Here is a 144,179-nt window from a genome sequence, read left to right as displayed (position 1 = left end):
TGTAACGGTATGAGTGGTGGCCTGGCCAGTGGGCACAGTACAGTCTGTGGGCCAGACACTCACTGGCTTGCAACTGCGATTATATCACAATTAAGTAATAAATAGATTTTTCTTATCTGAAAGGTATTGGAATTTGTGAGAGACACCATGTAACGGTATGAGTGGTGGCCTAGCCAGTGGCCACAGTACAGTCTCTGGGCCAGACACTCACTGGCTTGCAACTGTGATTATATCACAGATAAATAGTAAATAGATTTTTTATTATCTGCAAGGTACTGTCTGTGACACCCTGTATGAATGGTGTACACACAGTACTGTCTGTGAGCCTGCAGCCTCTCACACACGGACAGGCAACTGCAATATATATATATATATATATTATATATATATATATATATAAAGCTGACTGATGTACCAGCCCCAAAAAGGGCTTTTTGGGGTGCTGTCAGGATGCTGTCCTTACAGCAGATGAGTCTGTGGACACAACACTGCCCTAGCTAACGCTTTCCTTATTAGATCAGCAGCAGCAGCACTGTCCCTCCTCTCACTAAGAATGCAGCTTCCGAATGAATCTAAAATGGATGCTTTCCAGGAGGTGGGAGGGTCTGGGAGGGAGGATCTGCTGCTAATTGGCTGGAATGTGTCTGCTGACTGATGTACAGGGTCACAGTTTGCTCAATGATGATGTATAGGGGGCGGACCGAACATCGCATATGGTCGCCCGCCGCGGCAAATGCGAACAAGCTATGTTCGCCGTGAACTGTTCGCCGGCGAATAGTTCGGGACATCACTAGACCCGACTGGTTTGCATGCTGTGCCATCAGAGCCTGAAGTGAGGCATTAACGTTCTGAACCTTAGCACAACCTACATGACCAGGCATCTACATGCGAGACACGGGCTGCAGTGGAGTAAGCACCTTCAAAACCAAGAAAGGACTCAGGCCCCTCCTGCTCCCTCTTCTGCTGCTGCCTCAGCCTTTTCCTCCGCCTTTGGAGGAATGTTGGCACCTGCCGCCCAGGAAACAGAGGATGTGCCACCAACAACACCACCTCCGTCACCAAGCATCTCCACCATGTCACACGGAAGCGTTCAGCTCTCCATCTCACAAACCTTTGAGAGAAAGCGCAAATCCCGACCTAGCCACCTTCGATCCCTGGCCCTGAATGCCAGCATTTCTAAACTACTGGCCTTCGAAATGCTGTCATTCAGGCTGGTGGAGACGGACAGCTTCAAACAGCTCATGTCGCTTGCTGTCCCACAGTACGTCATTCCCATTGCCACTACTTCTCCAGGAGAGCAGTGCCCTCCCTGCAGAACCAAGTATCGGATAAAATCAAGTGTGCACTGCGCAACACCATCTGTGGCAAGGTCCACCTAACCACAGATATGTGGACCAGTAAGCAAGGCCAGGGACGCTATATCTCCCTAACTGCACACTGGGTAAATGTAGTGGCGGCTGGGCCCCAGGCGGAGAGCTGTTTGGCGCTAGTCCTTCCACCGCAAAGTATCGCAGGGCATCATTCTTTGCCTCCTGTTTCCTCCTCTTCCTACTTGGCTTCCTCCTCCTCTTTTAACACCTCCTCGCTCGGGCAGCGACAGACCTTCACCACCAACTACAGCACAGCCCGGGGTAAACATCAGCAGGCCGTTCTGAAACTGATGTGTTTGGGGGACAGGCCCCACACCGCGCAGGAGTTGTGGTGGGGTATAGAACAACAGACCGATGAGTGGTTGCTGTCAGTGAGCCTCAAGCCCAGCCTAGTGGTGTGCGATAATGGGCGAAATCTCGTTGCAGCTCTGGGACTAGCCGGTTTGACACACATCCCTTGCCTGGCGCATGTGCTGAATTTAGTGGTGCAGAAATTCATTCACAACTACCCCGACATCTCAGAGCTGCTGCATAAAGTGCGGGCCGTCTGTGCGCGCTTCCGGCGTTCTCATCCTGCCGCCGCTCGGCTGTCTGTTCTACAGAGTAACTTCGGCCTTCCCGCTCACTGCCTCATATGCGACGTGCCCACCAGGTGGAACTCCACCTTGCACATGCTGGAGAGACTGTGCGAGCAGCAGCAGGCCATAGTGGAGTTTCAGCTGCAGCATGCACGTGTGAGTTGCACTGCGGAACAGCAACACTTCACCACCAATGACTGGGCCTCCTTGCGAGACCTGTGTGCCCTGTTGTGCTGTTTTGAGTACTCCACCAACATGGCCAGTGTTGAAGATGCCGTTATCAGCATTACAATACTACTTCTATGTCTCCTTGAGAAAACACTTAGGGTGATGATGGAAGAGGATGTGGCCCAGGGGTCATCTCTAACATTTTCAGGTCAGTCTTTTAAAAGTGGCTCAGAAAAGAGAATTTTGGAAACAGCAGAGGCCAGGTACAAATTTGGCCAGCCAGGGCCCACTATTGGAGGACGAGGAGGATGGGGATGAAGCATGTTTACATCGGGGTGGCATCCAACGCAGCTCGGGACCATCACTGATGCGTGGCTGGGGGGGATATGGAGGACGCAGATGATACGCCTCCCACATAGGACAGCTTGTCAGCCTGGCACACATGAGTGACTACATGCTGCAGTTCCTGCGCAACGACTGCAGAGTTGCCCACATTTTAACGTGTGCTGACTACTGGGTGGCCACCCTGCTGGATCCCCGTTACAAAGACAATGCACCGTCCTGAATTCCCTCACTGGAGCGTGATCGGAAGATGCACGACTACAGGCACACGCTGGTAGACGCGCTCCTGAGAGCATTCCCGACTGACACAGGGGGATAAGTGGAAGCACAAGATGAAGGCAGAGGAGGAGGAAGAGGTCGCCAATGCAGCTGTGTCAGTACCAGCACCTCAGAAGGCAGGGTTAGCATGGCCGACATGTGGAAAAGCTTTGTCAGCTTTTTTAATTTTTTTCAGAAGTCAGGGTTAGCATGGCCGACATGTGGAAAAGCCTTGTCAGCCTTGTTATTTTATTTCATTTTAAGTTATTTCCCTATTCACATTTGTTTGCAGAGCAGTTGCCATGCTCTTAAGCACATTTTACTGCCTTTTACATCCCTCTAGCCTTTTCACAGACTATTTTAGGGCCATTTTAATTTTAAAAAGTGCAAATTTTAGTGCCCTAAATTGAAAAAATACTCAGTTCTATTGCTGGGTGACATGAACCCCTTTTGCCGTGAATGAACCCCTGCTCTGCATTGCAAACATGGGCCTAAATCTCTCAAAATCCTCTTTTCTATTGCTGGGTGACATGATCCCCTTTTGCTGTGAATGAACCACTGCTTTGCCTGGGTGACACGGGCCTAAATCTCTCAAAATCCTCTGTTGTATTGCTGGGTGACATGAACCCCCTTTTGCCGTGAATGAACCCCTGCTCTGCATTGCTGACAGGGGCCTAAATCTCTCAAAATCCTATGTTCTATAGCTGGGTGACAAGATCCCCCTTTTGCCGTGAATGAATCCCTGCTCTGCATTGCTGACAGGGAACTAAATTTTGTGAAAACATCTGTTACTGATCGGAAGATGCGCAACTACAAGCGCACGCTGATGATAGCATTCCCACCTGACAGCAGGGGCACAGTGGAAGCACAAGGCGAAGGCAGAGGAGGAGGAAGAGGTCGCCAACGCAGCTTGGGCACCACCAGCACCTGAGAAGGCAGGGTTAGCATGGCAAAAATGTGGAAAAGCTTTGTCAGCCTTGGAGGTGCTGACCTGCTCTGCAGCCAGTGTATAGTGTGAATGTGTGTTTAGTACAGCAGAGAGAATCATCACAGGCCGCAGCCAATGTGGACACTCTTATGTTTATTAAAATGAACCATGCATGGATCCCACAGGACTTGTCCGTACCTTGTGCAGAATAGACATTTATACCAGCCTCAACCATCCATTCTTGTACTCGACTGCACTTATTCTTTGTTTTATTTTGTTGTATGTCCCAATATTTTGGGGGATACCCCAATTTAAAAATAAAAAAAATAACGCAAATCAGTGTTGGCTACCCATTTCCTCCTTCACCGCCGCTTCCACCTACACCGCCACATCCACTCATTCACCGCCTCCTCAACCTCCTACTCCTAGATCCAGATTGTTATTTTTAATTTTTCTGTATTCTATGTTATTTTAAGTCATTTCCCTATCCACATTTGTTTGTAGAACAGTTGTCATGCTCTTAAGCACATTTTGAAGCCTTTTGCCCTTTAGCCATTTCCAGGACAATTTTAGAGCCATTTTAGTGCCCAAAAGTTCGGGTCCCCATTGACTTCAATCGGGTTCGGAGTCAAGTTCGGGCCCCGAACCCAAACTTTTTTTTCAAGTTCAGCCGAACCTAAACATCCAGGTGTCCGCTCAACTCTAATCCTGATGAGTCTCCATATTAGACAAATAAATTAGTATGTCATATGGTATACAATGACAAACCTCCCCACTAGATGATGAAAGATGTCATTGACAAAGTGTTGGAAAACCGTAGGAGCATTGTTTAACCCAAAGGGCATGACCAGGTTTTCAAAATGACCCTCAGAGGTATTAAATGCGGTCTTTCAATCATCCCCCTCCTTGGTACTTACCAGTTTATATGCCCCCCTCAGATCCAACTTAGAGAACACCTTGGCACCGACAAGCTGACTAAACAAATCCTGAATCAAAGGAAGGGGGTAAGGATCACGGACGGCAATATGATTGAGTCCAGGCATGGTCTCAGGGTACCATCTTTTTTCTTTACATTTTTTTCTTTTATGTCCCTTTGCCAAACTCTCGGTAATATACTCTTGCATGGCTTTTCTTTCGGGTTCCAAAAGATTATACAACCGAGATTTGGGCAATTTAGCGCCGGGAATAAGATTGACGGGACAGTCATACTTCCGGTGCGGAGGCAACTCCTGATTACCACTCTCAGAGAAAACATCAGAAAATTCTGAAATGAGCGAGGGTACAGTTTTAGTGATCACCATAGAGAATGATGCATTAAGACAGTTGTCCATGCAAAAATCACTCCAATCGAGAATCTGTCTCGCTTGCCAGTCGATGTTAGGGTTATGTTTGCTTAACCATGGTAAACCCATCACCAACGGAGCAGGCAGACCCTCCAATACATAACAGGAGATAAATTCCTGATGCAAATCACCCACTCTTAAATGAATGTCTTTCACTACCTGCGACAGGCATTTCTGGGTGAGAGGTGCTGAGTCAATTGCAAAGACAGAAATACTTTTCTCTAATGCATTAGTAGTCAACCCATGAATGCGTACAAACTCTCCATCATTCAAGTTAACTCCTGCCCCACTGTCGATAAATGCTTTGATTTTCACAGTTTTGGACTCTAGCGCCACCTCGGCAGACAGGAGAAAACGGGTACTACCAGTAAAAGACAAAAGTAGGTTTTCTTGCTCCCCATCCACACCACCAATAGTATTTTGAGGATTAAAAGTTTTTTTTTCTTTTTGTTTACACCTTGATGCTGCAAGTAAGGACAAATATTCACAAAATATCCCTTCTTGCCACAATAAAATCAGACTCCTTTTACATGACCCAAGATTTAGCCAGGATAGCTCCTCCTAACTGCAAAAGCTCATCACAAGGCGCAACTACCTGTGTCTCTCCACCATAAGTGTCAAAGGAAGCAGTACCCTTATTGGACAGTACATCCTGAAGGTGAGGACCCCTAGATCTCTCCCTCAGGCATCTATCTAGACGTACAGCAAGGGGCATAGCTGCCTCCAATGACACAGGATTTTCATAAAAGGCCAATGAGACCCTGACAGAATTGGCTGCGGAATGCAGGATCGTTCCACTCAGTATCGGTAGCGCATCTCCTAAATTCAGAGCAATAGGTCTCCGCAGAATGATCTCCCTGCTGCAAACTCTGTTATCTTGGTCTCGGCCTGAGAAATCAGATCCGGGTCATCGTAGATGAGACCCAAGGCTCTGAAGAATTCATCTACCAACCGAAGGGATGGTGATTCGGTCGGCAGAGAAATAGCCCAAGATTGGGCATCCTCTTTAAGCAATGAAATAATAATGCGTAGATGTGACAGCCTTCAGTAGAGTGTCCACCAGTGTACACTTGTGTTCCCGCATCTTCCAATCACACTTCCAGTGATGGAGGTAAGGATGGCACATGCTACTTGTAGCAGGGATCCAGCAGGGTGGCCAAACAGTAATCAGCACTGGCAACAATGAGGGAAACTCGCCAGTTGTTGCGCAGGCATTGCAGCATTTACTCGCTCATGTGTGCAAGGCTGCCCAGTGGCAACGACCAGCTGTCCTTGGTGGGAGGCAGAATGCATGTACAAGTGTAATTGACGCCTGTTCAGGACATTTTACTCCCTGGAAAAAGCCCAAAGCGTCTTAGACTTTTCCCTGCTTTTCATCAGCGCAGGCCGCACTCTTAACAGTGCAGGCAGCGCAGCGATACTGCCTGTGCCTGCAATAACCAATAACAAAGCTCTGCACAGCAAGAGCTTTCTTATTAGTTAGTTTGGGTGGGCTGCTGGAGCAATAGTGTCCTGCAGCAGGCAGGAGCTGGAAGGAGCTTGGGTGGGCTCCCAAGTCCCAGGAGTTGCTGTATCAAGTGAGTAGTGACTTTTCCTATAGCTATAACTTTAGTCATTAAAGATTATGTGTCGCAGCCAAGCATAAACAATCTGGACAGAAATGCTGCGAGTAGTTTATGTTAGATTTTGCATTAATGAAGCCACGGCAAGACTCCATGGGATTGAGACCTGTAGTTATTCCTTAGGCTACTTTCACATTAGCGTTTTCAAATCCGCTATTGAGATCCATCATAGGATCTCAATAGCAGAAGAAAACGATTCAGTTTTGTCCCCATTCATTGCCAATGGGGACAAAACAAAACTGAAAGAAACGGAATGCACCAAAATGACTTTCAATGGTGTTCATGACGGATCCATCCTGCATAAGAAGACGAAATACAACCGGATCTATTCATTACTGATGCATGACGGATCCGCAAAAAACGCTAATGTGAAAGTAGCCCACCACGTTCATGAGATTTAGAGTTTACCAGTATGGCTGAAATCACAGCCTTTAACCAGAGAGAAGAGTCATGTTTAAGTAGAATGTTGTTTGAGTCAGCGGTTTGTAATATCTTTGGCACACATGTTGTATGTGTCTGTAGGGTCCTCTAATACACATGGCCCACAAACCCAGGCGGACATTCTTTTTTTCACAAAAAGACAACATAGTTTTGAGCACTGGATAATGAAGCAATCAAAATGATATAAATAATTGCTTATACTATTAACCCTTTCAGGACCATGCCATATTTCACCTTAAGGACCAGGCAGTTTTTGGGAAATTTGACATGTGCCACTTTATGTGGTAATATCTTTGGAACGCTTTTACTTATCCAAGCCATTTTGAGATTGTTTTCTCGTTTATTTCATTTATACTTATAAAAAAAAAATCCCAAATTTACAAAAAAATATTAAAAAATTTTTATGCTTTTAAAACAGATAGTGATACTTTTGTAAAATAGTTATTTATTTACATTTCCAATATATATACTTTATATTTGGATCATTTTGTGAATGCCATTTTATTTTTGTGGACATTAGAAGGCTTAGAATTTTAGAAAATCTTAAAATATTTGTGAAAATTTCCAAAACCCACTTTAAGTGCCAGTTCAGTTATGAAGTCACTGTTGGGCTTACATAATAGAAAGAACCCATAAATGGCCCCATTTTAGAAACTACACCCCTCAAGGTATTCAAAACTGATTTTACAAACTTTGTTAAGGGCTGTTTCACACAAGCGAGTCCATTGCGGAAATCACGCTCCATGTGTGAGTGTGATCCTCTGCTCTGGACTTGCAGGAGCGCATGGCATTATCATGATTTATAATGCTATGTGCCTCTGCTTGACCTTATTTCTACAGAATCATACTGACAGCTTTAAGTCACTATGATTCTGTGGAAAAAAGGCCATGCAGAGACACATAGCATTATAAAATATGATAATGCCGTGCACTCCTGCAAGTCCAGAGCGGAGGTTCACACTCACACATGGAGTGTGATTCTCGCAATGGACTCACTCATGTGAAACAGCCCTAACGCTTTAGGTGTTTCACAAGAATTAAAGGAAAATGTAGATGAAATTTCAGAATTCCACTTTTTGGGCAGATTTTCAATTTTAGTCTATTTTTGTCAGGTAATAAAGCAAGGGTTAACAGCCAAACAAAACTCTATATTTGTGTTCGGATCGGCTATCAGAAAGGTGTCCCTAACCTATCTAACCCTATCTTCAACAAGCAGTAGAATTGTGCCGTAACTGCTGCTGTAGGGCAGCCTAAAGGGGGCCACCCCTATATGAAGTGACTGTAAGATGGCATGGGTGGGTGGGTGAAATCAGCTGACCCGTCGTCAGCCTAGGCCTACAGGAGCCTATAAATAGCCTAGCACCTACCCAGCCTGGCCTCACAGGTGCAAGTAAGTAGCCGTGTAATCAGCCTCTCCTCTCACAAATACAGCAAAATACTAGTATTTTGCTTAACACTTGTGTTCGGATCGGCTATCAGAAAGGTGTCCCTAACCTATCTAACCCCATCTTCAACAAGCAGTAGAATTGTGCCGTAACTACTGCTGTAGGGCAGCCTAAAGGGGCCAAAAAGCATGGACCTTATTTAGAGTAAATATATACATACCATTACGATGCCCGCTTAAAACGCCGAAAACTCTGCCCGATGAAGGTGCGGAATATACCGTACATATCAGCGACTTCTATATACCTTACCTCTTTGTCACGTGCCGTTGTTTTAGGAGGTAGCTAAAGTTGATGTTTTGAAAGAGCGGACAGTAGTCAGAAACGATTTACCCCTATGTTGACGATCATATGAACATATTACCAGAAGGTCTGAACCCGGGAGCTGCGGACTGAAATAACAATGGTGAATGTAATAGAAGACTTAATGAAGTCCAACCATTCGCTAAGGGCCCTGCTCGGACACCAACTATTGCTGGTAGCAAATACTACACCTATACTTATCCCCCAGGCCACTGCTTAAATTCTTTCTTATTATTAATAAAGGACCCAAAAACTTAGAGGATGGCATATGCCGCTTAACTCTGATAATGGATCGGGACGTAATCGCCTGTAGTGGTGACAGGACTTATTAACCTGTAGACGTGACAGGATTTCGTAATTGCCTGAAGACGTGACAGGACTTATTAACCTGTAGACGTGACAGGATTTCGTAATTGCCTGTAGTCGTGACAGGACTTATTAACTGCCAGGCGCGAGAGACCCTAATGGCGGGGCCAGGCGTCTGCGAGGGAAGAAATGTAACCTGAAGGAAAGCAGCTATGTTCATTAGGAGAACGGTATCAGAGCGGTGTACTGACTGCCCCCGAGAAAATACTGAGTAACCATGATGTAGCAATGAAGAAAAATGCGGCCTTAAGTGGAAGCCGAAGTGATGTATGAACAGGTGGGAGAACGCAGCTCTGGATGTGAGTAGTGCCTGAAACATGGTATGGGCCCAGCTGTGAGCATGAAGAGCACTGTATAACGCAGCTGTGAATGCAATCTGAGATAACAGGGTATCAATGTTATGCAACAGCAACTCATGAACGCAGCTCTAGTGGTGAGCAGAGTATAAATTGTAAATGCAGACACATGGACATAGCCATGAAGGTAACACCCCCACATAATGCTGCAGGCTTTTTTTTTTTTTCCCCCCGGGATGGTCACCACAGCACCACCAAAAAAGAAAAACAAAAAACAAAACATAAACGTGTATGAACATGAACCAACGACAATAAGGCAACATATAATGCACCTATACCCCATCACAGAACCGCTGACACATGCGTGCCCATAACATACAGTTTATAGATAAACCACTCTTACCTATAGGAGCATCAGAACTCAAATGCGGGCGCCTCGACTGATCTGCGTGGATCCCCACATGCAGACCCCTGGTATACATACCCCAACTCCTTGCATGTTTGGCATTAGCTACGGATGTGCCCCTGCATCTTAAAAACACACACTTTTTTTTTATTTTTTATTTTATTTATTTTTTAATAGAGGAAACCTGCGACCATACCTACACCAGGCGCCTGCTAGGCCAACAACTATAAGCAATGACCCCAGTGGCGTACACACAATCCATGGGGCCCCGGTGCAAAGCTGAATCATGGGGCCCCCCTCCCCGTCGCCGCCCCCCCAACCTCCCTCCACCAGCAGCAGAGTTAGGCTACTTTCACACCTGCGTTAGGTGCGGATCCATCTGGCATCTGCACAGACGGATCCGCACCTATAATACAAACGCTTGTATCCGTTCTGAACGGATCCGTTTGCATTACCACGGAAAAAAAAAAAAAAAAGATAATGCAAACGGATCCGTTTTGACTTACACTAAGTCAATGGGAGGCAGATCCGTTTTCAATTGCACCATATTGTGTCAGTGAAAACGGATCCGTCCCCATTGACTTACATTGTAAGTCAGGACGGATCCGTTTGGCTCTGCATCGCCAGGCGGACACCAAAATAAATCTGCACAGACGGATCCGCACCTATAATGCAAATGCTTGTATCTGTTCAGAACGGATCCGTTTGTCTGCAAGCAGCGTTTTGATGTCCGCCTCCAGAGCGGAATGGAGGCTGAACGGAGGCAAACTGATGCATTCTGAACGGATCCTTATCCATTCAGAATGCATTGGGGCCGAACTGATCCGTTTTGCACTGTTTGTGAGAGCCCTGAAACAGATCTCACAAGCAGACCCAGAAACGCCAGTTTCTCCGTGAACGGATACAAGCGTTTGCATTATAGTTGCGGATCCGTCTGTGCAGACACCAGACAGATCCGCACCTAACGCAGGTGTGAAAGTAGCCTAACTCTGCTATATTTCTGTAGCCTGCAACCTCCAACTGCCCAGTTGGGCTGAAACTACTACACCCAACATGTTTTGGCAGTAATAGTAAATGGATATTGGTGCAATTCTGAGCTATTAGTCTATATAATACATATGTAGCCTACATATGTATTATATAGACTAATAGCGCAGAATTGCACCAATATCCATTTACTATTACTGCCAAAACATGTTGGGTGTAGTAGTTTCAGCCCAACTGGGCAGTTGGAGGTTGCAGGCTACAGAAATGTAGGAGAGCTAGTTATAAAGCCAGCCCCTGCCAGCCCCCAGCAGAGCCTACTCTGAACTCACTCACTTTTTTCTAATCTTATCTTATCTTAACTTCAGGACCGGCATCGGCTTCTTCGCGCTCTCCAGAAAGCGCCTTCTCCCTGCTGTGTCTCGGCGTCATGTCTGATGCGGCCGCACAGGGAGGAGAATCAGGGGGTGGAGACTCAAGGAGGGTAGGGCTGGCCTGGCACTGACTATGCAGCGCAGAAACGTAACACTGGGCGGCGGGCCCCGGGTCGGCTGCCTGGGTTAAACAGGCAGGCACAGCACTACTGCAGGGCGGGGCCAGGGGTCCACAGGCGGCCGGGCCCCCTGGAGTGCCGGGCCCGGTCGCAACTGCGACCCCTGCGACCCCTGAATGACCCCCAACAAGCCCCTAGACAGCCGAGCATTCCCTAGACCGTTAGCACCCCGCTCTGCATTGAACCAGAGTACTGTGCATCGCATGCCGCCCTGTAGGCACCATGCCATCAAATGCAATACCACAGCATTTTTTTTTTCCTTACCATTGATATAAAACACAGCGTGCATGACTTGAACCAACTAACAACCCTCATTCAACCGTTTAGCACCCGACTCTGCTACATCTCAGAGCGCTACATGACGCGGACCGCAGCGTTGGTCCCGTGCAAACCACTCCGATCCTACCGTGAATACCAGCGCCCTGCTAAGACATTCTGCCATCGCCCAGCCGTAAGGAGCATCCACACCATGCTGCTGTATCCTAGAGCTGACTCACAGGTAGTGAAATCAGCTGACCCGTCGTCAGCCTAGGCCTACAGGAGCCTATAAATAGCCTAGTACCCACCCAGCCTGGCCTCACAGGTGCAAGTAAGTAGCCGTGTAATCAGCCTCTCCTCTCACAAATACAGCAAAATACTAGTATTTTGCTTAACACTTATTACCCCGATTCTGTAGTTAACAGAAACATCCCATTTATGACCGTAAACTGCTGTATGGGCACACGCAGGGCACAGAAGAAAAGGAGCACCATATGGTTTTGCAAGAGCAGATTTCACTGGGATAGTTTTAAGTTGCCATGTCACATTTGAAGACCCCCTGATGCACCCCTAGTAAAAACTCCAAAAAAGCGACACCATTTTGGAAACTACGGGAAAAGGTGGCAGTTTTGTTGGTACTATTTTAGGGTACATATGATTTTTTTATTGCTCTTTATTACACTTTTTGTAAGGCAAGTTAACAAAAAATAACTATTTTGGCACTATTTTTTTTTTTTTTACAATGTTCATCTGACAAGTTAGATCATGTGGTATTTTTATAGAGCAGGTTGTTACGGACGCGACAATTTTTATAGAGCAGGTTGTTACGGACGCGACAATTGAAACTTTTTTTGTTTCAGTTTTAAATAATAAAGCATTTTTTTTTTTTTAAATCATGTTTTAGTGTCTCCATATTCTGAGAGCCATAGCTTTTTATTTTTTTGGCCGATTGTTTTATGTAGGGGCTAATTTTTTGTGGGATGAGGTGACGGTTTGATTGGTACTATTTTGTGGGGCATACACCTTTTTGATCGCTTGGTGTTGCACTTTTTGTGATGTAAGGTTACAAAAAATAGTTGTTTTAGCACAGTTTTTTTATGGCGTTCAGTTGAGGGGGTTGATCATTTGATATTTTTATAGAGCTGGTTGTTACGGACAAGACAATACTCAATATGTCTGTTTTTCTATTTTATTTTGTTTTATTTTGGGAAAGGGACTTATTTTTACTTGATACTTCATTTTTTTATTATGAAAACCCCCTTTTTTTAACTTTTTTTTTGTCCCACTCTGGGACTTCAACTTCTGCTTTCTGATCCCCTGCATAACGTAAACGGGACGGATCCGTTTTGCAGCCATAGACTTCTATTATGATGGAATTAATAATGGAATGCCTCTAAAGGCATTCCATTATGCATTCTGTCATAGAATTGTGTTATGGTCCGTGGTAACGGGATCCATAACACAATTCATCTTTAACCAACAAACAAAGTGTGAACGAATTTCCAAATATGAAATTTGCTCATCTCTAATGGATGCCTCAGTATGGCATCTGTCTGAGGCCTCCTTTTTAGTATGAGTTTTTTTCGTGCACATTAAATGTATGACAAAAATGTGATGTGAACTGACCCTAACTGACAGGAACAGAGCTGAACAGACTCCACTGACTATAGTGGAGTCTTCAGTTTCTGCTCGGGATCTTTTTATCAGACATACTGTAAGTCCTGCATGCAAGGATTTTTTGTCCGGTCTTTTTGACAGAATCTGTGACAGAGGCCCCAGACAGATCCTCCAACGCAGATGTGAACAAGTGCAGGTTACGTATTATGTATTTGTATTACTGCAACTTTCGTACTCCTCGGCTAAAAATACTCCTCAAAAATGGTAAGAGGAGTATTTTTACTTTTCTGGAAAAAATTTAGTGCAACTTCTGGTGGGAGGTGTATTGTCTGTGTCCTCTGTATCCCCCCCCAGCCACGCTCCATTGATGCCTGTAAGCTGACTTGGGTGCCACCCTGCTGTGAACACGGTTCCTCCTCCTCATCATAATCAATATCCTCCAAAACTGTGCCCTGCCTGGACAGTTGTGTACCTGGCCGTTCTTGGTGCAGGAACCCACCCTCAGTAGTCCACCCTCAGGGTGTGGACTACTGGCCCAAAACCAAGAAAATGACCCCTGTTCCTCCTCCTCTTCCTCCTGTGCCACATCCATCATCGCCTGAAGCATTTTTTCAAGGAGGCATAGAAGTCTGATTGTAATGCTGATGACAGTGTCATCAGCGCTGGCTATATTGGTGGAGTACTCAAAACAGAGCAACACGGCACACATGTCCCACATGGAGGCCCACTCACTTTTTTTTTTTTTTTTTTTAAAGTTTCAAAAGGCTTTTATTGAAGAATATGCCGACAATACATTCTGATTGTGAATAACACAATACAAAAAAGAAAAGAAAAGAACAAAAAATCACTTTCTTCTATCATACATTGCGGATATGACAATACAATGCAGGTATACAATAATATCAATGATCTAAAACAACCATTTTATGATGTATCTTGTTAAGTAATTCTATAAGCTGTATAGAGACCAAATTAGGAAGAGAGGTAAGATAGGCTGCTTCTAGTTTCCTTCCCTGTTACTTCTTTCTACTGGAGACATATGTCCAGAACCTGTCTAGAAATTCCTAAAAGCCGACCATAGTGCCCAAGTGTGTTTAAAATCTCTGTTTTTTATCATTCTCCCATGACGCTAGTTCCTCAAATCTGTATATCTGGTCAATCTTGGCAATCCATTAAGTTAGGGGTGGAGTTTCCTCCTTTAGCCAAAATTTAGGAATCAATAAACGCGCTGCACCTAATAGATGGTTGAATAAAGGATGAGGTTTACTTTTAGCAGTGGGAGTGTGTATTCCTAACAGGGCTAGTAGTGGTGAAGAGGGAACTGTAGAATGGCAAATTTTGTTACTTTCTTCAAATATTTTTGACCAGTCTCTGATTAGAGGGCAAGTCCACCAAATGTGGATAAAAGAACCTTTATCATTACAACATCTCCAGCATGTATCACTGTTTTCTGCTCTATATCTTCTGGTTACGTCTGGGGTTTTGTACCACCGTGTGAGGATCTTATAGGCGTTCTCCTGTATCCTTATACACCTCGATACTCTATGGGGTCTTATTAAAATTTTGGCTATCATTTCTGTAGAAAGGGTTAGATCTAAATCTTTTTCCCAGTATCCTATGAATGCGGGTTTAGGCACCGTGATAGGGGTAGATAGTTTTTTATATATCAATGAGATCAGTTTTGGCTTCGTTTTTGAGTTTGTTAATAACTCTTCTAACCAGGTTAATGGTCTATTTAATGCATTCCGAGATATATGTTTGGATGTAAATGAACGTATAAAGGATAGTAAAGGAGGCAGAAATTTACAGTCCGGAAATGTTTTAGAGAAAAGTTTAGGTTCCAATAGGGTCCCATCATCGTTGAATAGAGATATGATTGGGTGTGTTGAGTTCCTCACTGATGGAGGGAGGCTATTGAGAAGCTCCAAGGGAGCGAACGTGAGTATATCTCTGGTTTGAAGTACTGGGGATGGTAGGGGTAATGCATGTTCTGTGGTTTGTAACCAGTCCCACGCTTTAAGAGTAGCTTTAATTATTGGGTTAGGGTTTTCGTTCATGTATTTGGGTACCACGTCTCCCACCAAGAGACCTCTAAACATGGGTCCTATTTGCGATTGTTCTAAATTAGCCCAAAGTTCCATTGTTGGGTCTTTAAGCCATCCCACTACTCTGGCAAGTAAGACTGCCTTATTGTACAACTCAGGATTAGGCATACCTATTCCACCGTAAGCCTTTGGCTTGCATAGTGTCTGTAAAGCTATCCTAGCCTTTTTACCTGCCCAAATAAATGATCTGGTCATTTGATTCAGCTTATTATAGAAAGTGATAGGTACCGGGATCGGTAGAACCTGTTGAAGGTATGTTACTTTCGGGACTATCAGGGACGTAACTAGGTTTTTTCTGCCAAACCAGGATAAGATATGTTTGTCAAGAGAGGTTAGCTGTTCTTTCAGCGAGTTTAGTAATGGGGTGTAGTTGAGATTAAACAACTCACTTGGGTCTGAGCTGATTTTAACTCCTAAGTAAGTGATATGTGGAGTATCCCAGTTATAGGGGGATTCAGCTTTAAGTTTCTGGACGAGTGGACTAGGGAAACCAACGTTTAGTATATGGGATTTACTCTTATTAATTTTAAAATTAGAGAAAAGGCCAAATCGTTCTAAAATCCGGTATATACGTGGTAAGGCTATTGTAGGGTTAGTGATCATAATAAGTAGATTGTCGGCAAAAGCCGCGGTTTTGTGTTCGAATTCACCTAATTGTACACCTTGGATCTCCCTCTCTCCCCTAATATTCTGCAACAGAGTTTCCATAACCAAGACAAACAGTAGGGGAGAGAGGGGGCATCCTTGCCTAGTCCCGTTGCTGATTTCAAAGGGACTGGAGATAGAGTTATTCACAATGATCGATGCCGACGCGTTGGAGTAAAGTGAAAAAACTGCTTTAATGAATGGGTCTGGAATGCCAAAGGTGACAAGTACCTCTTTCATATAGTCCCAATTAACTCTGTCAAATGCCTTCTCAGCATCTGTGCTGAGAAGGATCATTGGACGTTTATTTCTTTTTGAGATATATAAGCAATTGAGGACTCTAGAAGTGTTTTGCTTGCCCTCTCTGCCCTTTACGAAGCCTACCTGGTCTTTTTGGATCAATGTGGGGAGCAACCTCGAAAGACGTGTCGCCATCATTTTTGCCAGAATTTTAAGGTCTAAATTTAGTAAAGATATTGGGCGATAGTTTGCACAATTCGAGCTATCCTTCCCTTCTTTAGGGATCAAGGATATGTGAGCCCTGGTCATGTCCACAGACATTGGAGTACCTAGTAACGAGCCGTTACAGACGTTCAGCAGGTGGGGGCCCAGTATGTTTGATAGTGATTTGTAATATGGGGCTGAGAAACCATCTGGTCACGGACATTTGCCCCTAGGGAGTTGTTTAATGGTATCTTCCAGCTCCTTCAGGGAGAAGGGAGTTTTTAATGACAACGCTTGCTCCTCAGAAAGAGCAGGGAGAGACAGTGAATCTAGAAAAGCCGTCATATTATCAGGTGAGGAGATCTCCATTTGGTTAACAGGCTCGTACGTTCCCAGATTGTACAATGCGTGATAGAATTCTCTAAATCGTGTAGCTATAGATGAAGTGGAATAAGCCATATTGCCATCCGCCAATTTTATTCTGTTAATAAAGTTATGTGATTGCCTTTTTTTGATACGTTGCATCATGAACTTCGAAGCTCTATCACCATGAGCATAATATCTAAATTGGGCTTGTATGTAGTATTTGGCTGATGACAAGTTTAGCAGATTTTTTAATACTTCCCGTGCGTCAGTTAGCTCTTTGTAATGGGTTTTTAACAGAGATTGTTTGTGCAGGGATTCTAAGCGTTGAATCTTCGATATCAAATCATCTATCTGAATTTTCCTAGCTTTTTTAACCCTAGCACCCATGGCAATAAAGTGGCCTCTCATGTATGCTTTGTGAGCTTCCCAGAGCACTTGCTGGGAGGATACAGAGCCTTTGTTTAGCGAGAAAAATTCTTCCAGTGTTTTTTGTGTGAGTGAAAGATGATCCCCAGGTGAGACCAATTGTTCATTTAGTCTCCATCTGAAATGACGCGGTTCAGAAGTGGGCAAGTCCAGAGTAAAGAACACAGGCGCATGGTCTGACAGATGCATCAAGCCAATACTGGCCAGTTTGCTGAACTGAAGGTATTCTATGGATACGAATAAGTAGTCTATTCTATGGTATGATCCATGTACTGGTGAATAGAAAGAGAAATCCTTAGTTTTTGGATTTAAGAGTCTCCATACATCGCAAACGAACCAGCTATGCAGGTATTTTTTGAGATGCCTGCGAGCTTTGCTCGAAATGGCTGATCTTTCAGAGGTGGAATCAATATCTGGTTCAAGCGTCATATTGAAATCACCTCCCAGGATCACTATCCCCTCCCTGTGTGGCTCCAACCTAGCAAGGGATTCTGTAATCCAAGCAACCTGACCAGTATTGGGGGCATAGATGTTGACAAAAGTGTAGACCTGATTAGCAATAGTGTTGATCACGATTATTCGAATTGCGAATTTTAATCGCGAATATCGGCACTTCGAGAATTCGCGAATATTTCGAATATCGCAAAATATATTCGTAATTGCGAATATTCGATTTTTGTGAAAATACCAGTTCATGCGAATTTTTATGCGAAAATTTGTATGCGAATTTTATGCGAATTTTAGCAATCAAGAAAATAATGCCTGGAGATCATTAATTCGCAAATTCTCGAATATATGGCGAATATTCGCCCAAATATTCGCGAAATATTGCGAATTCGAATATTGCCCCTGCCGCTTATCACTAATTAGCAATGGAACCCTTAAGCATAATGTATCTTCCCTCAGTATCTTGAATATGGTTTATATAGGAAAAAGGGAGGTCTTTTCTTATACCTATGCTAACGCCCTTGGAGGCCGAGGGTCCCGCCCCGCAATGATACCAATTTGGGAACAGGGAGTGAGTAAGATTAGGGTACTTGTTGAATTTAAAATGGGTCTCTTGGAGAAAAATGATCGAGCAATTCTCCTTTTTCAAATAAGAGAAGATCTGGCTACGCTTAGATGGGGAGTTGAAACCCTTCACATTGAAGGATGCCACGCGGATGCTAGCCATACCTCAATGTAAGGGGTAGGGTAAGATACCATAGCAATGAAATAGAGCAGATTAGAGTAAAGCGACAAGATACCGTAAAGCCCTCGGTCTCCCCGGGCGAAGCATCAGGGTCTCCCTTAGTTCTATATTTGAGCTGTAGATCATGGTTATATGTCAAAATACCTGTGAATATGACATCAATAAGCGAAGAAAGTGAGAACATTAAATAATACATAACAATAAAAAGAACGTTGTGAACTGTAGCACAGTAGAGCATAAAAGCTCTAAAAGTTAGGTAAGGGGGAAAGACTCAAAATTTCCAGACCTATCCCTTTGTGGCTCAGTTTAAACCAGAGCTTAGTTCGGTGTCAAAAACATTGTAAAATGCTACCAGTATTAAATGCTACTATAGCCCCATGTCCTAGTCTCAACAGCATAAGTGTACTTATACAAGTAGGAATATGCCTATGAGTGGCACTAATAATAGTGAGGATATAATAGCAAGCAGCATAAAGCTATTAACAGGAGTTCAGCTAAGTAACATGGTATTATATCTGGCGATCCACGCGTGAGGTCGCACATATCCGACATCACTATCTAGGATAAAATTCAGAAGTGCTATGTATTTTAAGTCATAATATATTGGCATTATAAATTCGCATAATATAATCGCTTAATATATTTGCTTAATATATTCGCTTAATATATTAGCTTAATATATTCGCTTAATATATTCGCTTAATATATTCGCTTAATATATTCGCGAAATATATTCGCTTAATATATTCGCATAATATATATTCGCCCAACCATGTAGATATAGCCTGAAGATCTCCTATGTAAACACTTTAAAACCAATAGAACCTACAAATAACATCTCTTACTGTATAAATGACAGGCGGGTGAGTAATATAGTAGTGCCAAGAGTCTAAAATGGATCACTACATTTGCGAAAAAGGAAGCGGCCGCGAGTTTCATATAACCTCCCTTCCAAAGAACTTATGCGCTAATAGGAAAGAAAGCGACGACGAAAAGCGCAACATTTCTACCCTTGCGCCACCAGCCAGCTTCCTTCTCCGCAAATACACGTGCATCACTATGTTATGCGAATAAGTAATATCTCTAGATATGCGAATAAATAGCATTTCTAAATATGCGAACAGGGTGAAGAGCTTAAGCGTAGGTATCGCATATATATAACGGAAAGAAGCGAAATATTATAATAGACAGGATCATTAAGAATGCATATTTATCTGCCAGGTCGATATTCCAGCTGTTCAGTCCTCCGGTAGTGGAAGTCTTCTCGGGGTAGAATTATTCCCTCTCCGTGTTCTTTGCTGCTTTGGGGTGCGAGGAATCTCCCAAGGCAATATATTCGGAAGTTCAGGTAGAGCTGCTATCTCCTGGATCGGGTCCCAATTATCGATCGGTAGTGGTTGGATATCCAAATGTTGGTAAATCTTCTCTAGGTCTTTGAATGTGGAAACGAAGAGGCGACGTCCCTCGTGGGAAAAAGAAATGCCGAACGGGAACGACCATCTATACAGGATCTTATGAGCTCGCAGCCAGTCGGTAAGCGGTTTTAAGGCTCTGCGTTTTTTCAGTGTCGATTGCGCTAAGTCCTGAAAGACGGCGATGTCGTATCCTTCCCAGTTGAGGGACAGAGTATTCCTGGCCCCTAATAGAATTGCTTCCTTGACGGGGAAGTGAAGGAACTTACAGATAATGTCACGAGGAGGCTCGTTAGGTTGTGGTTTAGGCCTCAGGGCCCTATGCGCCCTCTCAATGGTGACCTCATGCGCTGTGTCCGGGCCTAGGAGTTGTAGACAAATCTGCATCACCGTTTCTGGTATGTCACTTGGGGCCACCGATTCAGGAATACCTCTAAATCTGAGGTTATTTCTTCTCCCCCTGTTCTCCTGATCCTCTATGGCTGTGTACAGCATGTTTATGTGCGCATTTAGATCCACCATATTCGAGGATATTGCCTTCTGATGCGTAGTAAGCTTGGCTTGGTGTTCCTCAAGCGATTCTACTCTAGTGCCTATGTGCCGTATATCACTCCTAATGGCTGCCATTTCAGAGCTCAGGGGTTCAAGAGCTTCAGCCAGTGTCTCTCTTAGAAAGTTCCGGGATATAGGCCTGGCGTCAGGGTCAGGGGAGTCATCCCTACCTCCCATGGCGCCCAGAGGAGCTTGTTGTTTGAGGCTGGAGGATCTCGGCGTACCCGGCGCCATCTTAGGTTCTTTAGCCACGTATGCAGCTGCCGCCTTTTTGAGGAATTTCTCCATATCTCCTGCTTGCACTGTCGACTTGTTAGGTCCGGTAGGGTCAGTGGTCTTCTGCCCACCTATTTTGACCATTTTGCCAATCTGGATAGCTGAAAATAAGGTGCTTTTAGGGATATCTGGTCACAGAGCCACGCTTCACACAGCCATCTGCTTGCAGCGCTAGCTCCGCCCCCAGGCCCACTCACTTATGAATTAGTCTGTAAACCCAAAGGGTTAGTTTGTTCATTTGTGTACCTATTTGCATTATTTTATGTACCAATGACTTTGTTTCTGCTTTGAGGTAACGCCCACCTCCCCTCTGACCTTGTTTGCATGTGACCATTTTTGTGTATATATATCCAGCATGTTTGTCCACTTTCTATGCAATATTCTTCACCTGATGAAGGGGACCCTTTCCCCGAAATGCGTTGTGTGATTGCAATAAAACTCTTGAAGATTCACCGTCTACCTCTGGTTGGTTCCTTGCACCGAGGGATGTTCCTTTTCTTCCTGTCACTTGTTTGTGGAGGGCAGGGATGGCCCGCCTGGAAAATTAGTGGTGGCTGGGCACCACGTACTGTGGGACAGTAACCGTCATTAAGTCTTTAAAACTGTCCGTCTCCACCAGACAGAATGGCAGCATTTCAAAGGCCAGGGAATTTGGAAATGCTGGCATTCAGGGCCAAGGCTCATGGGTGGGTAGGGGGGTACTTTCTCTTTATTTTCAGTGTTTGGGGGATGGACAGCTGAATGTTTTCATGGGACAGTGTGGAGATGCTCGGTTACACTGCTGGTGGTGGTGTTGTTGCTGTCATATGCTCTCTTGGCCCTGTATCTCCAGAGCGGGAGGAAGAGGCCGAGACTGCAGCAGAAGAGGGTGCAGGAGGAGCCTCTGAGCTTTTGTGGTTAGATGCCAGATCATGCAGGTGGTGCGCAGGTTGAGAACATTTATGCCTCGCTTCAGGCTCTAATTGTACAGCATGCAAACCATCCATGTCCTGTTGTTAGCACACTGCCTAAAGAACTGCCACGCCAAGGAACTCGGTGCAGGGGGCAGTACCAGGCATACTGGCTAGGAGCCAGTCGCTGTGGTTTTGTAGCCTGCTCCCTCTTGTGCTGTGTGGCTGGCTCTGCCTGACCACCACCTTGTCCTCTAAATTGCACACTTAACACAGATGACCTTGATTCCATATGGGGTCTAGGATTTCATCATCCTCTACATCATCGTCCAACCACTCATCACCCCTGCCTTCTTTACTAGTCTGCACACTCAAGAAAGTAGCAGCAGTTGACAACTATGTTTTGTCATCATCATCAGAGACGAGCTGTGGTGGTCCTCCCATGTCCTCATCCTCAAACATAAGTGGTTGGGCATCAGTGCACTCAATCTATTCCACTTCTGGGGCAGGGCTAGGTGGATAGCCCATGCAACCCCTGCCAGCAGAGTCATTAAAAAGCATACAGTAAGTGATTGCTGCTTGACTTGGGGCTCAGACTGTTTAGCTGATGTGCAAGGGTTTGAGGTGGAACACAGATGCCCATGGGCCGCTGGTGCCAACTCTTCGCTTTCAGCAGGGGACCAGGTGGAAGACAATGTGAAAGAACTGGAGGCACTGTCAGCCATCCAATCTAATACTGCCTGGTCTCGCCATTCATACAGCAGTATTCGGGCCTATAAAATGACGCAGAACGTCCTGTTGCTTGCATGCACCAGCGGAAGGTGTTTCATTTGGGTGCGTAACTGGAACTGATCGATAACGTCCTCTCCCTGCAGCAGGAGCTCCACCACCACCAACACTGTCCCTCACTGTAGCAGGTTCCTGTTCCTACACTAGTTAGAGCAGAATGGCGGCACAACATGTGATCTGGCATTTATGCATGCAGGGTTACATGCTGTGCTGGCCAATCACAGCCATGCCAATGCTAGGCATGACTTTGATGACTAGCATGACAAAGTTTGCTGAGGAGAGTGGCAACAACATGAGGATTAAACATAGTAGCCCAGTCACAGAATAGGGAGGTGGGGGGCAACAGCAGTGGCAATAAGAGCACAATATAGTGGCAGTAGGAAAAGAAGGCAGCAGGTGTGTGTCAGCAGATGCCACACTACTGGCTGGGCAGGAAAGCTTGTCCAGGGCAAAATCAGCCGGTTGCAGCCACTAATGAAGTTTTTCTGCCAAGTAGTCCATGGGATCTTGGATCTGGGGTGGCACGGTGCAGTCCAAGTATGCCACCATCTGCTGGTTCAGGTTCTGCTCCATGTCCTGCTGTTGCTGGGTGGTTTCTTCACTAGGCGGCGAAGAAAAGTTCTCATTAGAGACTCCAGACTTAAGTTGCTGTTGATGTAGCTGGTGCTGCTAATATTCCACCTCTAGTAGTCATGGCAGTGGAGTGTGAGTAGAGAGGGCCACCCTCAGACCTTTGTGAGGATGGGGGAGATGGCGCACATAGGCAGCGGCCAACTGACTACATAAGATGTCTCAACAGTAGTTAAGTTCATCCTACCTCCAAGCAGGTGGGGAAAAAAAACTATTTTTGACTGGTAGCGAGGGTCTAACATGGTGGAGAGACACTATAAGAAAATTTAAACTAGCAAATTCATAGTTGCAGGTGCACATCCATAAAGCTAGCATGCAGGCAGCAAACAAAATTGGCTTCTCCTAGGTCTCTGTACTTATCTCACAGATGGATTCTCAGGGAATGCTTTCTTCCTAGAACTCTGGAGGTTGTCTGTAGTTTTGGCTTTCCTCATCCAGCTGAGCTGAAGGTGCTCAAGCTGGGTATATGGCCAAGTCTCAGCCGAGACTACGTCCTTGCTGTCTTCCCTATGTACGGGTTCTCCTGGACACTAACACACAGCCTTCCCCTAGCAGGGGGGAGGCTACACTCACTAAACTTCCTTCTCTACCAAGACTGCATAGTGTGGAACCAGCCCACTTCTCCACACAGGGAGGAGCCAAGCTAGAATTAACCATTCCAGCTTAGATTCAATTAACACTTAACTATACTTGCCAATGGGTTGCTGCCATCTACTGGTAACCAGGCAAATTACATGAACAACTGCATTTAACATGGTTTTGTATGCACATTTGTAGAAGACATGAGCAAAATCACATCTGATGACAGTATAAAGTCTCTTAGAAAATAGTGGCGGGGTAGAGGTGTGTAGTAACACAACTCTGGGGTGTTACAGTAGATAGGTTCAACACTAACAGAACTGCCTCTCCTGGGCTTGACCTAAGGCTACAATGTTGAGGGCGGTGTAGGAACCAGCTACATTTATACTCTGCTCAGAAGCCCCAGGCAGAAGGCAGGGGATGCTGAATCTAAAAGAGGCAGCTACCCTCAATATATACTACAAGGAAATTTAAACTAGTACATTCATAGTCGCAGGCGCACATCCATAAAGCTAGCATGCAGGAAGCAAACAAAAACAGGTATGGCAGCACAACATTTTACATACAAATAATAAAACTGGGAAATAGGGAATATGGAATTATACCTACTATAAATGAAAAAAATAGAAGCTCTTTGTGCACTTTTTTTTAACAAACGTGTATCGGGCCCATCTACCAGGCATCAAGTTGGCTTGAGCAGTCCCTATTAGGCAGTGGCGTTGCTAGGGCTGGTGTCACCCGGTGCGGTAGAAAATGGTGTCACCCCCCCTGGGACGAGTCACGTAGGGGACGTCCATCAAGCTCCGCCCTGCCTCCCCCGCGCCGCTGACATCCCTTCACTGAGCCTGCCGACCGACCCAAGCGGTAACTCGTGGGGGGAGGGGGCTAGGCAGACAGATTGGCAACAGGGGGGGGATTTTTTTTGGGGGGGAATCGAAATATGCCCCCCCCCACATTGCCCCACATTAAGTAATATGCCCCCCTACACTGCCCCACATTAAGTAATATGCCCCCCTACACTGCCCCACATTAAGTAATATGCCCCCCACACTGCCCCACATTATTTAGTATGCCCCCCACACTGCCCCACATTAAGTAATTTGCCCCCCCACACTGCCCCACATTAAGTAATATGCCCCCTACACTGCCCCACATTAAATAATATGCCCCCCTACACTGCCCCACATTAAGTAATATGCCCCCCACACTGCCCCACATTACTTAGTATGCCCCCCACACTGCCCCACATTAAGTAATATGCCCCCTACACTGCCCCACATTAAGTAATATGCCCCCCACACTGCCCCACATTAAGTAATATGCCCCCCCCCACACTGCCCCACATGAAAGGGCTTTTGCACTTTGTTTTAACTGATGATCTATCCTCTGGATAGATCATCAGCATCTGATCAGCAGGGGTCTGACACGCGGGATCCCCGCCAATCAGCTGTAGGAACCAGCTACATTTATACTCTGCTCAGAAGCCCCAGGCAGAAGGCAGGGGATGCTGAATCTAAAAGAGGCAGCTACCCTCAATATATACTACAAGGAAATTTAAACTAGTACATTCATAGTCGCAGGCGCACATCCATAAAGCTAGCATGCAGGAAGCAAACAAAAACAGGTATGGCAGCACAACATTTTACATACAAATAATAAAACTGGGAAATAGGGAATATGGAATTATACCTACTATAAATGAAAAAAATAGAAGCTCTTTGCACACTTTTTTTTAACAAACGTGTATCGGGCCCATCTACCAGGCATCAAGTTGGCTTGAGCAGTCCCTATTAGGCAGTGGCGTTGCTAGGGCTGGTGTCACCCGGTGCGGTAGAAAATGGTGTCACCCCCCCTGGGACCTGGGACGAGTCACGTAGGGGACGTCCATCAAGCTCCGCCCTGCCTCCGCCGCGCCGCTGACATCCCTTCACTGAGCCTGCCGACCGACCCAAGCGGTAACTCGTGGGGGGAGGGGGCTAGGCAGACAGATTGGCAACAGGGGGGGGGAATTTTTTTTGGGGGGGATCGAAATATGCCCCCCCCCCACATTGCCCCACATTAAGTAATATGCCCCCCTACACTGCCCCACATTAAGTAATATGCCCCCCTACACTGCCCCACATTAAGTAATATGCCCCCCACACTGCCCCACATTACTTAGTATGCCCCCCACACTGCCCCACATTAAGTAATTTGCCCCCCCCACACTGCCCCACATTAAGTAATATGCCCCCTACACTGCCCCACATTAAGTAATATGCCCCCCACACTGCGCCACATTAAGTAATATGCCCCCCCACACTGCCCCACATTAAGTAATATGCCCCCCCACACTGCCCCACATGAAAGGGCTTTTGCACTTTGTTTTAACTGATGATCTATCCTCTGGATAGATCATCAGCATCTGATCAGCAGGGGTCTGACACGCGGGATCCCCGCCAATCAGCTGTTTGAGAAGGCAGCGGCGCTCCAGCACCCCCCCACATTGCCCCACATTAAGTAATATGCCCCCCTACACTGCCCCACATTAAGTAATATGCCCCCCTACACTGCCCCACATTAAGTAATATGCCCCCCACACTGCCCCACATTAAGTAGTATGCCCCCCACACTGCCCCACATTAAGTAATTTGCCCCCCCACACTGCCCCACATTAAGTAATATGCCCCCTACACTGCCCCACATTAAGTAATATGCCCCCCACACTGCGCCACATTAAGTAATATGCCCCCCCACACTGCCCCACATTAAGTAATATGCCCCCCCCCCCCACACTGCCCCACATGAAAGGGCTTTTGCACTTTGTTTTAACTGATGATCTATCCTCTGGATAGATCATCAGCATCTGATCAGCAGGGGTCTGACACGCGGGATCCCCGCCAATCAGCTGTTTGAGAAGGCAGCGGCGCTCCAGCAGCGCCACGGCCTTCTCACTGTTTACCGCTGGCCCAGTGATGTCACGACTAGTATCAACTAGCGTGGGAGGGGCTAAGCTCTGTTTACTTGAATGGAGCTTAGACGCGCCCAGGCCAGTTGATACTAGTCGTGACGTCACTGAGCCAGCGGCGCTGCTGCCTTCTCAAACTGCTGATCGGCGGGGGTCCCGGGTGTCGGACCCCCGCTGATCAGATGCTGATGATCTATCCAGAGGATAGATCATCAGTTAAAACAAAGTGGAGAACCCCTTTAAGTAATATGCCCCCCCCCCACACTGCCCTCAATTATGTAATTTGCCCCCCACTAAGTAATTTTTCCCCACACTGCCCTCCATTATGTAGTTTGCGGCATTTCCAGGAAATGTGCTTCAATGCTCCATGAGTCATGGAGCATTAAAGTGCATTTCCATCTTCTGTTCAAGCTTTACCCTGGCTGGACCTGGAGGCCCCAACCCCCTGCCCCCCCTAAATATAATAAATACTATAATGGGGTATTTAATGAAATCTAAATCTAAAGTCAATATGCGCTCTCTGTGCTACCTACCACACCTCCTCCTCCCTCAGGCGCGGCAGTGGCAGGTCTGGCTAGCTGTGTGAGTGAGTCACCACCCAATCAATTAGCTCCAGACTCGAGTCCTGGGCCTGCAGGCTGCTCCTGCAGTGCAGCCGCGGCGGCGCTACTCACCAGGTAGTCACATCCCCTTCTCCACGTGATGTCCGGACCGACATCCTTGCTAGTGAGTAAGGAGTAGTGATGGGAAGTTCGGATCTTTTAGGTTAATCGGTTCATTTGAATCAGCTCATTCAAATGAACCGATTCATGAATCGGATCTTCGGTTCACTTGCTGAGTCACTGACTGCTGAGCTGACTCGCAAGTGAACCGAAGACTCTAGGTGCCGGTGCGCAGATGCTATACATTCGATTCACTTGCTGCTGACTCAGTGCAGTCGGCTCTTCAGCTCTCTAATTAGTAATGAGTCAGGATCAGGAAGAGTGATTTATTATAGTGATAGTGAAGGGAAGCTGAGGCTGACGCCGGACAGGAGGACTCAGGACAGGAGTCAGAAGCTGTCACTGTGGTGTACAATGTGCATTGTTACCCACAGTGACAACAGTCTGACACTGACAGTAGTACAATGAACCAAGTGAAGTGAAATGTGAATGCACGCACAGGGAAAACTATGTGCTGAATTGATAACAGTATTACAGTAACACAGTCACTGGCTGATAATAAAATAGTCCCCACAGTCATCACTCAGGAAAATAACTAGTGTGCAATTTGTGCACGATTTTCTAATAAACCTGAAGAGAGATTGTCACCCTGTCGGATCCGTCCTGCCACCGCTCCGTCCCCGGATACCATTGACAAGATGAGTACATGGGAGGACCATTGCAGCACGTCTCGGATGATGACGAAACACAGGTGCCAACTGCTGGGGCTTTCGAAAGTGTGCAGACCGTCAAGGAAGTCAGGGGTGAAGACTGGGTGGAAGATGATGTGGAGGAGGAGGAGGTCCTCGACCCCACATGGAATCAAGGTCATGGGAGTGACCGATGTAGTTCGTAGGAAGAGGCGGAGGTCGCACAGAGCCACCAGCACAGCAGAAGAGGGAGCAGGGTGCAAAAGTGGAGCGGCCGTCCTCTAGACAGTACGCCTCCTACTGCCCACCGCAGCAAGGAACCGAGCACACCTAAGCCAGCTCCAAGGAGTTCCCTGGCGTGGCAGTTCTTCAGACAATGTGCTGACGACAAGACACGAGTGGTTTGCACGCTATGCAATCAGAGCCTGTAGCGAGGCATACACGTTCTCAACCTAACAGCGGGGGCTCAGTGGAAGCACAAGGCGAGGGCAGAGGATGAGGAAGAGGTCGCCAATGCAGCTGGGGCACCGCCAGCACCTCAGAAGGCAGGGTTAGCATTGCTGAAATGTGGAAAAGCTTTGTCGGCACGCCACAACAACCAGCACCACCAGTTGATATGGAACGTCTTAGCAGGAAGCAGCATTTCACCAACATGGTGGAGCAGTATGTGTGCACACACCTATACGTACTGAATGATGGGTCTGCCCCATTCAACTTCTGGGACTCCAAATTGGGTACAAGGCCTGAGCGTGCCCTTTATGCCTTAGAGGTGATGGCCTGCCCTGCAGCCTGTATATTATGTGAACGTCTGTTTAGCCTGGCAGGGGGCTATGCAATCAGAGCCTGTAGCGAGGCATACACGTTCTCAACCTAACAGCGGGGGCTCAGTGGAAGCACAAGGCGAAGGCAGAGGACGAGGAAGAGGTTGTCAATGCAGCTGGGGCACCGCCAGCACCTCAGAAGGCAGGGTTAGCATTGCTGAAATGTGGAAAAGCTTTGTCAGCACGCCACAACAACCAGCACCACCAGTTGATATGGAACGTCTTAGCAGGAAGCAGCATTTCACCAACATGGTGGAGCAGTATGTGTGCACACACCTATACGTACTGAATGACGGGTCTGCCCCATTCAACTTCTGGGACTCCAAATTGGGTACAAGGTCTGAGCGTGCCCTTTATGCCTTAGAGGTGATGGCCTGCCCTGCAGCCTGTATATTATGTGAACGTGTGTTTAGCCTGGTAGGGGGCATCATCACGACAAGCACAGCCGCCTGTCCACAGCCAACGTGGACAAGCTCACGTTCATTAACATTAACCAGGCTGCACCTTGTGCAGAATAGACATTTATACCCCATCAAACATACATTCTTGTACTCAAGTCAAGTGCAATGATTCTCTGTTTTCTTTTTTTTTTCCAAAATATTTGGGGGGCTACATACCCCAATAAAAAATAAAATAAAAAACATTGTTGGCTACCTCCTCCTCCTCCATTGCTACCTCCACATACAACACCACATTAATCGCCTCCTCAACCTCCGACTCCATATCCACCTCCTTCTCTGTGTTGCAGGTTAATAATTTCACATTTTTACTTATTTTATTTTAAGTTATTTTGCTATCCACAATTGTTTGCAGAGCAGTTGCCATGCTCTTAATCACATTTTACTGCCTTTTATATCCCTCTAGCCTTTTCAAAGACTATTTTGGAGCCATTTTAATGCAAATAAGTGCCAAATTTAGTGCCCTAAATTGAAAAAAATCTTACTTTTTTAATCGTCGGGTGACATTTTACCATTTTTGGTGTATACAAACCACTGCTGTGCCTGGGTGACAGGGGCCTAAATCTCTCAAAATCCTCTGTACAATTGCTAGGTGACATAAACCCACTTTTGCCGTGAATGAACCCCTTCTGTGCCTGGGTGACAGGGGCCTAAATCTCTCAAAATCCTCTGTTCTATTGCTGGGTGACATGAAACCCCTTTTGCCGTGAATGAACCCCTGCTGTGTCTGGGTGAAAAGGGCCTAAATCTCTCAAAATCGTCTGTTCTATTACTGGGTGACATGAACCCACTTTTGCCGTGAATGAACCCCTGCTGTGCCTAGGTGACAGGGGCCTAAATATCTCAAAATTCTTTGTTCTATTGCTGGGTGACATGAACCCCCTTTTGCCATGAATGAACCCCTGCTGTGCCTGGGTGAGAGGAGCCTAAATCTCTTAAAATCCTCTGTTCTATTGCTGGGTGACATGAACCCCCTTTTGCCATGAATGAACCCCTGCTGTGCCTGGGTGACATGGGCCTAAATCTCCCAAAATCCTCTGTTCTATTGCTGGACATGAACCCCCTTTTGCCATGAATGAACCCCTGCTGTGCCTGGGTGACATGGGCCTAAATCTCTTAATATCCTCTGTTCTATTGCTGGGTGACAAGAACCCACTTTTGCCGTGAATGAACTCCTGCTGTGCCTGGGTGACATGGGCCTCGATCTCTCAAAATCCTCTGTTCTATTGCTGGGTGAGAAGAACCCACTTTTGCTGTGAATGAACCCCTGCTGTGCCTGACCCACTTTTACAGTGAATGAACCCCCGCTGTGCCTGGGTGACATGGGCCTAAATCTCTCAGAATCCTCTCTTCTATTGCTGGGTGACACAATCCCCCTTTTGCTTTGAATGAACCCCTGCTGTGCCTGGGTGACATGGGCCTCGTTCTCTCAAAATCTTCTGTTCTATTGATGGGTGAAATGAACCCCCTTTTGCTGTGAATGAACCCCTGCTCTGCATTTCTGACAGGGAACTAAATTTAGTGAAAACATCTGCTACTGATTTGAAGATGTGCAAGTACAAGCGCACGCTGATGATGGCATTACCACCTTACACCGGGGGCACAGTGGAAGCACAAGGCGAAGGCAGAGGAGGAGGAAGAGGTCGCCAACGCAGCTGGGGCACCGCCAGCACCTGAGAAGGCAGGGTTAGCATGGCCAAAGTGTGGAAAAGCTTTGTCAGCCTTGGAGGTGCTGACCTGCCCTGCAGCCAGTGTATAGTGTAAACGTGTGTTTAGCACGGCAGAGAGCATCATCACAGGCCGCAGCCAATGTGGACACTCTTACGTTTATTAAAATGAACCAGGCATGGATCCCACAGGACTTGTCCGTACCTTGTGCAGAATAGACATTTATACCAGCCTCAACCATCCATTCTTGTACTCAAGTGCACTTATTCTTTGTTTTATTTTGTTATAGGTCCCAATATTTTGGGGGATACCCCAATTTAAAAATAAAAAAATAACACAAATCAGTGTTGGCTACCTATTCCTCCTTCACCGCCGCTTCCACCTACACCGCCACGTCAACCTACACCGCCCCATCCACCGTCTCTTTAACCTTCTACTCCAGATCCAGATTGTTATTTTGAATTTTTCTGTATTTTATGTTATTTTAAGTCATTTCCCTATCCACATTTGTTTGCAGAACAGTTGTCATGCTCTTAAGCACATTTTGATGCCCTTTGCAGCCCTCTAGCTCTTCCCAGGACTATTTTAGAGCCATTTTAGTGCCCACAAGTTCGGGTCCCCATTGACTTCAATGGGGTTCGGGTTCGGGGTTAAGTTCGGGTCCCGAACCCAAACTTTTTTTTCAAGTTTGGCCAAACTCGTCGAACCCAAACATTCAGGTGTCCGCTCAACTCTAGTCCTTAACACTAACAGAACTGCCTCTCCTGACCTTGACCTAAGCCTACAATGTTCAGGGTGGTGTATGAACCAGCTACATCTATACTCTGCTCAGAAGACCCAACCAGAAGGGCGGGGAGTGCTCAATCTAAAAGAGGCAGCTACCCTCAATATATACTACAAGAAAATTTAGACTAGCACATTCATAGTCGCAGGTGCACATCCATAAAGCTAGCATGCAGGAAGCAAACAAAAACAGTTATGGCAGCAGAATATTTCACATGCAAACAATAAAAGAGAGAGAGTCTGGTTATAATACAGCTGTCACTACGCAAGCAACTCAGCATGCATCTGTCCATTTGTGCTTGGAACTTGGAGGGACTCCATGCCATCATCTCCACAGCATACTGCCACAGTGTGTCGGGATCTGTCTGGCCTTCTTCATCTCCCTCTAGCTCCTCCTTCTCCTCTCCTGTCACATGTGCAGATGCAGCACACGTTTCAGCATTTCACCAAGAGTGGTTCATTTAACCTCCTAGGCCCAAAAAAAAAAAAAAAAAGAAGAAGATGGAGAAATTCCCTTATGTGGGTTAAAAGCCTCTAAAAGCTACCCAAGGGCCCCATATTTTTTGGAACACAGGGGTGGATCTATTCTCCCAACCTGCTATTTGTTCCATCCTATATATATCATCACACCTGAGTTCCCATTTTTTCATTGAAGGAGGGGAATTTTCCCGCCTCTTAACTGCAACTAACACACGAGCAGCGGCAAGTAGGTGCGTAATGAGACGTTTGGTGGAAGCTGAGCAACTTATCTGGTCTAATAAATTTAATAGGCAAACCTGTGGAGAGGGTTGTACCTGAATCTCACAGACCTTCGTGACAGCTGAGCAGATCTGTTCCCAGAATTTTTTTTATTATATCACACTCCCACCAAATGTGAAAAAAGTGCCTGTTTCCCTTTTGCATCTCCAGCATCTTTCACTGACCTCGGGGTAGATCTTATGCAAAACATCTGGCGTGTAATACCATCTGGTTAGTATTTTAAAGTAGCTTTCTTGCAGTCTCACGCAAGTCGAGATCTTCAGGGTCAATGAAAGACATCTATGCAGAGAGTTTTGATCTTTATCTAAACGTAGATCTGATTCCAATTCACTAAATATGGATTAATTTCCGGGCTCGTAAGTGTAAGTATCATAGAGTACAGTGTAGAGATCTTTTTAACAGGTTCCTGTTTCTGGCGTGCAATTTTTTCAAACCTTGTTGGGTCTGTTTAATTTATTGGTGTAATTGGTCTTAGATAGTCCCTTTATATATGATCTCTGTAAAAATGACAAAGAGGAAATATTGTCTTCCTTATCCCACTCATTGCTCAGTGTGCCCCATGAGTCTAATAAGTCCACCACTGGTATAGTAAATGTTTTAACCTCCTCGGGTAGAGTTTGTATAAATTGTAGGGGTGCATCCTGTAGAATATCCCTCAGTTGAGTCAAGGGGGAAATTGTGGTAGTGAGAAAGTGAGTATTCCATTTTTGTTTCCATAGTTGTATCGTGTTCTTAGTAATGGGGTTTCCAATATATGTTCCGACATATTTTCCATGCAAAAGTAATGGTTGCAATGTGAAGTGATTAATGGCAAACTCAGATTGAATATCAAGTCTATCTCCCTGATAGCGTAGCCATTCTAAACATCTCATCCCATGAACCGCTAAATAATATCTATAAAAGTCCAGTACCCCCATACCTCCTTGCTTGACAGGTAAAGTAGTGCATTGTTTAGTAAGTCTAGGTCTCTACTTATTCCGTAGAAACTTAGAGAGGATTGACTCTAATTTGGCAAAAAAAATGGTAAATGAATAGGGAGAGTTTGGAGAAAATACAAAACTTTGGGTAATATAATGGTTTTAATTAATGAACGTCTGCCGAACCAGAATGGGAATGATATTTCCCAAGAGTCCAATGTACGTCTAATGTCATCAGATAGGCCTTGATAATTCTCTTCATATATCCGGGTAGGATCAGATGTAAGCTTGATGCCCAAAAACTTCAGGCTTGAAGCCGACCACTGACCACTGATTGAGCTCCAGTCTTTTCTGCCACTGGGTTTCCAATGTCACATTTAAGACTTGAGACTTTGTGGGGTTAATCAAGAAGTTAGCTAGATCCCCAAAAAGATCAAATAAGGATTGTATAGCCATGAAGGCTACATCTGGGTTTGTAATTAATACCAATAGGTCATCAGCAAACGCTGCTAATTGGTGGTGAACCCCCTGCAACTCAATACCCCGTATTCTGTCATCCTGTCTTATAGCCTGAAATAGACACTCAACTGTCAGAACAAATAGTAAGAGTGACAAAGGACATCCCTGTCGTGTCCCATTGGAAATCTGCAGAGGGGGAGAGAGTGTGCCATTGACCACCACTTTAGCAGAGGGCTTGGAATACATAGCCATGATAGCAGTGACGAAATCTGCAGGAATTCTAAATCTCGTCAAGGCCTTTTGCATAAACAGCCAATCAATGCGATCAACCACTTTTTCTGCGTCTGTCCCCAGCAGTACTAAAGGTACAGAACAGCTACGTACTTAATGAATGATGTTTATAAGACGAGTGGTGTTCATTCTACCCTCTCTCCCCGCTACAAATCCAACTTGTTCACTGCTTATAAGGTTTGGCAATAGTGGTTTTAGCCGAAGTGCCAAGAGTTTGGCAAACATTTTCAAATCATTGTTTAAGAGAGAGATGGGCCTATAACTGGCACAGACTGTTTCTTCTTTCCCTTCTTTAGGGATTATAGTAATGTGTGCCATCAACACCTGTTCCAGAAGAGACTTCCCTTGGAACGTATCATTACATAATGCTAGGAATTGGGGAAGTAGGACTGTTTGAAACTTACGGTAATAAACCATTGGGAGCCCATCAGGGCCCGGACTTTTATGCATCGGGATTGATTTAACCACTTCTATTAATTCCTGTAATGTAAATGGTTTCAGTAGAGAGTAGATCTCTAAGTGTGGGAAGATTCAGAGATGCTAACCAATCATCAATCCTTTTTGATCTTTTTTCTCTATCTTGTGGTGTATCGTTTGAACGGATATTATATAGTGATTCGTAGAATTCTATGAACCGTAACGCTATCTCCTCCGTATTGCTAACTAGTGAGGATGTTGTTGTACGTTTCTTCTGTATGTATGATTTAGCTTTCCTCTTTTTAATCTGTGCGAGTAAGAATTTTGAAACTTAGCTGTTTTTTGGTTCAGGATATTTTTGAGGTAGGAGCGTGTTTTATTCTATTGTATCAGAACTTTCTCAGATTGGATTTTTTTGTGGGAGGTTTCTAAAGCTTGCATTTTATTCGTTAGGGATGTCACTTGCTCTTCCCTTCTATTTTTAAGGTAAGAACCTAAACTGATAAAATGACCTCTTATCACAGTTTTATGTGCTTCCCAAACTATGCCTTGTGATACGTCTGGGGTTGCATTAAAGTGAAAATATTCTTCTAGCTTTTCTGCAGCTTTCTGAACATGTTCCATTGAGTCTAGCAATGTTTCATTGAGCCTCCAATTCGACATAGGCTTAGGCACTGACCCAAAATCCATCTCTACAAATACCAGAGCATGGTCTGACAGCAACAACAAACCAATAGAGGCATCCGTACATGAGGTCAGCTTATGAGTAGGTACAAACAAATAGTCAAGTCTTTGATATGACCTGTGAGCTACCGAGTAGTGAAAGTAGTCCTTAACAGTGGGATTTAGAGTCCTCCAGACATCTACCAGTCCCAAGGAACTAATAGCTGAATGGACCCGTTTTAAGACTATTAGCGAAGTAGATCAGATGCCCGACGAGGAATCTAGTAATGGGTGTAATGTGATATTTAGGTCCCCGCCCAGAACCAAAGTACCTTCAGTAAAGTCTCTCAGATGGTCCAGAGCAGTACATATCCACTTGGTTTGCGCCATATTTGGCGCATACAGATTGCCAAATGTATAGGTACAGTTCAGATCGTACCTTTAACAAAAAGTTATCTGCCCTCTGGATCCGCTAACGTGGAGCTCACATTTAAAGGGAAGTTTTTGTGTAGGGCGATTGAAGCCCCTTTAGAGGCTGAGGAGGGCCATGTACTGTGGTACCACCTATTATAAGTAAGATGGCTCAACCGCCGCACATGGTCCTTCTTAAAATGTGTTTCTTGCAGCATCATGACGCTCACCTTTTGTTTACGCATAAGCTGAATTATCTGACTTCTTTTGGCAGGTGAGTTTAACCCTCTGACATTGAAGGAACATATCTTTATGGTAGCCATTTCACATCCTCCTGTAGGTCCAGCAAACAGCTATCTCGGCCTAGGAGGGAAGAATGTCAAAACATCTGCTGCAGGGAATAGAATGGAATGGGGGGGAGTTGGAAAATGCAATCAAAAAGAACAAAGAAAATAACATTAGTAAATAGATCCAATGACATCTCTAGACATGTAACACTTATGATCGGTAATAGTAAGTGAACCATATTGAAAACAAAGTCTCCTCGTAAAAGGAGGTTTTCTGGGGGGGGGGGGGGGTAGAATTGGTCCGAGAACGCGGCTAATCCACGCACACGAGCAGGTAGATTTCCCTAATGTCACAAAAAGAGAAGGCAAATTAGACACTGGCAAATAGGCCTACATACAGTAGTCATGTCTGGTATGCCTGACGTATCTATAAAGGAATAAAGGAACCTGAGCTTAACAACTCACTAAAGAGGATAATTAAGTATAAGGAACTGTTATTTAGGTAATTCTTGACCTTCAGAACTATCTAAACTGTCATATATCCCAATAAAATGGAGGAACGGGGAAGAGGGGAAATAGGATAATGGGAGAGGAGAGGAAAAAAAGGGGGGGGGGTATGAGGTAGAGAAGTGGGAAGATGTGATGGGGGGGGGATAGGAGGGGGGAGGAAAGGAGAAAGGTATATGATTCCTTCGTTTTAGTGAGACAGCTAGAAAAACATCTTTAGCGTTACCTAGCATATAGAACAGATGCAATGACATACAAACAACATCAGAACTATTTTTTAGCTAAGCTCAAGATCTGCTTAAAACTCCTCAGCACCCAGTTGCATAGATGGTGAATGCGGTACATGAAATGAACATAAAGTCTCAATCTGGGTGCAATGATAACCTCTTTGGCGTCATCCTGGGTAAATTCCTCCTGTGGCGCTGAGGTCTGGAGGACGAGGCAGGGGTCCAAGCAGCTAATGCTGCAATAGTAGGAAGATCGGTAAGATTCCTTACAGTGGTCCAGTCCTGAATATCTAGCGGCTCTAGAGTGTTGTAGATCTGGATAAGGTCCGCAGGAGACCTGATCACCGCTTTTCGTCCTGGGGCATTCACTAGCAGCCCGAACTGATGGAGCCAGCGGTATGTAATGTTCCTACTTTTTAGGATTTCCAGGAGAGGCTTCAAAGCTCGCCGCTTTTGCAATGTCATAGGTGACAAATCTTGAAATAGGGTAATTGTGGAACCAAAACAGGCTACCCTTGCCGCTTTAAGAAACTTTTCCTTAGTACAAAAACTGGTAAGTCGAAAAATGATATCCCTTGGTGCTTCTTGAGGCTTTGGAGGAGGGCGTAGTGCTCTGTGAGCCCTGTCCATTGTAAAATCATCTGTGGTGTCCGGGCCTAGTATTTTATGGAACAATTCCACCATGGAGGCCATGATGGCGTCTGAAGGCAGAGTCTTCGGGACACATTTAAGGCGTAAATTGTTTCTGCGCCTACGGTTATCTTCTATAAGAGTATACAGCTGATTGATATGGGCTTGATCATGGTCAAAGCTGTTAGTGACCGCTGAGTTAAAAGCTATAGTCCCTTCCCAGCCAGCTTCAAGGGATTCAACCCTGTCTCCAACCTGCTTCAGGTCGGACTTAATATCTTGCAGGTCTTGCCTCAACTGAGCTGGCGCAGCCCCTAAGGCATGTGTAATAAAGTCCCTGGCTACTGGGATGTTGTCTCTGGGATGTCTGGCACAGGTTTCACTGTCCCTACCTCCATCAGAGTGGACCGAGGCGTCTGTGTGCGCTCCTTGTTCAGAGGCATCTCGTTCCGGCGCCATCTTCAGCTCTAGTCGGCCCGACTCCTTTCCTCAGGAATTTCTCCATTTGTCTGTGGGTAGAGTGAGTCCCACGCGTGCCTGGAGTTTCTCTGGCTTTGTCTCTGCCGATTTTCCCCATCTCTGGGCTCCAATTGTGGCTTAATAAGCTCGTATGCACGTAGCCAGTAGCAGAGCTCACACAGACATGTGCGTCTCGCTCTGCAGCCAAGCTCCGCCCCCCTGATGTGAACTTTAGCAGACACCAACAGGCTCAAGGACTGGCCCACCTTCTGTTCAACATACGTGTGCAGGTCTGGTACAGCCTTTTTGGAGAAGTAATGACTGCTTGGTAATCCAACATGGCTTGGCACAATTAGCCATTAGTTCTCTGAAAGGCAGGGCATTGTTAGGGTCTCAAAAGATCCGGGGTCCAAGCCTCAATGAATATAGCCCAATTCTCCAAGTTGACCCTCCCCCGTATAGCGCATTTTACTGTACTTGCTATACAGCAGCACATACCGCACTTCTCACATCCATGGCCTCCCAGGTGAAGTCTCCTCTGATGTAGATCTTCTCTGTTGTTATCATCCCCCAACCTTGAGTCCCAACAGTGTTATCCTGCTGCTTGCTATGCTCCCCAATACCCCCAAATACTATCCTGAAGAAAAATGAGTGCCATACAGATAGTCCCCCCCCCACACACAGTAATAGTACTCCTCAAAGTACCACCAATATTAATTCCTTTGTAGAATGCCCTCATTAGTAATACTGCCCCCTACAGTGCCCCCAACCATTATAATGCTCCCCAAGAGTGGCTCCATTAGTAGAAGAGCCCTCCAGTATTAATAATGCCCTCACAGAGCCCCCAGTAGAAATAAGGCCCCCCTATTGTTCCCTCAGTGGTAATAAATCTCTCTACAGATCCCTCAGTAGTAATAAGGCCCCCATAGTGCTTTTAGTAGAAATAAGGCAGATCTATAAGTCACCGCTATAGGGCCCCCAGTAGAAATAAGAACGCCTAATGTCCACTGTATTTAAAATGTCTCTACCATGCCCCCAGTATTTACATTGCTTCCTACTGTTATAATGCTCGCCCTGAAGTAGTATTTATATTGCCTGTCTGTAGTTATATTCCTCCCTTTAGTGTCATCAGAAATTATAATTCCTTAGCCCCTCCAACATACAGTCCCATGTAAATAACACTATTTCCCTCCCTCCGCTGTAGAGTCCCATATAAATAACATCACACCATCTCTCCTGCCCCCTTCAGTATACAGTCCCATGTAAATAACATCACCCCCTCAACATTCAGTCCCATGTAAATAACATCACTCCCTCTCACAGCCACCATCAACTTACAGTCCCATGTAAATAACAACACTCCCTCGCACTGCTGCCTTCAACATACAGTCCCATGTAAATAACATCACTCCCTCCCCAGCCACCTCCAACACACAGTTCCATGTAAATAACATGCATTTTTGTGTTGGACCGCGCTGCTGTTTATTAACTGAAAAATCCTTCCTTCCAGCATAAAACCATTCACATCTCTGGACATAGACGAAAACACCAAACTTCCACGTGTGAGCTCCTCTTATTCAACTATTCAACACACTCCTGTGGAATATCAAGAGGAAGCACCGATGGAGAAGTACTGATAACTCAGGTCTATCTAAAAGTGGTGTATTGTACTAACAAACAGATTCTTTGTAAAAACAGATCAAAATTGTCAAGACACTGATCGGCCTCATACCCGACACGGGTTTCGCTTTCGTGCATTATCAGGGGCGGATATCCAACCCCTTACGGGGATGTCTTAAATCAGGTAAAAGCGCCCCACCCGTTTTTTCCACCAATAAAAGCTTATACATTCTTTAAAACAAAAACTGATAAAATTATATATATATATATATATATATATATATATATACAAAATACCAGTATACCATCATTACAATGACACCAGAAATCCCTATATTAATAATTCTGTCTAATACCCAGCACAAACCCAAAATGCCTTGCACGGTACTATCTTCCCCTACTTTACTAGTTTCACTCATCAAACATTATCCAGCATCATCTACCAAGTGATCTGATCATGCTAGGGGTTCTGCCCTATCAGTAACTACAAATCGCTCATTTATTAAAAGATCCATGCTTCTGTGAGATTGTGAAACAGCTACAGTCATGTGAAAAAATTAGGACACCCTTTGAAAGCATGTGGTTTTTTGTAACATTTTTAGTAAAAGGTTATTTCATCTCCGTTTCAACAATACAGAGAGATTAAAGTAATCCAACTAAACAAAGAAAACTGAAGAAAAGTCTTTTCAAGATCTTCTGTAAATGTCATTCTACAAAAATGCCTATTCTAACTGAGGAAAAAGATAGGACACCCTCACATGTATTCCCTCTTAAATTGGCTCAGATCTCACACAGGTATATCACACCAGGTGCACATAATTAGTAGATCGTTACTCTGCATGTTGAATGAGGCTTGCCCTATTTAAACCTCAGACATTTAGTTTGGTGTGCTCCTGACTGTTGAAGTGAGAGTGAGCACCATGGTGAGAGCAAAAGAGCTGTCAGAGGACTTCAGAAAAAAGATTGTAGCAGCCTATGAGTCTGGGAAGGGATTTAAAAAGATCTCAAAAGATTTTGAAATCAGCCATTCCACTGTCCGGAAGATAGTCTACAAGTGGAGGGCTTTCAAAACAACTGCCAACATGCCCAGGACTGGTCGCCCCAGCAAGTTCACCCCAAGAGCAGACCGCAAGATGCTAAAAGAGGTCTCCAAAAACCCTAAAGTGTCATCTCGCGAACTACAGCAGGCTCTGGCTACTGTTGATGTAGAAGTACATGCCTCTACAATCAGAAAGAGACTGTACAAGTTTAACTTGCATGGGAGGTGTGCAAGGAGGAAACCTTTGCTTTCCAAGAGAAACATCGAGGCCAGACTGACATTTGCCAGAGATAAAGTTGACAAAGACCAGGACTTCTGGAATAATGTTCTTTGGACAGATGAGTCCAAAATTGAATTATTTGGACACAACAGCAGAGGACATGTTTGGCGTAAACCAAACACAGCATTCCAAGAAAAGAACCTCATACCAACTGTGAAGCATGGAGGTGGAAGTGTCATGGTTTGGGGCTGCTTTGCTGCAGCAGGACCTGGTCAGCTCACCATCATAGAATCCACGATGAATTCTACTGTGTATCAGAAGGTGCTTGAAGAACATGTGAGACCATCAGTTAGAAAATTAAAGCTGAAGCGGAACTGTACCATGCAACATGACAATGACCCAAAACATACTAGTAAATCAACCAAAGATTGGCTGAAAAAGAAGAAATGGAGAGTCCTGGAATGGCCAAGTCAAAGTCCAGATTTGAATCCCATTGAGATGCTGTGGGGTGACTTGAAAAGGGCTGTACGTGCAAGAAACCCCTCAAACATCTCACAGCTGAAAAAGTTCTGCATTGAGGAGTGGGGTAAAATTTCCTCAGACCGATGTCGAAGACTGGTAGATGGCTACAAGAACCGTCTCACTGCAGTTATTTCAGCCAAAGGAGGTAACACTCGCTATTAGGGGCAAGGGTGTCCTATCTTTTTCCTCAGTTAGAATAGGCATTTTTGTAGAATGACATTTACAGAAGATCTTGAAAAGACTTTTCTTCAGTTTTCTTTGTTTAGTCGGATTACTTAAATCTCCCTGTATTGTTGAAACGGAGATGAAATAACCTTTTATTAAAAATGTTACAAAAAACCACATGCTTTCAAAGGGTGTCCTAATTTTTTCACATGACTGCATAATGTCTTTACTTAAACTGTCCTTTGGCATTCCGGGCACTAGAGGCCACTGTTTTGCAGCTACAGCAGCACACTCTGAGATTTAAATATGCAAAACAAATGATGACTCATGCTGATGACTGATTCTGCTGCCTGTGAGAGAACTAGGAAGTGTGTTGATTTGGCATGGTGGAAGGATTGTGCTGTGAGGGACTGAATCCAATTCCATCCTGGCTTGCAGATGTCTGGCAGTTAATGGACACTCAGAAGAAGGAAAGTAGCTGTTATACCCTGACTGAATCCAGCTCTTCTGAAAGAGAGTTTGTCCCAGGAAGACCAGTTCAGTGTGTGGACAGAAGGCCTCATCATCAAGCAAGGCCGCACGGTTGCTAAGAGATTGGTGGCCATTCCTGGTAGGCTGCATCCTCTGGCCCAGAACGGACGCAGGTCAGTGTACCTGGTTACTGATTGTTATATTGTGTGGCGCCTGAAGATACAGAGACTAGCCTAGGCCTAGCATTAGTTAGGATTAGATCATTTTGCTAGGCTGTACTGTACTGTACTGGACTGCAGCGCAGTTATTGACTTGCAGGCTCTGCTGCGTTTGCCATCGGCTAGGGGTGTCCTCTGTAGCAGCAAAGCAGAACCCACACCATGTAAATTTACTCCCTTTTATTTAACACAGTAGTTCGAGGTGCCGCACTGTTTACCAGATGATTCCTGAGCTTTTTTAAAAATAACCTCTGGACATTTTGGGATTAGAGATGGCCTTGCGGTTCGCCCAGCGGTCGTTTTGCGGTGAACTTTATGCGTTCTTTATTCGCCGAACATGCAAACATATGGCGATGGCCGCTGGTGCAATATTCTTTTGCATGAACTTTGACCCATGACACATCTATCAGGTGGGACAGGACAGCCAATTGAGACGTTTCAGCACATAGACACACTCCCACCCTATCACAGAACCTGATCTGGCAGCCATTTTACATACTCTGTTTTTCCAGTGTAAGGAGAGGTTGCTTTGTGGAGCAGGGACAGACTGTTGGGGACACCAAATGCTAGCTAATAGGGCCACAAAAGTCCTTTTAAGGACTGGTATAAGTGTGCAATCGATAGGTGTGATAAACTGAGGGGTGTGATATACTTATAATATACTTTCTAACAAAGAAAGTATATTATAGTGCATTTGTATTGTGCAGCAGTTGTGTGCGGTTCTGCTGAGATACCGCAGCTATATAGAGGGACAAATGCCATTTGAATAGCTAATTGCAACTGGTGTGATATACCTGTTGCCCCCCAAGAAAAACTGATTGAGGGGTGTGATATACCTATAATATTGTCACGGAAGGTGTACAGGAAACAAGACAATGCAAAATGAATATATGACTCACTGGATCCAAAACTAAGGAGCAAAAGGGAGACCCCTGCATAAGACCTGGCACTCTCCCTGACTCTGCTCAGCCTATGCGAACACCCCAAAGCTGGATGATCACATATCCTCGTACCTCGACTAAATAACACCTGAACACCCTACAATAGTAAGGGGACACGACCACCGGCTCCCTACACTAGACACGGACGGAGTCAGGGTCACCTGGGATCCAGCAAACATAAAATCACAAATTAATGTACAACACTTATCTTGTAGAAGACTGGGAAATAGGATCAGCATGCACACACACTCCAGGAAGTTGTATAAACCGCACACTAATGCATTATGGGGAGGAATTTAAAGGGATGCAATCAGTCCAACCACAAGACAGCTGAGAGAGGCTAACGAGATGAGGAACTGAAAATCAAAACAAAGAAAGCTCAAGGAGGAGGCTCTGAAAGGCATCTGTCAGAGCATTTCAGATGTCTGGTTGTGACAGTACCCCTCCCTCTACGAGTGGACTCCGGACACTCAGAGCCCACCTTCTCAAAATGGGACCTATGGAAAGCCCTGATGAGACGAGTGGCCTTAATGTCCATCACAGGGACCCACATCCTCTCCTCAGGACCATAACCCTCCCAATGAACGAAGTACTGGAGAGAACCGCGGACAACACGAGAATCTACAATCCTAGATACCTAAAATTCAAGATTCCCATCAACCATAATCGGAGGAGGCGGCAAAGGCGAGGGTACAATGGGTTGAACATAAGGTTTTAATAAAGACTTATGAAAAACATTATAAATCTTCCAAGTCTGAGGAAGATCAAGACGGTAGGCAACAGGATTGATGACAGACAGGATTTTGTAAGGCCCAATAAACTTAGGACCCAACTTCCAGGAGGGAACCTTCAATTTGATATTCTTGGTAGACAACCATACCAGATCACCAACATTCAGGTCCAGACCAGGCACACGTCTCTTATCTGCCACACGCTTATATCTCTCACTCATGCTCTTTAGATTATCCTGAATCTTTTGCCAAATCAATGACAAAGATGAGGAGAATCTGTCCTCATCAGGTAAACCAGAAGACCCCTCTCCTGAGAATGTCCCAAACTGCGGATGAAACCCATATGCACCAAAAAATGGTGACTTATCAGAGGACTCCTGACGACGGTTATGTACAGCAAACTCGGCAAGGGACAAAAAAGAACACCAATCCTCCTGATTCTCCGCCACAAAACAGCGCAGATATGTCTCCAGATTCTAATTGACGCGTTCTGTCTGGCCATTCGACTGCGGGTGGAAAGCAGAAGAGAATGACAACCGAACCCCCAAGCGAGAACAGAAAGCCTTCCACAATCTGGAAACAAACTGCGTGCCCCTATCAGAGACTATGTCTGAAGGAATACCATGCAATTTGACAATATGATCAATAAATGCCTGTGCCAGCGTATTAGCATTGGGCAAACCAGGAAAAGGGATAAAATGCACCATTCTGCTAAAACAGTCCACCACCACCAGAATCACAGTCTTCCCCGAGGAATGAGGCAGGTCCGTAATGAAGTCCATGGACAGATGTGTCCAAGGACGGGAAGGAATGGGTAAGGGAAGGAGAGGACCTGATGGCCGTGAATGAGGGACTTTGGCACGAGCGCAAGTCTCGCAGGCTGCCACAAAACCCTCAACCGACTTACGAAGCGCAGGCCACCAGAATCTCTGAGCGATGAGATCCACTGTGGCTCTTGCCCCCGGGTGCCTAGAAAGGACCGTATTGTGGTGTTCCTTAAAAATCTTGTGTCTTAAAGTGAGAGGCACAAACAACCTCCCAGGAGGACAAAGATCAGGAGCCTCTGACTGGGCTGCCTGCACCTCTGCCTCCAATTCAGGAAAAAGAGCAGAGACTACCACACCTTCAGCCAAAATGGGACCCGGGTCTTCAAAATTCCCACCTCCAGGAAAGCAACGTGACAGGGCATCTGCCTTCACATTCTTAACCCCAGGGCGGAACGTGACAACAAAATTAAACCTTGAAAAGAACAAAGACCATCTGGCCTGTCTCGGGTTCAGGCGCTTGGCTGACTCCAAGTAGGCCAGATTTTTATGGTCAGTAAACACGGTAATAGGGTGCCTGGCTCCCTCTAGCCAAAGGCGCCATTCCTCAAAAGCCAACTTGATGGCCAACAATTCCCTATCTCCCACATCGTAATTTCTCTCTGCAGAGGAGAGTTTCTTCGAGAAAAAGGCACACGGTCGCCATTTGGCAGGAGAGGAACCCTGAGATAAGACCGCACCCACACCCACCTCAGAAGCATCAACCTCAACTATGAAGGGTAGAGAAATATCAGGTTGTACCAAGATGGGAGCAGAAGCAAAACTCTCCTTGATATTAGAAAAAGCCTTACGCGCCTCTACCGACCAGGAAGAAAAATCTACCCCCTTTCTGGTCATATCAGTGAGTGGTTTAACAATAGAGGAATAATTCAAAATAAACTTCCTGTAATAATTGGCAAAGCCCAAAAAACGCATCAGCACCTTCTGATTCTCAGGAAGCTCCCACTCAAGCACAGCGCGGACCTTCTTGGGGTCCATGCGAAAACCAGAAGCGGAGAGAAGAAACCCCAGAAATTGAATTTCTGGAACCGCAGGATGAGCAAGACCTAACGTAAGTGTTCCTTATGAGTTTTGAAATCAGGAGAAAAAATCAAAATGTCATCCAAATACACTAATACAAATTTTCCCATTAAATGATAAAAAATACTGTTCACGAAATGCTGAAAAACGGCTGGGGCATTCATCAAACCAAAAGGCAAAACCAAATTCTCAAAATGGCCCTCAGGGGTATTGAAGGCCGTCTTCCATTCGTCTCCTTCTCTGACCCTGACCAGGTTGTATGCCCCTCTTAGATCTAATTTGGAAAAGACTTTAGCCCCAACAATCTGGTTAAACAGGTCCGGGATCAGAGGAAGCGGATTAGGGTCACGAATAGTGATACTGTTCAGCTCCCTGAAATCCAGACAAGGTCTTAAAGAACCATCTTTTTTCTTAACAAAGAAAAAACCAGCGGCAACAGGTGACTTCGAGGGTCGTATGTGTCCTATTCTCAGACTCTCCGAGATATAAGCACGCATAGTGACCCTTTCAGGTTGGGAAAGATTGCATAAATGATATTTAGGCAGCTTGGCGCCTGGGATGAGATTAATAGGACAATCGTACTCCCTGTGCGGGGGCAAATCCTGAACTCCACTCTCAGAGAAGACATCCGAAAATTCAGAGAGAAAAGGTGGTACAGTCTTAGTAGAAACCTCAGAAACAGATGTCGTGAGGCAATTCTCTCTGCAAAAGTCACTCCAACCATTTATTTGCCTCGCTTGCCAATCAATGGTGGGGTTATGTTTAGTGAGCCAGGGTAGCCCCAACACAAGAGGAGTAGGTAATCCGCTAAGGACGAAACATGACACATCCTCAACATGAGCATCACTCACAATTAAACAAATATTGTGAACTATGCCCTTTAATGATTTCTGAGAAAGTGGAGCGGAATCAATAGCAAAAACAGGACTATCCTTTCCCAAAGTGCATACCTGGAAACCATGAGTTATCGCAAAATGATTATCAATGAGATTGACAGCTCCACTATCTACAAAAATCTCACAAAAAATGTTCTTGCTCTCTAGCAGGCAGGACAAAACGGGAACTACAAGCAAACGGAAAACCTTCAATTTCCGCCTCAACCCTGCCAATAGTAACAGATGGAACATTTTTAAAAGATTTTTTCCTTTTTGTTTCTTTATTACTCCCAGAAAACTGCCTGAATCTCCTAGAGGGACAAACATCTGCCAAATGATTTATACCTCCACAACAAAAACAAACCTTCCCATGCGGGCTGAATCTTTTATTTTCAGAGGCAATCAACCCCAGCTGCATGGGCTTCTGCTCAGAAGGGGCTGACAGCAACTGAGACCCCTGCGCACAGAATGAGACCGCTGCACTGTCCTGGGACTGAGTATGACAGGAAGGAGAGATCTCTCCTCTCTCTCTAAGACGCCTGTCAATACGAACGGTCTGAGACATAGCAGCGTCCAAGGAGATAGGCCTCTCATGAAAGGCAAATGCATCTTTCAATCCCTCTGAAAGACCATGGCAAAATTGACTTCGGAGTGCAGCATCATTCCAACCAGTATCAGCTGCCCATCTCTGAAATTCTGAGCAGTATATCTCTGCGGATTGTTTACCCTGGCATAACAGACGTAGTCTAGACTCAGCCAAAGCAACACGATCCGGATCATCATATATCTGACCCAGGGCTAAAAAGAATTCATCCACTGAACGGAGGGGCCGTGCCCCCTCCGGCAGCGAAAAGGCCCACGACTGAGCGTTATAATGATCCCCAGCGATATAATGATCCCCACCCTCCGTTCCTCATCACCAGAGGAATAGGGAAGAAGGTGAAAATGGAGTTTGCAAGCCTCTCTGAAACGCACAAAATTCTCACTACCCCCGGAGAACGTATCCGGGAGCGAGATCTTAGGCTCAGAGCAAACTCCATGAACGTAAGCTGAACCGGTCACTAGAAACTGAGAAAGAGTCTTACGGAGATCAGCTACCTCCAATGAAAGACCCTCTAAGCGTTCAGTCAAAAGTGAAACCGGATCCATGCTTGAGACGGTTTTGGCGGTTTATAAAGTCACGGAAGGTGTACAGGAAACAAGACAATGCAAAATGAATATATGACTCACTGGATCCAAAACTAAGGAACAAAAGGGAGACCCCTGCATAAGACCTGGCACTCTCCCTGACTCTGCTCAGCCTATGTGAACACCCCAAAGGTGGATAATCGCATATCCTCGTACCTGGACTAAATAACACCTGAACACCCTACAATAGTGAGGAGACACAACCACCGGCTCCCTACAGTAGCCACGGAGGGAGTCAGGGTCACCTGGGATCCAGAAAACATAAAATCACAAATGAATGTACAACACTTATCTTGTAGAAGACTGGGAAATAGGATCAGCATGCACACACACTCCAGGAAGTTGTATAAACCGCACACTAATGCATTATGGGGAGGAATTTAAAGGGATGCAATCAGTCCAACTACAAGACAGCTGAGAGAGGCTAACAAGATGAGGAACTGAAAATCAAAACAAAGAAAGCTCAAGGAGGAGGTTCTGAAAGGCATCTGTCAGAGCTTCTCAGATGTCTGGTTTTGACAAATATACTGTCTAACATAGAAAGTATATTATAGTGCATTTGTATTGCACAGCAGTTGTGTGCGGTTCTGCTGCGATACCGCAGGTATATAGAGGGACAAGCGTTATTGGAACAACTATTTGCAATGGGTGTGATATACCTGTTGCCCAAAATAATAATAAAAAAAATAACTTATTGAGGTGTACAATATACCTGCTTCCACAAAATACTGATTAAGAAGTTTGATATCCCTGCTTCCACAAAATACTGATTAAGGGGTGCGATATACTTGCTTCTACAAAATACTGATTAAGCGGTTCTACATACATGCTTCCAAAAAATACTGATAGAGGGGTGCAATATACCTGCTTTTACCAAATATTGATTGAGACCTGCGATACACCAGTTTCCACAAAATACTGATTGAGGGGTTTGATATACCTGTTTTTACCAAATATTGATTACGGGGTTCTTTATACCATTTTCCACAAAATACTGTTTAAGGGGTTTGATATCTCTGCTTCCACAAAATACTGATTGAGGGGTACGATATACCTGCTTCCACCAAATATTGATTTAGGGGTTCTATATACCTGTTTCCACAAAATACAGATTTGAGGGGTGCAATATACCTGCTTCTACAAATTAATGATTATGGGGTTCTATATATCTGCTTCCACAAAATACTGATTGAGGGTTGCTATATACCTACTTCCACCAAATATTGATTGATTCCTGCGATACACTGGCTTCCACAAAATACTGATTGATTGGTTTGATATACCTGCTTCCACAAAATACAGATTAAGGGGTGCGATATGCGTGCTTTTACGAAATATTAATTAAGGGGTTCTACATACATGCTTCCAAAAAATACTGATAGAGGGGTGCAATATACCTGCTTTTACCAAATATTGATTGAAACCTGCGATACACCAGCTTCCACAAAATACTGATTGAGGAGTTTGATATACCTGTTTTCTCCAAATATTGATTAAGGGGTTCTATATACCATTTTCCACAAAATACTGTTTAAGGGGTTTGATATCCCTGGTTCCACAAAAAAACAGATTGAGGGGTGCGATATACTAGCTCCACCAAATATTGATTCAGGGGTTCTATATACCTGCTTCCACAAAATACTGATTGAGAGGTGCGATATACCTGCTTCCACCAAATATTGATTGAGGCGTGTGATACACCGGCTTTCACAAAATACTGATTGAGGGGTGCAATATACCTACTTCCACCAAATATTGATTAAGGGGTTCTATATACCTGCTTCCACAAAATACTGTTTAAGGGGTTTGATATACCTGCTTATAAAAAATACAGATTGAGGGGTGCAATATAACTGCTTCCACAATATACTGATTAAGGGGTTTGATATCTTTGCTTCCACAAAATACTGATTGAGGGGTGTGATTTACCTGCTTTCACCAAATATTGATTCAGGGGTTCTATATACCTGTTTCCACAAAATATTGATTGATTGGTTTGATTTACCTGCTTCCACAAAATACAGATTAAGGGTTGCGATATGCGTGCTTCTACGAAATATTAATTAAGGGGTTCTATATACCTGCTTCCACAAAATACTAATTAAAGGGTGTGATATACCAGCTTCCGACAAATATTGATTGAGGCCAATGTTACACCAGCTTCCACAAAATACTGATTAAGGAGTTTGATATACCTGCTTCCACAAAATACAGATTGAGGGGTGCGATATACCGGCTTACACAAAATACTGATTAAGGGGTTTGATATCCCTGCTTCCACAAAATACTGATTGAAATGTATGATAAACCTGTATCCACTAAATATTGATTCAGGTGTTTTATATACCTGTTTCCACAAAATACTGATTGAGGGGTTTAATATACCTGCTTCCACCAAATATTGATTGAGGCCTATGATACAACGGCTTCCATAAAATATTGATTGAGGGGTGCGATATACCTGCTTCCACCACATATTGATTAAGGGGTTCTATATACCTGTTTCCACAAAATACTGATCATGGGGTACGATATACCTGCTTCTACAAAATACTAATTAAGGGGTTCTATATATATATATTTATTGCTTCCATAAAATACTAATTGAGGGGTACTATATACTGGCTTCCACCAAATACTGATTGAGGCCTGCTTCCACAAATACTGCTCTTCTCTAGGTACTTTAGCACAGGGTCATTTTGAAAATTATAGTCAGAGGAAGAGGCAGGCCATTCCACAGGCATGGTAGGGGTTGGGCAGGTGCACCAGGCCGAATCTTAAGTGGGAAGTTGGAGAAGGTGTGTACGTTTACGTCAAAGGGCGCACCAGACTTGGTTGAGTGGCTCACTCAGCATTCCGCTTCTGCACCCTCCTCATCCTCTGTATCTGCAGACTTCTCACTCTCTGCTGTGTGCACCCCCAAGGACGCCACCACCATCATAGCCCCTCCATTCGAGTCAGAGGAATTATTTTCCCATCCATTCCCAGACCTTAACAATGCACAGCCATTCTTGGCAATGGATGAAGACGAGGAGGTAGCAACGGCTGCCACCTAGACCACAGTAGCCAGATCAGCCCAAGGAGGGTGGTCCCCACTGTTGGTGCCTTCTCAGAGATCTCTAATGTCAGTGGTGGTGAAGGTGATCATGATGACGAGTCAATGGACATCATGTGGGTGCCCACAAGAGAGGAAGAGGAGGGGAGTTCAGAGGGAGAGACAGAGCAGCAGATAGGGAGGAGAAGCAGGAGAACTCGCAGTGCACAGGAGGCAAAAAGCAGTCTGCAAATGTATCTGGAGCGAGCCATCCACCATGCAAGGTCAAATCTTGCTCTCCCAGGACGCTGGCACATGGCTCAGCAGTGTGGGCTTTTTTAAATGTGACCGCTACTGACAATAGTGTTGCCATCTGCAGCCTGTGCTGTCAATGCATAAGTCGCAGTAAGCCCAACACTCACCTAGGGTTGACTGGCTTAAGAAGGCACCTGGCCTCTCATCATTGAGCCCAGTGGCAGCAACACCGTCAGAACCCACAAAGTCACACTCCTGGTGCTCCATGTCCTGCATCTTCTCCTTCTCCTCTCATCTCCCATTTGTCCTCTATTCCACCTACCACCGTGCCATCGTTGCGTTCATCTGGCAGAAGGCAGGCTTCCATGGACCAAATTTGAGCATAAAAAGTTGATGACACAGGATAACCCTCTTGCCCAACAGCTGACCGCTGGCTTGTCAGAACTGCTAGCCCGCCAACTACTGCCATATAAACCGGTGGACTCGGAGGACTTTAGAAAATTTGTGGCCATTGGCACACCGCAATGGAAAGTTCCCGGAAGGAAATATTTCTTCCAGAAGGGCATCACAGAGCTATATGGCCACATTCAGCAGCAAGTGAATATATCTCTGGCACACAGTGTTGGTGCCAAGATACATCTGACCACAGACACGTGGTCTAGCAAACACGGGCAGGGAAGCTACATAACTTTTTACTGCCTACCGTGTGAACACTCTGATGGTCGTCAAGCATGTAACCCATGGCACTCATGTGGATTTGGTGTTATCGCCACAAATTGCATGCAGGCCTGCCTCTTCTTCTCCTCCTCCTACTCCATCCTCCGTCTTCGGCTCACTCCTCCTTTTCCACTGCTACTGTCTCTTCCACTGCACCCGCCAAGCTCCTCAGAACCTATTCGACGTGCCAGGTGAGACGTTGCCATGCTGTGCTGTGGCTGTTGTGCCTGGAAGCCAAGAGACACATCGGTCCTACACTGCTTTCAGCCCTACGGTCACAGGCTGATCAGTGGCTAACCCCACTCAATTTGACAGTTAGTAAAGTGGTGTGCGACAGCGGTGCCAATCTGCTGAGCACGCTTAAACAGGGTGAAAGGACACACCTGCATGCATGGCACACGTCCTGAACTTAGTCGTGCAGCAATTCATTGCTAAATACCACGGGGTCCAGGACGTTTTGCGGCAGGGTAGGAAAATCTCTGGCCATTTTAGAAGATCTTACACAGCCATGGCTCGCCTTGCTGACGTTCAGCCGCGACACCACCTGCCCGTTAGACGTGTGATTTGTGACAGCCCAACGTGTTGGAACTCCACCTTGTATATGCTTGATAGGTTGCTCAAGCAACAACGTGCCATTAACAACTACCTGTACGAACTCTGCAGCAGGATAGGTTCTGGGAAACTTGGTTTCTTTTCACCGCACCAGTGACTGCTCAAGCGTGACGCATGCAGACTTCTGCGGCCATTTGATGAGATCACCAAACTGGTCAATCTCAGCCAGGGCACCATCAATGACACCTTACCTTACGCCTTCTTTCTGGAGCGTGCATTGCATGATGTCATTGATCAAGCTGTCAAGCAGCAGGAGCTGAAAGATGAGGAAGTCGCAATGCTGAAGGAATTCCTAGGGGGGCTACTCCATCTGAGACAAGTCAGCAGGAGTCCGAAGAGGAGTGAGTGGAGGATGGTGGCTGGGGGGAGATGGAGGAGGAGAAGCAAGAAATGCAGGCTTTGAGCTAGACTTTAAACTTTTCAGGGATCTCTGGTGTTGTCTGTGGCTGGGGGGAGGAGACTGAGGAGGACATTCTCCTGGGCAATGAGCAGGAGCCAGGGAGCTCTGCTGCTTCCAATTAAGTGCAAATGGGGGCCTTTATGCTCCAGTGTTTGAAGAGGGACCCCCGTATAAAAAGAATACAGGGCAAGGAACACTACTGGGTGGCAACGTACTTAGACCCCCGGTATAAACACAGGGGTGTCAGAATGCAGCATTTCCAGGCCTTTCTGCGTGAGATGCTGTATTCTGCTGGTGCAGGTGATGGCAGAGGAATTTTCACCTACAGTGAAACAGTTGTGGGTACCAATCCTACCGTGCCTACAAGAAAAAGGAGGTTTGAAGATGTGTTGGTAACTTTTGAGATCATTCTTGCAACCAACTAGAGTTGAGCGAACACCTGGATGTTCGGGTTCGAGAAGTTTGGCCCATTGAAGTCAATGGGGACCTGAACTTTTCGGCACTAAAAAGGCTGTAAAATAGCCCAGGAAAGGGCTAGAGGGCTGCAAAAGGCAGCAACATGTATTTAAATCTCCTGCAAACAAATGTGGATAGGGAAATGAATAAAAATAAAATAAATAAAAATTAACCAATATCAATTGGAGAGAGTTTCCATACCAGAGAATAAGGCTTTATGTCACCCACCACTGGAACAGGCCACTGTCAAATATTTAGACCCCGGCACCCAGACAGAGGAGAGAGGTGCCATAACAGAGATTCAGGCTCCCTGTCAGCAGAGAATCAGTCTTCATGTCATAGCAGAGAATCCGGCTTCACGTCAGCCAAAACTGGAACAGTCCATTGTCATATATTTAGGCCCCGGCACCCAGACAGAGGAGAGAGGTCCCATAACAGAGATTCAGGCTTCATGTCAGCAGAGAATCAGTCTTCATGTCATAGCAGAGAATCAGGCTTCACATCAGCCAAAACTGGAACAGTCCATTGTCATATATTTAGGCCCCGGCACCCAGACAGAGGAGAGAGGTCCCATAGCAGAGATTCAGGCTTCATGTCATAGCAGAGAATCATGCTTCACGTCACCCAACACTGGAACAGGCCACTGTCAGATATTTCTAGGCCCCGGCACCCAGACAGAGGAGAGGTTCATTCAACTTTGGGTTGGCCCGCAATATAATGGTAAAATGAAAATAAAAATAGGATTGAATGAGGAAGTGCCCTGGAGTACAATAATATATGGTTAAGGAGAGGTAGTTAATGTCTAATCTGCACAAGAGATGGACAGGTCCTGTGGGATCCATGCCTGGTTCATTTTTATGAACGTTATACACGTTATACACGTTCAGACAAAACGCTGGCCGCCGGGCAGGCCAGCACCTCCAAGACATAAAAGGCTAGCTCTGGCCACGTGGACAATTTGGAGATCCAGAAGTTGAATGGGGCCGAACCATCAGTCAGTACGTGGAGGGGTGTGCACACATACTGTTCCACCATGTTAGTGAAATGTTGCCTTCTGCTAATACATTCCATATCAGGTGGTGGTGCAGTTAGCTGTGGCGTGTTGACAAAACTTTTCCACATCTCTGCCATGCTAACCCTGCCCTCAGAGGAGCTGGCCGTGACACAGCTGTGTTGGCAACCTCTTGCTCCTCCTCTGCCTTCGCCTTGGGCTTCCACTGGTTCCCCTGTGACATTTGGGAATGCTATCAGTAGTGCGTCTACCAATGTGTGCTTGTACTCGCACATCTTCCTATCACGCTCCAGTGCAGGAAGTAAGGTGGGCACATTGTCTTTGTACCGGGGATCCAGCAGGGTGGCAACCCGGTAGTCCGCACACGTTAAAATGTGGGCAACTCTGCTGTCGTTGCGCAGGCACTGCAGCATATAGTCGCTCTTGTGTGCCAGGCTGCCCAGAGATAAGGACAAGCTGTCCTCTGTGGGAGGCGTATCGTCATCGTCCTGCGTTTCCCCCAGCCACGCACCAGTGATGGGCCCGAGCTGCGTTAGGTGCCATCCCGCTGTGAACATGCTTCATCCTCATCCTCCTCCACCTCCTCCTCATCCTCAACCTCCTCGTCCTCCAGTAGTGGGCCCTGGCTGGCCACATTTGTACCTGGCCTCTGCTGTTTCAAAAAAAACTCCCTCTGACTCACTTCGAAGAGACTGGCCTGAAAGTTCTAAAAATTACCCCTCTTCCTCCTCCTCCTCCTCCTCCTCCTCCTCCTCCTGGGCCACCTCCTCTTCCATCATCGCCCTAAATGTTTTCTCAAGGAGACATAGAAGTGGTATTGTAACGCTGATAACGGTGTCATCGCCATGTGCAAGGTGGAATTCCACCCGGTGGGTACGTTGCATATGAGGCGTCGAGCGGGAAGGCCGAAGTTACGCTGTAGCGCAGACAGGCGAGCAGTGGCAGGATGTGAATGCCGAAAGCGTGAACAGACGGCCTGAACTTTATGCAGCAGCTCTGACATGTCGGGGTACTTGTGAATGAACTTCTGCACCACCAAATTCAGCACATGCGCCAGGCAAGGGATGTGCGTCAAACCGGCTAGTCCCAGAGCTGCAACGAGATTTCGCCCATTATCGCACACCACCAGGCCGGGTTTGAGGCTCACCGGCAGCAACCACTCGTCGGTCTGTTGTTCTATACCCCGCCACAACTCCTGTGTGGTGTGGGGCCTGTCCCCCAAACATATGAAATTCAGAATGGCCTGCTGACGTTTACCACGGGCTGTGCTGAAGTTGGTGGTGAAGGTGTGTGGCTGACTGGATGAGCAGGTGGAAGAAGAGGAGGAGGAAGCCGAGTAGGAGGCAACAGGAGGCAAAGAATGTTGCCCTGCGATCCTTGGCGGCGGAAGGACGTGCACCAAACAGCTCTCCGCCTGGGGCCCAGCTGCCACTACATTTACCCAGTGTGCAGTTAGGGAGATATAGCGTCCCTGGCCGTGCTTACTGGTCCACGTATCTGTGGTTAGGTGGACCTTGCCACAGATGGCGTTGCGCAGTGCACACTTGATTTTATTGGATACTTGGTTGTGCAGGGAAGGCACGGCTCTCTTGGAGAAGTAGTGGCGGCTGGGAGCAACATACTGTGGAACAGCAAGTGACATGAGCTGTTTCTAAGCTGTCTGTGTCCACCAGCCTGAATGACAGCATTTCATAGGCCAGTAGTTTAGAAATGCTGGCATTCAGGGCCAGGGATCGAGGGTGGCTAGGTGGGAATTCACGCTTTCTCTCAAATGTTTGTGAGATGGAGAGCTGAACGCTGCCGAGTGACATGGTTGAGATGCATGGTGACGGAGGTGGTGGTGTTGGTGGTACATCCCCTGTTTGCTGGGCGGCAGGTGCCAACGTTCCTCCAGAGGTGGAGGAAGAGGTTGAGGCGACAGCAGCAGAAGAGGCCGAGGCTGCAGCAGCAGAAGAGGCTGAGGCGGCAGCAGCAGAAGAGGTAGCAGGGGGAGCCTGAGTGAGTTCCTTGTTTACTCCACTGCAGTTCATGCTTTGCATGCAGGTGCCTGGTCATGCAGGTTGTGCTAAGGTTCAGAACGTTAATGCCTCGCTTCAGGGTCTGATGGCACAGCGCGCAAATTACTCGGGTCTTTTCGTCAGCACATTGTTTGAAGAAGTGCCATGCCAGGGAACTCCCTTAAGCTGCCTTTGGGGTGCTCGGTCCCAGATGGCGGCGGTCAGTAGCAGGCGGAGTCTCTTGGCGGCGGGTGTTCAGCTTTTGCCCACTGCTCCCTCTTTTGCTACGCTGTTGGCTCGGTATCACCACTGCCTCTTCCTCCGAACTGTGAAAGTCAGTGGCACGACCTTCATTCCATGTGGGGTCTAGGACCTCATCGTCCCCTGCATCGTCTTCCACCCAGTCTTCCTTCCTGACCTCCTGTTCAGTCTGCACACTGCAGAAAGACGCAGCAGTTGGCACCTGTTTTTCGTCATCATCAGAGACGTGCTGAGGTGGTATTCCTATGTCCTCATCATCAGAAAACATAAGTGGTTGTGCGTCAGTGCATTCTATATCTTCCACCGCTGGCGAAGGGCTAAATGGATGCCCTTGGGAAACCCTGCCAGCAGAGTCTTCAAACAGCATAAGAGACTGCTGCATAACTTGAGGCTGAGACAGTTTCCCTGATATGCATGGGGGTGATGTGACAGACTGATGGGGTTGGTTTTCAGGCGCCATCTGTGCGCTTTCTGCAGAAGACTGGGTGGGAGATAATGTGAACGTGCTGGATCCACTGTCGGCCACCCAATTGACTAATGCCTGTACCTGCATAGGCCTTACCATCCTTAGAACGGCATTGGGCCCCACCAAATATCGCTGTAAATTCTGGCGGCTATTGGGACCTGAGGTAGTTGGTTCACTAGGACGTGTGGCTGTGGCAGAACGGCCACGTCCTCTCCCAGCACCAGAGGGTCCACTAACACCTCCACTACAATGTCCGTGTCCGCGTCCCTTACTAGATGTTTTCCTCATTGTTACTGGTCACCACAATAAGAAAATAATTATTTGGCCCAATGTATTGAATTCAAATTCAGGCCTTTTTTAGACACCTAACACTATCTGGCTATCTATTTAGGTACCGTATTACACAAATACAGCCACAGCAGTAACAACAGATTTAGGGATAAATTTAAAGTAGGCCTGATACAGCAGAAACCACTAATTTAGGGAATTGATATGTATTTCAACCCAGAACAAAAACTGTGCTTTAACGGACACCAAATAACTTGACCAGCCACAGCAATAATAACAGATTTAGCTGAATATAAATTGTAGGCCTAGTATTTATGCCCTGGATGACAGGTATAAGTTTACGGACAGAATTAGACTTGGAAATGCACGGTAGCGTGTGAAGTTATTGAGAATGACCCTATCCGCACCTTCAATCTAATATACCCTTTTATGGATAGATTTAAAGTAGGCCTGATACAGTAGAAACCACTGATTTAGGGAATTGCTAAGTTGGGAATTGTATTTCAACCCAGAACAAAAACTGTGCTTTGGCGGACACTAAATGAATTGACCAGCCTCAGCAATAAACACAGATTTAGCTGAATATAAATTTTAGGCCTATTATTTAGGCGCTGGATGACAGGTATACGTTTACGGACAGAATTAGACTTGGAAATGCACGGTAGCGTGTGAAGTTATTGAGGATGACCCTATCAGCACCATACAATCTAATATACCCTTTTATGGATCGATTTAAACTTGGCCTGATACAGCAGAAACCACTGATTTAGGGAATTGCTAAGTTGGGAATTGTATTTCAACCCAGAACAAAAATATATCCTTTGCCAGACAGCAGACACCAGATTTAGGGTACTGCTATTTTGGCAATTGTATTTCACCCTCAATAAAATAGCAAGCACAGCCATGCCCCTGATGTAGGATATAGCAAAAATATAACCACACTATTGATTGTTAAATTGGCGCACCACAAGACACTAAATGGCCGCCGATCACCCCAGAAAAAAGTGACATAAACACGCTCTGGGCAGCCTAAAAACAGTGAGCAATTAAATAGCAGCAGTTCAATGATCCACAGCTGTAGATCGATCTCTGAATTAAGTGTTTTTGCTGAGTAAATCCCTGCCTAGTGCCTAATCTCGCCCTAACAGCAGCAGCTGCATCCTCTCCCTACACTGATCAGAGCAGAGTGACGAGCGGTGCTACGTGACTCCAGCTTAAATCGAGGCTGGGTCACATGCTGCACTGGCCAATAGTGTTGAGCGCGAATATTCGAATATCGAATTTTTTTCGCGAATATCGGCACTTCGCTAATTCGCGAATATTTCGAATATAGTGCTTTAAATTCGATATTTCGAATATTCTTTTTTTTTTTTTTATAATTTTTTTTATTTCCCACTTCCCTAAAGTTGTTCTTACCTGTCCTTTGGATTCCTGTCTGCTCCAGTTAGTACCTGTTGCCGCTTCTGCCGACTTCCGTGCTCTTCATGGAGCGTCCCCATCACCATGGTAACGTCTCCATATACTATAATGTACTGTCGGATTTGAGAATTACGTAGGAATCGGGATTCGATTAATTTTAGTTATAATAATCGAATTCCGATTTCAACTTTCACCTGGTTTACTATGGTTGGCTTGGTAGAATTAGCGAATATGACAAATGTATTCGTTATATTCCACTAAACGAAGATAACGAAGTATTCTCCATCTTCGTTTTAGCTACCTATTCGTCAACTTCGCTAATTCTAGCAATCATATAGCAAAGTTTACTACAGAGACAGCTAAGTTTAATTCGCTATTCGATTATATTATATATATTTTTTTTTAATAAATAGAATAATTATGATAATTAGCAGGTATTATAATTATTCTATTTATTTTTCTAAAAAATCAAAGTAATATAATCGCATAGCGAATTAAACTTAGCTGTCTTTATAGTCAACTTTCCTATATGATTGCTAGAATTAGCGAAGTTGATGAATAGGTAGCTAAAACAAAGATGGAGAATACTTTTTTATCTTCGCTTTGTGGAATATAACGAATACATTTGTTATATTCGTTTTGTGGTATATGACGAATATATTCGTCATATTCGCTAATTCTACCAAAACAACCATACTAAACCAGGTGAAAGTTGAAATCGCAATTCGATTAATACAGGGAGTGCAGAATTATTAGGCAAGTTGTATTTTTGAGGATTAATTTTATTATTGAACAACAACCATGTTATCAATGAACCCAAAAAACTCAATAATATCAAAGCTGAATATTTTTGGAAGTAGTTTTTAGTTTGTTTTTAGTTTTAGCTATTTTAGGGGGATATCTGTGTGTGCAGGTGACTATTACTGTACATAATTATTAGGCAACTTAACAAAAAACAAATATATACCCATTTCAATTATTTATTTTTACCAGTGAAACCAATATAACATCTCAACATTCACAAATATACATTTCTGACATTCAAAAACAAAACAAAAACAAATCAGTGACCAATATAGCCACCTTTCTTTGCAAGGACACTCAAAAGCCTGCCATCCATGGATTCTGTCAGTGTTTTGATCTGTTCACCATCAACATTGCGTGCAGCAGCAACCACAGCCTCCTAGACACTGTTCAGAGAGGTGTACTGTTTTCCCTCCTTGTAAATCTCACATTTGATGATGGACCACAGGTTCTCAATGGGGTTCAGATCAGGTGAACAAGGAGGCCATGTCATTAGATTTTCTTCTTTTATACACTTTCTTGCCAGCCACGTTGTGGAGTACTTGGACGCGTGTGATGGAGCATTGTCCTGCATGAAAATCATGTTTTTCTTACCTTGCAGACTTCTTCCTGTACCACTGCTTGAAGAAGGTGTCTTCCAGAAACTGGCAGTAGGACTGGGAGTTGATCTTGACTCCATCCTCAACCCAAAAAGGCCCCACAAGCTCATCTTTGATGATACCAGCCCAAACCAGTACTCCACCTCCACCTTGCTGGCGTCTGAGTCGGACTGGAGCTCTCTGCCCTTTACCAATCCAGCCATCTGGCCCATCAAGACTCACTCTCATTTCATCAGTCCATAAAACCTTAGAAAAATCAGTCTTGAGATATTTCTTGGCCCAGTCTTGACGTTTCAGCTTGTGTGTCTTGTTCAGTGGTGGTCGTCTTTCAGCCTTTCTTACCTTGGCCATGTTTCTGAGTATTGCACACCTTGTGCTTTTGGGCACTCCAGTGATGTTGCAGCTCTGAAATATGGCCAAACTGGTGGCAAGTGGCATCTTGGCAGCTGCACGCTTGACTTTTCTCAGTTCATGGGCAGTTATTTTGCGCCTTGGTTTTTCCACACGCTTCTTGTGACCCTGTTAAATATTTTGAATTAAACGCTTGATTGTTCAATGATCACGCTTTAGAACCTTTGCAATTTTAAGAGTGCTGCATCCCTCTGCAAGATATTTCACTATTTTTGACTTTTCTGAGCCTGTCAAGTCCTTCTTTTGACCCATTTTGCCAAAGGAAAGGAAGTTGCCTAATAATTATGCACACCTGATATAGGGTGTTGATGTCATAAGACCACACCCCTTCTCATTACAGAGATGCACATCACCTAATATGCTTAATTGGTAGTAGGCTTTCAAGCCTATACAGCTTGGAGTAAGACAACATGCATAAAGAGGATGATGTGGTCAAAATACTCATTTGCCTAATAATTCTGCACGTAGTGTATAACTCAAAGGAATCGCATGGCGATTTCAACTTAGAAGTAATGCTATATTCCATATTCGTTAATTCTAGCCTAATATGTATTTTGCTAAATCGTAATGCGATTAGTTCAAGTTATATTAATCACATTGCGATTTCAACTTGAGGCTTCTGCTGGGTCTCTAATGGAATGGGTCTAGAATTAATGAACGTAACTGATATTGAATCTTGCAGTGGTAATTTTTAATCGCAATGTGATAATATTTTCTATCATTAGTAACCACATTGTGAATCCAACTTTTATAATGCACTATTCTGACATACAGTAATATATTTGTTTTATTAGTTAATTCTACCAATACCACCTATAGCAAAATCTCCAAAGCAGGAATTGCAATGCAATAAAAATAAGTTGCATTTTGAATTCAACACTATTGCTAAAATATTTGTATTGCTGGTATTGTTATAGTTAACAAGTCACCACTACATCTTATGGGTTAAGATGCCCACCATCGGTATTACTGGTGGTCACGCACATTAGCCGTGGGTGTATGCAGCCACACAAAGCAGGTGGCCACTGCGCCCGCATAAGTATTAATCCATGTTTAATTATTCTGCTGGATGAAGTATAGCTACGTCATTGGGTGTGAAGCGGTAAATGATTATGGCACAAATTATGGTGGTTACATCACACTACTGTCATGGTCTTACCTTCTTGCTGTTCTCCTTCGTTTGACATGTGCTTGCGGCCATCTTGGTTTCTGGGTTTCTTGTAGCCTCCCACCCTGCGGCTTCTCCTTCCCACTGGGAGGAGCTGGATGCCTAGCTCATATATATAGGAGGTCTGTGGCTTCAGTTCCTTGCTTGGTCCTCCTGTGTTCACATGCTTCTAAGACTGCTGCTGCTTCTGGTTCCTGATCCTGGCTTCGTCTGACTACCCTGCTGGTTCCTGATCCAGGCTTCGTCTGACTACCCTGCTGGTTCCTGATCCAGGCCTCGTCTGACTACCCTTCCGGTTCCTGACCTCTGGCTTCGCAAGACCCTGCTTCGGTTTAGCCATCTGTTTGGACTTTTGCCTTACAGCTTTATTTTCAATAAAGCCTTCTTATTTCCACTTACTACTTGTTGTACGTCTGGTTCATGGTTCCTTGACATTAGGACCAAGCCATGAATTCTGACGGTACAGGGCCATCCTCGCTACCTACGCTGGTTGCCAGACTTGATCAGCAGGATCACCTGTTGGGTCGGTTCGCTGTGGCGTTGCAAACCCTGCTTGAACGCACGGCTCATTTAGCTTCCGTTGCCGATGGGTCGGTTGTCGCTCCTGGGGCTCCTACTGCCGCTCCGGTTGTTGCGCCAGAGTCTACCCCGACACCTGTTGCTGCGCCTGCGGTGTTTCGGGGTATGACTGGTTCTGCCCCCCTTCCACAGCGCTTTGGGGGAGAGCCAACTCAGTGCCGAGGTTTCCTTAACCAGGTGGGCATTTATTTCGAGTTGCTGCCACATGCCTTTCCTACTGAGAGATCAAAGGTGGGCTTCTTGATCTCGCTGCTCTCGGACAAGGCCTTGGCCTGGGCCAGCCCTTTATGGGAGAACAACAATCCGGTGGTTGCCGAGTTTTCCAGTTTTGTTGCTTCTCTTCGGAAGGTATTCGATGTGCCGGCTCGTGCTGCCTCTGCTGCGAAGCTCCTTATGTCCATCAGACAAGGTTCACGATCCGTAGCTGAATACGCCATTGAGTTTCGTACCCTGGCAGCAGAGGTGGGCTGGAATAATGAGGCTCTGGTCGCTGCTTTCTCTCATGGTCTCTCGGATGCCTTGAAGGATGAGGTTGCAGCTAAGGACCTACCAGTGGAGCTCGAGTCTCTTATTTCTTTCCTGATTTTGATTGACACCAGACTCAAGGAGAGACCTTCCTTTAAGGAGAGCCTGCGGAGGTCTTCTAACAGATTGGCGCCTACGTTTGCTGTCCCACCCGTGCCTCCCTCTCATCCCACGCCTCCTGGGGATGACTTGTCTGGGGGTGAACCCATGCAGCTGGGGTTTGCTCGCCTGTCCGAGGGGGAGAGGTTACTCCGGAGACGCGAGGGCCGATGCATGTACTGTGGTCTCGGTGGGCGTTTTCGGTTGGCATGCCCGAACCGTCCGGGAAACGCTCGCACCTGAGATCCTGTCGGGGGCAGATCTTGGGTGGAGTCTCCTCGTCCCCGGTTTCCCGTGTTGACAAACCACTGATTACTGTTGTCCTCTCCTGGGTCGGGGGCTCGGTGACGACCCAGGCGTTGGTGGACTCTGGTGCTGGTGGTTTGTTCATTGATAGTGTGTTCGCTGCCGCCAATTCCATTCCTCTGCAGCCTCAAGGTTCCCCACTGGCTCTTGAGGCGATAGACGGCAGACCCCTTCTGCCGCCACACGTGACTCATGAGACCCTTCCAGTGGGGATGGCCATTGGTGCCGTTCACAGAGAGTCGGTCTGTCTCCAGGTTATTTCGTCTCCACACTACTCGGTGGTCTTGGGGTACCCCTGGCTCCAGAAGCATAATCCGACTTTCGATTGGAGATCGGCCGAGATCCTCTCGTGGTCACCGCAGTGTGGGGCTTGTTGCATCCATGGGCCTGTCAAGTTGCTGTGTACTTCCTCGGACTCTCTGTTGCCTCCTGAATATGAGGAGTACTGGGATGTATTCGATAAGGTGCGTGCGGTTGCCCTACCTCCGCACCGCCCATACGATTGTGCCATAGAGTTACAATCTGGTGCCGTTCCTCCTCGTGGCAAAGTCTATCCACTGTCGGTAGCGGAGAATGAGGCCATGGAGGAGTACGTGAGGGAGGCGCTTTCACGCGGACACATTCGCAAATCCTCGTCCCCGGCAGGGGCTGGATTTTTCTTTGTGAAAAAGAAGGGCGGTGAATTGAGGCCTTGCATCGATTACAGGGGTCTCAATCGCATCACGATCAAGAACGCTTACCCGATACCCTTGATTTCCGAGCTGTTCGATCGCCTCAAAGGGGCCACGGTCTTTACCAAACTCGACCTGAGGGCGGCATATAACCTGCTAAGGATCAAGGCGGGCGATGAGTGGAAGACCGCGTTTAACACCAGGACCGGTCATTATGAATCCTTGGTTATGCCCTTTGGGTTGTGCAATGCGCCCGCAGTCTTCCAGGAATTCATCAACTATGTTTTCCGTGACCTGTTGCAGCAGTGTGTGGTGGTCTATTTGGATGACATCTTGGTATATTCGGAATCCATGGAGGCCCACATTTTGGATGTCAGACGAGTGTTGCAACGGTTACGAGAGAACAAGATGTTCGGTAAGCTTGAGAAATGCGAATTTCATCGATCCCAGGTAACCTTCTTAGGTTACATCATTTCCGCTGAGGGGTTCTCCATGGATCCTGAGAAGGTTTCGGCTGTCTTACAGTGGCCCCAGCCCAGTGGTCTTCATGCCCTGCAGCGCTTTTTGGGCTTCGCCAATTATTATCGGAAGTTCATCAGGGACTTTTCCATGCTAGCCAAGCCTCTCACGGATCTGACCAGGAAGGGCAGTAATCCCCAGGTCTGGCCGCTCAAGGCCATCCGAGCTTTTGAGGCTCTAAAGTCCGCCTTTGTGTCAGCTCCGATTCTGTCGCATCCCAACCCTGGGTTGCCTTTTGTCCTCGAGGTGGACGCGTCTGAGACGGGAGTAGGCGCCCTTCTGTCTCAGCGTAGAACACCAGAGGGTCCTCTGCTTCCTTGTGGGTTTTACTCCCGGAAACTGTCTTCCACGGAGTGCAACTATCAGATTGGTGACAGGGAGTTATTGGCCATCGTGCAGGCCCTTAAAGAATGGAGGCACTTGCTCGAGGGCTCGGTGGTTCCGGTTCTCATCCTGACGGACCACAAGAATCTGACCTACCTCTCTGAGGCCAAGAGATTGACACCAAGTCAGGCCAGATGGGCTCTGTTCTTGTCACGTTTTAATTACGTGGTCTCCTACCTACCCGGTTCCAAGAACATCAGAGCGGATGCCTTATCACGGCAGTACTCCGAGCTGTCCGGGGAGGAGTCGATTCCGACTTCGGTCATACCTCCGAATCAGATCCTGGCCGCCATTCGCACCAGCCTGACCTCTCCCCTGGGTGAGCAGATTTTGGTGGCTCAATCTGGTGCTCCCTCTGGGAGACCCAACGGCAGATGTTTTGTGCCTGAGGAGTTGCGCACTCGGTTGTTGCGAACCTACCATAACTCCAAGGCCGCGGGGCATCCTGGAAAGAATCAGCTGTCCTGGGCTGTTTCACGTCTGTTCTGGTGGCCTTCTCTACGTTCCGACATTGCCGCATATGTAGCGGCATGCTCCGTTTGTGCCCAGAGTAAGTCCCCTCGGCACCTTCCGTTGGGCCTTTTGCAACCCATAGCCACCGGGGAGCGTTCATGGTCACACCTGGGGATGGATTTCATTGTGGACCTCCCTGCATCCCGAGGCCATACGGTCATTCTCATGATTGTGGATCGGTTTTCCAAAATGTGCCACTGTGTTCCTCTCAAGAAGTTACCCTCTGCACAAGAGTTGGCCACGATTTTTGCCAGGGAGGTCTTCCGGTTGCACGGTTTGCCCAAGGAGATTGTGTCGGATCGGGGGAGTCAGTTTGTGTCCAGGTTCTGGCGCGCCTTTTGCTCCCAGTTGGGGATTCATCTCTCTTTCTCCTCGGCCTACCACCCTCAGTCCAATGGGGCCGCAGAACGATCCAATCAGGCCTTGGAGCAATTCCTTTGTTGCTATGTCTCCGATCACCAAGACAATTGGGTTGACCTCCTGCCTTGGGCTGAGTTTGCCAGGAACACGGCGGTGAACTCTTCCTCTGGGACGTCTCCCTTCATGGCCAATTATGGGTTCCAACCTGCCGTGTTACCGGAGGTATTCTCTCCCCAGGATATTCCGGCTGTGGAGGATCACCTTTCCGTCCTACGTGCTTCTTGGGTACAGATCCAGAGGTCCCTTGAGGTCTCTGCGCAGCGCCAGAGACTTCAGGCTGATCGCAGACGAGCGCCCGCTCCTTCCTACCAGGTCGGAGACCGCGTATGGTTGTCCACCCGCAACCTCAACCTTCGGGTGCCCACTCCCAAGCTGGCGCCTCGCTTTGTTGGTTCCTTCCGAGTGCTTCGCAGGGTAAACCCGGTAGCCTATGCCCTTGCGCTTCCTCCTGGCATGCGGATCTCCAACGTGTTTCATGTCTCCCTGTTGAAGCCACTGGTGTGTAATCATTTCACTTCCTCGGTTCCTCGGCCTCGTCCGGTCCAAGTGGGCAATCGTGAGGAGTATGAGGTGAGCAATATCATGGACTCACGCCTGGTCCGCGGTCGGGTGCAGTTTTTGGTCCATTGGCGTGGTTATGGTCCAGAGGAGCGTTCCTGGGTTCCCTCCGCAGATGTCCATGCTCCTGCCTTGCTCCGAGCTTCCCTCAGAAACCGTTCTTTACTCCTCAGAGGAGGGGCCCTTGAGGGGGAGGTACTGTCATGGTCTTACCTTCTTGCTGTTCTCCTTCGTTTGACATGTGCTGGCGGCCATCTTGGTTTCTGGGTTTCTTGTAGCCTCCCACCCTGCGGCTTCTCCTTCCCACTGGGAGGAGCTGGATGCCTAGCTCATATATATAGGAGGTCTGTGGCTTCAGTTCCTTGCTTGGTCCTCCTGTGTTCACATGCTTCTAAGACTGCTGCTGCTTCTGGTTCCTGATCCAGGCTTCGTCTGACTACCCTGCTGGTTCCTGATCCAGGCCTCGTCTGACTACCCTTCCGGTTCCTGACCTCTGGCTTCGCAAGACCCTGCTTCGGTTTAGCCATCCGTTTGGACTTTTGCCTTACAGCTTTATTTTCAATAAAGCCTTCTTATTTCCACTTACCTCTTGTTGTACGTCTGGTTCATGGTTCCTTGACAACTACAATGTCTGTAACATGTATGTATGGAGAGCAGACAAATGTCTCTCATATGCAAATAGCACCTCTATTTACGTGCTACACACTGTATATCCCACGCTATAAAATCCACACTAACCCCACCTCCCCCCTTAAACCCTCCACCACCTTAAACCCCCCTCCATCATGTCCCCCCCCCCCACCTCCTCACTCACACACAGTTTATGAGAAGTAATGATTGACCTCCAGTATTTCAGTATTCGCTGGTTCATTTACCATAACCCAGGGTGCACAGCGTAGAGGCGAACCAGATGTACACCCCATACCGTACCGTCACCTCACTACACAGGTACACCTCTCCTTAGATGACCATTGGCCAATACCCCATTGCTCATACCCCACACACAATGGAATGTTATAACGGTAACCTAAAATCAATTTTTTTACATTCATACCCATATTTTTTTTTAAATTTTGATGACATGATCACATTAAGTACAAATACTTGTATTTCCAAAGTTTTTGATTACATGTATGCATGTTGTAAAAGGTCTATGATTGGACCTGGTCCCGTCACGCGTGTTGCTAAGAGTGTCACAGACCGCAGTATTCGGTTTGAATTGTGGCACACAAATGACCACCGGCACAAGAAAATAGTCATAGTGAATAAGTGGTGCGACCATAAGCGGCGCCATGTCTATTACCCTGTTTCCATGTAACGGCGGCTGCTGTATGTAATGATAATGAATTATTACTTTGGCCCAGACTAAATTGTCTGTACTCTAACCCCATTGGTTAAAATAAAACAAAACACAATAAATTAGATAGTCAATAAATTTTTCGAAAACAATCTTTAAATAAAGAAAAATATTATTAACAAATAACAGAAGTAACATACAAAAATAAAATGAAAAAAATTATGGAAGCCTTTTCATGTCTATCAGCTCTTGGATCCCTTCCTCAAAGGCCTTTTGGTTGGCCATCTCCATCACCGTTTTCTCATGTGAGAATTGGAGCTTCAGCTCCCTCAACCTCCTCATTTGATGCGCCCTCAACTGCTTCATTCTCTCGAGCTGCTCCTGCTTCATCTTTATAAATTTGCGAATCAACCTGTTAATCTCTGTAAAAGTAAAGGAAATGTACATTTTAAATCTACTTTAAAAGACAATCATTGATTGGTGTATAAAGCAGATGAATTCCTGTCTGACCCAGGAAGAAGTACATCAGCGACTTAAAAAGATTAACCCCTTAGGGACCCATGACGTATCGGTACGGCATGTTTCCCGAATCCTTAAGGACCCATGACGTACCGGTACGTCATGGCTTTAATTCGCGATTCCGGCGCCGCGGGGGTTAATCGGAACGGGATGCCGGCTGAAATCATTCAGCCGGCATCCCATAACAATGCAGGGGGGGGTCATTTGACCCCCCCCCCCCGTATAGACGATCGCAGAAAACCGCAGGTCCATTCAGACCTGCGGTTTTCTACGTTTCCGGTCCATTCGGGTGTCCTGTGACCCGATGAACCGGAAAAAGACTGCGATCGGTGGCGTAATTTTACACCACCAATCGCAGTCCGAGGATTTGAGGAGGCGGTGCTGGCCCTGGTGCTGAACACTGCTGTCCAGGGTGCTGATTGGTGCAGGGGAGAGAGGCGCGAGATTCAAACTTCCTGCGCTCCTCTCTCCCCTCCTCTTCCTGTCCAGCACCCTGACCATGCAGCATCGTCCAGCACCAGCTCCTGTGTCCCCCTAATCCGCATCCATCGCCCTCCTGCACCCATCGCCACCCAGGTAGGTTAGGGTCAGTGAGGGAGAGGCACCATTAGGAAGGGAAAGAAGGGAAAAGCTAGTTAGGAAAAAAAAAAAAAAAGAACTTTTACACAAAACTTTTTTGATCCATCTATCAGACCCCAGAGACCCTCCTGCCACTTGCCCCCCCCCTACCAGCCCCCCACCACCACCAGGTTCGTACTGGTTTTCCGACCCACCGAATAAGTTGACCGGAGCCCCCTGCCGATGAACTTAACTGGTGTCCCCCAGTGGACTTTGAGCCTGAGATTCCGGATTTCGCTGGCAATCCTGGAATCCAGATTCCCACAGTGGGGTTTACTGAAATAGACTTTTTTAGTTTTTTTTTCAGTAACCCACTGGTGAATTTGATGGTGGAGCAGACGAATCTGTACGCCCAACAGTTCGTCGCTCAAAACCCAGGCTCATTTTTGGCTAGACCCGGTGGCTGGACGCCGGTCAGTGCAGCCGAAATGAGGACATTTTGGGGCCTCGCGCTGCATATGGGTCTAGTCCAAAAACCCAGTGTCAGGCAATACTGGAGTGGGGACGTCCTATACCAGGCCCCACTGTACAGTATGGCCATGACACGTCCCCGGTTTGAGGCCATCCGGAAATGTCTGCATTATTCCGATAATGCAGCATGTCCACCCCGAGGTGATCCTGCCTATGACCGGCTGTATAAGATACGGCCGGTCATCGATCACTTTGGGGCCACATTTCAGCAGGCCTACGTACCTGGAAGGGAGGTCGCGGTTGATGAGTCTCTCGTTGCGTTCAAGGGGAGACTCAGTTTCCGCCAATTCATTCCCACAAAGAGGGCGAGGTATGGCGTGAAGCTATACAAAATTTGTGAGAGTACCTCAGGGTACACTTACAAATTTCGTGTGTACGAGGGGCGAGATTCCCGTATTCAACCCCCAGAATGTCCCCCCACTCTGGGTGTTAGCGGGAAACTCGTGTGGGACCTTATGCACCCACTGCTGGATAAGGGTTACCACTTGTACGTGGATAACTTTTATACCAGCATTCCCTTGTTCAGGTCCCTTGCCGCCAGATCCACGTTCGCTTGTGGGACCGTGCGGAAAAATCAGCGCGGCCTCCCTGCCCACCCCCTCCAGGTACCTATCCCCAGGGGTGAGACCCGTGCACTTACCAGTGGAAACCTGTTGCTGGTCAGGTATAAGGACAAGAGGGATGTCCTTATGCTGTCCACAATCCACGGTAACAGCACCACCCCAGTCCCTGTGCGAGGTACCACGGCAACGGTCCTCAAGCCCGATTGTATCGTCGACTACAATCGGTATATGGGAGGAGTTGATCTCTCTGATCAAGTCCTCACGCCATATAATGCCATGCGCAAAACCCGGGCATGGTACAAAAAAGTTGCGGTCTACATGGTGCAGGTTGCCATGTACAACTCTTTTGTACTATCCCGAAGCGCTGGCAGCACAGGGACATTCCTCCAATTCTATGAGGCAGTCCTCAAAGACCTGATCTTTTCGGACCGGGAAAGAGCAGGCCGGAGTACCTCGGGAACTGGAGGCGCCCGGATCGTCCCTGGCCAACACTTTCCAGGTGTGGTCCCCCATACTGGAAAGAAGGGACGAACCCAAAAAAGATGCAGAGTGTGTCACAAGAGGGGGATACGGAAGGACACCACCACTAAATGTGACACGTGCCCCGATCATCCGGGCCTCTGCGTTATCGATTGCTTCAGGGAGTATCACACTTCCATGGAGTACTAAATTTTTATAATCCCCAACAGTCCACTAGAGAACATAAAACACTATGGCTCTTAGACTTTGGAGACACAGAAACAATTTTTTTTTCCCCAAAAAAATATTCGTTTTAGAGCAGGCATCCTCAAACTGCGGCCCTCCAGATGTTGTAAAACTATAACTCCCAGCATGCCCAGACAACCTACAGCCATCAGCAGGGCATGGTGGGAATTGTAGTTTTACAACATCTGGAGGGCCGCAGTTTTTTAGGATGCCTTCTTAGTGTCTCCAAAGTCTGAGAGCCATACATATTGGACATCGTCGCGTGCGTAAAAGTCGTCGCTATAAAAATAACATTTGACCAAACGCCTTGAATGAACGGTGTGAAAAATATAAAACAAAAACGGTGCCAAAACACCAATTTTTGGGCAAAATTTCAATTTGAATCCCTTTTGCCAGTAATAAAGCAAGGGTTAACAGCCAAAAAAAACTCAATATTTATGGCCCTGATTCTGTAGTTTGCAGAAACACCCCATGTGTGGTCGTAAATGGCTATATAGCCGCACGGCAGGGCATAGAACGAAGGGAACTCCATACGGTTTCTGGAAGGCAGATTTTGATGGACAGTTTTTTTTTTTGACACCATGTCCCATTAGAAGCCCCCCTGATGTAGCCTAGACTAGAAACTCCAAAAAAGTGACCCCATCTAAGAAACTACACCCCTCAAGGTATTCAAAAGTTACTTTACAAACTATGTTAACCCTTTAGGTGTTCCACAAAACTAAATAGCGAATGTAGAAACATTTTTAGAATTTAATTTTTTTGTTACATTGCCTCAAAAAAGAGTAATATAGAGCAACCAAAAATCATATTTACCCCTAAAATAGTCCCAAAACAACAACCACCTTATCCTGTAGTTTCCTAGATGGGGTCACTTTTATGGAGTTTCTACTCTAGGGGTGCATCAGGGGGCTTGAAAGGGTACATGGTGTAAATAAACCAGTCCAGCAAAATCTGCCTTCCAAAAACCATATGACGTTCCCCTCCTTCTATGTCCTGCCGTTTGGCCAAACAGTAGTTTACGACCACATATGGGGTGTTTCTGCAAACTACAGAATCAGGGCAACCCATTTTGAGTTTTGTTTGGCAGTTAACCCTTGTTAGCCTGATGTAGCCTAGACTAGAAACTCCAAAAAAGTGACCACATCTAAGAAACTACACCCCTCAAGGTATTCAAAAGTTACTTTACAAACTATGTTAACCCTTTAGGTGTTCCACAAAACTAAATAGCGAATGTAGAAACATTTTTAGAATTTAATTTTTTTGTTACATTGCCTCAAAAAAGAGTAATATAGAGCAGCCAAAAATCATATTTACCCCTAAAATAGTCCCAAAACAACAACCACCTTATCCTGTAGTTTCCTAGATGGGGTCACTTTTATGGAGTTTCTACTCTAGGGGTGCATCAGGGGGCTTGAAAGGGTACATGGTGTAAATAAACCAGTCCAGCAAAATCTGCCTTCCAAAAACCATATGACGTCCCCCTCCTTCTATGTCCTGCCGTTTGGCCAAACAGTAGTTTACGACCACATATGGGGTGTTTCTGCAAACTACAGAATCAGGGCAACCCATTTTGAGTTTTGTTTGGCAGTTAACCCCTGTTTTACTCCTGGAAAAAATTGATTATATTGGAAAATTTTCCAAAAAATAGAAATTTCTAAATTGTTTCTCCATCTGCCATTAACTCTTGTGGAACACCTAAAGAGTTAACAAAGTTTGTAAACCCAGTTTTGAATACCTTGAGGGGTGTACTTTCTTAGATGGAGTCACTTTTTTGAAATTTCTATTTTAGGGGTGCAACAGGGGGCTTCAAATGGGACATGGTATAAACAAAACCAGTCCTGCAAAATCTGCCTTCCAAAACCCATATGGTGTTCCCCTCCTTCTATGTCCTGCCGTTTAGCCAAACAGTAGTTTACGACCACATATGGGGTGTTTCTGCAAACTACAGAATCAGGGCAACCCATTTTGAGTTTTGATAAAAGAATTGCAGGGGTGGCGCTCAGTGGGAGCTGTATGCCAGAAGCAGCAGTATCGCGGCAGGGACCACACAAACCTGCCGCACTGGAAAGGTAGTTAAGTGTATTGGAGATACTGCGCTGAAGGACGAGTTTATTATAAAGGGTCAGTGTTGTTGTACAGGTATTTGCAGCTGGGTGCAGGCTGGCATGCGAAAGCGTGTCACTATACAGGTATTTTAGCTGGTTAGAAAACCGCTTACCTGTAGTGAAGACTTGAATTGGCGTGCTTTTGTCTGCGTCCCTGTAGTTTAGGTAAGGAGGCTTTTTTTCTCTCTCCTTCCCCCCTATGTTCTTTGTAACTCTAATGTTGCTTTGTCGCTTCTGTTATTGGTTTGTATTTTCTTTCTTTCTCTTTTTCTTTCTGTTTTTCTTTGTCTATCGATGCCTCAGATCAGGATATGATGAGATAATCCAGCTGTAGGATGGCCCGGCGTGCTGTCTCGTGTCCCGGCCGGTGGCACGCTGCAGCCGCAGGTGGAGGTGTGTGTAGGGGAGTGGTTGGCGCTCACTTGGAGTTAGTTAGTGACGTCACTGAAGCGGTCAAGCGTTGACCGCTAGGTGCCAGGTATCCTTCTCCAACGCGTTTCGAACAGGCGCTGTTCTTCCTCAGGGAGTGTTGCCTGGCTATTCGTGCACCCTTTTTATAGGTATTTCTCCAGAGCTTTAACCTCTTCCTTGCCAATCCTGCATGTGTTCAATGTCATTTTTTCAAAGGCGAAAAGTTCTAGCTCCGCATTTAATCCATTTGGTATTAGGCTGTCCATATTAAATATCCATTTGGATTCCTTTTTTGACATCTCCTTGATGTAGTCCCCCCCCCCCTCTTGTTAGGTGGTATTATTTCGACCCCACAAAAATGGGATCCAGCAAAGTTTCCCCCATGCTTTATACTGTAGTGGCGTGATAAAGGGTGTCCGTCGTATTTTCTGGTTATGTTGTATACGTGTTCTCCTATTCTTTTCTTCAGGGTTCTCTTGGTGCGGCCCACGTAGATTTTATTACAGGGGCATGTTAGGATATATATGTCTCCTTTACTGTTGCAGGTAATGAAGTGTTTTATGATGTGTTTATAGGATCCCTCTGAGTTGTTGATTTCTGTTATTATTTTTTTATGTTTTGATAATTTGCATCCTCTACAGGTTTTACATGGATAGAATCCTCCTAGTCCTGCTTGTTTTAATTTTTGATTTTTTGCAATCTCTATATGGGTTCCTGTACATTTACCTGTTGAGGCAATTATATTACCTATGTTTTGTGCCCTTCTGAATACAAATTTTGGGTCTTTTGGGATGAGTTCTCCTATTATTTTGTCCTCTTTGAGGATGTCCCAATGTTTTTTTACTATTCTTTTGAATATTGGGACCTGATCACTGTACGGTGTTATAATGGCTTGGATTTTTGTGTTAGTTTCAGTGTCCAGAATACTTGCATTTTTGTTTTTATTTTTAGTTGTTAGTAGAGTTTGCCTATTTAGTTGATTTATTTCAATTTTTTGCTCTGATAGTTTTGTTGTGTCATATCCCTTATATTCCAATTTTTTCTGTAAGATGTTTGCCTCCTTTTCATATTCCTCTATTTCCGTGCAGTTTCGTCTTAGCCTCATGAATTGACTCCGCGGGATGTTTTCCAGCCATTTGGGGAGGTGGCAGCTATTCATCGATATAAAGCTGTTTCCATCTGTCGGTTTGCTGTAAGTTTTGGTAAGTAGTTTTTTGTCCTCTATGTAAATGGTCAGGTCCAAAAAGTTGATTTCTTTGCTGCTGTATGTAGAACTAAATTCCAAGTAAAAATCATTTTTATTGATATCTTCTAAAAATTCCAGCAGTTTTGTTTCCCCCCCATCCCATATAAAAATAATGTTGTCGATAAATCGTCGCCAGAGGACGAGACCCGCACGGGGGACGCCACCTGGGTGGATGGTTAACTCCTCCCACCACCCAACATATAGGTTAGCGAACCCCGGTGCGAATCTCGTCCCCATCGCGGTACCCCACGTCTGTAGGTAAAATTGTTCATTGTATAAAAAATAATTTTTGGTTAAAATGAACATAATGCATTCTCCCAGGAAATTAATTTGTGTTTCGGGCATTTCTCCTTTTTTTGTTAAAAAGTATTGGACAGCGTCCACTCCTTTGTTATTTTCTATCACGGTGTATAATGATTTTACATCCAATGTGCCAATTATATAATTGTCTTTCCATTCTATATTATTGAGGATTTGTAGAGTGTGTTGGGTGTCTTTTAGATAAGTTGGAAGTATTTGCACGTAGGGTTGAAGTTGTTGGTCAATGTATCTGGATAGGGAGCTAGTGAGGCAGTCTATGCCTGACACAATAGGTCTCCCTGGTGGGTTTCCCATATTTTTGTGTATTTTGGGATTATGGTATAGTACAGCAATTTTTGGATGGGTATTGTTTATAAACGTAGCTTCCTTTTTATTGAAAAAGCCTTTTTCTCTCCCTTTTTGGACTAGCCCTTTTAGTTGTTTTTTGAACAGATCAGTGGGGTCACTTTTTAGTTTTTTGTATGTCCTTATATCACTTAGGATGTTTTCGGTTTCCTTTTTGTAGTTGTCAGTGTTAAGTAGGACAATGCCCCCCCTTTGTCAGCTGGGCGTATGATGATGTTGTGGTTTTTTTGCATGTTGGAGATCGCTTTGTTTTCTTCCTCCGTGATGTTGCGCATATATTGGGGGTTTTTTGGGTATTTAATTTTCCTAATGTCCCTGGTTACTTGGTTCATAAAGCTGTTTAAGGCTGAAGAGTATTCTTGTATGGGGTTATATTTTGACTTGGGCTTTAGGTTGGTGTGTTTGAAGGTGTCAGTCGGCCCTTCCTCCGTGTCTTTACAGGTTTCCTTCTGTTGATTTTTTGGGGGCATGTGATTGTTTGCTGATTTTTTTATAAAATATTTTTTCAGGGCTAGGTTCCTCATAAATTTTCTCACTCCGATGAATGCCTCAAATTTGTTGAGGTGTACCGTGGGGGCGAAGTTCAGTCCCTTTTTGAGGATTTTTTCCTCCCCTGGTTTTAAAGTGTGGTCGCTGAGATTGTATATTTTTTGTTCCCATTTTTCCTCCGTTTTCCCTAGTGGTTTTTTCTTTTTTTTTGGAGAATTTCCCTCCTCTGCATCCCCTTTTTTGTTTATATTTTTTCTGACCTGAAAAAAATCCTTTTTTGCTGTTTTTTTTTATGCTATCTTTCTTTCTTCTTGTTGTTTCCAATTGTTCTTGATTTTCCTGATTGGTTTCCTCATTTATTGCTGACTGTGTATCCAATGTATCTTCTCCTGTTTCTCCGTGATGTTTTCCATTTCTCAACGTTGTGCTGTATGATGTGTTTGTGTTATGTCTTCTTAGTGAGAGTCTCTCACTTTTCCCCTCGCTCTTTTTGCTGGTGTTATCTGTTACCTTTTTTGGCTTCATTGTCGGTTGTGTATCATCATTTTGGTTTGTGTCATCGTCTCTTAGTTGACTCAATGGACTATATCTGTTATGTTGCACAATGCTGGTATTGTGTATCTGGGCTTCTATTGTCACGCGGTTAGTGATGGCTGGTGGGGAGTCTCTTTCCTTATCCTCTCTGTGGGTCTCCTCTGTGTGATCGTATACTGAGAAGGATGTATCTTCAATATTTGATGTTTCTATAGTTAGTTCATCTATAGTTTCTAGAGCATTAAAATCTTCAGTTTGGTCATGATTGAATATGTGCGTTGGTAATGAGTCTCTATTGAACTTCCACATTTTCTTCTCTTTTATTTCTATTTCTTTATTGTGTAGTCTTGTTTTTATGCTGTCAACCAGAGGTTGTATACTTGGATTGTCTTTCCAAGGACGTATTTTTTCAAAGGCTGTGCATATTTCTTTGCTCATGGTTGTTAGTCTCTGTTTTCTTTTATGGATGATGAAGCTGATAGCCTTTCTTGAGAAATCGTGGAACATCTGGTTCCATTCAGTGATAATTTCTTTGTCTCCCATGTCTCCTGATAGGGTTTTTTCCACTTTTAGTCCTTTTGGTACAATGTTCCACTCCAAGTATTTTTCAAGTGTCATTATCTCCCATAGGTCTTTTAGTTCCATGGTTAGCATGTCTTCTAGGTTTCGCAAGGTATTTCTGATAAATTGAAAATGTGTATCCACATGGTTCTTATTTTTAGAGTTTTTTGTGGAGTTGGATCCAAAGATGGACTGGACTCTCTGGATCCGCTCCTTCCTGTCCCACCACAGTTCCGCCATGTAGATGTTGATACGTGTGGTTATTGGCAGTAGCAGAGAACACTAGCAGTCCCCCAAGGCTTGTGGTTAGTTTGTGTAAGTAGGATAAAAGAATTGCAGGGGTGGCGCTCAGTGGGAGCTGTATGCCAGAAGCAGCAGTATCGCGGCAGGGACCACACAAACCTGCCGCACTGGAAAGGTAGTTAAGTGTATTGGAGATACTGCGCTGAAGGACGAGTTTATTATAAAGGGTCAGTGTTGTTGTACAGGTATTTGCAGCTGGGTGCAGGCTGGCATGCGAAAGCGTGTCACTATACAGGTATTTTAGCTGGTTAGAAAACCGCTTACCTGTAGTGAAGACTTGAATTGGCGTGCTTTTGTCTGCGTCCCTGTAGTTTAGGTAGATCCTGATCTGAGGCATCGATAGACAAAGAAAAACAGAAAGAAAAAGAGAAAGAAAGAAAATACAAACCAATAACAGAAGCGACAAAGCAACAAAGAATTACAAAGAACATAGGGGGGAAGGAGAGAGAAAAAAAGCCTCCTTACCTAAACTACAGGGACGCAGACAAAAGCACGCCAATTCAAGTCTTCACTACAGGTAAGCGGTTTTCTAACCAGCTAAAATACCTGTATAGTGACACGCTTTCGCATGCCAGCCTGCACCCAGCTGCAAATACCTGTACAACAACACTGACCCTTTATAATAAACTCGTCCTTCAGCGCAGTATCTCCATTTTGAGTTTTGTTTGGCAGTTAACCCTTGTTTTACTCCTGGAAAAAAATGATTATATTGGAAAATTTTCCAAAAAATAGAAATTTCTAAATTGTTTCTCCATCTGCCATTAACTCTTGTGGAACACCTAAAGGGTTAACAAAGTTTGTAAACCCAGTTTTGAATACCTTGAGGGGTGTACTTTCTTAGATGGAGTCACTTTTTTGAAATTTCTTTTCTAGGGGTGCAACAGGGGGCTTCAAATGGGACATGGTATAAACAAAACCAGTCCTGCAAAATCTGCCTTCCAAAACCCATATGGTGTTCCCCTCCTTCTATGTCCTGCCGTTTGGCCAAACAGTAGTTTACGACCACATATGGGGTGTTTCTGCAAACTACAGAATCAGGGCAACCTATTTTGAGTTTTGTTTGGCAGTTAACCCTTGTTTTACTCCTGGAAAAAATTGATTATATTGGAAAATTTTCCAAAAAATAGAAATTTCTAAATTGTTTCTCCATCTGCCATTAACTCTTGTGGAAGACCTAAAGGGTTAATAAAGTTTGAAAAAACAGTTTTGAATACCTTGAGGGGTGTAGTTTCTAGAATGGGGTGGGAGGTTTCTATTATCTAAGCCTCACAATATGACTGCAAACCTGAACTGGTCCATAAAAAGTGGGATTTAGAAGATTTCTGAAAAATTTCAAAATTTGCTTCTAAACTTCTAAGCCTTGTAACATCCCCAAAAAATAAAATATCATTCCCAAAATGCTACACACATGAAGTAGACATATGGGGAATGTAAAGCCATCACAATTTTTGGGGGTATTACTATGTATTACAGAAGTAGAGAAACTGAAACTTTGAAATTTACTAATTTTTCAAAAAAAAATGTAAAAATTGTATTTTTTTGTGCAAAAAAATTAACTTTTTTGACCCAATTTTAGCAGTGTCATGAAGTACAATATGTGATGAAAAAACAATCTCAGAACGGCCTGGGTAAGTCAAAGCATTTTAAAGTTATGAGCACTTAAAGGGACACTGGTCAGATTTGCAAAAAATGGCCAAGTCCTTAAGGTGAAATAGGGCTGAGTCCTTAAGGGGTTAAAATAGACAAATCGCCAGGACCGGATGGCATACACCCCCGTATCATAAGGGAATGAAGTAATGTCATAGCCAGACCCTTATTTCTGATATTTGCAGACTCTATACTGACAGGGAATGTCCCACAGGATTGGCGCATAGCAAACGTGGTGCCAATATTCAAAAATGGTCCAAAAACAGAGCCCGGAAACTATAGGCCGGTAAGTTTAACATCTGTTGTGGGTAAACTGTTTAAAGCTTTTCTGAGAGATGCTATCTTAGAGCATCTTAACAGAAATAAGCAGATAACGCCATATCAGCATGGCTTCGTGAGGGATCAGTCATGTCAGACTAATGTAATCAGTTTCTATGAGCAGGTAAGTTCTAGACTTGACACCGGCGAATCAATGGATGTCGTATATCTGGACTTCTCCAAAGTATTTGACACTGTACCACAGAAAAGGTTAGTATATAAAATGAGAATGCTCGGACTGGGAGAAAACGTCTGTAAGTGGGTAAGTAACTGGCTCAGTGATAGAAAACAGAGGGTGGTTATTAACGGTACACACTCAGATTGGGTCACTGTCACTAGTGGGGTACCTCAGGGGTCAGTATTGGGCCCTATTCTCTAATATATTTATTAATGATCTTGTAGAAGGCTTGCATAGTAAAATATCAATTTTCATAGAAGACACTAAACTGTGTAAAGTAATTCACACTGAAGAGGACAGTATACTACTACAGAGGAATCTGGATAGATTGGAGCCTTGGGCAGAGAAGTTCCAGATGAGGTTTAACACTGACAAATGTAAGGTTATGCACATGGGAAGGAATAATGCAAGTCACCCGTACATACTAAATGGTAAAACACTCCGTAACACTGACATGGAAAAGGATGAATGAATTTTAATAAACAGCAAACTAAGCTGCAAAAACCAATATCAGGCAGCTGCTGCCGAGGCCAATAAGATAATGGGTTGCATCAGAAGGGGCATAGATACCCGTGATGAGAACATAGTCCTACCACTTTACAAATCACTAGTCAGACCACACATGGAGTACTAGGTACAGTTCTGGGCTCCTGTGAACAAGGCAGACATAGCAGAGCTGGAGATGGTCCAGAGGAGGGCAACTAAGGTAAAAACTGGAATAGGGGGTGGTGGACACACACACGACTACAGTACCCTGAAAGATTATGAAAATTAGGATTATTCACTTTATAAAAAAGACGACTGAGGCGAGATCTAATTACTATGTATAAATATATCAGGGGAAAGTACAGAGATCTCTCCCATCAGCTATTTATCCCCAGGACTGTGACTGTGACGAGGGGACATCCTCTGCGTCTGGAGGAAAGAAGGTTTGTACACAAACATAGAAGAGGATTCTTTACGGTAAGAGCAGTGAGACTATGGAACTCTCTGCCTGAGGAGGTGGTGATGGTGAGTACAATAAAGGAATTCAAGAGGGGCCTGGATGTATTTCTGGAGTGTAATAATATTACAGGCTATAGCTACTAGAGAGGGGTCGTTCATCCAGGGAGTTATTTTGATTGCCTGTTTTGAGTCGGGGTCGGAATTTTTTATTCCCCTAAAGTGAGGGAAATTGGCTTCTACCTCTCAGTTTTTTTTTTTTTTTGCCTTCCTCTGGATCAACCTGCAGGATAACAGGCCAAACTGGATGGACAAATGACTTTATTCGGCCTTATGTACTATGTTACTATGTTAATCCCTTATATATTGGTTTAGTTAGGATTAATAATAGTTCTTTAGACTTTATGGTTATGGACTTATTAGTTAAGTTAATTCTTTTTATGTATATTAATTACTTTATAGTGTTCATGTTTTATATTACTGTTGTGTGTTGTACGTTCTTTGTTGACAGTTTTTTATATAAATATAAATATTGTTTTGTGCACTTTCATTTTTTAGTCTAAGAAATTTTTTATATTTTGGATGTTCGTTACAGCCATTATTAAACAGTATGCCTCATTTAGATACTTTACGGAAATCAGTACACCAGTAACATCAGCTAGCTGTAAAAAAAAAAATTACTAGTATTTAATTAGGCTCCGGGTTTTTGAACTGGCTGCCCAGACAGATATAGTGGGACCTATAACCTGCGGAGAAATAAGCATGGTCTCTGACAGACCCTAAAGAGTGCTGATATACTAATATTTTTGTTACACTGCTCGGAGCGAACGTAAAGTGTGGAACTTTAGGTTATGCAATATCTGAAGTCTGAATAACAATTAGAGGTTGAACTTGAACTTGTTTAAAATTGTTTTCTTGACTAAAATCTCCCTGTGGTGAAGACTAAACTGACACCTGTATGTGTGTGGGGACATTTTTTGAATTAAAACAAAAGAATGTATTTACCCTCCTGGCGGGGGGTGGTCACCAACTCGTCTTCTTCCTCCTCCTCCTCCTGTACATTATCTGCCTCCGGTGGGCTATGGGCCTGATGCCCTGATGGTCCTGCCTGCTCCTGTTCCTGCTCCTCATCCTCCTCATCCTCCATCAGCTCCTCTTCCACCACCGCCACCGTTTTCTTATTGGAGTGCTTAGGGCGCACTTTAGGAAGAGTAGCCCCTGTAATGAACAAATGTTACAAAAATTCCAAGATAAACAAGCAAAGCAAAAAAAAAAAAAAAGCTAACGGTACACAAATGAATCTATGGTGTGATCTCGATGGGATGATGGGATGTTTGATTTCACATGATTTGGTGTTTGATGAAACTATGAATGAAGTCTTTCAGATGGTTTACAGTTGAGTACGTTAATACCGGGGGGTATTGGTTCGCAAGGTACTGTTGCAGGGTTATTGAAATGAGGTGGACCAAGTCAACTGTTTTGACATTGGATAAGGGTTTACATCATATATCTGTATCTCGCTGTCAGTGTATGTATATATTGTAAATATCAGCTACGTGTCCCACCATGTACTAAATCCGTGCTGGAGAACTTTTAGGCAGAAGAGAAACCCAACTAAATTATTTATTGCAAATTTCTAACGTTCCCATTGTACCTGAATACCAGTATAGTCTGTCCTCTACACAATTATCATTTTGCTGTAACAGCTGCCTACATTCAATATGGTGACTGTGCTGTTAATAGTGTGCCTGCGAAGCTGTATGGTAGGAAATGTCTAAAGGCGATTAGTGCACCTTAGACCTTTTCAAGGGTATGCGGCCCACAGAGAGGGCTATGAGTGCTGCCTCTAGCACCCGTCCCATCGGTTCGACACCACTCAACTAAGTTATCAGTTGTAAAGGGATAGAAATACTTATTTGCCTAACTGAACACATAAATAACAATAGGTGGGTGATAGAAAATTAATGTAAGCATCATACCTGGACAGTTCCTGTCTCTGACCTCTTTGATGAGGTCCATCCGATGCCTCTTCAGGTCGGACCATTTCTTCAAATATGCATTTTTCGAATGCCTCCTTGAATTTTTATTATAAAGGTACTGGGCAATTCACCTAAGAATTACCTGCTTCTCCAACCGAGAAGTACGTTTGTCGTACTTTTTTTCTAACATTTTCTGCAATATAACAATTAAAGGATGTAATCCCAAAGTTCTAAAATCCAATTATTAGTAATTATAGTCATCTCAACCATAAAAAAATATAATTTAATATGAAAATGGTAAACAAGTACATATTTATATAGTTCACTATGGAACTATATGAAAGTAAAGTAATAATATTTTTTTATTAAAAGCAAATATACAAATTAAACTTCACATTGGACGCCACTTCAACAGTGACTTTCAACAATGGCCTCCCATGTAACAGTGACCTTGACAGAGTCCGCCCTTTTAATACTGACTTTGACAAAGACCTCACCTTTAACAGTGACTTCCCCTTTAAGAGTGACTTGAACAGCTGCTTCCCCTTTAAGAGTGACCTGGAACAGTGGCTGCACCTATAACAGTGACATTGAACAGTGGCCGCACCTATAACAGTCACTAGACTAGTGACCGCCCCTTTAAAATTGACTTGGAACAGTGGCCGCACCTATAACAGCGACTAGACCAGTGACCGCCCCTTTAAAAGTGACTTGGAACAGTGGCCGCACCTATAACAGTGACTAGACCAGTGACTGCCCCTTTAAAAGTGACTTGGAACAGTGGCCGCACCTATAACAGTGACTAGACCAGTGACCGCCCCTTTAAAAGTGACTTGGAACAGTGGCCGCACCTATAACAGTGACTAGACCAGTGACCGCCCCTTTAAAATTGACTTGGAACAGTGGCCGCACCTATAACAGTGACATTGAACAGTGGCCGCACCTATAACAGTGTCATTGAACAGTGGCCGCACCTATAACAGTCACTAGACTAGTGACCGCCCCTTTAAAAGTGACTTGGAACAGTGGCCGCACCTATAACAGTCAATAGACCAGTGACCGCCCCTTTAAAAGTGACTTGGAACAGTGGCCGCCCGTATAACAGTCAATAGACTAGTGACCGCTCCTTTAACAGTGACTTGGAACAGTGGCCGCCCCTTTAACAGTGACTTGGAACAGTGGCCGCCCCTTTAAGAGTGACTTGGAACAGTGGCCGCACCTATAACAGTGACTAGACCAGTGACCGCCCCTTTAAAAGTGACTTGGAACAGTGGCCGCACCTATAACAGTGACTAGAACAGTGACCGCCCCTTTAAAAGTGACTTGGAACAGTGGCCGCACCTAAAAACAGTCAATGGACTAGTGACCGCCCCTTTAAAAGTGACTTGGAACAGTGGCCGCACCTATAACAGTGACTAGACCAGTGACCGCCCCTTTAAAAGTGACTTGGAACAGTGGTCGCACCTATAACAGTCAATAGACTAGTGACCGCCCCTTTAAAAGTGCCTTGGAACAGTGGCCGCACCTATAACAGTGACTAGACCAGTGACTGCCCCTTTAAAAGTGACTTGGAACAGTGGCCGCACCTATAACAGTGACTAGACCAGTGACCGCCCCTTTAAAAGTGACTTGGAACAGTGGCCGCACCTATAACAGTCAATAGACTAGTGACCGCCCCTTTAAAAGTGACTTGGAACAGTGGCCGCACCTATAACAGTGACTAGACCAGTGACTGCCCCTTTAAAAGTGACTTGGAACAGTGGCCGCACCTATAACAGTGACATTGAACAGTGGCCGCACCTATAACAGTGAATAGACCAGTGACCGCCCCTTTAAAAGTGACTTGGAACAGTGGCCGCACCTATAACAGTGACTAGACCAGTGACCGCCCCTTTAAAAGTGACTTGGAACAGTGGCCGCACCTATAACAGTGACTAGAACAGTGACCGCCCCTTTAAAAGTGACTTGGAACAGTGGCCGCACCTATAACAGTCAATGGACTAGTGACCAACCCTTTAAAAGTGACTTGGAACAGTGGCCGCACCTATAACAGTGACTAGACCAGTGACCGCCCCTTTAAAAGTGACTTGGAACAGTGGCCGCACCTATAACAGTGACTAGACCAGTGACCGCCCCTTTAAAAGTGACTTGGAACAGTGGCCGCACCTATAACAGTGACTAGACCAGTGACCGCCCCTTTAAAAGTGACTTGGAACAGTGGCCGCACCTATAACAGTGACTAGACCAGTGACCGCCCCTTTAAAAGTGATTGGAACAGTGGCCGCACCTATAACAGTGACTAGACCAGTGACCGCCCCTTTAAAAGTGACTTGGAACAGTGGCCGCACCTATAACAGTGACTAGAACAGTGACCGCCCCTTTAAAAGTGACTTGGAACAGTGGCCGCACCTATAACAGTGACTAGACCAGTGACCGCCCCTTTAAAAGTGACTTGGAACAGTGGCCGCACCTATAACAGTGACTAGAACAGTGACCGCCCCTTTAAAAGTGACTTGGAACAGTGGCCGCACCTATAACAGTCAATAGACTAGTGACCACCCCTTTAAAAGTGACTTGGAACAGTGGCCGCACCTATAACAGTGACTAGACCAGTGACCGCCCCTTTAACAGTGACTTGGAACAGTGGCCGCACCTATAACAGTCAATAGACTAGTGACCGCCCCTTTAACAGTGACTTGGAACAGTGGCCGCACCTATAACAGTCACTAGACCATTGACCACCCCTTTAACAGTGACTTGGAACAGTGGCCGCCCCTTTAAAACTGACTTTGAACAGTGGCCGCACCTATAACAGTCAATAGACTAGTGACCGCCCCTTTAAAAGTGACTTGGAACAGTGGCCGCACCTATAACAGTCAATAGACTAGTGACCGCCCCTTTAAAAGTGACTTGGAACAGTGGCCGCACCTATAACAGTGACTAGACTAGTGACCGCCCCTTTAAAACTGACTTGGAACAGTGGCCGCACCTATAACAGTCAATAGACTAGTGACCGTCCCTTTAACAGTGACTTGGAACAGTGGCCACACCTATAACAGTCAATAGACTAGTGACCGCCCCTTTAAAACTGACTTGGAACAGTGGCCGCACCTATAACAGTCAATAGACTAGTGACCGCCCCTTTAAAAGTGACTTGGAACAGTGGCCGCACCTATAACAGTGACTAGACTAGTGACCGCCCCTTTAAAACTGACTTGGAACAGTGGCCGCACCTATAACAGTCAATAGACTAGTGACCGTCCCTTTAACAGTGACTTGGAACAGTGGCCACACCTATAACAGTCAATAGACTAGTGACCGCCCCTTTAACAGTGACTTGGAACAGTGGCCGCCCCTTTAAAAGTGACTTGGAACAGTGGCCGTACCTATAACAGTGACTAGACTAGTGACCGCCCCTTTAAAACTGACTTGGAACAGTGGCCGCACCTATAACAGTGACTAGACTAGTGACCGCCCCTTTAAAACTGACTTGGAACAGTGGCCGCACCTATAACAGTGACTAGACTAGTGACCGCCCCTTTAAAAGTGACTTGGAACAGTGGCCGCACCTATAACAGTCAATAGACTAGTGACCGCCCCTTTAAAAGTGACTTGGAACAGTGGCCGCACCTATAACAGTCAATAGACTAGTGACCGCCCCTTTAAAAGTGACTTGGAACAGTGGCCGCACCTATAACAGTCACTAGACCATTGACCGCCTCTTTAACAGTGACTTGGAACAGTGGCCGCACCTATAACAGTCAATAGACTAGTGACCGCGCCTTTAACAGTGACTTGGAACAGTGGCCGCACCTATAACAGTCACTAGACCATTGACCACCCCTTTAACAGTGACTTGGAACAGTGGCCGCACCTATATCTGTCAATAGACTAGTGACCGCCCCTTTAAAAGTGACTTGGAACAGTGGCCGCACCTATAACAGTAACTAGACCATTGACCGCCCCTTTAACAGTGACTTGGAACAGTGGCCGCACCTATAACAGTCAATAGACTAGTGACCGCCCCTTTAACAGTGACTTGGAACAGTGGCCGCACCTATAACAGTCACTAGACCATTGACCACTCCTTTAACAGTGACTTGGAACAGTGGCCGCACCTATAACAGTCAATAGACTAGTGACCACCCCTTTAACACCGACTTGGAACAGTGGCCGCCCCTTTAAAACTGACTTGGAACAGTGGCCGCACCTATAACAGTCAATAGACTAGTGACCGCCCCTTTAAAAGTGACTTGGAACAGTGGCCGCACCTATAACAGTGACTAGACTAGTGACCGCCCCTTTAAAACTGACTTGGAACAGTGGCCACACCTATAACAGTGACTAGACTAGTGACCGCCCCTTTAAAATTGACTTGGAACAGTGGCCGCACCTATAACAGTCAATAGACTAGTGACCGCCCCTTTAAAAGTGACTTGGAACAGTGGCCGCACCTATAACAGTCAATAGACTAGTGACCGCCCCTTTAACCTCTTAAGGACACATGACGTACCGGTACGTCATGATGTCCTGGTACTTAAGGACACATGACGTACCGGTACGTCATGAATGGTTCCGATCACCGCCGCTCGGCGGGCGGTGATCGGAACCCGGTGCCTGCTCAAATCATTGAGCAGGCACCTGGGGCAAATGCGCCGGGGGGTCCTGTGATCCCCCCATGTCGGCGATCGCAGAAAACCGCAGGTCAATTCAGACCTGCGGTTTTCTGCGTTTCCGGGTTATTCGGGTCTCTGAAGACCCGATAACCCGGAACAGGATGGTGATGGTGGTGTGATTTCACTCCACCAATCACCATCCAGCGATCCGGAGTGGTGATGGTGACATCACCACTCAGGATCGCTTTCTGATTGGTCAGGGGGCGGTCCGGCGGCAGATTCAAAAGAGGCAGGCGCCCCTCTCCTCCTCCTTTTGTGTTCCAGCGCCGGAGGAGAGAGGAGCTGCCTGCACGTCGTCAGTCTGTGCCAGCATCGCCCCATCTGTGCCGCCCAGGACCCGATCTGTGCCCCAGCACCCCCCATCAGGTACATAGGGACAGCTAGGGAAAGTTTGGGTTAGGCAGGGAAAAAAAGGGAAAGTTAGTTTTTTTTCACTTTTCATTGCATCACCCTAGTTAGGGTTTCTGGGGTCCACAGCACAGCACTGTGTGACCCTAGACCCCCCAGGGGTGCTGCCACTTGCCCCCCCCTGCCCCCCCTCCCCCCCCCCCCACTTTTTTGGGGTGCAGGATTTTTTTTTTTTTTTTGTGTTCGCTGACTGTGACCGGCACTCTTAGTGTCCGGCCACTGTTAGCGCATCGCACACCCCACCGCTGATCAACTTCGGACGGTTGATCAGCGGTTTTGAATTTTTTTTTCCACATTTTTTGGCCTTTTTTTTAGTCAGTTTATTTTTTTATTTTTTTCAGTTTTAGGGTGAGTTCGTGAACACCCGTGCCCCCACACACACGCACACAAAATAAAGAGTTACACACACGCACATATACACGCAGACACACACTCCCCTATGGCCCGCCGGACGTTCTCGGCCGAGGAGGCATACGCCCAGCTTGCCTCCGAATCCGAGAGTCCCAGTGAGGATGAGGATGACCCCACATTCCTGTTGTCATCCGCATCCTCCTCATCATCTAGCGATGATGATGAGCCCCCAAGGCGGCGGAGACGCCGCCAGGCGGAGCAAGGGGACCGCCATGTTAGGGACCCTGTGGCCCAGCCTAGTACGAGCAGCTCTGGGGCTCGTACTGGTTTTCCGGCCCACCAGTTAAATCCACCGGAGCACCCTGCCGGTGAATTTGTCTGGTGTAGCCCAGAGCGATACGAGCCCGTGATTCCTGATTTTGTAGGCCAATCAGGAATCCAGATTTCCACAGTGGGCTACACTGAATATGACTTTTTTCGTCATTTTTTCAGTGACTCACTGGTAAATCTGATGGTGGAGCAGACGAATCTGTACGCCCAACAGTTCGTCGCTCAACACCCGGGCTCCTTTTTGGCCAGGCCCGGTGGCTGGACGCCGGTCAGTGCAGCCGAAATGAGGACATTTTGGGGCCTCGTGCTGCATATGGGCCTGGTCAAGAAACCCAGTGTCAGGCTGTACTGGAGTGGGGACGTCCTATACCAGACCCCACTTTACAGTACAGCCATGACACGCTCCCGGTTTGAGGCCATTCGGAAATGTCTGCATTATTCCGATAATGCAGCATGTCCCCCCCGAGGTGATCCTGCCCATGACCGTCTGTACAAGATACGGCCGGTCATCGATCACTTTGGGGCCAAATTCATGGAGGCCTATGTACCTGGAAGAGAGGTCGCGGTTGATGAGTCTCTCATTGCGTTCAAGGGGAGACTCATTTTCCGCCAGTATGTGCCCACCAAAATTTGTGAGAGTACCTCAGGGTACACTTACAAATTTCGTATATACGAGGGGCGAGATTCCCGGATTCAACCCCCAGAATGTCCCCCCACTCTGGGTGTTACCGGGAAACTTGTGTGGGACCTTATGTTCCCACTGCTGGATAAGGGTTACCACCTTTACGTGGATAACTTTTATACCAGTATCCCCTTGTTCCAGTCCCTTGCCGCCAGATCCACGTTCGCTTGTGGGACCGTGCGGAAAAATCAACGCGGCCTCCCTGCCCTCCCCCTCCAGGTACCTATCCCCAGGGGTGAGACCCGTGCCCTTACCACTGGAAACCTGTTGCTGGTCAGGTATAAGGACAAGAGGGATGTCCTTATGCTGTCCACAATTCATGGTAACGGCATCACCCCTGTCCCTGTGCGAGGTACCGCGGCAACGGTCCTCAAGCCCGATTGTATCGTCGCCTACAATCGGTATATGGGAGGAGTTGATCTCTCTGATCAAGTCCTCAAGCCATATAACGCCATGCGCAAAACCCGGGCATGGTACAAAAAAGTTGCGGTCTACTTGGTGCAGGTTGCCATGTACAACTCTTTTGTACTATCCCGAAGCGCTGGCAGCACAGGGACATTCCTCCAGTTCTATGAGGCAGTCCTCAAGGCCCTGATCTTTTCGGACCGGGAAAGAGCAGGCCGGAGTACCTCGGGAACTGTAGGCGCCCGGATCGTCCCTGGCCAACACTTTCCAGGTGTGGTCCCCCATACTGGAAAGAAGGGACGAATCCAAAAAAGGTGCAGAGTGTGTCACAAGAGGGGGATACGGAAGGACACCACAACTCAATGTGACACGTGCCCCGATCATCCGGGCCTCTGCATTATTGGTTGCTTCAGGGAGTATCACACTTCCATGGAGTACTAAATTTATATCCCAATTTAGGACTGACATGGGATAAAAAAAAAAAATGGTTCTCAGACTTGAGACACCCAAAAAAACTATAATTTATTAAAAGTAGACATATTAGGTATCGCCGCGTCGGTAATAATCTCATCTATAAAAATACCCCATGATCCAACCCCCCCAGATTAACACGGTCCAAAAAAAAAAAAAAAAAAAGTGCAAAAAAAGATTTTTTTTTGTCACCAAACATAACAAAAAATTTAATAGCAAGCGATCAAAAAGTCATATAGCCCCCAAAATAGTGCCAGAAAAACCGTCCGCTCGTCCCGCAAAAAATGAGCCCCCACATAAGATAATCAGATAAAAAATTAATAAAATAAATGACACCTAGACTTTAGAGATACCAAAAAAATGTTTGGGTATCAAAAAGGATAATATAGTCAAAAACCTAAATAATTATAAAAAAAAGTAGACTTATTAGGTATCGCCGCGTCCGTAAGAATCTCCTCTATAAAAATATCCCATGACCCAACCCCCCAGATTAACACGGTTAAAAAAAAAAATGAAAACGGTGCCAAAAACTCTATTTTTGGCACTTTTTCATTTCAATCCGTTTTTTTCGGTAACAAAACAAGGGTTAACAACCAAACAAAAGTTAATATTTATTACCCTGATACTGCAGTTTACAGAAATGCCATATTTGTGGTCGTAAACTGCTGTATCAGTAAAAGGGAGACCGCAAAAGGAAAGGACCGACATGGTTTCTGGAAGGCCGATTTTGATGGCCTTTTTTATTGACACCATGTCCCTTTTGAAGCCCCCCTGATGCCCCCCTAGAGTAAAAACTCCCTAAAAGTGACCCCATCTAAGAAACTACACCCCTCAAGGTATTCAAAACTGATTATACAAACTTTATTAACCCTTTAGGTGTTCCTCAACAGTTAATGGCAAATGGAGATGAAATTTCAGAATCTCAATTTTTGGTAACCTTGCCTCACAAAAATGTAATATAGAGCAACCAAAAATCATATGTACCCTAAAAATAGTCCCCCAAATAATGCCACCTTATCCCATAGTTTCCAAAATGGGGTCACTTTTAGGGAGTTTCTACTCCAGGGGTGCATCAGGGGGGTTGAAACAGGACACGGTGTAAATAAACCGGTCCATAAAAATCAGCCCTCCAAAAACCAAACGGCGCACCTTTCACTCTACGCCCCGCTGTGTGGCCGTACAGTAGTTTACGGCCACATATTGGGTGTTTCTGTAAACGGCAGAGTCAGGGCAATAAAGATACAGTCTTGTTTGGCTGTTAACCCTTGCTTTGTTAGTGGAAAAAATGGGTTAAAACGGAAAATTAGACCAAAAAATCTAATTCTCAAATTTCATCCCCATTTGTCAATAACTCTTGCGCAACACCTAAAGGGTTAACGACGTATATAAAATCAGTTTTGAATACCTTGAGGGGTGTACTTTCTTAGATGGGGTCACTTTTAGGGAGTTTCTACTCCAGGGGTGCATCAGGGGGGTTGAAACAGGACACGGTGTAAATAAACCGGTCCATAAAAATCAGCCCTCCAAAAACCATACGGCGCACCTTTCACTCTACGCCCCACTGTGTGGCCGTACAGTAGTTTACGGCCACATATTGGGTGTTTCTGTAAACGGCAGAGTCAGGGCAATAAAGATACAGTCTTGTTTGGCTGTTAACCCTTGCTTTGTTAGTGGAAAAAATGGGTTAAAACAGAAAATTAGACCAAAAAATCTAATTCTCAAATTTCATCCCCATTTGTCAATAACTCTTGCGCAACGCCTAAAGGGTTAACGACGTATATAAAATCAGTTTTGAATACCTTGAGGGGTGTACTTTCTAAGGCCTCTTTCACACTTGCGTTGTCCGGATCCGGCGTGTACTCCACTTGCCGGAATTACACGCCGGATCCGGAAAAACGCAAGTGTACTGAAAGCATTTGAAGACGGATCCGTCTTCAAAATGCTTTCAGTGTTACTATGGCACCCAGGACGCTATTAAAGTCCTGGGTGCCATAGTAGTAGTGGGGAGCGGGGGAGCAGCATACTTACCATCCGTGCGGCTCCCGGGGCGCTCCAGAATGACGTCAGAGCGCCCCATGCGCATGGATCATGTGATCCATGCGATCACGTCATCCATGCGCCTGGGGCGCCCTGACGTCACTCTGGAGCGCCCCGGGAGCCGCACGGATGGTAAGTATGCTGCTCCCCGCTCCCCACTACAGTTTACCATGGCTGCCAGGACTTTTAGCGTCCCGGCAGCCATGGTAACCATTGAGAAAAAGCTAAACGTCGCATCCGGCAATGCGCCGAAACGACGTTTAGCTTAAGGCCGGATCCGGATCAATGCCTTTCAATGGGCATTCATTCCGGATCCGGCCTTGCGGCAAGTGTTCCGGATTTTTGGCCGGAGCAAAAAGCGCAGCATGCTGCTGCTATTTGCTGCGGCCAAAAAACGTTCCGTTCCGGAACTGAAGACATCCTGATGCATCCTGAAGGACGGACTGTCCATTCAGAATGCATTAGGAAAATCCTGATCAGTATTCTTCCGGCATAGAGCCCCGACGACGGAACTCTATGCCGGAAGACTATAACGCAGGTGTGAAAGGGCCCTTAGATGGGGTCACTTTTAGGGAGTTTCTACTCCAGGGGTGCATCAGGGGGGTTGAAACAGGACACGGTGTAAATAAACCGGTCCATAAAAATCAGCCCTCCAAAAACCAAACGGCGCACCTTTCACTCTACGCCCCGCTGTGTGGCCGTACAGTAGTTTACGGCCACATATTGGGTGTTTCTGTAAACGGCAGAGTCAGGGCAATAAAGATACAGTCTTGTTTGGCTGTTAACCCTTGCTTTGTTAGTGGAAAAAATGGGTTAAAATGGAAAATTAGACAAAAAAATCTAATTGTCAAATTTCATCCCCATTTGTCAATAACTCTTGCGCAACGCCTAAAGGGTTAACGACGTATGTAAAATCAGTTTTGAATACCTTGAGGGGTGTACTTTCTTAGATGGGGTCACTTTTAGGGAGTTTCTACTCTAGGGGTGCATCAGGGGGCTTCAAATGGGACATGGTGTAAATAAACCAGTCCATAAAAATCAGCCTTCCAAAAACCATACGGCGCACCTTTCACTCTACGCCCCGCTGTGCGGCCGTACAGTAGTTTACGGCCACATATTGGGTGTTTCTGTAAACGGCAGAGTCAGGGCAATAAAGATACAGTCTTGTTTGGCTGTTAACCCTTGCTTTGTTAGTGGAAAAAATGGGTTAAAATGGAAAATTAGACAAAAAAATGAAATTCTCAAATTTCTTCCCCATTTGCCAATAACTCTTGTGCAACACCTAAAGGGTTAACGACGTATGTAAAATCAGTTTTGAATACCTTGAGGGGTGTAGTTTCTTAGATGGGGTCATTTTTGGGAGGTTTCTATTATCTAAGCCTCACAATATGACTTCAAACCTGAACTGGTCCATAAAAAGTGGGATTTTGAAGATTTCTGAAAAATTTCAAAATTTGCTTCTAAACTTCTAAGCCTTGTAACATCCCCAAAAAATAAAATATCATTCCCAAAATGCTACAAACATGAAGTAGACATATGGGGAATGTAAAGTCATCACAATTTTTGGGGGTATTACTATGTATTACAGAAGTAGAGAAACTGAAACTTTGAAATTTGCTAATTTTTGCAATTTTGGGGTAAATTAGGTATTATTTTGTGCAAAAAAAATAATTTTTTTGACTTCATTTTACCACTGTCATGAAGTACAATATGTGACGAAAAAACAATCTCAGAACGGCCTGGATAAGTCAAAGCGTTTTAAAGTTATGTGCACTTAAAGTGACACTGGTCAGATTTGCAAAAAATGGCCTGGTCCTTAAGGTGAAATAAGGCTGTGTCCCTATGGGGTTAAAAGTGACTTGGAACAGTGGCCGCACCTATAACAGTCAATAGACTAGTGACCGCCCCTTTAAAAGTGACTTGGAACAGTGGCCGCACCTATAATAGTCACTAGACCATTGACCGCCCCTTTAACAGTGACTTGGAACAGTGGCCGCACCTATAACAGTCAATAGACTAGTGACCGCCCCTTTAACAGTGACTTGGAACAGTGGCCGCACCTATAACAGTCACTAGACCATTGACCGCCCCTTTAAAAGTGACTTGGAACAGTGGCCGCACCTTGGACTTGGACAACAGCACCGTGACATACTTTTTCGAGTCGAATTACTTACAGTGATGAAATACTCCAGCTCTTCATCAGTAAAATTGCTTCGTGACATTTTTGCCGTCTCTCTCCACTCACTACTCGATCCCAGACACGCCCCTACAGACGCAGGCAGTGGCACGCACAGACGCACGATGATTTAAATGACGTTTTTTCGAGATAACGAACCAAACATAGTAGACTGTATAGGCAGGCAAATATCATATTGGTACCTTGCTCTAAGTTGTATTCAAGTGCGAATGTAACTTTTTTATATTGAGCCATACACTATTAAATTAGACAAATAGCGCTAATGTTCCATTCGAACTCGATCCAAACTTATAGTGGGGGACTAATTGGAAAATTGAATAATGTAAACAATTGACTTTTAGATTTAACAAATTAGAAAATAGAGCAGGATTCACTTTATTGGTTGGTTAGGTTCAATCTGGACAGTAGTAAGTTAAAATAGCAATGCTAATAATTTAAGTTAAAATAATAGCATTGCGTAAAGACCTTATTATTAGCAGGATTAGATATCAATTCAACCTATTGGGTGAATCGAAAGTATTTACTAGCATTATTAGCATTGATAATCCAACTGCTATAATGCACTATTCATACATATAGTCATATATCAGTTCTATTTGTTAACCCCTTAGGGACTGGTCTATTTATCACCATAAGGCTATTTTTGGCATATCGGAACAGTGTCACTTTAAGTGGAGATAACTTTAATACACTTTGATTTATCCAGGCCATTCTGAGATATTTTTTTTTCCCCCTCCAATATTGTACTTTATGATACTGCTAAAATAAAGTATAAATAATTAATTTTTATATATAAAATAATACCAAATTTAACCATTTTTTTTTTAAATTAACAAATTTTAAAGTTTCAATTTCTTTACTTCTATAATACATATTAATGCCTCAATAAAATAGTTATTACTTTACATCCCCAATATGTCCACCTAATTTTTTGATGATTTTGTGAATGATATATAATTTTAGCGTTGTTACAAGGCTTAGAAGTTTAGAAGCCAATCTTGAATTTTTCCTAAATTTTCCCAAAACAAATTTTTAGGTACCAATTCAGTTCTGAAGTCACTTTGTGATTAGAGTTGAGCGAACACCTGGCTGTTCGGGTTTGAGAAGTTCTGCCGAACTTCCCAGAAATGTTCTGGTTCGGGATCCTAATCCGACCCTAACTTCGTCCCGAACCCGAACCCCATTGAAGTCAATGGTGACCCAAACTTTTCGGCAGTAAAAAGGGTGTAAAAAAGCCCAGGAAAGGGCTAGAGTGCTGCAAAAGGCAGCAACATGTAGGTAAATCACCTGCAAAGAAATGTTGATAGGGAAATAAATTAAAATAAAATAAATAAAAATTAACCAATATCAATTGGAGAGAGGACCCATAGCAGATAATCTTGCTTCACGTCACCCACCACTGGAACAGTCCATTGTCAGATATTTAGGCCCAGCACCCAGGCAGAGGAGAGAGGTCCCATAACAGAGAATCTGGCTTCATGTCAGCAGAGAATCAGTCTGCATGTCATAGCAGAGAATCAGGCTTCACGTCACCCACCACTGCAACAGTCCATTGTCAGATATTTAGGCCCAGCACCCAGGCAGAGGAGAGAGGTCCCGTAACAGACAATCTGGCTTCATGTCAGCAGAGAATCAGTCTTCATATCATAGCAGAGAATCAGGCTTCACGTCAGCCACCACTGCAACAGTCCATTTGCATATATTTAGGCCCAGCACCCAGGCAGAGGAGAGAGGTCCCGTAACAGACAATCTGGCATGGGCGTGTCTGTTTCCTGCAGCTGAGGTGGAAAGGTGTGCGTGCAGCAGCTCCAGGAGACTTCCACCTCGTTAAGGCCCCAGGGAGATTTTTCATCACCTTAATCCCCTGGGAGGGACCAGGCTTGTGGGGAGGTTTTCCACCTTTCTCCCCAGCCCAGGCCCTGCCTCTCCCCAGGGAGCTGGTAAGGGCCTGGGCTATGCGCTCAGGCAAGGCCCAGGATCCTGCTTCCTGGGGTAGGCCGGCGGGAGGTAGGGGAGGTGAGTTACCGGCCTCTGCTCCATCTTCCGCTCCGGGGGTCAGAAGATCAAGCAGGGGTCATGTGGAAGTGTCCCCTGTGGCCCCCAGGGGCGAAGCCGTGAAGATCGCCGGCAAGTCCAGGAGAATGGAATCTCCTAAAGGTACGCAGGGTGCTCCTGGAGGTGGGTCGGGAACGGTGGAGGCCGACTGGGGCTGCATGAGGCCCAGGGAGCCTGTCGCCATATATAGCTCCCGTATAGCAGCCTATCTCCAAGAGTACGAGGAGGCTGGAAAAGCCTTAAAGAGGCTCAGAGGCGAGCTAAAGTGTGAAAGGCGAAAAGCGGACAAAGCCTCTAAGGTGAAGAGGCCAGAAATATCGGCTAAGATTAGAGTCCTAAAAGACGAAATATGCATATTGGAGGACAGGAGGGCCGCTATCCTCAAGAATAGTGGTCCTTTTGAGGAAAAACTTAAAAATGAGAAAAGGTTTAAAGGAGAACTGGAGGAGGGAAAAGCAATGGACCCCTCAGATAATGAGGAGGAAAGGTCTGTGGTGAGCCTGGGGGGTCAGTCTGCAGGGCCTGCGGACTCAGGGATCCGGCCTGAGCAGGTTTGTCTCCCCCCCACAAGCTCAAAGGAGGAGGAGGATAGTGAGAGCAGTGGGGTAGGGGGGCAATTAATGGAGCAAATTCGTAACCTAGAATCCCCCAGGGCTCACCTTGAAAACTTTGTTTTTGGGAATGAGCTCCTGGAGGACGAGCCTGCAAGAAAAAAGAAAAGGAAAAAGGCAAAGAAACAAGAAAAGAACAAAGAAATGAAATTAGTCTATGTTTCTCACCCACTGCCCTCTGGACTGACTGCAAAGTCAGTCCAGGGGGCTAACCCCACTACCCCCCCTACCCCCCCTAGCCTGGTTTCTGAAGTGAGACCAGAGCGTGGGAGTGGGGAAAGTATAGCTATTAAAAAGATGGCACAGGACACCGTCCTTGTTTGTAGTAACAGGGGCGGTTTGATGTTTGTGGGTGGAGCGGCTGAAAAGCCGAACAGTGAGGAGTCAGTGACGAAGGGAGATGGCGTGGGTACGTCCGGTGTAGCTCCGCCCACCGTCGCATCAGCTATAGCACTGGAAAAGTGCTCGGTTGAATTGCGGCGGTGTGGTGGGGTTACCTCCTCCTCCCCTGTGTCTGGCCGCAAATTGGAGGATGGTCCCGCCGGTTCTGCGGCTCCCGCTGTGGCTCCCGTTGCCCCCTCTGCTCCTGGGGTCCCCAGTACCCCTCCCCCTGCTGTGTGTGGGCGGGTGGAGGGGGTTGGGGATGAGGGGGTGGAGCGGGGTGTTGGGGGTGCATCGGGGGAGATCGCGCCGCCGGGGGGCGTGGCCGGGGGCGTGGCCAAGAGCGGCGACGTGGCTGGAGCAAGCATGGAGCACTGGCTCATAGGAACTGTTAAGGACGTGATAAAAAGCACTGCAAACACTAAATTAAGTGAAAAAAAGCTAGCTAAGCTAGCAATGAAACACCAGAGGTACAAGGTTCTCAGGGCTGTGGACGCCGCTGCATCCTCTCTGTCCTCCTCTGAAGGGGGGGGGGGGGGGGTGATAGTGGCGGAGGCCATGGTCCACCACAATGCAAATAATGCCAATGAAGCCAAGGAAGTGGTGACAAGGGCTACTGAGGCTGAGGCAAAGAATGTGAATATTAATAATAATAAGAATGTTATGGTCCCAGCTGGCCCAGCTGAGTGTTTGGGGGTGGGAGAGGAGATGGAGGTGGCTACTGAAAAAGTGGTTACCCAAAAAAATGGTTACAGAGGAAATGTTAGGTCAGGGGTCACTCCGGATCCTGATGGGGGGGTGAATGCGGGGGGTTGTCCTGCTGCTGGAAAAGTGGCGGGGTCCCCCCGTATGGCCTCCTCAGAGGGGTCCGGCGTGACAGGTGGGGGGGGGAGCCGGTTCTGCTGCCCCTCCTGCATCCATGGCGCCTGGCAGAAGTTATGCCAGTGTGGCTGCGGCTGTAGGGGGGGAGGGGCTGACTTCTTTGGCTTCCTCGCTCTCAGGGTCTGGTAACGGTGACTTGCAGCGGCGACTGCTGGAGGCCCTCAAAAAGGGGGAGAGTTCCTTTTCCGTAGAGGGAGAGAAGGTGGAATGTTCATTCTGGTTCAACAGACATGGCGTTCGGACCTTCCGAGAACAGAACGGGGGCGAGACCGCCTGGTCTTCACCCACAACCGGCCCTGGAGCCAGATGGAATGTGGTCTATCTCAAGTGGAGTAGCGATGAAGCTTGCCCTACTAGAAAGAGGGTAGTGGAGCTCCTGCTTGGGATGGGTTTCAAGGCTACTGACATTTTTGCCTTGATCCATCCTTTTGGCTCCAAGGAGTTTGACATCAGCTTTGTCCGGCCGGAGGGGCTTGAGCTCTTCTGGTCCGGATATGAGCTGGTGAAGAACATGCCGGACTGGCGTGGTTTCGTTGCAAAAGCGAGAGTGAGGTCAAGAGAGTGACCGTGCTGACCCGTAACGAGTCTCTCTCTTGTATTGACATCATGACCTGGCTGGGAAGGTACGGAGAGGTCCAGGGAATACCAGCTAAAAACCTGGACGAGTTTGGCATTTGGTCGGGTGCCTGGACGTTTAATATCAAGCTTAGGCGTCTGGGTAGTACAGTTTCCCACATTCCATCATCTGCATTTATCGGCCGAGACAGGATCTTGGTTTTCTACAGGGGGCAGCCTAAGCTCTGTCACAAGTGCGGCAGCCCCACACACTTCAGCGCCAGCTGCCAAGTGCAGAAGTGCGCGTTGTGTGGGGGGACAGGTCATCTTGCTGCATCTTGTGAGGAGATAAGATGCAACCTGTGTGGGGAGCTCGGGCACCCCTTCAGTCGCTGTCCTCTCTCTGAGGCCAATGCGGCCCGAGCTCATGCAGGAGCGGGCCGGGAGGTCCCTTCGGCTGAGGCGGGTGCTGGCAAAGGCAGTGGAGTTAAGGGGTCAGTGAGGAACCGGAACAACCCGTCCCGGCAGAGGCGGAGAGAGAGGCGTCAGGCGGAGAGGGAGGGGGAGGAACCCCGTCCTGGGGTGATACCCGCTCCTTCCCAAGCGACTGCCCCTCCTGAATCCGAGACCCTAGGGGGCAGCGAGCTGGAGGAGGAGATTGAGAGACTGGATCGGGCCGAAGAGACTCTGTCCTCGCACTACGAAAGTTCTGCAGAGGGTAGTGGGGCAGAGTCCCAAAGTAGACGGAAACGGCGTACTAAAAAAAGATCTAGCCCGACCAAAGTTGCCAGGGAAGGTGTAACCGGCTCCCCTCTGGAGCTCTCCAACCGGTACCTCATCTTGGATGAGACCTCTGCTGAGGAGGAGGTTGAAGGTGAGGGGCCGGAGGCGAAGGAGGGAGGGCCTTCAGGGGGCCCCGCGCTCCCCTCTGGTGGGGATGCAAGGTCCTCAGGAGGGGTGGCAAAACCGGGCCCTGAGACTGAGAAAGCCAGGAGTGGTGCGCAGAGGGAGGTGGTGGTGGCAGAGATGGATACCACTATCTCCCTCAAGAGAGGTCGTGCTGCTCTAGAAGGCAGCCCCGGGAGGGGGGAGAAGGATGGGAAGAAGGCCATCTAATTTAACTACTCTTTATGGCGGTACCCGCTCTGCTGACTCTGGCGACCATTAATGTCGCCAGCATTAAGTCGGATGCGGCTCGTTTCACAGCCTTCGATTTTCTCAGCCGTGTTGAAGCTGACATTTTGTTTTTGCAAGAGACCAGGCTGCCAGATTTGGCAGCGATTTATAAAGCCAAGAGGGAGTGGAGACCAGGGCCCTCCTACTGGTCTCTTGCGGCTGAGCCGTATAGCGGAGTGGCGGTCCTTTTTACCGCACCGGTAGAATGCCGACGAGTAATTGAATTAGAAATGGGGAGGTGTTTGATCTTGGATGTCCTCATGAAGGGACAGGCACTGCGCCTGATTAATATCTACGGGCCCCAGTCCAGGTGGGATAGGAAATGTCTCTTTATGAGGATTAAGCCTTTCCTTTTTACAAGCCGGCAGGTGGTTTTTGGTGGGGACTTTAATACTGTCACAAGGCCCCAAGACAGGGGAGGCACCAGAAACCAGCTTACTTATGATAGTATTTTTCTGAATAGAGTAGCTAGTGAGGCTCGTCTGGAGGATGTCCACATTAGGCATACCCCAGGCCACGGGGGTTTCACTTTCTATAGAGGTAGACAGGTAAGGTCTAGAATACATAGGTTTTATTTGAAGGAGGAGGCTACCTTTTCGCCCTTAAGGGTTGTGGAGGTGGAATTCTCCGATCACTGTTTAATTATGTTTTCTCTGAATATTTCAGAATCCCCCCAAATGGGAAGAGGTTATTGGAGGCAGAATTCGGGTGTCTTGGTGGAAGCAGAGGTGAGACAATCCTTTGAGGACTTCCTTCAGAGTCAGGTACCTTTACTGGATCTCTGTGATACTAAGTCAGAGTGGTGGGAGATATTCAAAGATCGGGCTGCAAGGTTCTTCCGCCGGCTCTCGAGCCTCAGGTCCCTGGACAGGTACCGCCTGTATCAGGGTCTGAGGAGGAAACTCGAGCATCTGGTCTCGACTGGTGGTAGCCGCGAGGATATCTCCAGGGTGAAATCTTTGCTCAAGAGGTGCCAGTATGATAGGCACACATCTTTAGTTTTTGAGAGGGACTTTGGGAGGTACCGCTCACCCGACCCCTACAGAAATTGTAAGATGTCAGTGAAGAGTAAATTAATAACAGGACTGGTCGATAGTACGGGATCTCTGAGCAGGTCCAGATCAGGGATCCTGGAAGTCGTTAGATCCTTTTACTCGTGCCTCTTGGGGAGGAGGGATCTGGATCGGGACAAGATGTCGGCTTTCCTGGCTGGGGTCACCCCTGAGTCAGGAGCTCACCTCTCTTTTGACGGTTTGGTAGAAGAGATCGGGAAGGAGGAAGTTATCCTGGCGGTGGAAGGGTTAGCTCTGAAGAAGTCGCCAGGCCCGGATGGCTTAACATCTGAGTTTTATAAGACCTTTAAGGACTCTTTATGTCCCCTCTTGACTGAGGTATTCAATGAGTGTTTATCCTCGGGCACTCTGCCTCGGTCAATGAGGAGGTCAGCTCTGATCCTTCTATCAAAGGGTAAAGATCCGAGCCGTATTGAGAACTGGCGTCCCATAGCACTTCTTAATACGGACAGAAAGATTCTGGCCAAGATACTTTTTAATAGGCTGGTAAAATTTGCACCCCAACTCCTTTCGGTGGCCCAGCATTGCTCGGTTCCAGGCCGCAGCACTTTTAGTGCTGTACTCGGTGTCCGAGAGGCAGTGGAGCAGAGTAGAGCGGGCTACTGGAAGGGGTACATGCTGTCCTTAGATCAAGCAAAGGCGTTTGATCGGGTGAACCATGAGTACCTCTGGTCGGTCCTTCTGAAGTATGGCCTGCCGGGGGGGTTTGTCGATTGGTTAAAGATCTTGTATGCAGGGGCAGAGAGTTTCCCGCTTGTGAACGGTTGGTCTGGCTGCTCTTTTGAGGTTGGGTCTGGCGTCCGCCAGGGTTGTCCTTTGAGCCCGCTTTTATACGTGTTCGCGATTGATCCCTTTCTTAAACGGATCGATCGTGGACCGTTGGCGGGAGTCGGGATGGATCGGACGGCGCCGGAAGCCACTCTGAGGGTAGCAGCGTACGCTGACGATGTCACCATTTTCGTATCCTCGAGAGGGGAGGCGGAGTACGTGATGTCTGAAGTGGATCGCTACTCGGAGGCATCCGGGTCCATGATCAATCGGGATAAGTGTGAGATTCTCTGGCTGGGAGGGGGTGATCCAGTTTTTGATCTCCCGGACACCCTCCCAGGGCCCAAGTCGTCAGCCAAAGTCCTAGGCATCCATTTTGGCCATGGGGACTATCCCACTCAAAATTGGGACGACAGGCTTAGGATCGCCGCTCAGAAGGTCGACCAGTGGAAGGGTTGGTCTTTGACCCTCAGGGAAAGGGTAAACCTGATCAAGCCCTACTTACTCCCTTTGCTTATCTATTTGGGTAGCGTGTGTATCTTGCCAGAGCCTCTCTGGACTCGGGTTTATAGTCTGTTCTTCCAGCTCTTATGGGGGAATAGACTGAACCTGATCAAGAGAGAAGTGACTTACCGCACGAGGAGACTAGGGGGGTTATCTATGGTCAACCCCGTGGTGTTTCTTGTAAACACCTTTGTTAAAGCGAATCTGGCGAACCTCTGGATGGAGAGGGCTTCTCCGTGGGTAGTCTCCTGCCGGGGGTGGTTTCGGCCTTTCTTCCAGGAATGGGAGACAGGAGGGCAAGTGAAGGACTTGCGTACGCCTCACGGATATCTTCCGACTTACGTCACCCCGATTCTGAAGGTGATCCGCCGGTGGGGTTTGGAGGTGAGGGAGATCAGGACTCTGTCAAGGAGGTCCCTTGACGAGAGGGTCTTGTTGTCCCACTTCCAGAAGCCCCTGGCCCTCAGGGATTGCCCAAGCCGGGATCTAGACAAGGGGTTACAGTTGCTAAATTCTGCAAGGATCCCCTTGAAGTTTTGGGACTTGGCTTGGCGCTGCTTTCACGGGAGGCTGTATGTGAGGGACAACTTGAAATACAGGAACTCTGATGAAAGGGGTTGTCCCCGGGAGAAGTGTGGCTCCATACTGGAAAGTATGGATCACTTCCTGATTCAGTGTCCCTTTAATACAGAGGTTTACCAACGGGTGGGAGCTTCCATTGGCTGGCCTAGGCTAGCCAGCCTCTCCTATGCGGAGTGGGCTTATGGAGTGCTCAGAGACATTGGTAGAAGGGACCTGTGCACATGTTTTTTAGTCAGTATAGTGGTTAGGTTCTACACGTGGAATGCACGGTGCTTAGTTTCAACGCAGCAGAAAGTCCTCCCAGTGGACGTGGTATGTAGGAACATTCTGGGTGACCTGGTGAAGGTGCGTTCTTTGGAGTATGAGAGACTGTGTACCAGTAGGGCCTCTCTCCTCTGGAGAGGCTTTGCTTTTAGCGTACCCTAGCCTAGTCATACGTTTCCTGGTGGTGGGCTGATGCTTTCACCGTAGATTTTTGTTTTGTGGGATGTTGAGCTTTGAAGAAAGGCTTACAGAGACCGAGCTTGGGCCTTCGGGTAGTTCTGTATATTAAAATATTTTGCAGTGTGTGTTAAATAGTTATGTTGTTTATGGTGTTTATTAGAATAGAATGAGTTGGGGCTAGTTAGGTTGGGTGGGTGAGGGAAGGGGTCTTTTATTTGTGCTTTTAAGTGTTTTATGTGTGTATTGAAGTGGGAGGCCTGCATCTAGCCCTGGACTATGCGGACATGGGTGGACATGGGGCGAGGGGCTAGATGTGGGTGGTGGAGGTAGGGCTGGCCTCGGACTATGCGGACACGAGAGAGACGTGAGGCGGAGGTCAGCCTTGGGTGAAGGGTGATGGAGTAGGTAGTGGGGGTTAGGGCTAGATTAGCGAGGTGAGGTTTGTTTTGCTTTATGTGTTATATTTTAAAAAAATAAAATAAAAAAAATAAAAAAAATAAAAATAAAAAATTGGTGATGGAAAAAAAAAAAATTTTTTGTTTGTTTTGTACTATTATTATTATTGTTATTATTGTTTTATTTGTCTTATTTGCGTTTCTGTTTTATTGACGAGTAGTCAAGTTTTTCTTTCTTGGGTTTTACAGCTGAACCGGCTAAGTAAGTTTCATTTCTTTTTTAGCGTTTGTATATAGTTTGTATATAGTTTTTATAGAGTGTTGGTATGAATGTGAGTATGAGTGAGGCTGGGCCAGCTGAGAAGCTGTTCTGTTTTGTCTTGTTTTTTCTTGTCTGTTAAGTTTTGTATTTTTCTAATAAAAAAGAGTTCCCGTAACAGACAATCTGGCTTCATGTCATAGCAGAGAATCAGGCTTCACGTCAGCAAACACTGCAACAGTCCATTGTCTTATATTTAGGTAGTTAATTTCTATTCTGGACAAGGGACGGACAGGTCCTGTGGGATCCATGCCTGGTTCATTTTTATGAACGTCAGCTTGTCCACATTGGCTGTAGATAGGCGGCTGCGTTTGTCTATAATGACGCCCCCTGCCGTGCTGAATACATGCTCAGACAAAACGCTGGCCGCCGGTCAGGCCAGCACATCCAAGGCATAAAAGGCTAGCTCTGGCCACGTGGACAATTTAGAGACCCAGAAGTTGAATGGGGCAGAACCATCAGTCAGTACGTGGAGGGGTGTGCACACGTACTGTTCCACCATGTTAGTGAAATGTTGCCTCCTGCTAACACGTTGCGTATCAGGTGGTGGTGCAGTTAGCTGTGGCGTGTTGATAAAACTTTTCCGCATCTCTGCCATGCTAACCCTGCCCTCAGAGGAGCTGGCCGTGACACAGCTGCCTTGCCGACCTCTTGCTCCTCCTCTGCCTTGTCCTTGGGCTTCCACTTGTTCCACTGTGACATTTGGGAATGCTCTCAGTAGTGCGTCTACCAACGTGCGCTTGTACTCGCGCAACTTCCTATCACAATCCAGTGCAGGAAGTAAGGTGGGCACATTGTCTTTGTAGCGTGGATCCAGCAGGGTGGCAACCCAGTAGTCCGCACACGTTAAAATGTGGGCAACTCTGCTGTCGTTGCGCAGGCACTGCAGCATGTAGTCGCTCATGTGTGCCAGGCTGCCCAGGGGTAAGGACAAGCTGTCCTCTGTGGGAGGCGTATCGTCATCGTCCTGCCTTTCCCCCCAGCCACGCACCAGTGATGGGTCCCCGAGCTTCGTTGGGTACCACCCCGCTGTGACCATGCTTCATCCTCATCCAGTGGCGTACACACAATCCACGGGGCCCCGGTGCAAAACTGATCCATGGGCCCCCCCCCCAAACCCGCTGCCGTGCGTGTATGCGCGCGCGCGTGTGTGTATGTGTGTGTATATATATATATATATATACTGTATATTACTATATACAAGAGGATAATATTCGGTATAACCCACGGTATTCCCACGTAAAACCAGCTCTGCTACATTATGTAGCAGTGCTGGTTTTGTCATGCATTTCTTTTGCCTTCATATAGTAAAATACTTTATTGGCCTATCAATGGCTTTATAACTAACTCTGCTATATTTCTGTAGCCTACAACCTCTGACTGCTCAGTTGAAACTACTACACCCAACATGTTCTGGCAGTAATAGTAAATGGATAATGGTGCAATTCTGAGCTACTAGTCTATATAATAAATATGTAGGCTACATATGTATTATATAGACTAGTAGCTCAGAATTGCACCATTATCCATTTACTATTACTGCCAGAACATGTTGGGTGTAGTAGTTTCAACTGGGCAGTCAGAGGTTGTAGGCTACAGAAATATAGCAGAGTTAGTTATAAAGCCATTGATAGGCCAATGAAGTATTTTACTATATGAAGGCAAATGAAATGCATGACAAAACCAGCACTGCTACATCCAAGCATATACTAGAAGCTCAATCGAAGTGCCTACACAAAAGAGCTGCACCCCAAGACAACAGAAAAAAAAAACATTACTTCATAGCACAAGTCACCGGTCATAATTTTACATACATTGCCCAACTCTCAGCCCCCATCAGACCTCACTCTGAAAGCCGGACCGGCTTCTTTGCGCAGCGCTCTCCCTTTCTTTTCCGGCGCCTTCTCCCTGTCCCTGTATCTCAACGTCATGTCCGGCACGCCGCACTGCCGGCCGGGGAGGAGACTCAGGGGCAGGAGCGTACATAAAAATCACTGGGCCCCATAGCAGGAATCTAAATTGGGCCCCCATTCCCCTTTAATAGCCCCTCCCTTTGTTCCATGAACTATTCTTGCTGCTGCGTTTTATAATTTATGCCATCAGGGCCGGATTGGGATTACAAAACAGCCCTGGCACACAAAAGAGGTATAATAGATGCAGTGTGTACAGATGTATATTATATACAGCGGTGTACAGTCATATGAGGAACGCGGTATAATATATGCAGTGTGTACAGGTATATAGTATATTCCCTAGTGTTCTGATATGTGAGGTACAGGGTATAATATATGCAGTGTGTACAGTAGGGATCGACCGATTATCGGATTTACCGATATTATCGGCCGATATTCAGGATTTTGAACACTATCGGTATCGGCATCTATTTTGCCGATATTCCGATAGTGTATGGGGAACACAGATCGCGCTGCTGTCAGCGCTCTCCGTGTTCCCCTTAGCAGCACAGGGGAGAAGGAGCAGTGTCTCCTCCCCCTGTGCTGCTGCTGCCTCTGCCGCCAATGAGAGGACAGGGGACAGGAGGAGGGGAGGAGCTATGGCCACTGCTCCACCAATGAAGATTAATCTATCATTCATTCATATACAGGAGGCGGGAGCTGCAGGATCACATAGCCGGCTCCCGACCTCTATGAGCTGTAGCTGCGATCTGCGGTAGTTAACTCCTCAGGTGCCGCGGATCGCAGCTACTGCTCATAGAGGTCGGGAGCCAGCTATGTGATCCTGCAGCCAGCTCCCGCCTCCTGTATATGAAATTAAGCTTCATTGGTGGCGCAGTGCGCCCCCCCAAGCCCCCCAGTATCAGATATGGGTGGCGCAGTGCACCCCCCAAGCCCCCCCCCCAGTATTAAGCATTGGTGGCGCAGTGCGCCCCCCCTCTCCCCCAGTATTAAGCAGTGGTGGCGCATAGGGCCCCCCACCCCAGTCGCAGTGCGCCCCTCCACAGGATCCCCTCTCCCTTGCTCCTCTGATCGGAGCCCCAGCAGTGTAATGCAGGGGCTCCGATCGGTTACCATGGCAGCCAGGACGCTATTGAAGCCCTGGCTGCCATGATAAGCTCCATGCTGCTGTGTGCACAGAGCACACAGCAGCAGGGACAGTGTGAGCTCCTATTCACCCTGATAGATCTCTATCAGGGTGAATAGGACAAGGGTTCTAGTCCCTAAGGGGGCTAAAAGTTAGTTAAAAAAAAAAAAGTTACAAAAAAAATAATAAAAACACCAAAATATAAATGAAAAAGAAAGATTTAAAAAATAAAATAAATTCACATTAATTTTCAGCAGATTTGTGGGAATTTTTTATTTTTTTTCAAAAATGAAAATTCCCAGAATATCGGTATAAATTATCGGCTATCGGCCTGAAAGTTCACAAATTATCGGTATCGGCCCTAAAAAATCAATATCGGTCGATCCCTAGTGTACAGGTATATAGTATATACAGCAGTGTACTGATATGTGAGGTACGGGGTATAAAATATGCAGTGTATACAGTATATACAGTAGTGTAATATGTGAGGTATAATAGATGCAGTGTGTACAGATATATAGTATATACAGCAGTGTACTGATATGTGAGGTACAGGGTATAATATATGCAGTGTGTACAGGTATATAGTATATACAGCAGTGTACTGATATGTGAGGTACAGGGTATAATATATGCAGTGTGTACAGGTATATAGTATATACAGCAGTGTACTGATATGTGAGGTACGGGGTATAAAATATGCAGTGTATACAGTATATACAGTAGTGTAATATGTGAGGTATAATAGATGCAGTGTGTACAGGTATATAGTAAATACAGCAGTGTATTGACACCTCGTACCTCACATATCAGTACACCGCTGTATATACTATATATCTATACACACTGCATCTATTATACCTCATACCTCACATATATAGTATATACAGCAGTGTACTGATATCTGTACACACAGCATCTATTATACCTCATACCTCACATATCAGTACACTGCTGTATATACTATATATCTGTACACACTGCATCTATTATACCTCGTACCTCACATATATAGTATATACAGCAGTGTACTGATATCTGTACACACAGCATCTATTATACCTCATACCTCACATATCAGTACACTGCGGTATATACTATATATCTGTACATATTGCATGTATAATACTGTGTAATATATGCAGTGTGTGTGTGTGTATGTGTGTGTATATATATACACACACAAACACACACACACAGCAGTGTATTGATGTGAGACATAGAAGGTATAATACTGTAGCTGCAGTGTTTACAGATATATGTGGTCAGTTATACATTATGGTCACTGTGTGTGTGAGGTATATGAGGTAGTGGTCACTGTAAGGCTACTTTCACACCTGCGTTCAGGTGTCCGCTCGTGAGCTCCGTTTGAAGGGGCTCACGAGCGGCCCTGAACGCAGCCGTCTGGCCCTAATGCATTCTCAGTGGAGGCGGATCCACTGAGAATGCATCCGTCTGCCAGCGCTCAGCCTCCACCTCCGCTCAGTGAGCGGACACCTGAACGCTGCTTGCAGCGTTCGGGTGTCCGCCTGGCTGTGCGGAGGCGAGCGGATCCGTTCCGACTTACAATGTAAGTCAATGGGGACGGATCCGCTTGAAGATGACACCATATGGCTCAATCTTCAAGCGGATCCGTCCCCCATTGACTTTCAATGTAAAGTCTGAACGGATCCGTCTGAGGCTACTTTCACACTTAGAAAAATTTTCTAAGTTATAATGCAGACGGATCCGTTCTAAACGGATGCAAACGTCTGCATTATAGGAGCGGATCCGTTCAGAACGGATCCGATCGAACGCAGGTGTGAAAGTAGCCTAACTGTCTGAAGTATTATATATGAGTGAGCAATGAGTAAAAACAGGGCATGGAGGGGGGGTAAATGATGAAAAGTGGAGGACCTCCTCTTACCACTCCAGTCCAGTCTGTATGAATTAACGCAGAGCTGATTGGGAACTTCTAATACTTGCTGTTAGGGGTTGAAGGACCTGGGATGATGTCATCACAGGTCCTGGCAGATATACCTTTGAAACCTAGGAACTACACCATTTTTGGTGCAGTTCCTTTGCTAGATTCTGCAGGACCTGTGATGTTGAATATGATGTCATCACAGGTCCTGGCAGATGCACTGTTCTAACCTGGGAACTACACTTTACACTGTGCAGTTCTCTTACAGGACCTCTGATGACATCATCAAAGGTCCTTTAGCTTTAGAAAGATAAATAGGAGCAATTAGGGGGCGGGGCCTCTCCTCCACTTCGGGGCCCCGTCTGCCTATATGGTAGGTAGCCACTGCTCAGGGGGAGGAGACTCAAGGGAGGGTAGGGCTGGTAGCAAGGAAACAACACTGGGGGGGCGGGCCCCGGGCCGGCCACCCGGGTTATACAGGCACAGCACTACTGCAGGGCGGGTCCACAGGCGGCCGGGGAGGAGACTTAGGGGGAGGAGACTCAAGGGAGGGTAGGGCTGGCAGCAGGGAAACTCAACACTGGGGGGCGGGCCCCGGCCGGCCGCCCGGGTTATACAGGCACAGTACTACTGCAGGGCGGGTCCACAAGCGGCCGGGCCCCCTGGAGTGCCGGGCCCGGTCGCAAGTGCGACCCCTGCGACCCCTGTATGTACGCCACTGTCCTCATCCTCCTCCACCTCCTCCTCATCCTCGTCCTCCTCGTCCTCCAGTAGTGGGCCCTGGCTGGCCACATTTGTACCTGGCCTCTGCTGTTGCCAAAAACCTCCCTCTGAGTCACTTCGAAGAGACTGGCCTGAAAGTGCTAAAAACAACCCCTCTTCCTCCTCCTCCTCCTGGGCCACCTCCTCTTACACCATCGCCCTAAGTGTTTTCTCAAGGAGACATAGAAGTGGTATTGTAACGCTGATAACGGCGTCATCCCCTCTGGCCATGTTGGTGCAGTACTCAAAACAGCGCAACAGGGCACACAGGTCTCGCAATGAGGCCCAGTCATTGGTGGTGAAGTGGTGCTGTTCCGCAGTGCGACTGACCCGTGCGTGCTGCAGCTGAAACTCCACTATGGCCTGCTGCTGCTCGCACAGTCTGTCCAGCATGTGCAAGGTTCGAGTTCCACCTGGTGGGCACGTCGCATATGAGGCGGTGAGCGGGAAGGCCGAAGTTACGCTGTAGCGCAGACAGGCGAGCAGCGGCAGGATGTGAACGGCGGAAGCGCGCACAGACGGCCCGCACTGACATGTCGGGGTAGTTGTGAATGAACTTCTGCACCACCAAATTCAGCACATGCGCCAAGCAAGGGATGTGCGTGAAACCGGCTAGTCCCAGAGCTGCAACAAGATTTCGCCCATTATTATTAGAACGGCATTGGGCCCCACCAAATATCGCTGTCAATTCTGGCGGCTACTGGGACCTGAGGTAGTTGGTTCACTAGGACGTGTGGCTGTGGCAGAACGGCCCCGTCCTCTCCCAGCACCAGAGGGTCCACTAACACCACCACGACCATGTCCGCGTCCTTTACTAGATGTTTTCCTCATTGTTATCGTTCACCACAACAACAAAAATATTATTTGGCCCAATGTATTGAATTCAAATTCAGGCCTTTTTTTACAGACAACTAACACTATCTGGCTATCTATTTAGGTACCGTATTACACTAATACAGGCACAGCAGTAATGACAGATTTAGCTGAATTTAAATTTGAGGCCTAGTACTTAGGTGCTGGGTGACAGGTATACGTTTACAGACAGAATTAGACTGGGATATGCACAGTAGCGTGTGTGTGAAGTTATTGAGAATGACCCTATGTGCACCTTGAATCTGATATAGCCTTTTAGGGATATATTTAAAGTAGGTCTGATACAGCAGAAACCACTAAATTCTGAAATTGCTAAGTTGGGAATTGTATTTCAACCCTGAACAAAAATATATCCTTTGCCAGACAGCAGACAGTATTACAATTGGCTAGCCACAGCTGAAACACCAGATTTAGGGAACTGCTATTTTGGCAATTGTATTTTACCCCTCAATAAAATAGCAAGCACAGCCAAGCCCCTGATGTAGGATATAGCCAACAAATAACCACCCTATTGATGGTTAAATGCACTTGGTGGCAGCTTGTGCTGGCGCACCACAAGAGGCAAAATGGCCGCCGATTACCAGAGAAAAAAGTGACTGAAAAACGCTCTGGGCAGCCTAAAAACAGTGAGCAATTCAATATCATCAGCTCAGTCATCCACAGCTGCAGATCGATCACTGAATTAAGTCTTTTGGATGAGTTAAGCACTGCCTAATCTCGCCCTAACGCCGCAGCTGCAACCTCTCCCTACACTGATCAGAGCAGAGTGACGGGCGGCGCTAAGTGACTCCAGCTTAAATAGAGGCTGGGTCACATGCTACACTGGCCAATCACCGCCATGCCAATAGTAGGCATGGCTGTGACGGCCTCTTGGGGCAAGTAGTATGACGCTTGTTGATTGTCTGTTTTGTACCCTTTCAAAAAGCGCCAAGAAAGCGACGAACACCGAACCCGGACTTTTACGAAAATGTTAGGGTTCTGGTCCGTGTCACGGACAACCCAAAATTCGGTGCGAACCAAAACTATACAGTTCGGGTTCGCTCATCCCTATTTGTGAGGCTTACCTAATAGAAACCATGCAAAAATGAGACCATTATAAAAAACTACACCCCTCAAGGTATTTGAAACTGATTTTGAAAATATTGTTAACCCGTCCGATGTCCCACAAGAATTAATTGAAAATAGAGATACAATATTTAAATTTCACTTTTTTGTAAGATTTACCATTTTATTTATTTATTTCCAGTTCCAAAGCAATGGTTAACAGTCAAACCAAACTCAATATTTATGGCCCTGATTCTGTAGTTTAAAGAAACACCCCATATGTGGTTGTAAAATGCTGTACGGGCACACGCTAGGGCGCAGAAGGAAAGGAATTGCATATGGTTTTTGGCAGGCACATTTTGCTGGACTGTTTTCTTTTTTTACACCGTGTCCCATTTGAAGCCCCCCTGATGCATCCCTAGAGTAGAAACTTGAAAAAATGGGCCCATTTTACAAACTACGGGATAGGGTGGCAGTATTGTTGGCAATAGTTTAGGGTACATATGTTTTTTGGTTGCTCTATATTCAACTTTTTGTGAGTCAAGTTAACAAAAAATAGCTGTTTTATCACCGTTTTTATTTTTTTGTTATTTACAACATTCATCTGACAGGTTAGATCGTGTGTTTTTTTCATTGACTTGGTTGTCACGGATACCTAATAGGTATCATTTTTAATTTCTGAACTTTTTACACAATGATTTATTATTTGTTTACATAGTCGGAGAACCATAATTTGTTAATTTGTTTTGGCGATTACCTTGGTTAGGGTATTGTAATGCTGCAGAACCACAAGCAACCAGGCAAAGATCTGAACAAACGTGGTTTTATGGAAAACACAGCAGTAAAATCCAAGCCAGAAATCATACAGAAATAACGTAGACCAAATAATAACCTCTGTGGGAAAACGTCAGAGAAAAGCCAGACCAGGCTAAAGTTCATAAAGAAGAGTCTGTGAAATCAGGTACCTAAGGATGAGACGGTGAAGTATCCAAGGTCTGATCCGAGGCCACACACGGTGCAACTGTAGAGCAGAGACTAGGTTTCCAGAGGCATTCACTAGATGGAGACAAACAGAGTTCATGCATGGAACAAACTTAGTGAACCTGAAACAGCATACTCCCAGGTTGTAGAGACAACATTGAGCACTGATCAGCCAGGGAGATCACCTTTTAAACACCTGCTGGTCAATCACAGAGTTCTGCTTTTTAGAACCTCATAGGTCATGCGATGATCCTACTCATTAGCACCTGTGCATCAAATCCCTAATCAACTTTGAATTTGTGCACAGATGCTTTTCCTGCCAGTGACCGACGTAGCGCATAAGATGCACGCACACTCGGCCGCGCATTCCTTTACAAATAACCCCTCGGGCGTGCACGCGTACGCCCAACACACTCGGCACGGGCACTGGATTGTGCCAGCATGGACGCCGGAACGGAACTCGCAGGAGACACCGGAGCCAGGACCGGCCGCAATGTATTGCCATCAGCCCGGCAATTCTGCCTCAGAGATCCCCGCGGCCCTCTCCTCCGGCGCCCATGCGGACGCCTCACCGTATCTGCCTGCAAGGGAACCAAAACCGCAGAGTCCCTTACAGGTATGATTTTAGCTGGATTTATTGGCACTTGAATTGGCTCTATATACCTAATATGTATACTTTTTTTTGCACAGTATTTTTTAGCTTTTTTGTTTAAATTTATTTGGTGAGAAATACTTTATTTTGACATGAAACATTTTTTTTTGATGGTTGACAAATATATTTTTTCAACTTTATTTTTACCTTAATTTTTTTTTACCAATTTAGAACTTCAACTTTTGGGGGTCTAATCCCCTTTACAATGCATTCCAATACTTCAGTATTGGAATGCATTGGCTTTATGAGTAATACTTTGTGGATTACTCATATGTGTCCTGAAGAGGTTAAGTCTACCAATACCTCCTATACCAAATTTGCCAAAGCTTGAATGCAAATGATAGAATCTTCGTCGCATTGTGAATCCAACAGTATTGCTTAAAGTTACTGTGGCGAAACCAACCTCGCCACAGGGTTTTGGAGAGGCCTGTTTACCAGCCTCTTGCCTCAGGATTATGGCCCATACTAACTTTTAAACCCCTGAACCAATTCAAGTGAATTTTGGATAGGTTTGTCCCCAAGTTATAATGGTAAAATTCATGTAAGTTATATTTATGGTCAATGTAAACTCACAAAGTTGTAACAATTTATAATAAGTGTAACTTGTCAGCTTGGGAGATAGTTGAGTGGATAGACAGAGTGGAGGAATATGCTGGGTGTGTTTCTATTGTACCATTGTTCTATTGTGCCATTGTCCAATTGTGTGGTTAAATGGTGATGTCTGTCCTGTTGTCTCCACAAGTGTATTGGCTATCTCCCTTTGTCCTGAGAGATAATTGGATTCCTCCTCGGTTTTCTCCAAGGCAGAGAGGAGGAAACCATGATGCATTGTGGCGATGTGTTGTATCTGTCCTGTGTCGCAGTCTCCCTTCTGGGGCCCCTAGGGGCATGAACGATTGGTTTCTGTGTATGTGTTGTAATATACTGATTGTTTGTATTTCAAAACCCTGTGGGCAGTACTATGTTTTCTTGTTGGTAAATAAAAGAGGCTGTACGTAACGTACAGTCAGTTCCTTTTTTAACCCTCAAAGTGAAGTGTCGTCTGATTCTTGGGGGGAGGATTCAAGGTATGCTGTTCCAGTTTGACTGCTAGGATCGTAAACCTATTCGTATGGTTTCCTATTCCACTGTCTACAGCATTCATATATTTGAAGAGGAGTTATCTGCTTCTTTGGTCCGGTGATGGGGGTGTCTGCCAGAGTGCTTGAAGACCTCAGGAAACGCTAGGAGCATCCAGCAACGGAGGTACTCAGTCGGGGTGCCAGGTGATCCGTTACAGTTACCTATTGCTTGTATTGTTATAGTTAACAAGTTACCACTGCATCTTATGGGTTAAATGTCCACCATCAGTATTAGTGACGATCACAGACATCAGACGCAGAAGTATAGCTATGTCATTAGGTGTGAAGCTGTTTGATTATGGCACAAATTAAAGTGGTTACATCACACTACAATGTCTGTAACATGTATGTATGGAGAGCAGACAAATATCTCTCATTTGCACATCGCACCTTTAATTACGTGCTACACACTGTATATCCCACGCTATAAAACCCACACCAACCCCACCTCGCCCTTTAAACCCTTCACCACCTTAAACCCGCCTCCATCAACTCATCCCCCCCCCACCTCACTCACACTCAAACACACATACACAGTTTAGGAGAAGTAATGATCGACCTCCAGTATTTCAGTATTTGCTGGTTCATTTAGCGTTACCCAGGGTGCACCACGTGGAGGCGAACCAGCTGTACACCCCATACCGTACCGTCAATTCACTAGACAGGTACACCTCTCCTCAGATGGCTAATACACCATTCCTCATACACCACAAACATGCATTTTAAATTCAATGAAATATTCTAACAGTAACCTAAAATCAAACATTTTACATTAATAGAACTAATTTTGGGCTTATTTTGGTGACATGATCACATTAATTACTAATACTTGTATTTCAATTTTTTGGCATTACATGTATACATGTTGTACAATGTCTATGATTGGACCTGGTCCCGTCACGCGTGCTGCTATGAGCGCCTCAGTCCGCAGTATTCGGTTTGAATTGTGGCACACACATGAACACCGGCACTAGAAAATAGTCATAGTGAATAATTTTTCCAACCATATGCTGGACCATGTCAATGGATGTTGTAGATCCGAGACAAAATAATGTCCCGGTGCAATGCTGACATAACATCGCCAACACTCAGTAATGTACATGTTCTCTTATGAAAGTATTTATTTATATTCGTCTCAAAATGTTTACTTTCTACATGGTTAGAAACGTAGCAAATAATTCATTTTACATATAAATATATATATATATATATATATATATATATATATATATATCAAATGTACCATATGTATGTCTGTGCCTCAAAAACTCCAAAAAAACAACAATTGATTTCAATGAAACTTTGAACACAGATTCATTGCTAACAGGAAAGAATTGTTGTGGTGTTCTATGCTCTCTCAGACGTACTATCCTGAGACATACACAAATAAATTACAGTATGATAGCCAATACAAGCCTAACAGCAACACAACTGTTGTCTTATCAGTTAATACAAACTCGCTGGTCCTATCCCCGGTTGCAATAAGCACTGATCTCAACTTTTGACCTGTTTTCAGCTCCTGAAATATTCAGTCATATGACGGATGATGGCACAACCACACAGCGATATGCTATGAGTTAGGTCTTAAGCAATGTCATATCCCTATCCGGATCTGAATCATAAATATTTTGAGGAGTATAATCAGGCTGTTAATGTAAAATAAGAATATTAAGAATATTAAGCCAGGAAGCAGGACGTTCATATGACCGCACCTGTAGCCTCTGAAGACAACAGACCCTAATAAACATCTGCTGAGATCACCTCACACCTCATGCAGGTTCATAAGGAAACCTCAGACTGTATGTCTCCTGTTGCTATTCTTAGGCACCCAAACTAAAGACATGCTTATTAACCCTACCTTTATGCCTGGTTAATTTACAACTCAGACATGCCGAGAGCTGGTAGGGAGGATTAGCATAATGAGACATGCCTGTATTGAGGATAGGAGATAGAACCTAGATATGAAAATGCTGGGGCCTCACTCACATGATAAATGTGGTGACGGTCTCCTGTAAGGCAGAGGGGTGGCGTGTAATTGTTCCTCATAAATTCATGTGGGACCCAGCACAAGCACAGGATTTTTCATAACAATTGCACAGTCAAAGATATGGGCCATCTTTGTCAAATTATAGAAAATTAGCCTTTTCGCCATTATTAGTATACTGTTTATTTCATTTAATGACCCATTGAAACATGAAATAATTAAATAAAAATGAAATATACCAGCGCGAATCATGGTCCTTCTAGAGTAAATATATATATATTTATTTATTTCTACATATACACTCACATCATTAAAGATATATTATTTAACCTATTTCCAAATAAAATGCATATTTATTTATTTCTAAATTTAAATCATCCAGTCAGTAACAGCAATAGTACCTTCCCCCCCAAAAAAATTACCCTAATTGAGATATTAAGTAAGTCTATTTTAGAATATCTTTAACCCTTGTTTTGTAATTTGTTTTTAATCCAAAACAAGTACAATAAAACATTGATATAATAATTATTCTATCCAGAACCCATCATATAATAATTTTTAGACGTAAAAATTGGTTATGCTTTAACATTTAAAAAAAAATAAAAAATATCTGTTATTTTGAAGTAATTTATTCTTTATAAGTTCCTTTTCAGAACTCCATTAAAAAATGTGTTAGAGTATAATTTCTCTGTGGAGGAACAAGAGCAGGCGGTACCATTGGGCCATATTTCAGACTCTAGCCCACCAGATGTGGATAAGAGGTGAAGCTGTACCCTCTCACCAACCACCTTCATTACCCTCATAGTCACTGGAGGAAGTCGAGGAGTAGGATGACGACAATGTTTTTACCACCACCATCATGGAGTCAAAATATTTTTGAGTGTATTTCTTAAATTATTCACTGTCCACACACAGGTGTCAGTTTAGTCTTCACCACAGGCAGATTTTGCTCAAACCAAAACTAATAAACCAGTTGCATTCCTAACTTTGATTTCTCTGTTAAACTATACATGTTGTTTTATTTTGGAGGATTTGAATTCACTCCAAGCAGGGTTACTATACAGTAGCATCTATCCACTCTTAATGGTTCTCCTGATAACAAGTTTCAACTGACAGCCCCTTCCGCTTTTCTATTTCATGACCACATTTCATAAGCGCATCTGGGATATTATATATTTTATATAATATACCTTTTTAGGCCAAAGTTATCTTGTATAAACCAAAAAATAAAATTTAATTTTAAAATTGTTTCTTTAATGAACTGTAAGCAATTTTTTTTCAGAAGTTTTGCACAGTAGTCAAGTAGTGTAAAAACGTAATAGTGCAAAGTACTAATTACATTTCAAAATTATTATTATTTGACCCAAAAAATATATTACTACGTGTGTGAACAAAATTCCGCTAAATTATTAATTTATCAATATATCAAATAGTATAATAATAAATTATTTAAAAATAGAAATAAATACAGTGTGGTAATTAATAACTACTAAAACTGTATGTGCATTTATTTTTTTCATGTCATTTAAAAATGACATTTATGTAATAAAAAAAATCTAATTTTCAAACAAAAAAAAAAAAATATTGTTAGAAGAAAAAAACAGCATGGATTAGAAAATTTTTAAGTGATTACGCAAATTTCATTGTTGGAGCATTTCAACCTCATTAACAAAAGAAAACCGGGATGAATTTAGTGCAATCCCTCAAAAAATGTTGACATGATTTCTATAATAATCAGGTGATAATTTTAATTACATATATTCTTTAACGAAATTAATAATGTGTATAGCTACATCAAAATGTGCCAATAATTCTACATTCACAAAACCGGATTACCACACAGCTGCGTATGACGCCAGTCACACAAAACCATGTAGAGAGAGGCCAACATGGAAGTCAGACATCCCTCCCAGGATGACTGACGACACCATGTTTGAACCTCGATCCTTTTATAAAATAAATATAAATAATAAAATAATAAACTTTTTTTGTGTTTATCAATCAGTCCTGTACAGTTTTAACTGCACAACAACTGCTGACAATGGAAGTCCAGGTGCAGTCCCCACCTTTTACAGTGACAACCACAACTAGGCTCACCCAAACACAATTTTTTAAAAATAACAAACTAAAATAAAAAAATAAATCAAATTAAAAAAAATTGTGAATGTTGATTATTAACACTTAAAATATATATATTTTTTTTAATATTATCTTAATCGTTGATTATACATAATGAGCATATCACATGTCAGAATAGCAAACATGAACACCAATTTCTGAGAAATGCAATACTATATACTAGAGTAACTACAATTGAAAATAAGTGGTCCATGCTGGTTGTCTCCAAACAATCTTGACAGACTGCTTAAACAAGTAATTTTTTTGTAATGTAATACAAGGATCAATCAAAATTTAGCAGAATAATTGCAGACAGTAGAATTTAAATACTAAAACTACAGAACAAGGGCTACCCTTCGATCTGCGTAACCCAGCACTGTCATGACAGGCATCAGCTTATAAATGATAACTCTTCACTACAAGCACTGCAAATTTTCTCACACAACTACGCAGGCAGGATACATAAACACAAAATCTTATAAATGTCAACGCTATAGTGTAAGTTCTACACATACATAGGACTAAATATTCAGATTAAATACAGGCAATGGCACTATAAGATTAACTTTATTGGTCAAAGTTCTAAAACTAAGTTAACAGCACCAAGACACACTTCAGCATCAGCAGGTAGAAGTTGGATTGCAGTATAAGGCCTATAAATATCTCGGCCTATCTGCGCCGGACGGGCATCAGCAGCAAACTTTGTTTTAAAAGTCATACAGACAATTCAACGTGAGGTCGATCAGCAGCAGCATCATCAGCAGGTAGAAGTAGGATTGCAGTATAAGGCCTATAAATATCTAGGCCTAACTGCGCAGGACGGCGTTAGCAGCCAGCGTTGTTTTAAAAGTCATACAGACAATTCAACGTGAGGTCGGTCAGCAGCAGAATCATCAGCAGGTAGAAGTAGGATTGCAGTATAAGGCCTATAAATATCTCGGCCTAAGTGCGCAGGACGGCTTTAGCAGCCAGCGTTGTTTTAAAAGTCATACAGACAATTCAACGTGAGGTCGATAAACAGCAGCATTAACAGCAGGTAGAAGTAGGATTGCAGTATAAGGCCTATAAATATCTCGGCCTAACTGCGCAGGACGGGCATCAGCAACAAACTTTGTTTTAAAAGTCATACAGACAATTCAACGTGAGGTCGATCAGCAGCAGCATAATCAGCAGGTAGAAGTAGGATTGCAGTATAAGGCCTATAAATATCTCGGCCTAACTGCGCAGGACGGCTTTAGCAGCCAGCGTTGTTTTAAAAGTCATACAGACAATTCAACGTGAGGTCGGTCAGCAGCAGAATCATCAGCAGGTAGAAGTAGGATTGCAGTATAAGGCCTATAAATATCTCGGCCTAAGTGCGCAGGACGGCTTTAGCAGCCAGCGTTGTTTTAAAAGTCATACAGACAATTCAACGTGAGGTCGATAAACAGCAGCATTAACAGCAGGTAGAAGTAGGATTGCAGTATAAGGCCTATAAATATCTCGGCCTAACTGCGCAGGACGGGCATCAGCAGCAAACTTTGTTTTAAAAGTCATACAGACAATTCAACGTGAGGTCGATCAGCAGCAGCATAATCAGCAGGTAGAAGTAGGATTGCAGTATAAGGCCTATAAATATCTCGGCCTAACTGCGCAGGACGGCTTTAGCAGCCAGCGTTGTTTTAAAAGTCATACAGACAATTCAACGTGAGGTCGATCAGCAGCAGCATCATCAGCAGGTAGAAGTAGGATTGCAGTATAAGGCCTATAAATATCTCGGCCTAACTGCGCAGGACGGGCATCAGCAGCAAACTTTGTTTTAAAAGTCATACAGACAATTCAACGTGAGGTCGATCAGCAGCAGCATCATCAGCAGGTAGAAGTAGGATTGCAGTATAAGGCCTATAAATATCTCGGCCTAACTGCGCAGGACGGCTTTAGCAGCCAGCGTTGTTTTAAAAGTCATACAGACAATTCAACGTGAGGTCGATAAGCAGCAGCATTAACAGCAGGTAAAAGTAGGATTGCAGTATAAGGCCTATAAATATCTCGGCCTAACTGCGCAGGACAGGCATCAGCAGCAAACTTTGTTTTAAAAGTCATACAGACAATTCAACGTGAGGTCGATCAGCAGCAGCATCATCAGCAGGTAGAAGTAGGATTGCAGTATAAGGCCTATAAATATCTCGGCCTAAGTGCGCAGGACGGGCATCAGCAGCAAACTTTGTTTTAAAAGTCATACAGACAATTCAATGTGAGGTCGATAAGCAGCAGCATTAACAGCAGGTAGAAGTAGGATTGCAGTATAAGGCCTATAAATATCTCGGCCTAACTGCGCAGGACGGGCATCAGCAGCAAACTTTGTTTTAAAAGTCATACAGACAATTCAACGTGAGGTCAATCAGCAGCAGCATCATCAGCAGGTAGAAGTAGGATTGCAGTATAAGGCCTATAAATATCTCGACCTATCTGCGCCGGACGGGCATCAGCAGCAAACTTTGTTTTAAAAGTCATACAGACAATTCAACGTGAGGTCGATCAGCAGCAGCATCATCAGCAGGTAGAAGTAGGATTGCAGTATAAGGCCTATAAATATCTCGGCCTAACTGCGCAGGACGGCTTTAGCAGCCAGCGTTGTTTTAAAAGTCATACAGACAATTCAACGTGAGGTCGATCAGCAGCAGCATCATCAGCAGGTAGAAGTAGGATTGCAGTATAAGGCCTATAAATATCTCGGCCTAACTGCGTAGGACGGCTTTAGCAGCCAGCGTTGTTTTAAAAGTCATACAGACAATTCAACGTGAGGTCGATAAGCAGCAGCATTAACAGCAGGTAGAAGTAGGATTGCAGTATAAGGCCTATAAATATCTCGGCCTAACTGCGCAGGACGGGCATCAGCAGCAAACTTTGTTTTAAAAGTCATACAGACAATTCAACGTGAGGTCGATCAGCAGCAGAATCTTCAGCAGGTAGAAGTAGGATTGCAGTATAAGGCCTATAAATATCTCGGCCTAACTGCGCAGGACGGCTTTAGCAGCCAGCGTTGTTTTAAAAGTCATACAGACAATTCAACGTGAGGTCGATCAGCAGCAGCATCATCAGCAGGTAGAAGTAGGATTGCAGTATAAGGCCTATAAATATCTCGGCCTAACTGTACAGGACGGGCATCAGCAGCAAACTTTGTTTTAAAAGTCATACAGACAATTCAACGTGAGGTCGATCAGCAGCAGCATCATCAGCAGGTAGAAGTAGGATTGCAGTATAAGGCCTATAAATATCTTGGCCTAACTGCGCAGGACGGCTTTAGCAGCCAGCGTTGTTTTAAAAGTCATACAGACAATTCAACGTGAGGTGGATCAGCAGCAGCATCATCAGCACGTAGAAGTAGGATTGCAGTATAAGGCCTATAAATATCTCGGCCTAACTGCGCAGGACGGCTTTAGCAGCCAGCGTTGTTTTAACCACCTCCCGTCTGCCCATTGACTATAAACGTCCAGGAGGTGGATCTCTATTTCTGACAGCACGTTTTAAAACGTCCTGCAGCTTTCCCCCCTGTGCTCCGCCCCTGTACACAGAAACTCCGTGACTCAGCTGCCTCCTGACAGCCAAGAACATGGAGCTTTACCCTGAGACCTTTTTTCCTGGTCTCTGTTCTTTTGATCGCTCTGACAAGCAGTCAGAGCGATCACAAATGCATCTACCATCTCCCTCTCAGTACTGCCGGTCAGAGAGGGAGATCGGTATTTAAACTAATTATTGCAATGTTAATGTTAAACTTTAAGCCCTGGAGACCGATCAGCATGGTCTCCTGGGCATGTGAGCGCTGTAATTTTCAGTTACAGCACTCTGACATGCTTGTACTGTCTCCCTCTCATTAGTGCTGGCAGGAGAGGGAGATCGGTACATTTACACTGCAGCAGCGATCCCCCCAGCAGCTGCTTTCACCTGGAGACCGATCAGTATGGTCTCCTGGGCATGTGAGCGCTGTAATTGCCAGTTACAGCACTCTGACATGCTTGTACTGTCTCCCTCTCATTAGTGCTGGCAGGAGAGGGAGATCGGTAGACTTACACTGCAGCAGCGATCCCCCCAGCAGCTGATTTCACCTGGAGACCAATCAGCATGGTCTCCAGGACATGTGAGCTCGGTAGTATCCAGTTACAGCACTCAGCTGTTTGGGAGGGAGGGCTGAGGGAGATTGCTGAGCCCCATAGTACCTCTGTGACTCCTGCTGCCTCCAGAATCAGAATGGTCTCCAGGGCATGTGATTACTGTGACATCCAGTCACAGTAATTATGCAGAAGTTTGTGAGTAAACAATAAACTTATATAAAGTTACTATCATCTTCCTCTCCTCACAGCCTGCTAGTGAGGGAGACTGGTATGTACAGAACACTTACTGTAACACATTTCTTTCTTTTTCATTCTTTTTTTTTTTTTTTTTTTTTTTTCAATAAATGGCAATCTATCTATCCCTTTTTTTCTTCTATGTATATATACATAAAATACAGTTTTAGGGTATGTGACTGAAATGCTGTGGATTTGCTGCCATGTATTTTCATGTGGCAAGTCCACAGTGTTGTACAGTATCCACACACTGCATAAAAAAAGCAGAAAAAAGCTGCAGTATTGTAGATTTGAAATCTGCGGCATTTAAATTTATACAGTGGATTTCGCTTGCAGAATTCATCCTTCTCAATGAAGAGGATGAAATCTTATGGCTTTTCCACAACCAAAAAGGTTTTTTTTTTGTTTTTTTTCGCTTGAACCCAGCCTAATGCCTTATTCACACAGTCGGCTTTCGGTCAGTGATTTTCATTAGTGCCGCCAGGTGCGGCTCTAAACACAGAACAGGCGCAGATATTTCCCTTAGGGCTCATTCACACGACCGTGGTTTTGGTCCCCATCCGAGCCGCATTTTTTGCGGCTCGGGTGTGGACCCATTCACTTCAATGGGGCCGCAAAAGATGCGGACAGCACTCTGTGTGCTGTCCGCATCCGTTGCTCTGTTCCATGGCTCAGCAAAAATTATAGATCATGTCCTATTCTTGTCCATTTTACGGACAAGAATAAGCATTTCTTTATCCACCTCCCGACCGCCTAACGCGCCGATGCGTCCGGGAGGTGGTTGATTTGTTCCTCCTGGACGCATCGACGCGTCATATCGCACGCAGGCGCGTGCGCTCACAGGAACAGAAGGTAAGCGAGTGGATCTCCAGCCTGCCAGCGGCGATTCGTTCGCTGGCAGGCTGGAGATGTGATATTTTTTAACCCCTAAAGATATATTAGACGCTGTTTTGATAACAGCGTCTAATATACCTACTACCTGGTCCTCTGGTGGTCCCTTTTGTTAGGATCGACCACCAGAGGACACAGGTAGGTCAGTAAAGTCGCACCAAACACTACACTACAACCCCCCCGGTCACTTATTAACCCCTTATAAACCCCTGATCACCCCATATAAACTCCCTGATCACCCCCCCTGTCATTGATTACCCCCCCTGTCAGGCTCCGTTCAGACGTCCGTATGATTTTTACGGATCCACAGATACATGGATCGGATCCGCAAAACACATACGGACGTCTGAATGGAGCCTTACAGGGGGGTGATCAATGACAGGCGGGTGATCACCCATATAGATTCTCTGATCACCCCCCTGTAAGGCTCCATTCAGACGTCCGCATGTGTTTTGCGGATCCGATCCATGTATCCATGGATCCGTAAAAATCATACGGACGTCTGAATGGAGCCTTACAGGGGGGTGATCAATGATGCAGGTGATCAGGGAGTCTATATGGGTGATCACCCCCCTGTCATTGATCACCCCCCCTGTAAGGCTCCATTCAGAAATTTTTTTGGCTCAAGTTAGCGGAAATATATATTTTTTTTGTTTGTTTTTTCTTACAAAGTCTCATATTCCACTAACTTGTGTCAAAAAATAAAATCTCACATGAACTCACCATACCCCTCACGGAATCCAAATGCGTAAACATTTTTAGACATTTATATTCCAGACTTCTTCTCACGCTTTAGGGCCCCTAAAAAGCCAGGGCAGTATAAATACCCCACATGTGACCCCATTTCGGAAAGAAGACACCCCAAGGTATTCGCTGAGGGGCATATTGAGTCCATGAAAGATTGAAATTTTTGTCCTAAGTTAGCGGAAAGTGAGACTTTGTGAGAAAAAAACAAAAAAAAATCAATTTCCGCTAACTTATGCAAAAAAATAAAAATTCTATGAACTTGCCAGGCCCCTCATTGGATACCTTGGGGTGTCTTCTTTCCAAAGTGGGGTCACATGTGGGGTATTTATACTGCCCTGGCTTTTTAGGGGCCCTAAAGTGTGAGAAGAAGTCTGGGATCCAAATGTCTAAAAATGCCCTCCTAAAAGGAATTTGGGCTGCTTTGCGCATCTAGGCTGCAAAAAAGTGTCACACATCTGGTATCGCCGTACTCAGGAGAAGTTGGGGAATGTGTTTTGGGGTGTCAATTTACATATACCCATACTGGGTGAGAGAAATATCTTGGTCAAATGCCAACTTTGTATAAAAAAAATGGGAAAAGTTGTCTTTTGCCAAGATATTTCTCTCACCCAGCATGGGTATATGTAAAATGACACCCCAAAACACATTCCCCAACTTCTCCTGAGTACGGCGATACCAGATGTGTGACACTTTTTTGCAGCCTAGGTGGGCAAAGGGGCACATATTCCAAAGTGCACCTTTCGGATTTCGCAGGCCATTTTTTACACATTTTGATTGCAAGGTACTTCTCACACATTTGGGCCCCTAAATTGCCAGGGCAGTATAACTACGCCAAAAGTGACCGCATTTTGGAAAGAAGACACCCTAAGGTATTCCGTGAGGGGCATGGCGAGTTCCTAGAATTTTTTATTTTTTGTCGCAAGTTAGTGGAATATGAGACTTTGTAAGGAAAAAAGAGAAAAAAAAAATCATCATTTTCCGCTAACTTGTGACAAAAATAAATAAATTCTAGGAACTCGCAGTGCCCCTCACGGAATACCTTGGGGTGTCTTCTTTCCAAAATGGGGTCACTTGTGGGGTAGTTATACTGCCCTGGCAATTTAGGGGCCCAAATGTGTGAGAAGTACTTTGCAATCAAAATGTGTAAAAAATGACCGGCGAAACCCGAAAGGTGCACTTTGGAATATGTGCCCCTTTGCCCACCTTGGCAGCAAAAAAGTGTGACACATCTGGTATCGCCGTACTCAGGAGAAGTTGGGGAATGTGTTTTGGGGTGTCATTTTACATATACCCATGCTGGGTGAGAAAAATATCTTGGTGAAATGCCAACTTTGTATAAAAAAATGGGAAAAGTTGTCTTTTGCCAAGATATTTCTCTCACCCAGCATGGGTATATGTAAAATGACACCCCAAAACACATTCCCCAACTTCTCCTGAGTACGGCGATACCAGATGTGTCACACTTTTTTGATGCCAAGGTGGGCAAAGGGGCACATATTCCAAAGTGCACCTTTCGGGTTTCGCCGGTCACTTTTTACAGATTTTGATTGCAAAGTACTTCTCACACATTTGGGCCCCTAAATTGCCAGGGCAGTATAACTATGCCACAAGTGACCCCATTTTGGAAAGAAGACACCCCAAGGTATTCTGTGAGGGGCATGGTGAGTTCCTAGAATTTTTTATTTTTTGTCGCAAGTTAGTGGAATATGAGACTTTGTAAGAAAAAATAAATAAATAATAAATCATCATCATTTTCCGCTAACTTGTGACAAAAAATAAAAAGTTCTATGAACTCACTATGCCCATCAGCGAATACCTTAGGGTGTCTACTTTCCGAAATGGGGTCATTTGTGGGGTGTTTCTACTGTCTGGGCATTGTAGAACCTCAGGAAACATGACAGGTGCTCAGAAAATCAGAGCTGTTTCAAAAAGCGGAAATTCACATTTTTGTACCATAGTTTGTAAACGCTATAACTTTTACCCAAACCATTTTTTTTTTTTTTGCCCAAACATTTTTTTTTTATCAAAGACATGTAGAACAATAAATTTGGCGAAAAATTTATATATGGATGTCGTTTTTTTTGCAAAATTTTACAGCTGAAAGTGAAAAATTTCATTTTTTTGAAAAAAAATCGAAACATTTTGATTAATAACAAAAAAAGTAAAAATGTCAGCAGCAATAAAATACCACCAAATGAAAGCTCCATTAGTGAGAAGAAAAGGAGGTAAAATTCATTTGGGTGGTAAGTTGCATGACCGAGCGATAAACGGTGAAAGGAGTGTAGTGCCGAAGTGTAAAAAGTGCTCTGGTCATGAAGGGGGTTTTAGCTAGCGGGGCTGAAGTGGTTAAAAGTCATACAGACAATTCAACGTGAGGTCGATAAGCAGCAGCATTAACAGCAGGTAGAAGTAGGATTGCAGTATAAGGCCTATAAATATCTCGGCCTAACTGCGCAGGACGGGCATCAGCAGCAAACTTTGTTTTAAAAGTCATACAGACAATTCAACGTGAGGTCGATCAGCAGCAGCATCATTAGCAGGTAGAAGTAGGATTGCAGTATAAGGCCTATAAATATCTCGACCTATCTGCGCCGGACAGGCATCAGCAGCAAACTTTGTTTTAAAAGTCATACAGACAATTCAACGTGAGGTCGATAAGCAGCAGCATTAACAGCAGGTAGAAGTAGGATTGCAGTATAAGGCCTATAAATATCTCGGCCTAACTGCGCAGGACGGGCATCAGCAGCAAACCTTGTTTTAAAAGTCATACAGACAATTCAACGTGAGGTCGATCAGCAGCAGCATCATCAGCAGGTAGAAGTAGGATTGCAGTATAAGGCCTAAAAATATCTCGGCCTAACTGCGCAGGACGGGCATCAGCAGCAAACTTTGTTTTAAAAGTCATACAGACAATTCAACGTGAGGTCGATCAGCAGCAGCATCATCAGCAGGTAGAAGTAGGATTGCAGTATAAGGCCTATAAATATCTCGGCCTAACTGCGCAGGACGGCTTTAGCAGCCAGCGTTGTTTTAAAAGTCATACAGACAATTCAACGTGAGGTCGATAAGCAGCAGCATTAACAGCAGGTAGAAGTAGGATTGCAGTATAAGGCCTATAAATATCTTGGCCTAACTGCGCAGGACGGGCATCAGCAGCAAACTTTGTTTTAAAAGTCATACAGATAATTCAACGTGAGGTCGATCAGCAGCAGCATCATCAGCAGGTAGAAGTAGGATTGCAGTATAAGGCCTATAAATATCTCAGCCTAACTGCGCAGGACGGGCATCAGCAGCAAACTTTGTTTTAAAAGTCATACAGACAATTCAACGTGAGGTGGATCAGCAGCAGCATCATCAGCAGGTAGAAGTAGGATTGCAGTATAAGGCCTATAAATATTTTGGCCTAAGTGCGCAGGACGGGCATCAGCAGCAAACTTTGTTTTAAAAGTCATACAGACAATTCAACGTGAGGTCGATCAGCAGCAGCATCATCAGCAGGTAGAAGTAGGATTGCAGTATAAGGCCTATAAATATCTCGACCTATCTGCGCCGGACGGGCATCAGCAGCAAACTTTGTTTTAAAAGTCATACAGACAGTTCAACGTGAGGTCGATAAGCAGCAGCATTAACAGCAGGTAGAAGTAGGATTGCAGTATAAGGCCTATAAATATCTCGGCCTAACTGCGCAGGACGGGCATCAGCAGCAAACTTTGTTTTAAAAGTCATACAGACAATTCAACGTGAGGTCGATCAGCAGCAGCATCATCAGCAGGTAGAAGTAGGATTGCAGTATAAGGCCTATAAATATCTCGACCTATCTGCGCCGGACGGGCATCAGCAGCAAACTTTGTTTTAAAAGTCATACAGACAATTCAACGTGAGGTTGATCAGCAGCAGCATCATCAGCAGGTAGAAGTAGTATTGCAGTATAAGGCCTATAAATATCTCGGCCTAACTGCGCAGGACGGCTTTAGCAGCCAGCGTTGTTTTAAAAGTCATACAGACAATTCAACGTGAGGTCGATCAGCAGCAGCATCATCAGCAGGTAGAAGTAGGATTGCAGTATAAGGCCTATAAATATCTCGGCCTAACTGCGCAGGACGGCTTTAACAGCCAGCGTTGTTTTAAAAGTCATACAGACAATTCAACGTGAGGTCGATAAGCAGCAGCATTAACAGCAGGTAGAAGTAGGATTGCAGTATAAGGCCTATAAATATCTCGGCCTAACTGCGCAGGACGGGCATCAGCAGCAAACTTTGTTTTAAAAGTCATACAGACAATTCAACGTGAGGTCGATCAGCAGCAGCATCATCAGCAGGTAGAAGTAGGATTGCAGTATAAGGCCTATAAATATCTCGGCCTAACTGCGCAGGACGGGCATCAGCAGCAAACTTTGTTTTAAAAGTCATACAGACAATTCAACGTGAGGTCGATCAGCAGCAGCATCATCAGCAGGTAGAAGTAGGATTGCAGTATAAGGCCTATAAATATCTCGACCTATCTGCGCCGGACGGGCATCAGCAGCAAACTTTGTTTTAAAAGTCATACAGACAATTCAACGTGAGGTCGATCAGCAGCAGCATCATCAGCAGGTAGAAGTAGGATTGCAGTATAAGGCCTATAAATAGAGTTGAGCGAACACCTGGATGTTCGGGTTCGAGAAGTTCGGCCAAACTTCCCGAAAATGTTCGGGTTCGGGATCCGAACCCGATCCGAACTTCGTCCCGAATCCGAACCCCATTGAAGTCAATTGGGACCCGAACTTTTCGGCTCTAAAACGGCTGTAAAACAGCCCAGGAAAGGGCTAGAGGGCTGAAAAAGGCAGCAACATGTAGGAAAATCCCCTGCAAACAAATGTGGATAGGGAAATGAATAAAAATAAAAATTAAATAAATAAAAATTAACCAAAATCAATTGGAGAGAGGTCCCATAGCAGAGAATCTGGCTTCCCTTTACCCACCACTGGAACAGTCCATTCTCAGATATTTAGGCCCCGGCACCCAGGCAGAGGAGAGAGGTCCCGTAACAGACAATCTGGCTTCATGTCAGCAGAGAATCAGTCTTCATGTCATAGCAGAGAATCAGGCTTCACGTCACCCACCACTGCAACAGTCCATTTTCATAAATTTAGGCCCAGCACCCAGGCAGAGGAGAGAGGTCCCGTAACAGACAATCTGGCTTCATGTCAGCAGAGAATTAGTCTGCATGTCATAGCAGAGAATCAGGCTTTACGTCAGCCACCAATGCAACAGTCCATTGTCAGATATTTAGGCCCAGCACCCAGGCAGAGGAGAGAGGTCCCGTAACAGAGGATCTGGCTTCATGTCAGCAGAGAATCAGTCTTCATATCATAGCAGAGAATCAGGCTTCACGTCACCCACCACTGCAACAGTCCATTTTCATAAATTTAGGTCCAGCACCCAGGCAGAGGAGAGAGGTCCCGTGACAGACAATCTGGCTTCATGTCAGCAGAGAATCAGTCTTCATGTCATAGCAGAGAATCAGGCTTCACGTCACCCACCACTGTAAGAGTCTATTTTCATAAATTTAGGCCCAGCACCCAGGCAGAGGAGAGAGGTCCCGTAACAGACAATCTGGCTTCATGTCAGCAGAGAATTAGTCTGCATGTCATAGCAGAGAATCAGGCTTCACGTCAGCCACCAATGCAACAGTCCATTGTCAGATATTTAGGCCCAGCACCCAGGCAGAGGAGAGAGGTCCCGTAACAGAGGATCTGGCTTCATGTCAGCAGAGAATCAGTCTTCATATCATAGCAGAGAATCAGGCTTCACGTCACCCACCATTGCAACAGTCCATTTTCAGAAATTTAGGCCCAGCACCCAGGCAGAGGAGAGAGGTCCCGTAACAGAGGATCTGACTTCATGTCAGCAGAGAATCAGTCTGCATGTCATAGCAGAGAATCAGGCTTCACGTCAGCCACCACTGCAACAGTCCATTGTCATAAATTTAGGCCCAGCACCCAGGCAGAGGAGAGAGGTCCCGTAACAGACAATCTGGCTTCATGTCAGCAGAGAATCGGTCTTCATGTCATAGCAGAGAATCAGTCTTCATGTCATAGCAGAGAATCAGGCTTCACGTCACCCACCACTGTAAGAGTCCATTTTCATAAATTTAGGCCCACTACCCAGGCAGAGGAGAGAGGTCCCGTAACAGACAATATGGCTTCATGTCAGCAGAGAATCAGTCTTCATGTCATAGCAGAGAATCAGGCTTCACGTCACCCACCACTGTAAGAGTCCATTTTCATAAATTTAGGCCCAGCACCCAGGCAGAGGAGAGAGGTCCCGTAACAGACAATCTGGCTTCATGTCAGCAGAGAATCAGTCTTCATGTCATAGCAGAGAATCAGGCTTCACGTCACCCACCACTGCAACAGTCCATTTTCATAAATTTAGGCCCAGCACCCAGGCAGAGGAGAGAGGTCCCTTAACAGACAATCTGGCTTCATGTCAGCAGAGAATTAGTCTGCATGTCATAGCAGAAAATCAGGCTTCACGTCAGCCACCACTGCAACAGTCCATTGTCAGATATTTAGGCCCAGCACCCAGGCAGAGGAGAGAGGTCCCGTAACAGAGGATCTGGCTTCATGTCAGCAGAGAATCAGTCTGCATGTCATAGCAGAGAATCAGGCTTCACGTCACCCAACATTGGAACAGTCCATTGGCATATATTTAGGCCCTGGCACCCAGACAGAGGAGAGGTTCATTCAACTTTGGGTAGCCTCGCAATATAATGGTAAAATGAAAATAAAAATAGGATTGAATAAGGAAGTGCCCTGGAGTACAATAATATATGGTTAAGGGGAGGTAGTTAATGTCTAATCTGGACAAGGGACGGACAGGTCCTGTGGGATCCATGCCTGGTTCATTTTTATGAACGTCAGCTTGTCCACATTGGCTGTAGACAGGCGGCTGCATTTGTCTGTAATGACGCCCCCTGCCGTGCTGAATACACGTTCAGACAAAACGCTGGCCGCCGGGCAGGCCAGCACCTCCAAGGCATAAAAGGCTAGCTCTGGCCACGTGGACAATTTAGAGACCCAGAAGTTGAATGGGGCCGAACCATCAGTCAGTACGTGGAGGGGTGTGCACATGTACTGTTCCACCATGTTAGTGAAATGTTGCCTCCTGCTAACACGTTGCGTATCAGGTGGTGGTGCAGTTAGCTGTGGCGTGTTGACAAAAGTTTTCCACATCTCTGCCATGCTAACCCTGCCCTCAGAGGAGCTGGCCGTGACTCAGCTGCCTTGGCGACCTCTTGCTCCTCCTCTGCCTTGGCCTTGGGCTTCCACTTGTTCCCCTGTGACATTTGGGAATGCTCTCAGTAGCGCGTCTACCAACGTGCGCTTGTACTCGCGCATCTTCCTATCACGCTCCAGTGCAGGAAGTAAGGTGGGCACATTGTCTTTGTAGCGTGGATCCAGCAGGGTGGCAACCCAGTAGTCCGCACAGGTTAAAATGTGGGCAACTCTGCTGTCGTTGCGCAGGCACTGCAGCATGTAGTCGCTCATGTGTGCCAGGCTGCCCAGGGGTAAGGACAAGCTGTCCTCTGTGGGAGGCGTATCGTCATCGTCCTGCCTTTTCCCCCAGCCACGCACCAGTGATGGACCCGAGCTGCGTTGGGTGCCACCCCGCTGTGACCATGCTTCATCCTCATCCTCCTCCACCTCCTCCTCATCCTCGTCCTCCTCGTCCTCCAGTAGTGGGCCCTGGCTGGCCACATTTGTACCTGGCCTCTGCTGTTGCCAAAAACCTCCCTCTGAGTCACTTCGAAGAGACTGGCCTGAAAGTGCTAAAAATGACCCCTTCTCCTGAGCCACCTCCTCTTCCATCATCGCCCTAAGTGTTTTCTCAAGAAGACATAGAAGTGGTATTGTAACGCTGATAACTGCGTCATCGCCACTGGCCATGTTGGTGGAGTACTCGAAACAGCGCAACAGGGCACACAGGTCTCGCATGGAGGCCCAGTCATTGGTGGTGAAGTGGTTCTGTTCTGTAGTGCGACTGACCCGTGCGTGCTGCAGCTGAAACTCCACTATGGCCTGCTGCTGCTCGCACAGTCTGTCCAGCATGTGCAAGGTGGAGTTCCACCTGGTGGGCACGTCGCATATGAGGCGGTGAACGGGAAGGCCGAAGTTACACCCTAGCGCAGACAGGCGAGCAACAGCAGGATGTGAACGCCGGAAGCGCGAACAGACGGCCCGCACTTTATGCAGCAGCTCTGACATGTCGGGGTAGTTGTGAATGAACTTCTGCACCACCAAATTCAGCACATGCGCCAAGCAAGGGATGTGCGTCAAATTGGCTAGTCCCAGAGCTGCAACGAGATTTCGCCCATTATCACACACCACCAGGCCGGGCTTGAGGCTCACCGGCAGCAACCACTCGTCGGTCTGTTGTTCTATACCCCGCCACAACTCCTGTGCGGTGTGGGGCCTGTCCCCCAAACATATGAGTTTCAGAATGGCCTGCTGACGTTTACCCCGGGCTATGCTGAAGTTGGTGGTGAAGTTGTGTGGCTGACTAGATGAGCAGGTGGAAGAAGGAGGAGGAAGCCGAGAAGGAGGAGGTGGCAACAGGAGGCAAAGAATGTTGCCCTGCGATCCTTGGCGGCGGAAGGACGTGCGCCAAACAGCTCTCCGCCTGGGGCCCAGCTGCCACTACATTTACCCAGTGGGCAGTTAGGGAGATATAGCGTCCCTGGCCGTGCTTACTGGTCCACGTATCTGTGGTTAGGTGGACCTTGCTACAGATGGCGTTGCGCAGTGCACACTTGATTTTATCGGATACTTGGTTGTGCAGGGAAGGCACGGCTCTCTTGGAGAAGTAGTGGCGGCTGGGAACAACATACTGTGGGACAGCAAGCGACATGAGCTGTTTGAAGCTGTCTGTGTCCACCAGCCTAAATGACAGCATTTCATAGGCCAGTAGTTTAGAAATGCTGGCATTTAGGGCCAGGGATCGAGTGTGGCTAGGTGGGAATTTACGCTTTCTCTCAAATGTTTGTGAGATGGAGAGCTGAACGCTGCCGTGTGACATGGTTGAGACGCTTGGTGACGGAGGTGGTGGTGGTGTTGGTGGTACATCCCCTGTTTGCTGGGCGGCAGGTGCCAACGTTCCTCCAGAGGCGGAGGAAGAGGCCGAGGCGGCAGCAGCAGAAGAGGCCGAGGCGGCAGCAGCAGAAGAGGTAGCAGGGGGAGCCTGAGTGACTTCCTTGGTTTTAAGGTGTTTACTCCACTGCAGTTCATGCTTTGCATGCAGGTGCCTGGTCATGCAGGTTGTGCTCAGGTTCAGAACGTTAATGCCTCGCTTCAGGCTCTGATGGCACAGCGTGCAAACCACTCGGGTCTTGTCGTCAGCACATTGTTTGAAGAAGTGCCATGCCAGGGAACTCCTTGAAGCTGCCTTTGGGGTGCTCGGTCCCAGATGGCGGCGGTCAGTAGCAGGCGGAGTCTCTTGGCGGCGGGTGTTCTGCTTTTGCCCACTGCTCCCTCTTTTGCTACGCTGTTGGCTCGGTCTCACCACTGCCTCTTCCTCTGAACTGTGAAAGTCAGTGGCACAACCTTCATTCCATGTGGGGTCTAGGACCTCATCGTCCCCTGCATCGTCTTCCACCCAGTCTTGATCCCTGACCTCCTGTTCAGTCTGCACACTGCAGAAAGACGCAGCAGTTGGCACCTGTGTTTCGTCATCATCAGAGACATGCTGAGGTGGTATTCCCATGTCCTCATCATCAGGAAACATAAGTGGTTGTGCGTCAGTGCAGTCTATGTCTTCCACCGCTGGGGAAGGGCTAGGTGGATGCCCTTGGGAAACCCTGCCAGCAGAGTCTTCAAACAGCATAAGAGACTGCTGCATAACTTGAGGCTCAGACAGTTTCCCTGATATGCATGGGGGTGATGTGACAGACTGATGGGGTTTGTTTTCAGGTGCCATCTGTGCGCTTTCTGCAGAAGACTGGGTGGGAGATAATGTGAACGTGCTGGATCCACTGTCGGCCACCCAATTGACTAATGCCTGTACCTGCTCAGGCCTTACCATCTTTAGAACGGCATTGGGCCCCACCATATATCGCTGTAAATTCTGGCGGCTACTAGGACCTGAGGTAGTTGGTACACTAGGACGTGTGGATGTGGCAGAATGGCCACGTCCTCTCCCAGCACCAGAGGGTCCACTAAAACCACCACGACCATGTCCACGTCCGCGTCCCTTACTAGATGTTTTCCTCATTGTTATGGTTCACCACAACAACAAAAATATTATTTGGCCCAATGTATTGTATTCAAATTCAGCGGGATATAAATTTGAGGCCTAGTATTTAGGCGCTGGGTGACCGGTATGGATTTAGTGACAGAATTAGACTTGGAAATGCACAGTAGCGTGTGTGTGAAGTTATTCTGAATGACCCTATGTGCACCTTGAATATTATATACCCTTTTAGGGATAGATTTCAAATAGCTCTGATATAGCAGAAACCACTAAATTATGAAATTTCTAAATTGGGAATTGTATTTCAACCCTGAACAAAAAATGTGCTTTGACGGACCCTAAATAACTTGCCCATCCACAACAGGACAGCGGTAACGACAGATTTAGCGGGATATAAATTTGAGGCCTAGTATTTAGGCGCTGGGTGACCGGTATGGATTTACTAACAGAATTAGACTTGGAAATGCACAGTAGCGTGTGTGTGAAGTTATTCTGAATGACCCTATGTGCACCTTGAATATTATATACCCTTTTAGGGATAGATTTCAAATAGCTCTGATATAGCAGAAACCACTAAATTATGAAATTGCTAAATTGGGAATTGTATTTCAACCCTGAACAAAAAATGTGCTTTGACGGACACTAAATAACTTGCCCAGCCACAACAGTACAGCGGTAACGACAGATTTAGCGGGATATAAATTTGAGGCCTAGTATTTAGGCGCTGGGTGACCGGTATGGATTTAGTGACAGAATTAGACTGGGATATGGCCAAAAAATAACCACACTATTGCTGGTTAAATGCACTTGGTGTGACAGCTTGACCAACCACACTACTGAGGGTTAAATGCACTTGGTGACGGGTGCAGCTTGCCCCTGATGTAGTATATGGCCAAAAAATGAACAGACTATTGCTGGTTAAATGCACTTGGTGTGACAGCTTCACCCTGATGTAGGCTTTAGCCAAAAAACAACCACACCATTGAGGGTTAAATGCACTTGGTGACAGGCACAGCTTGCCCCTGATGTAGTATATGGCCAAAAAATGAACAGACTATTGCTGGTTAAATGCACTTGGTGTGACAGCCTGACCAACCACACTACTGAGGGTTAAATGCACTTGGTGACGGGCTCAGCTTGCCCCTGATGTAGTATATGGCCAAAAAATGAACAGACTATTGCTGGTTAAATGCACTTGGTGTGACAGCTTGACCAACCACACTACTGAGGGTTAAATGCACTTGGTGACGGGCGCAGCTTGCCCCTGATGTAGTATATGGCCAAAAACTGAACAGACTATTGCTGGTTAAATGCACTTGGTGTGACAGCTTGACCAACCACACTACTGAGGGTTAAATGCACTTGGTGACGGGCGCAGCTTGCCCCTGATTTAGTATATGGCCAAAAAATTAACAGACTATTGCTGGTTAAATGCACTTGGTGTGACAGCTTCACCCTGATGTAGGCTTTAGCCAAAAAACAACCACACCATTGAGGGTTAAATGCACTTGGTGACAGGCGCAGCTTGCCCCTGATGTAGTATATGGCCAAAAAATAAACAGACTATTGCTGGTTAAATGCACTTGGTGTGACAGCTTCACCCTGATGTAGGCTTTAGCCAAAAAACAACCACACCATTGAGGGTTAAATGCACTTGGTCGCAGTTTGGATGCACTTGGTCGCAGCACCACACAAGACACAAAATGGCTGCCGATCACCCCAGAAAAAAGTGACTGACAAACGGTCTGGGCAGCCTAAAAACAGTGAGCAATTGAATTTCAGCAGCTCAATAATGCACAGCTGCAGATCGATCGATTAATCAAGTCCTTTGGAGGAGTTAATCTGCCTAATCTCGCCCTACTGTCGCAGCCGCAACCTCTCCCTACGCTAATCAGAGCAGAGTGACGGGCGGCGCTATGTGACTCCAGCTTTAATAGAGGCTGGGTCACATGGTGCTCTGGCCAATAACAGCCATGCCAATAGTAGGCATGGCTGTGACGGCCTCTTGGGGCAAGTAGTATGACGCTTGTTGATTGGCTGCTTTGCAGCCTTTCAAAAAGCGCCAAGAAAGCGACGAACACCGAACCCGAACCCGGACTTTTACAAAACTGTCCGGGTTCGGGTCCGTGTCACGGACACCCCAAAATTCGGTACGAACCCGAACTATACATTTCGAGTTCGCTCATCCCTACCTATAAATATCTCGGCCTAACTGCGCAGGACGGGCATCAGCAGCAAACTTTGTTTTAAAAGTCATACAGACAATTCAACGTGAGGTCGATAAGCAGCAGCATTAACAGCAGGTAGAAGTAGGATTGCAGTATAAGGCCTATAAATATCTCGGCCTATCTGCGCCGGACGGGCATCAGCAGCAAACTTTGTTTTAAAAGTCATACACACAATTCAACGTGAGGTCGATCAGCAGCAGCATCATCAGCAGGTAGAAGTAGGATTGCAGTATAAGGCCTTTAAATATCTCGGCCTAACTGCGCAGGACGGGCATCAGCAGCAAACTTTGTTTTAAAAGTCATACAGACAATTCAACGTGAGGTTGATAAGCAGCAGCATTAACAGCAGGTAGAAGTAGGATTGCAGTATAAGGCCTATAAATATCTCGGCCTAACTGCACAGGACGGGCATCAGCAGCAAACTTTGTTTTAAAAGTCATACAGACAATTCAATGTGAGGTCGATCAGCAGCAGCAGCATCATCAGCAGGTAGAAGTAGGATTGCAGTATAAGGACTATAAATATCTCGGCCTAACTCAGCAGGACAGGCATCAGCAGGCAATGTGTGGGCAGCAGCGGTGTGATCCCGGGAATGGGCCCCCACCAGACCCGGGCAACCAGATACATAAACTGAGACATCTCTGACAGCAGCAGCAGCAGGTAATATATGGGCAGCAGCAGTGTGATCCCGGGAATGGGCCCCCACCAGACCCGGGCAACAAGATACATAAACTGAGACATCTCCGACAGCAGCAGGTGACATATAGGCAGCAGCGGTGTGATCCCGGGAATGGGCCCCCACCAGACCCGGGCAACAAGATACATAAACTGAGACATCTCCGACAGCAGCAGGTGACATATGGGCAGCAGCAGTGTGTTGCCGGGAATGGGCCCCCACCAGACCCGGGCAACAACATACATCCACTGAGACATATTGAGATTAATTATATACATTATAGATATGTATAAAGTGTATGTTAACATATAAAGGAATTAACATGTACATATAGAACAAGATATCTCATTTTACATATCATGCACATGGAAAGTGCAGCGGAATTTTTTTTTATCCGTTACAACAACATCATGTGTTTTCTTGAAGCCAGGGGGCTGTGGAAGTGTCGGTGTTTAGCAGCGGCTCTTTCGTTCCTCCTCATGTCTGTGAGGAGGAATGTGTCCCGACGCTCCACCCACCCATACACGATCAGTATTGCACACACGCTAGTCTACATCCAACTGCTACACCCATCCCTCATGTGCCTGTGTGAGCACCGAAGGCAGTGATGAGTCAAGTTTCATCGGCCGGAGTCGGGGGCAACGCAAACTCCATTTGGCGATGATGCAGCGTTGTTCCAAAGCTGATGGAAGTGTCCACATTGGGGCTTCCACCAGTGAGCAACCTGCATGATCTCTTGCCGGTCATAGGGCATAATGATCCATTTTAAGGGGCTATTTTGAACAAACATGGTATTGATGTCACGCGCAAAGGGTGCATACTTCAGCATGGCACAGTGGATCGCCAACACTGTCATCCAGCACAGTGCATCATGACGGAACGCTTCCAGACTCCGGCCGATGAAACTTGACTCATCACTGCCTTCGGTGCTCCCACAGGCACATGAGGGATGGGTGTAGCAGTTGGATGTAGACTAGCATGTGTGCATTACTGATCGTGTATGGGTAGGTGGAGCGTCGGGACACATTCCTCCTCACAGACATGAGGAGGATCGAAAGAGCCGCTGCTAAACACCGACACTTCCACAGCCCCCTGGCTTCAAGAAAACACATGATGTCGTTGTAAGTGAAAACACAGTGTTCTGCTGCATCTTCCATGTGCCTTGATCAGGAAACCTGGTGTAGACTAGTGAAGTCAGATTGTGTGCTGTGTGGGCATGCACAGTAATTACTAAAAAAAATAAATTAAGAGAATAAATAATGTCAGATTCTTTTAAAAATATATGCAAAATCATATATAAATATATATATATAATAAATATAAAATAAAAAAAAAGAATCAATAAATTAATAACTAAATTGATCAAAAAGAAATTCAGTTTAATTCATAAATAATTCAATTCATATTTAAATATAAATAAATAATTTAATAAATAATTAAAAATATCAATAAATAAGTTAAAAAGATTCAAAAACAACGGATTTTGGGAGGGAGAGAAAAGGAGAGTGATAGACAAGGGACCTCTCAACGGCCTGAACCGACAGCGGGGGCCAAGAAGTCACTGCCGATCCAGGACTCGTTCATCTTGATGGACAGACGGGTCCTCTTGTCCGTGACCACCCCACCTGCCGCGCTGAAGGTCCGCTCAGACAGTACGCTGGAGGGGGGGCAACACAGTAGCTCCAGCGCATACTGAGCGAGCTCACGGCAGGTGTCCAGCCTGGCGACCCAGTACTCCCGCATGGTGGCTGACTACATGGGGTCGTCGGTGCTCATGCTGTCGGAAGCACCGACTGACCCCATGTAGTCAGCCACCATGCGGGCCAGCCGCTGGTGGTGACTGCTGCTGCTGCTACTGGGTCACGCAGACTGGTAGAACTGCCTCATCTCACCCATAAGGTCACCAACTCGGCTGGTGCTGCTGGGACCAGCCGTTGGCTGGGTGAGATGGGCGGGGAGAGCTGGAGCCTGAGGCCGCGGGTTAGCCTCCTCCAGCCGTTTGATGAGACAGGCCCGCAGTTTTTCCATCCGGGCCTGTCTCCGGCTGGCTGGGATGAACTGCTCCAGCTTCCCCTTGCATCTAGTGTCTAAAAGGGTGGTCAACCATAAATCATCACTCTCCTTCAGTTTCCTGATCCGGGGGTCCCTCCTAAGGCAGCGTAGCATGTGGGCAGCCATAGGGAACAGGACAGCTCGCTGTGCCTCATCATGGCTGCCAGGGACCATGACATCCTGGTCCTCAAGCTGCTGTTCATGGTGGTCCCTATTGCTGCTGCCCCACCCCCGGACTAACGGTGCCCCCAACACCGTCTCTCCCTCCTGACCAGGCACAGACTCCTGGACGTCGTGAATGTCTTCCTCCTCCTCCACGTCGTCCTGCGCCTGGTCCTGGTGGAGCAAGGCCGCCTCATCTTGCTCCACCAAGGCACTCTCCCCAGCCTCGAGCAGGCGATCTAGTGTCCTGTCCAGCAGGAACACTAAGGGGAGCACGTCATTGAGGCCGACATGCTCCCCGCTGACCATCTTGGTCGCCTGCTCGAATGGGGCCAACACATGGCAGACCTGCTGTATCTGCCCCAACTCCACATTAGTGATGTATGGAAGTGGGTTGGTTGGCCCTGGAGTGCCTAGGTCAAGCAGGTATTCCCTCACCGCCCTTCTCTGCTCCCACAACCTCTCCAGCATGTGGAGGATGGAGTTCCACCGCGTCACGCTGTCGACAAGCAGCCTGTGAGGGGGCAGGCTGTTGTCCCGCTGCAGTCTGGACAGGGACGCGGAGGCAGTTGGGGAGCGTAGGAAGTGGCTGGCAATCCGACGGACACATTGCACAATGTCACTCAACCCTGGAAATGTCCGTAGGTATTTCTGGACAACCAGGTTGAGGACATGTGCCATGCAGGGGACGTGTGTCAGACTGCCAGCATGGAGGGCGGCGAGGAGGTTGCTGCCGTTGTCACAGACAACCATACCTGCCTGGAGCCTTCGGGGTGTCAGCCACTTCTGGACCTGATCCTGTAGTGTTGATAGAACATCAGGTCCTGTGTGTCTCCGTTCCCCTAAGCTAACAAGCTGGAGCACGGCCTGGCAGCGGACGTGCCCCACACTTGCGTAGCTACGGGGACGCTTGCTGGGGGGCTCAGCAGCTGTGGAGACAGTGGCTAGAGGAAGGCTAGTGTTTCCACCCTGGACACCCCGTGGCGGCACCACAAAGTCTGATGCCGCTGTTCCCTCCCCGGCGCCTTGGAGGGACACCCAATGGGCGGTAAAACTAATGTAGCGCCCCTGCCCATGCCTGCTGGTCCAGGCATCCATGGTCAGATGCACCCTGTCGCTGACAGCGTGATCCAGCGACAGGGAGACATTCTGCACCACATGCTGGTGGAGGGCAGGGACGCCGGTCCTGGCGTAAAGATGCAACCAGTCTATCAAAATTTTTGGAAGACTTGAACAACAATAAATATAACTTATGCTTCACAGCTGGGATGAATACAGAAAAGGTAGACTTCCTAGATATTCAGATTACCAAAAAAGGAAATAAATATGTTTGCAACACATACCGCAAACCTACAGCTAAAAATGGTTTCATTCTTTTCTCAAGTTGTCACCTGCCGAATTGGCTTATGAACATTCCTTTCGGACAATTTCGACGTATTCGAAGAAACTGCACTGAAGATAGCCAATTCGAGGAGGAAGCCTCTATAATGAAAACACAATTTCAGGAAAAACTTTACCCAGAAAAACTACTGGGGGAGGCATTAGACAAAGTGAGAAAACTAGATAGAAAAACCTTTTTTGATGATATTAAAACATATAAACCAAACCAAAATTCGGAATTTAGGATGATCCTACCGTATAATGTTCGTTCTAAACAGATAACTGGAATAATAAAACGTCATTGGCATCATTTTCTCCATGACAAAACTATTGGCCCACTCTTACCAGCAAATCCCCTCATCACTTATACCAAAGCGCTCAATCTGGGCATTCAGGTAGCACCAACTGTCAAAAGAAAACAGAAAAAAATGAACCAAAACTGGTTAAAACCAGATGGTTTCTTTAGATGTGGATCCTGTATGGGCTGTAAAAAAACTAGGTTCCCCAAAAAAAACGAAAAAATCTCCTCTACACAGAATGCTTTTTCGATGACTATTAAGGGCTTCTTAACATGCAATTCCTCCAGCGTGATCTATCTTATCCAGTGCTCATGTAATAAACAATATATTGGAAGAACCAAACGACAACTTAAGGTACGCATTGCTGAACACCTTAACAATATAGCTAAAGGTTGTGAAAATAATGCATTATCCAAACATTTTAAGGAGATTCACAACAAGGAGGGCGGAAGCTTGTCCTTTTCAGCGCTGGAGAAGATAGATCACGACTGGAGAGGAGGCAATCACATCGAGAAAATGTCAAGAGCGGAATCAAAGCGGATTTACGACTTTGGAAGCCTCATACCGAGAGGACTAAATGCGGATTTGGAGATTTTTGGCTTTCTTTAGGACATTGGGACATTTGCCTTTCTTTGATGGGGAATCGCATGTTTAACTGTTTATCAGTACTGCGATTCTCCCTTGGAGACAGGCAGATGTACCCCTTTCTTCTTACAAAATACATCTTGGGAAAAGATACAAAATCTCAAGAGCAATATTACTATAAATATGAGAAATAAAATCGACCATTTTCTTTGTTCGATTTATTTAATATCTCCGGGAACCCATGCACTCTGAATTGTCCGAACAAGATACTATGTTGAGGGATATACATATAGATATTCCCCAACATTTAGGGAACTAAAACAAATATGAGAACGTAATATATATGCAGTTCACGTTTTTATACATTGTCCTTTTAAAGAAAATATAGATTTTTTTTAAAAATATATGTTTTTTATTATTTTAAATCTATAATTGATTTATATAAGGATAGGAATGATGACAAACAATCTAATGAGACAGTAAAAAAACAGATTTGAAATTTATGACATAAAAAGACTATAAAAGTTTATTGAAAGCTGATGCAACAGAATCCTTCATGAACTTTATTATTTGAAGAAAACTACAGCTTTCTGACAAAAAAACGCATATGTCAAATAAAAAACGCATCCAAAACGCAATAAAAACGCAAGTGGAAAAAATAATAAAAAATTGAGAAACATTTAAAGATATGGAATGTCTGATAACAATAAATATAAAAGGCACTTTCCTGACATAAAGAAAACGAAAATAAATGATATAAAGTGAAAGAACTATACTGACATGTACTCAATGTCTGATCTTTGAACTTTCCAAATGAGAGTATAAAAACCGACTAAAAGTGAAGTAGTGTCATTACCACTGAGGAAGGGGAGAAGTGTCCCCGAAACGCGTTTGGTGTCCAGTGATCTGACCAAAAGATCTGAATATGACCTACTAAAAAAAGACTCTTTATAATATATGAAGAACAAGTGCACTTTAAATTCATCTGGCTGCTACGATTACAGCTTGAGTCGGAAGAAAAAAACGACTACCGAATCCTTCAGTGCCGATACGTCACTTCCGGAGCGACGAGTGCGTCTCTGAACCCACGTGGGACGCTGAACAGAGTAACAGCCGGGATGCCGGCTCTCAGCGGAGCTCCGAGATATTTAAACAACCGATCGGCACATACGAAGAAAATGTAAGCCCACATAGTGGGTCATTACTCGACATATTTCAACTGCCAAACGGTGAAAGTTCATACTGAATATAAAAAGGAACATTCTATTGAAAGTCTATTATAATTGAAATACCAACTTTTATTGGACTTTTCCTCTAACCAAGAAATAGAAGAGAAAGGATCCTTTACCCTCTTCATTCCCCTCTGCCTTTTTTCCTTTATAGGTGGTTAATTGTGAAGGAATATAAGTAATGTCATATATGTATTTGATATTTTATTAAGATTGTTAGTCCACACACAATTTAATTCAATTTATTTTAGCCTTTTAACCTTTTATGGGTGATTATTAATAAATCTGTGATCTGCTTGAGAACCGTGTGACCCCATTTGTTTGAGAGTGCCAGTCTCCTAACTATATATCCCATCACAGATATCAGCCGTTTATACCAGAGTGTCAGCAATGTACTGACACTCTGGTATACCACTGTACACCAACGATTATTCGGCGGGAGGCGGGTGGGGGATCGCGATCCCGCCTGCCACACCGCCCGCCTCCCACTCCGCCCGCACCGCCCGCAACACCCCCCCTGCAACACCTGCCGCCATAAAACCATCCAGGGGTGCAGGGGGGTGGAAAAATTTTTATATGCAGCATTTTGACGTTTGATCCACGCGGTCAGGGACCGCAGGGATCAGAATCAGCCAAAAGTGCAGCAAACCGCAGGTCTGAATTGACTTGCGGTTTGCTGCAATCACCGATACGGGGGTAATATGACCCCCCCCCCCCCCCGGCATTGTGACAGGATGCCGGCTGAATGATTTCTATACACACAAATGCATTTGGAACACTACGCATTCTATTCCAAATCAAAACATGAAGAAAAATATATCAAATTTGTTTTGTTCCTCTAAAAAAAATTAAGAAAAGTGAATATTCGACTGTTCAAAAAAATAGCAGTGTTTGTATTCTTCTTTACAAACTCAAGCATTCACTATATCAATTGAAAAATGTTTGAAGATTTTGCTTTCCTTTGAATCACTTAACTAATAGTTGTACAACCACTGTTTCTGAGAACTGCTGTACATCTGTGTTGCATGGAGTCAACCAACTTTTGGCACCTGTGAACAGATATTCCAGCCCAGGATGATTGGACTACATTCCACAGTTCTTCTCTATTTCTTAATTTTGCCTCAGAAAGTGCATTTTTTGATGTCATCACAAAAGTTTTCTATTGGATTAAGATCCAGGGATTGGGCTGGCCACTCCATAACGTCAATCTTGTTGGTCTGGAACCAAGATGTTGCACGTTTACTGGTGTGTATAGGATTGTTGTCTTGTTGGAACACCCATTTCAAGGACATTTCCTCCTCATCATAAGGCAGCATGACCTCTTCAAGTATTTTGATGTATTCAAACTGATCCATGATCCCTGGTATGAGATAAATAGGCCCAACACCGTAGTATGAGAAGCATCCCCATATCATGATGCTTGCGCCACCATGCTTCACTGTCTTCAGTGTACTGTGGCTTGAATTCAGTGTTTGGGGTCATGTGACAAACTGTCTATGGCCACCAAAAAGAACAATCTTACTTTCATCAGTCCAAAAAATGGCTCTTTAGGCCTGTCAATGTGCTCTTTGGCAAATAGTAACCTCTTCAGCACATGTCTTTTTTCAACAGTGGGACTTTGCAGGGGCTTCTTGCAGATAGCTTGGATTCACATAGGCGTCTTCTAATTGTAACAGTACTCACAGGTAACTTTAGACTTTCTTTGATCTTCCTGGAGCTGATTGTTGGCTGAGTCCTTGCCATTTTGGCTATTATTCTATCCATTTGAATGGTAGTTATTTTGCTTTCTACCATGGCTTTCAGGTTTTGGCTGCTGAGCAGCCTATCATTTTTTGCACTTCTTTATATGTTTTCCCCTCTCTAAAAAACTTTTTATCAAGGTACGCTGTTCTTCTGAACAATGTCTGGAAAGACCAATTGTCCTCAGAATTTCTGAGAGAAATGCACTGTAACCAGCATGTACAACATTTGCTGCCTTACTTCCTTAAATAAGGGTAATAATTGCCACCTGTTTTTCAAAGACTGAATGACCTCACTCATTGAACTCCACACTGCTATTATTTTGAACATTCCCCTTTCAATAAGTGATTGAATTACAGAGA

Source organism: Bufo gargarizans, chromosome 9, assembly GCF_014858855.1.
Source record: "Bufo gargarizans isolate SCDJY-AF-19 chromosome 9, ASM1485885v1, whole genome shotgun sequence".
In the NCBI taxonomy this organism is placed as follows: Eukaryota; Metazoa; Chordata; class Amphibia; order Anura; family Bufonidae; genus Bufo; species Bufo gargarizans.
Note: the sequence above shows the minus strand (reverse complement) of the source record.